Source organism: Elgaria multicarinata, chromosome 18 (genome assembly GCF_023053635.1).
Source record: "Elgaria multicarinata webbii isolate HBS135686 ecotype San Diego chromosome 18, rElgMul1.1.pri, whole genome shotgun sequence".
NCBI classification, from domain to species: Eukaryota; Metazoa; Chordata; class Lepidosauria; order Squamata; family Anguidae; genus Elgaria; species Elgaria multicarinata.
The window spans coordinates 22,375,322-22,497,484 of NC_086188.1; the positions used below are offsets into that span (position 1 = coordinate 22,375,322).

The window sequence follows — 122,163 nt, forward strand, 5'->3', positions numbered from 1 at the left end:
CATAATTAGAAAAGGAATTGAGAATAAAACTGCCAGTATCATACTGCCTTTATACAAATCTATGGGGCGACCACACTTCGAATGCTGTGTACAGTTCTGGTCACACCTAAAAATAGATATTGTAGAGCTGGAAAAAGTACAGAAAAGGGCAACAAAAATGATCACGGGACTGAAGCACCTTCCTTAGCAGGGAAGGTTACAACAGCTGGAATTGTTCAGCTTGGAAAAAGGAGGCTAAGGGGAGTTGTACAAAATTATGCATGGTGTGGAGAATGTCGATAGGGTCACATTTTTCTCCCTCTCCCATAATACTAGAACCCAGTGGGGTGATCACATGAAGTTGATTGGTGGGAGATTCAGGACAGTTAAAAGGAAGTACTTCTTTACACAACACATAGTTCAATTATGGAACTCACTACCACAAGAAGTAGTGATGGCCACCACTTTGGATGGCTTTAAAAGGGAGTTGGACACATTCCTGGAGAAGGCTATCAATAGCTACTACCCTTGAGGGTGGTCATGTGCTCCATAAAAGGGTGGGGGAGAAACGCCCCCACAACAGTAAGGTTACTGAGCTAGCAGAAAGACTGGGTGGCAGCCCGAGAAGCCCCCCAAAGTGCCCTTTTAGGCACCTGGCCTGGCAGCCCTAAGGAGTGAACAGAATTCCACATACTGACTTGAAGCAACTCAGCTGATGCTGGGTTGCAGGGTTCCTAGCTTCCTTTAAATCCAAGCAGATTTCCAGCAGGCTGGTGGATGCTGGAAGTTGTGGTCTAACACAGCTGGAAGGTGCAATAGACTATTCTGGCCTAGCTAGGTGAGCCAATGGGCTGCCCCAGGAGGTGAAAACATTAACGCATCACATTACAGATTAAGAGTCCAGTAACATCAAACCCCAACATGCCATTCTCTTCTTCCTCACCAAGACTGGTTCCCCTCTTGGCAATTTGTACCGATGTTCCTAGAGCTCATTCTCCACCCACAAAACGACGCAGAACTATGTGCCACAGAAACTAAAATTCAGAATTCAAGTATGCAAATCAGTACAAGTTTACGCAAATGTACTGAATACTTGCTGAGTGTGCAAGATTTATTCTAAATTTTGAGAAGTTTGACACAAAACCAAACAAGTAAACCTAAATAAATATTTAACTGGACAAAAGTTAAATCATTTAAGACGATTGAAAATGGTCTTATCTTGCAGTTTTATTTTTTATATATTGAGATGGGGTTGGGGAGTGTTTTAAAAAGTTGCCTGCCATGGCTGGAAGTAGAGGGGACCCTTTCTTAGAGCGTCACCTGTTTTCCAGTTCTTGGCCACTGGAAATGGCAAACATTGCTGTTGGCTACGTTGGTGTTATACAGTCATATCACAGAAAGGGCAGGTGATCAGTCTAAATTTTAAAACTATTTTACCCAGCTTGCTGCCTACTCACAAGCAATAGTGAATAAGGCCCTCTCAGCACACAGAGTCGCACTGATGGAGGAAAACAGTGCTGGGGCTGACATGGGGGGAAACAGTGGCAGCAACCTCCTGCGGGAGCAGAGTAGGGCTCCAGGGGAGGCAGCAACACATCTGGACTCCGTAAAGCAAGTCGATGCCACACAACAGATGCTCCTCCCCATTTCGTAAGAAACATGTTTATTTAAGCATCCGAAAGCCAAGCACAACTGCTAGACAATTTTCAATTCACCAAAGCCAAGTTATCGCCGTTTCTGGAAAATATTGCCACGACCCATTCCACGTCCTCTTCCTCTTGCAGCCACTAAACAAGGGGGAGAAAAAAACTGTAAGTGCTGCAGAATGAGTACAAGGCTTTGTTTTTGAAACATTAAAACCCCAGGATCCTCTTCCCTCCCTCCCTATCCCTGATGTGTCAAGTCTTCTTGGACTGTCTGCCTGGTGGCAGGGACTGTCTTCCTCTACTCAATGAATGGAAGTTGCTCCAGAGCCTTTTTGACTGAGGAGCAGGATAAACATACTTAAGAGGAGTCCTGATGGGTCATATGGACATCAGAAGAGCCCTGCCGGATCCATCTAGTCCAGCACTCCGTTCATATAGTGGACAACCAGCTGTTGACCAGGGACCCACAAGCAGGACAGGAGTGCAACAGCAGCCTCCCGACCCAGCAACTGGTGTATATAGGGTTGGCGGACCAAAGGACCATCTAGTCTGGCACCCTGCTTCTCAAGAGAAGCTTCAGGGAAGACCATAAGGACAGGAAGGCATTAGCGTCCCCTGCTGTTACTCCCAGATAAAATGGCATCCAGAGGCACACTGATGCTAAGACTGGAGGTTCAGCATCGGTGCCATGATGAAAAGCCACTAGCACACATCCACCCACCAGGAAACGTCTCCTGTTTTAAAGCCATCTAAGCCAGTGGCCATCATCGCATTCTGCAGCAGTGAATTTCACGAAGAGATTGTGTAGTGTGTGAAGCCTCTTTTCTGTCTCCTCTGAACCTCTTGCCAATCCATTTCATTAGGACCTTCGAAATTGCAGAGCTCTTCTCGCAGCATTTGTTTCCAAGATAAATTTCCACTTGGGGGGCCGGATGAGAGAGAGTCGAGGGAGGGAGGGAATGGCAACGGGCAAACCGTAGAGGCAGAGAGCAGCAGGGGAGGGGTATCCTAGTGCAGTGGGACAGGGGAGGGCGAAGCTGGAAGCCATTTCCTCACACACTGAATTCCTCCCCTCCGGATCGCAGGGACTTGTTTTTGTGCGTAGCGCTGTAGCCCTTCAATGCCTAGATACTCACCCTGGGCTTTGAGAATAGCTGCTTTGCCTCTTCCAGCCCCAGAACCTTGGTTTTTGTTTTTCATACTTTTCAACATTGGGGCATTTTTCAGCATATCTGGCAAGATGAGGAACCGTATTTTGCTCCCCCGAATGTACACCTGCTCTAATTGTGCCACACGCCCATCTCTGTAGGTCACTGTGATGTTGGACATCTGGAAGAGAAATGTAATTGCTTTGCAAAAAGAAGCACATCAGCAGACTCTGCTGTTCCTTAAGCGGGAAAAGGCTACCTACTAAGCAGTTATATTGGCTAGTCAACACAGATGAAAGGAATCCAGATGGGCCTCTAGCAGTTTCTGCAAATGTGTTTTTCAAACTGCAAGCACAAGCCCTTTTCAGAATTTACAGCAGTGAAGTAGCTACCACATATATGTCATCCTCAAATACCCACGCAACTATTTTATTGTAATTTTCAACCAAACAAATAATAAAATTGAAATATACACCTATTTGGAATTATTTATTCCCAGAGAGATATCTCACGAGTTAAATTTAAGTAAGTCGACTGAGATCTCATGCGATATAGATAGATGGGCATTCTTACAGCTGAGTTTGTGGGGTAAGGTTAACGGATTTAAGATTAATGTTATACCTCGGATTGTTTATGTTATACGTGAGATTCCTCTTCTTATACCTGGAAAATATGTGTAAAATCTTAATGTTTTGTTTTGTAATGGGGTGGCCTTCCCATCATGTTTATCTTTGAAAAGGATGCAACTTCCAATTAAAGAAGGTGGATTTGGCTTTTCAGATCTTGCTGAATATCACTGGGCTTATTTGTTGACCTGTAATAAAATTTGGTCTTTTCCACTTACATTAGTTTTTCAGTTTCTGGAGCCTCTCTCCAATTGAATACGGCTAGAGGTTCTCAGCACATTAGAATTGTTCCTCCCACAATTCTGGTGGTTAGAGACATGTGGCATATAACGTCATGTCAATTACAATTTAATCCATGGAGGAATCCAGATTTAAAAATTAGAAAGATTTTTTTTTTATGGCAGACTTGGCCAGATAACATTGTTTTTTTACCTTGGATCAATTAGTGGGTGCTGACGAGTTCTTGTCACTCTTGCATTTGCGAGACGAATTTGAGCTACCTCCTACAGCTGAATGGCAGCATATGCAATTGCAACATTAGTTAGAATTTAGATTCGGTCCTGCCAGTTTTGCAGCTTTGCAGTCTCCTTTGCTTTTGGAAACACTTACTGAAGCCAATCAGCTACTATATCGACCCACGATTCATGTTAATACATATTTATTATCAGTAGCCATACACGTACTCTGGATTTTAGGAAAGCTGATTTTAATAAACTCAGAACTACGCTAAGTAAGGTCCCGTGGCAAGTGAGCCTAATGAGAAAAGGAGTCCAAGATGGATGAGAGTTTTTTTTAAAAGGAAATTTTAAAGGCACAATTACAAACAATTCCAACAAGGAGAAAAGACAGAAGACAACAGAGGAAACCAATGTGGCTCCACAAAAAGCTTAGCGATGACCTGAAAACAAAAAAAGGATACATATAGGAAGTGGAAGGAAGGCCAGGCTACAAAAGAAGAGTACAGACAAGTGGCGCAGAAGTGCCGAAATGGCATCAGGAAGGCTAAAGCTGTGAATGAGCTGAGATTAGCGAGGGATGCTAAAAGCAATAAAAAGCCTTTCTTCAGATACGTGAGTAGTAAAAGACAGAGGAAAGAAATGGTGGTTCAACTGCTTAATGAGGATGGCAAATTGATAACAGACGACAAAGAAAAGGCTGAAGTGCTCAATTCCTACTTTGCCTCGGTCTTCTCCCAAAAGCGGGTCTATGACCCCCCTGGAAAAAGTGAAGCAGAAGTTGAGGGGGCAGGATAACAGTTTGAGATAGATAAACAAATGGTCAAAGAACACCTAATTTCCTTGAATGAGTTCAAATCTCCAGGGCCCGATGAACTGCATCCTAGAGTAATGAAGGAGCTAGCAGAAGAACTCTCAGAACCTTTGTCTATTATCTTTGCAAAATCATGGAAGATGGGTGAGGTGCCGGACGACTGGAGGAGGGCTAACGTTGTCCCTATCTTCAAAAAGGGCAAAAAGGAGGAACCTGGGAACTACAGACCAGTCAGTCTGACATCCATCCCTGGGAAAATTCTGGAGCAGATTATAAAGAAGTCAATCTGTAAACACCTTGAAATGAATGCAGTGATTACTAGAAGCCAACATGGATTTGTCAGGAACAAGTCCTGTCAGACTAATTTGATCTCATTTTTTGATCGGGTAACCTCCCTTGTGGACTGTGGGAATGCTGTGGACATCCTATATCTTGACTTCAGCAAAGCTTTTGACAAAGTACCACATGATATTCTGATTAACAGACTAGCTAAAAGTGGGCTAGATGGAACAACTATTAGGTGCATTCATAGTTGGCTACAGAATCGGACTCAGAGTACTTATCAATGGAACCTTCTCAAACTGGGGAGAGGCAACGAGTGGGGTACCGCAGGGCTCAGTCCTGGGCCCTGTACTCTTCAACATTTTTATTAATGATTTGGACGAGGAGGTGCAGGGAATGCTTATCAAATTTGCACATGACACAAAATTGGGTGGGATAGCTAATACCCTGGAAGACAGAAACAAACTTCAAAGTGATCTTGATAGGTTGGAGTGCTGGGCTGAAAACAACAGAATGAAATTTAATAGGGATAAATGCCAAGTTCTACATTTAGGAAATAGAAACCAAAGGCACAGTTACAAGATGGGGGATACTTGGCTCAGCAATACTACAAACGAGAAGGATCTTGGAATTGTTGTAGATCGCAAGCTGAATATGAGCCAACAGTGCGATATGGCTGCAAGAAAGGCAAATACTATTTTGGGCTGCATTAATAGAAATATAGCTTCCAAATCACATGAGGTTCTGGTTCCTCTCTATTCGGCCCTGGTTAGGCCTCATCTAGAGTATTGCGTCCTGTTCTGGGCTCCACAATTCAAGAAGGACGCAGACAAACTGGAGCGTGTTCAGAGGAGGGCAACCAGGATGATCAGGGGTCTGGAAACAAAGCCCTATGAAGAGAGACTGAAAGAACTGGGCATGTTTAGCCTGGAGAAGAGAAGATTGAGGGGAGACATGATAGCACTCTTCAAATACTTAAAAGGTTGTCACACAGAGGAGGGCCAGGATCTCTTCTCGATCCTCCCAGAGTGCAGGACACGGAATAATGAACTCAAGTTAAAGGAAGCCAGATTCCAGCTGGACATCAGGAAAAACTTCCTGACTGTTAGAGCAGTACGACAATGGAATTAGTTACCTAGGGAGGTTGTGGGCTCTCCCACACTAGAGGCCTTCAAGAGGCAGCTGGACAACCATCTGTCAGGGATGCTTTAGGCTGGATTCCTGCATTGAGCAGGGGGTTGGACTCGATGGCCTTGTAGGCCCCTTCCAACTCTGCTATTATATGATTCTATGATACACAGGGAATGGAATAGGGAACTGGATTGTCCCATCTTGCCTAATCAATGGACCATATGTATTTGAAATGTCTATGGATTTTAGGCTACGTATTATTCAGTAAAACCCCTTGTTTCGGGTCCAGTGGATGCCACAACGTGTCTTTAATAAAGGTCTGTCTAACTCGGCTAATTGTTGGAAAGGTAATGGGTAAGCGGAGGTATGGCGATGGGGGAACAACAGGCCAGATGAGGAGAAGAGGGGCTAGATTTCTTACAGCTGGGAGGGATTAATCTCACCCAGTTTTGCCCTCCTGGGTGCTCAGTGCAGCATCAGTGCACTTGAGGGCTGGTGTCAGGATCAGTACAGCCGGGGAGGGGTTTTTTGCCGTGGTCTATAGAAATACAATCTCCCTCTCTAGGCTTCCTGTTCATTCGAGTGCTGGTCTTGAGTGTCTGTATTTTGTGTTGGGTACTCGGGACAGATTAGGGATTCCGTTGTCTTGGATCTGGTGTTGAGGACCCCCAGTATGATTTGGGATCTCAACTCCCATGCTGAGGCTCATGTATCCAGGGCGGCTCAGGACTTCATGGCTGCCATGACAGCCATGGGGCTGTTTCAACATGTCATCAGCCCAACACAAGCAAGGGGACACACATTTGCTTTGGTTTTCTCGACTGGGCAGGAGGATAGTGATTTGAAAGTGGGGGAATTAACATCTACCCCCTTGTCATGGTCAGATCACTACCTATTGAGGTTTAGACTTTCGGCAGCCTTTCCCCTCTGCAAAGGTGGGGGGGCTATTAAAATGGTCCGCTCCCAGAGACTAATGGACTCTGATGGATTCTAGAGGGCTCTGGGAGGATTTCCCCACTGGTATTCCTGTCGAAGCCCAGGTTGCTCTGTGGAATGCAGAGATGACTCGGGCGGTTGACACGATCGCGCTCAAGTGCCCTCTCCCTCTGAGTAGAGCCTGGCCAGCTCCTTGGTATACACCTGAGCTGAGGGCAATGAAGCAAGAGGGGAGATGGCTAGAACACAGGTGGAGGAAAACTCATGCGGACTCTGATCGTACACGGGTTAGAGCTCACTATTGAGCCTACTCTGTGGCGGTGAGGGTGGCAAAAAGACAGTTCTTTTCCACCAGCATTGCATCTTCAGTGGCGTCCAGTGGAGCTTTTCCAAGTGGTTTGTGGCCTGTTACACTCTGGTCCAGGGCGAGAGATGGTGGAACCCTCAGTAGCACGCTGCAACAAATTTGCATGGCACTTTGAAGATAGATTCGTCATGAATTGGACACCATGTTTAATGCAGCTCCACTAGTAGATGCGTTCAGAGCGTCTGGTTCAGTTTTATTGGATAAGTTTCAGTTACTGAGGCCTGAGGATGTGGACAAGATGCTTGGCCAAGTTCAGTCGACCACCTGTGTGCTTGACCCTCATGGCTCATTACATCAAATAAGGAGGGGATCACCAGCTGGGTCCAGGAGGTTGTGAATGCCTCCCTGAGAGAGGCAGTGGTGCCGTCCTCTTTAAAAGAGGCGGTAATCAGACCACTTCTGAAGAAGCCTAACCTGGACCCGGAGGATGTTAACAATTACAGGCCAGTAGCTAGTATCCCCTTCCTAGGCAAAGTCTTTGAGCGGGTGGTTGCACAACAACTCCAGGCACACTTGAATGAAACAGATTATCTAGATCCATTTCAATTGGGCTTCAGGCCTGGTTTTGGAATGGAAACTGCCTTGGTCACCCTGTGGGATGACCTCTGCCGGGAGAGAGACAGGGGGAGTGAGACCCTGTTGATTCTCTTGGACCTCTCAGCAGCTTTCGATACCATCGACCACAGTATCCTTCAGGATAGGTTGTATGGGCTGGGATTTGGAGGCACTGTGTTGCAGTGGTTCCGTTCCTACTTGGATGGCTGATTCCAGAAGGTGGTGCTGGGGGATTATTGCTCTGTGCCACAGGGCTCTATTTTATCCCCTATGCTGTTTAACATATACATGAAACTGCTGGGAGGTTATCCGGAGATGTGGGTTGAGGTGTCATCAATACGTGGATGAAACCCAGCTCTGCCTCTCCTTTTATTGTTTTAAACTTGTATTTTAAATTTGTATTTCTGCACTGCTGCAGATTTTATCCTGGTTGTGCTTTTATATTGTATTTTATATCATGGTTTATACTGTTGTTTTATACTTTGAATGGCTTTAATTTTTGTGAACCGCCCAGAGAGCTTCAGCTATTGGGCGGTATAGAACTGCAATAAATAAATAAATAAATAATACAGGTTTATTTAGTTCTTTTAACCATATGTTTTGGAAATTACTCTCGTTCTGGGAGGAAGTTATTATATGCATAAACTTTGTTTTGGAACATTCTTTAATATTTACTGACGTACATGTGGTTTTAAATTATGTACCTGCTTCCTGGATGTTAATGCGTAGACAGTGCAAATTGATTTCCCATGCCCTTTTGACAGCCAATAATTGACACAATAACACCAGAAGGATAAAAGCTCATCTTCTATAGTACAATGGATTGAGGCCCTTAGAACGCTATTAACATTTGAAAGGGTGGTATACAGGTGCCACTCGTGAATGGATATATTTGCTCTGTTTTTATTGAAGTTTACGTATAATCCCCTTTTTTGGAATGCTGTAACTAATTTAAATTGATTGAAAACATGTATGTGTGTGATATCTATATAAATAAAAATGAAAAAGACCGTTCGTTACTGTCGTTATAGCTCCGAAAGTTCTTCACCGATTGCTTTGAAATTTTGACACAGCGTTGCTTTCGAATACACGAGCATTGTTATGTAACTATGTTCTCTATGGGGTCAAAGGTTTGTCTTAAAATCGAAGAAATAGGCCTCCTCAAAACCAGTCCTGCTGATCATTGTGACATCACCAACCAGTAGGCCAATCCGCTGCCTCTGCCTCCTCTCCTATTTGCATGTACTCTCGCAATTGGCTGAGTGAATATAGATGTCACACCTGTGACAGTTACACGTTCTGAAGAAAGGTAACTGCCAGGAGTTTCCACTAACCTCCTCACCGTAAAAACATGCTTTTATATCTCCGAAAGTTCTTCACCGATTGCTTTGAAATTTTGACACAGTGTTGCGTTCGAATACGCGAGCGTTGTTATGTAACTATGTTCTCTATGGGGTCAAAGGTTTGTCTTAAAATCGAAGAAATAGGCCTCCTCAAAACCAGTCCTGCTGATCATTGTGACATCACCAACCAGTAGGCCAATCCACTGCCTCTGCCTCCTCTCCTATTTGCATGTTCTCTCCTATTTGCTCTTATAGGTCATTGTGACATCGCCAACCAGTAGGCCAATCCACTGCCTCTGCCTTCTCTCCTATTTGCATGTTCTCTCCTATTTGCTCTTATAGGTCATTGTGACATCGCCAACCAGTAGGCCAATCCACTGCCTCTGCCTCCTCTCCTATTTGCATGTTCTCTCACAACTGGCTGAGTGAATATAGATGTCACACCTGTGACAGTTACATGTTCTGAAGAAAGGTAACTGCCAGGAGTTTCCACTAACCTCCTCACCGTAAAAATATCCTTTTTAAAAAACCAAACAGTAGGCCAATCCACTGCCTCTGCCTCCTCTCCTATTTGCATGTTCTCTCCCAAAACTTTGCAATGGCACGCAGCTTGCAGTAAAAAAATTACTGAGCAACGTCATAGAAGGAACAATCTTGACAGGACCTTTCAAAGGTGAAGATGTCCTCATTCCTTGCATTCCTATGATTCCAACAGATATGCCATTTCAATTTAAGAGATTGCAATTCCCAATTCGATTGGCATTTGCAATCACCATTAACAAAGCTCAGGGCCAATCTTTAGAATTGTGCGGTTTAGATCTAGACACAGATTGCGTCTCACATGGACAATTATATGTTGCGTGTTCTAGAGTCGGCAAACCAGACAATCTCTATATCTACACAGACAATGGAACAACTAAAAATATTGTATATCCACAAGCATTGTGAAATTAAACATATTAGAAACATCCGCTTTGTCTTTTCTTTCTTTTCAATTTAACCAGACTGAGCCACAGCAACGCGTGGCAGGGTACAGCTAGTATATATATATATATATATATATATATATATATATGTGTGTGTGTGTGTGTGTGTGTGTGTGTGTGTGTGTGTGTATTTCTAAAGTTTATATTCTGTCCTTGAATGGCCAATCAGCATTCCAGGATGGCTTACAAAAAGTGTACAAATATTACAAAATTAAACAGCAGCCCAGCACCTGGCAAAACCTACAACCAGTAAGAACTCACAGTAAGTTAAAATATTTCTTTAAAAATTGCAAAGCTGAAAAGCTTGGGAAGTGGCAAATGAGAGAAGGCGCCCTAGGATAGCTTCGCCTCATTGAGGGTGCATATGAAGATCCTATCCTTAGCACGCTTGAGAGCTCTTGAGCCCAACCCAGCAGGTGGGAGTTCCACCCGGTCCCTAAGACCTCTTTAGAAGATGCATCATGTCTACTGGTGTTGAGGTCTAGCGGAGCTCATGAGAGCTTAAGAGATTTCTGGGACATCTGAGGAGAGGTGGGGCAGGGGGAACGAAAAAGAGAGAAGTTAGCCTTATCAACCAAGCCATCTTTCCCCATTCTTTCTACATTGGGGGAGAGTTTTCTGGATGTGCCAAGGCAAGTCTAACATCCTTCACAATAGATGAAGAACCCAAGTGGGAAATTGTACCAGCCAGCCATCACCAGTTCCCAAAGCACACCTACCTGACAGTTCATGTTGTCCTCTGCCTCAATGAGTTTGCCCCGGTATACTTCACCAGTGTTGGTCTCACAGGTCACAATGTGACCCTCTGCTTCATGCAGCACTTTAATTGGCACTCCAATGGACATGACTGAAGCAGTGTGTACTCAAACCTGAGAGAGAAAGGAGAAAGTACAGTGACAACGTTAGTTGTACTGTTTTGCTTCATGAACATCCCTCTAACAAAGCTCCATATAAGCTTTTTAGAACCCATTTAAGAAGACATAGGGCCATGCAATGCTACCATGTGCATATCTACTGAGAAGTCCCACTACGTCTTGAGTCTTTTCCCCACAGAATCTAGAAAATGAGGTATTATAATATTACACAAGCAATGTTGCTAGAGGAAGGGATGATAATCACAGTAAACCCAACAGAAAGCAAATGTTTCAGAAGACTGCCGGAGCCAGACAAAGGAAGCCAAAGGCAGCCGACCGAAAGCGCAGCAAGAAAGGGGAATGATGTGTAACTGATCCTGCCCCATGTGCTTTGGGCCATTTGTCTCCTCTTTAGCGGAACAAAACATTCTTGCTCCATTCACTGAGTGGTTACTCCCATAAAGAATGAAATGGGCCTCAGTCCCGGTGAGCAGGCCAAAGGCAAGCGTCCCTTCCTTAAAAGAAAGCAGCTTTTTGAGCCATGTTGGTAATAAGCATTAACGAAAGACACAAAGGGCACAATCCTATGTCTATTTAGACAGAGCAGCATCCTACAGCTGGCTGAGGAATACTGAGAGTTGCAGGAATTTTTTTTCTGTCTAAACATGCATAGCATTGCACCCTAAAGGGCACAACACAGCCAAGATAAGCACACACTCCAACCTCTCTGAAACCAATGGGGCCTCAAGGAGCTTTGGGTTGTGTCCTGGGTTTGAGTTGCACCCAATGCTGTCATTGCTCTTATTATTACCCAGATATATGCACAGCTTTCCGCAGAGGCATCAAAGCTGTGAACAAAAAATATAATACCATCAAAACAACAATAAAACATGACACTAAAATAATACAATAATAAAAATGTTAATCAGCAGTAAATCTGCACACTGCTGTGCCTTAATCCATGGCTGGTTGGGTACTTCAGGGAAAGCCTGCGTGAAGAGATGGATCTTGAGGGGACGTCTACACATCAGAACCGCATGGGTTCTGGATGGCCCCACCAGACGGACAGTGATGCATTTCAGAGGGTGGGGGCTGACAGGCCTCAGGAGGAACTGAGGAGGCTGCGATATCCTGAGTCAGAGCCTTGGTCCATTTAACCCAGTTCTGATGGGCAGCAGCAGATCCCTTCCTAGTCCGACCTGGAGATTGTGCCAGGGATTGAACCCGGGGCTTCCTGCATGCAAGGCGGGGGCTCTCCTGCTCTGCGGTGGCTCCTCCCTCAAAAGTGCTTCTTCCCATGACAGTGGTGAAGATCAGGGAAAGGACATAAAGGCTGAGGCCATCTCTAAGATAACCTAGGCCCAAGTTGTTCAGGACTTCCTATGCTAACAACGACAACTTAAACGTGACCTGGCAGGTTATTGGGAGCTGGTGCAGTGCTTTTAACAGCAGCAGGGCTGGAGTCATGGGCGGCGGTGGGGACAGCCCAGGCCACAAGAAGCCTTGATGCAAGTGGGTCCCTGGAGGTGGGTGGCCTTTCCCTAGGGTGACCATATAGAAAGGAGAACAGGGCTCCTGTATCTCTAACAGTTGCATAGAAATGGGGATTTCTGCAGGTGTCGTTTGTATATATGGAGAACCTGGTGAAATTCCCTCTTCATCACAGCAGTTAAAGCTGCAGGAGCTATACTAGAGTGACCAGATACTAAAGAGGAAAAGGCACCTGCAGCTTTAACTGGTGTGATGAAGAGGGAAATTCACCAGGTTCCCCATATATACAAACGACACCTGCTGAAATCCCCATTTCTATGCAACTGTTAAAGATATAGGAGCCCTGTCCTCCTTTCCATATGCCCCCCTACCTTTCCCCATCCCGGGCAGGGGGCCTTCAGCCTCCGCCGCCTCAACAGAGCAAGATCACTCCACGGACTTGAACAGAGGAGGCCAAGGTCCAAAAAATGGGGAGGCGAGCCCCCTCCCCCGAAAAGTGGGGCTCCAGAGAAAGGGAGCGGTCCCAAGACACACCCACCCCCGCGAACTTGTGGTGGCGCCTGGGACCCTTTCCCAGAACGTCAAACGTGCCCCAAGCAGCCAGCTACCGCGGAGTAGACCTCCTGAAATGAACGGCGTTACCTCGCCCATCCATTTCAACGGGCCTACTCCAAGCCGGACTGGCACGGGCTGCTTCCCGCCACTGGGTGCTTCACAGCGCGATCCTCGGGAAGCGAGAGCCGCGCGTTCAACGGGCCTGACTCCGGCGAGAGCCACGTGGTGGATCGAGCCCAACCGAAAGCCGCTGAACACGCGGGAGCCGCTGCCCCGGGAGGCGCGCAGAGGCCAGAGCGAGGCGGCGGGCCCGGGACGGGCCGCCGCCTCCGCCTCCTCCTCCTCCTCCTCCTCCTTGCCGCCGCGGCCCCTCCACTCACCGCGCAACGGTGTGGCTCCGCTTCTCCCCAGCCTCCCAGCATGCAGCGCGCCAAAAAGCCGGAAGGCCGGCTCTATGGCCGGAAGGCGCCTCACGCTCCATGGTCCGCCGGGGAAGCGGGCACCCTGAGCGACGGTTCCGGCCCCTTGCGCGGACTGGCGGCCCGGTCCGCTGTCTCGCCCCTTTTCTTTCGGGCTTCGTTCGTAGCACGAGAGGGCGACGCCTGGCCGCCCCGAAGCAGCCTCTCCACGCCGGGAGCCCTCCGGATGGGTCGGACTACATTTCCCAGCATCCGCAAGCCGTCGGACGCACTGGCCGGGGGCTGCTGGGAGTTGTAGTCTGCCCATCCGGAGGGCCCCCGGAGGGGGGAGGCTGCGCGACGGTCGCCGCGCACGTGGCGAGGCGTTGCAAACGTGTGTATGCGTGCACGCGTGTCGCCTTTCCCGCGAAGTGGGGAGGCCGCTGACTCCCGAGGAAGGCCTCGCCCCCGCCGCCCGACCCGCCTGCTTCGGAGAGGGCGGGTCGAGGCCGGGCTGGGCAGCCCGCGCCGCGGGGAAGCAGCCGCCCCGGCAGCAGCAGCAGCAGCAGCAGGAGGAGGCGGCGGCGCCACCACCACCACCACCAGGCCGCAGCGGAGCCGGGGAGCCATGCCGGGGCCCGGCCCGTGAGCGGCTGCCTCAGCGTCCACCATGAAGAGCCCCCGCGAGGCCGCGGAGCCGCCCTCAGGTCGGTGCGTGCGCAGGCCGGGCAGGGCGGCCGCTCGCTGGCTGCCGGGGCGGAGGGGCCCCCGGGGCATGTGCAGAGTGCCGGTGAGAGGGCTGGGGGCCGGCTTCGGAGCAAACGCGCCTGGGAGTCGCGGCTCCCGCTGCCTGCGAGCAGGGGCGGCGGACGGCTGCAGTCTCCGGCCCTGCCGGGGCAGCCCAGCCCCGCAGAGGGCTGTCTGTGCGCGCCTGGCGGGGAGCGGCTTCCTCCCCCGCTCTCGAACGGCGCCTTGGGGGGGGCGCTTTCCCACGTGCGGCCTCCCTGCGACGCGTGTCTGCTGCGGCCGGGCCCGGGGGCGGCCTTGGGGTCCGCGGTGCCCCTCGAGCGGCTTCAGAAACCGGGACTCCGGCCTTCGCAGCCTGCGCGCTGTCGTGCTCCGGCCCCGCGGAAAGATGGCTTTAAAGTCTGGCTTCCTGGGCGCAAGACTTCCAAGTTTTCCCCGAGCTGATGTTTGCGAGGCATTTGGGGGCCCCGTTCTGGAGCTCTCTCGGTTTGCGTTGGCCTGGAGTATGTGTTCTTGTCATGGTTTTATGACCAAAACTGGAATTAAAGACATGCCAAGGACTTCTTCCTATTAACATAAATTAGCAATGAAATCTTGAGCAAGTTCTAAATGTTCCTTTGCTTTGCGCTCTGTTACAATTTGGGACTGATTCTGCTGTTGTCATCTGATGAAGTTTGAAAGTGCCTCCGCCTCCCAGTAACCCACCAAGACCTGGTCAAGAAAGTTGAAAGAAGCTTTAAAAGGCTGCCTTGTGTGTTCAGGCACCATCAACAGGACATGTTCTTTGACCCTGGTCCAAACTGGCTTTATTTCCTATGTGAGCATGCTGCATTGGTGGGGCTGGAAAGTGAATCCTGTTCTCCCCCTTGAACCAGTTGGGATACAGTCCGCTCCCCACATTTTCAAGGTGAGATCAGCCCCAGTTACTCTACCAGCTAAGTTGTGGAGGAAGTGAGTCCCCTGCAGTCCACAGTGGGCCCGGTTCGCAGGAGGAAGCCAGACAGCCCACCAGAGAAACAATCACAGCCCTCCGGCCTCTCCTCAGCCCCTGCCATTTGCACGCCAGACAGTGGCAGCCAGGTTTTCTTAGGAGGCCAAGTGCATGTGGGAAGAGGCAGCCTGCAAGGAGGCCAAGGAAGGTGCTGGTGGGCACCTCGTCAGGGACAGCAGCACTGACCCACAGCCATTGAGAGGGGAGGGGAGAGCCTTCCGTTTCCCACTGCAGTGTTGGTCCATGTCCTTCAGCTGTTCCAGCGCAGTAAAGGAGGGCCCCCATGCTACCGGGAGGAGGCAAAGGAAGAGAGGCGCAGAGCTGGGGATGCAAGCATTTCGTTGGCGGGGGGCGGGGGGGGGGAGGAAGATGAAGAAGGTCTCATTGGTGAGGGGGCTGGGTGAGTGGGATAGGTGAGGGGACATCTCTATCCCCCCCTTCCTCCCACCGCTGGCCCTGAGCTGGATTTGAGAAGAGGCTCCCTTAAATGCATGCTCCTGTGCTGGGCTGAAAGAGATGGCTGCATTTGCCTAGATTATTGCTGCTCTGGCCCAAATACACGCTGAAAATGCATTCCTTGACTTGAAAGAATTCCAGCCTGCAATTCCTACTGTGAGGAGAATTGAGCCTTTAGGAGAAGATGATGTGACCTGACTCAACAGAGACTTGTGGAGACTCTCCACAGAGTCAGTGGCTGACTTCCCTTCTAATTGGGTGCGGGTCCTAACAAGCTATTGCTGAAGGAAGAACTGACAAGGAGTCAGTAAAAAGCAAAAGATAGAGTTGTTGTCATCTATATCAAGGAAGCGATGGGTTTATTGTGGCAGGAAGATTTACAAGCATTGAGATCTACTGACCTTGGGGTGATTCTTTGACATCTTTAGCTGTTCCCAGGATCCTGCTTTTCTCTATGGCACTATGGCTGCTGCTCACCAGAGGGCTAACCCAGCTCTTGTTTTCATGAAAAAAAGGAAGTCTGGACAGATGGAGCCAGCATCTGAATCACCCCTCGAACCTGTAAATAAATCACATATATTCAGGAGAGGTTATTATCCCATAATAAATGATTGTGTAACTAAGTTCTTATGTTAGCTCATATTATGTTGTTGGGAGTTGTAAAATGTTGCAAATTGCTTTGTTCAATATGAAAGAAAATATGAAGATTTTGTTAAGGAATGGTTGTGAAAGTGCAGAAAGACCATGGTTATGTCTTTATTATTATTATTATTATTATTATTAGTATTATTAGTATTATTATTTATTTATTTATATAGCACCATCAATGTACATGGTGCTGTACAGATTATACACAGTAAATACCTGCCTTACTGTGTTGCTGACTGCGGTGTCCTCTTTACTGCAGTGGACAATGTGCAGTTGAAAGTGCCAATTCTTCAGCAACTCTACCATTGGGATTGTGGGCTGGCCTGCTCCAGGATGGTGCTGCAGTAAGTAAACTTTGGCTAAGGCTGTTACCCTATGCGGGGTGGGGTGGGGCGCTGGGGGGTTTGGTAGCACTTTTCAGCAGGATGGTTCTATGAGCCCTCTAGTGACTGATCCTCAAGTGGGGAGGAAGGAAAAGTGGAGGAAAGGTAATTTAGGTCCGGATGTATGCAATGATGGGAGCCAAAGGTCTGATTTACTTGATACAAGAACTTCGAAGAGGAATGTTTTGCCTAAAAAACCACTGTTCTTATCACACCATTCTCTTAACATGTTAAGTAATTGCAACCAGCCAGCAGGGTCCCGTCCCCCCATGTATTGTTCATATCTTGCATTTTCTTCTTTGGCTTCCATTCCTTTTGTGTCCCACAAATAACAGTTACAATTTTCCGTGTGCCTACTGGGTTGCCTGCTGGGTTTCGTTTTTCACCTGCTACCTGTCCTGCTGAACTCGTCTTTCCTTCCACAGAGGAACACGAGCTTTAGGTGCAGGAGAATGAAATGCCTATTTAGAGGGCCACTTAGTAGATATGAAGCAGAAGATTTTCATTTCTCTCCATCCCTTCTGCCAAGACGTTAGTCCATGCGCTGGTAAATCCCCATCTTGACTACTGTAACCTCTCCTCTCTCTTTCCTGTTCCGAACTGAATTTCCAAGACCAAACGTCCTACCCCGTGGCCGCGAGTCTCTCTCCCCTCTTCGTTTTGTGCGCCAGTTGCTTTCCTTACAATGTGGTCCCTTCTCACGATGGGATCACCTCGTAACCCTGGTCCAGAATGAACTGCTCTCCCCCACCTTCTTGTGCCTCTCCCTTCTGTTTGTGTGGATGCTGGTCCAGTTGACCGTAACCATGGTTTGGAGAAGGGCAGCATGTTGTGGGCAGCTTCCTTTTTATGTATGGTTTGTTTTAGCAGTAATTTAGTGTTACATCCTTCTTAAGGCCACGGGTTGCATGAAACCGTGGCTTGCAAACCTACTTCAAACCATATTTGCAACTCAATCCTGGTTGCCTGTAAGTGTACCTAAACCCAAAGCAGATGTAAGGCTAAACTATGGTTAAGCAAAAATAGAAAGGAGGGGTTTGTTTGTAAGGGGGGAGAAGGGAGCGTACAAACCCTCAGCACCTTCCCCCACCTCTTTACTTCTCTGCTGAATGTTCATCAAGTTCCTTCCCTCCTCCTCCTCCGCCTCCTCCTCCTCCTTCATCTTCCAAACTCTTGCCTGTTCAGAAAGCACCCGAGCCCTAGATGCCCCCCCCTTTGGCCCCTGCTTTACTTGCCTAAATCATCAATCGTAAACAGATCGGAAGAGAGTCCCTTTTCAAATATGTTGTCTTCTATATGGTTATAGGGCCCTGTAAAAGCATCAGGGGCAATAATAATAATAATTTTCTAATACAAAGCAGTCAGTTTCTCTTTAAAAATAGAATACTGTGGAACACTCTCCGTCCCCTCCCCTTGCTTTGAGGTTTGTGACTCGTGGGAGGGGGCCCTGTCCATTGCTCGGACAAACCCTATAATGCCAGGCTTCCCTTCTGGCACATGGCATGTTCCCAGAGGCTGTTTTCTCCCTAAAGTCACACAACTCTCCATTGATTTCCTCCCAGGTATCTGAACCTGCTGAATGATGATGAATTCCAGAAAGCAATTCGGGATCTCCACTTGACAAAGAGCATCTGGACCATCGACTTGGCCTACCTGATGCGCCATTTTGGCGTGAAGCATCGGTTCTGCACACAGACCCTGGGGGTGGATAAAGGCTACAAGAATCAGGTCAGCTTCCCAGCGTTACTCGAATGCTGGTGCTTCAGCTGAGTCTGAAGGGTGGGAATTCTTTCGGAATCCTCCGAGGAGCACCGAAATATGTTTTATTTCTTAGCATTGATCAACATTTCTCCAGTATTCTCCAACATAAGGTTCCACAGGAGTCAGTTTTGTCCCCCATGCTGTTTAACATTTACGTGAAACCATTGGGTGTGGTCATCCGGAGTTTTGGAGTGCGTTGTCATCAGTACGCTGATGACACACAGCTCTATTTCTCCTTCTCTTCATCAAGTGAGGCTGTGGATGTGCTGAACCGGTGCCTGGCTGCAACAATGGACTGGATGAGGGCTAATAAACTGAAACTCAATCCGGACAAGACTGAGATGCTGCTGGTGGGTGGTTCCTCTGACCAGACAGTGGGTGCTCAACCTGTTTTGGATGGGGCTGCACTCCCCCTGAAGGAGCAGGTTCGTAGCTTGGGGGTTCTCCTAGAACCATCTCTGTCACTTGAGGCCCACGGAGTGCCTTCTACCAGCTTCGGTTGGTGCCCCAGCTACGCCCCTATCTGGACAGGGATAACCTAGCTTCAGTTTTCTGTGCCCTGGCAACCTCCAAATTAGATTACTGCAATGCGCTTTACGTGGGGCTGCCTTTGAAGATGGTTCTTAAGCTGCAGTTTGTGCAAAATGCAGTGGCCAGATTGATAACTGGAACCAGAAGGTTTGAGCATATAAGGCTGACTTTGGCCCGCTTGCATTGGCTGCCTGTAAGTTTCCAAGCCCAATTCAAGGTGCTGGTTTTAACCTATAAAGTCCTACATGGCTTGGGACCACAATCCCTGATGGAACACCTCTCCCGACATGAACCTACCCGTACACTACGCTCAACATCTAAGGTCCTCCTCCTGGTGCCTACCCTGAGGGAAGGTCGGAGAATGGCAAAAAGGGAGAGGGCTTTTTCAGTGGTGGCCCCTCAATTATGGAATGATCTCCCCGACGAGGCTCACCTAGCACCTACATTGTTATCTTTTTGGCGCCTGGTCAAGACTTTTCTCTTCTCCCAGGCATTTAACAGCATATGCTGAGTTTTTTAACTGCCCCCAGAATAGTTGTTTTTAAATGGATATTGTCTGTTTTTGTTTGTATTTTATGCTTTTTATGGTTTTAAATTTTGTATATTTCTTTTTAATGTTCACTGTTTTTAACTTTTTGCAAACTGCTGGCTTTGGGACAGTATATAAATGTAAAAAATAATAATAATACCACCAGCACGTTTGACCTTTGGTGAAAATAAACTATTACACAAAGCTAGATCCCAAGACTTTCCCACCGTCAGTTGTGGCTCATCCCTGGCATGGATGAACTGCCTGTAAAAGTGAAAAGGAAATACTGGTAATCAGGGCTCCTCCTGTTACATGTTCCTGCCTATCCCTTTCAAGCATTTCTGGATTGTACTCATTTTCTGGATTTGTTTCAACTGATGTCTTGCATGTTTTTGGAACAGAAAGAGCTTTGCTAGCTAGTTCTAATGGGTGTTGTGGGCTGGGAAACCAATAAACTAAGCAGCATTCAATATCATCCAGCCTGTTCTCCTTCAGGGAGGGGCCATAGTTCAGTGTGCTCTTGCTTTGCAGAAAGATGCTCCCAGGTTCAATCCTTTGCATCTCCAGGTGGGGCTGGAAAAATCCCTGCCTGAAATCCTGTGGAGCCGCTGCTGCCAGTCAGTGTTCACAATACTAGGCTAGATGGACCAAGGGTCTGACTCAGTCTAAGGCAGCTTCCTATATTTGAGGATGGGGACACCGTGTTGCAGCAGCAGCTGCCTCCTGTGGTGCTGAAGGACTGTAGTTCAGGACCACAGGCATTTATGCTGAGTTCTCGCAAGGTTCTGTGTTGTTCTGCGTGCTGGACAACACGCAAGACAACATCAAAGATATTGATGGGAGAGAGGCTGTCTAGAGTTTCGGGGTTGGGCGTCGTCTGTTTGCACCCAACCACTGCCTCTCTGTTTCATAAAACCCAGGTGTAGCTGTGGATACTCTGCCTTGCACAAGAGCCTGGGGACAATAATTAGATGAGGGCTAATAACTGGAGTTCACTCCAAATAAAACTGAGGCTGTTGTTTGTGAATGGCTTCAGTCACAGGAAGTGGTATTCAAGCTCTTCTGGGTGGAGTTGCACCCCCCTGACCCCTGTCTCCCAGGTCAGGTTCATAGCTTAGGGCTCACAGCTAGATCCAGCTTTGCTGCTGGATGCTCAGGTCAGCAGCTTGGAGTGCGTTTTACCAGCTTTGGCTGATGTGAGAAAGATGCCCTGGCCACAGTTTCCCTAATTAAGCTCCTTCAGTGTGTTGTGTCCAGGGCGGGCGGGCTGCCCACCCCTCTGTGCATGAGACAGGGTGCAGGAGCAGCGGCACCTTGCATGCTCCCACAGGAGGAGCGCCAGCCGCCGTCTCACTCCAGGGCGGCAGCACTGCCCCAGGTGCTCTGGGGAACCTGGCTTGCGCGCGCCCACATTTGCTGTCTCCTGCCCAGCGGCATGCCATGGGTGCTCCAGAGAGCCCCGCCTAGCCCCAGGGGGAGAGCAGCCGGCAGGGTTCTCTAGAGTGGCCACCCGCCCTCCGGACCAGAGTGAGCCCGGGGGCCTTTGTGCTCCTCATCTCAAGTGGCGTGAGAGCCAGCCCTGGTTGGGGCGAGGAGGGGGAGGAACACCCAGCGCTGACAGCCAGCCCCAGACTCTGCAGCCACGCACGTGCCCCCCTGAGCTGCTCTCAGAAGCTGCCAGGTTTTTTTCTAGGAAGGGTTGAAGGGCTCCCCGCTCTGGGCGTTGGCTTTCTTCTGATCAGGCACCTTTTGTCTTCTTCCTTCAGTCTTTCTACAGGAAGCACTTTGACACAGAGGAGAACCGAGTAAACCAGCTGTTTGCACAAGCCAAAGCCTGCAAAGTACTGGTGGAGAAATGGTGAGCTCTGTCCGTAGATGTTTCTTTTTGTCCTTTGGCTTACTGCAAATGGCACAACTATTGAATACAGATTCTGTCCTAGAATTTTATCCTCAATTTAAGAAAAAAAAAAAAAGCGTTCCAACAAATTTTGGACTGCTCTGATGAGATTTGAAGGACAAGTGTGTCATTGCTGCTTTTTTTTTTCTTTTTCTTTTTTTGTACTAAAGGCACTTATAATCTGATGCAGTACTTTGAAGTAAGACCATTGAATTGAACTGGGTTTACTCATAAGTAACTGCATATTGAAATACTGAGAACTCTCTAACCAGTCCAACACGGTTGAAACCAGGGAGCTGACAAGGCCAGAGAGGCGGCAACTGGCAATGCAAAAGGCCTCCGCTGCTTTGACGGGTTTTCGTTGGGTTCAGGCTTTCAGGCCTTGAGATTATTGCTGAACAATAATTCCATTTACTTCAGCGCTCTTCCTTCCAAATTCCAGGCTTTGCAGACCCTTGCTCTCTAGACACCATTCTTTCAGAATAAAGCCCAGCAGTTTATTTGGAAGTAAGCTCCTATTCTCCAGGGTTTTTACCCGTGTCAACGGCGGTGCAAATGAGCCCTGGGTTTGAGGGGAAGCATAGGAGACTCCTCCTTCCGCGCGGTTTCTCTCTCCGGCCACGTGCTGACAGCAAGGGGTGCTGCTAAGGCAGGAGCAGCTGCTCCCTTTTAATGCTCTGCCAAAGGGCCCCCTGGCAAACCAGACCTCAGACAGCTGTGTGTGGCTGGTTAAGAGGTCGAGGTGGCCTGGGTCCCCCTGGGTCCCCGGAGCCCCCCCCCCCCCCCCAGACTAGCTCTGCCTCCCTTTCCCCCTGCAGCGCCGTGACGGTCCAGGACATCCAGGAGCACCTGTCCCGAGGCCACGTGGCCATTGTGCTGGTGAACGCGGTCCTGCTGCTCTGTGACCTTTGCTCCAGCCCCGTCAAGTACTGCTGCTTCCTCCCCATTGGCCAGAAGTGCTTCTGCCGGAGCCCCGACTACCAAGGCCACTTCATTGTACTGTGCGGCTACAACCAAGCCTCAGGGAGTATTTATTACAACAACCCTGCCTATGCTGACCGTGAGTAACTACAACCTTTATTTCAAATAACAGAAGCCCAGATTGGGCGTCGCCAGCTCCGCCGTGTTAATTTATTTCCCTCTGCTCCAGTATCGACACCACGTTAAACCCTTTCTGTGGAGTCTTGTGCTACTCCAGCAGCCCGATAGCTCCTGCCTCAGGAGAGGGAGCAATGCGAGGCAGCAGGTCTCTTCAGTAGGGCTGAGCCTGCAGTGGGGCCCCGGCCCGAGGCGCTGCAGTAGCTGGCCTCCTCCTGGCCTCTCTCTTACCCCTGCTTCCCCATTGGCTGTATCTGACTGAGTACGCTTTGGTCCTGCCCCACAGGAACATGCAGCACCAGCATCAATAACTTTGAGGAAGCCAGAACCAGTTATGGGACAGATGAGGACATCCTGTTTGTTTACAGAGCCAGCTGACCCCTTGGTTCGGGTGCTTCCCGTTCATCGTGGGGCAACTTGCCCAGGGCCGTCATGGCAGCTGACTATGTCTCAGGACCCCTGCTACAGAGACTTTGCTCCCAGACTACAGCAGCAGGATGGCAAACCAGGGACATTTTGGACCAGGGCTGGGCACAGGGGAGAAAATATGGCCGTTTTATGTTTTGTTGGAAGAATTTGTGTCCTGAAAGGTAGGATATAAATTACTATAATAAATACATTTAAATTGAGATCTACTCCTAGATCTCTGGGTAATTTGCAGTAGATTGGCAAGGTGGTTTTGACCCAATTTTGTAACAATAGGAACAACTAAAAGGCTCCCGCCCCCGAAAGGGCTGCTGAAACCAAGAAAGGTTGGGAGTGGGGAAGCCAGGAGTAGATTTTTGTGTAAAATGACTGAGCTCAGTTCTGGTACTAAACACAAATCCCAGGACTGAGCGTGTGCTCAGAAGGCACCTTGTTCCTGAAGTGTGAGTGTGAGCGTCCGTCCCTCTACCGCCACTCCGAGCCGCTGTTCTACACCTGGATGTGGTTGGGAGGGCTCAGGGCAGACCCTGCCACCTGCTGTGGACCCACGTAGAGCCACGTTGCTGTCCTGTTGCCATCTTTTATTCTTGATGATAATGACAATGAAATAGCTTGTGTTGTGTAACACTGTAATATATAAACATGTGTATTTTACATTTTTTGCACATTTGAGACGTTTTAAGATGCAGAATCAGATTCCTTTTCCTGTTGGCCCTTTTCACAGGTATAAATCTCACAGAAATGGAGTCCTTGCCAAGTTCGTTAAAGCGAGCCCTTGTGGGCACATGTGCAAATAGAGGCTCAAAACAGAAAAGCCGGAGGATCTGCCTCCGGGCTGATCTTTCTCACGGGTTGGGAATGTACTAATCAGAGGACAAGATGAAATAAATAACCCCAGGAGTGGGTGGGTGGGGTCTGGACTTGTGGAGAAGGGGAAGCAAGGGGTATCCGGTTGAAATGCCCCCCCCCAAGCCAAATGGGCTGATTGCTGCCACCGCCCACTGGGCTTCTCTCTTGACATCGTCCTGGGAAGATGGTTCTCCTGAAATCTTCCCCGCACATGGTGGGTGGCTTCCTCAGCTGGGAGTCCCTTGAGAAAATGTTTGACCATGTGAGTGGCGAAGTTCAGAGTCGCTGTGTTGTGAGGATACCACCTCAAAGTGGTTATATGGATCAACTCTTTGAATACCATTAGCTAGTTTTCAGGTAAGCTCAGTTTAACTGTATGCTGCTCTGCGTGGGTTTTGATGAAGGGTGGCCAAATCCAGATTCACTGAGTTTCCTCTAAATAAATTCAACATTTTAAAGCGAAGAATCTCTGTAACTCAATAGCCCCAGTTCAACAAAATTAAGCTTATTTCCCAGTACAATACTATCCAAGTAAGTCCCATTGAGTTCAGTGGGGCACATGGGCCTGGAATTGCAGCCCTAGTGTGCTCAGCGCTCTGGAAGTGGGGGGGGGGGCATCGCCTCTCTACAGCTTGTAAATGGCAGCTAGCCTGAAGCCACGTTTCCGGGGTGGGGGGGCAACTGGCTCTCAAGTGACAGTGGGCTGCAACTAGCTTCCTGTGCTGTAGCCTTCCCTATCGTGAGGCCCTCCAGGTGTGTTTGACTACAATTCCCACCATCCACAGCCAGATGGGGGTGTAGTCTAACTCATCTGGAAGGCTCTTGGACTGTGAGAGTGTGTGGTCTGAATTGGATCCATAGAAAGCAATTGGATCCCCTCAAAGTGCTTGTTTAGGCCAGAGCAAGTAGCGGAGGTGTCACCGCTACAGCGCCCGTGGGCAGGGAGGGACACGCCGTCCTGTGCCAGGGACCTGTCAGTGGAGGCGAGAGCGTTGCTGAGAAGACGTCCTCAGCACAGAGACAACAACCACTCTTGCTAGTAACGGCTGAGGCAGGGGAGCCTCTCCTGGCTGCTTGACGGGTGGAATCAGGCCAGAGCTCGGGCACTCTGCCTCATTACACCTCACTTGTGTTTCCGATTCCGCTCAGGGATGGGGCTTCCCATAAATGTCCATACTGTAGATCTACACTGCGTTGTTTTGTTTAAAATACTGCGAGAACCGCTTTGTTTGTAGTTGACCTCATCTGAGGAGAACATACAGAAGAGATGCAAGCAGCCAAGGCATTTTAATGAATATTTCTGGCCTTTTTATGTCAGGATCCAGACTTCCATGTGTCACTCAGGACTTCCTGCAAGTTTTTTGCATTACAGACTGCTCTGGAGCATTCCAGCGTCTGTGCTTAAGTCACAACTATCATCGGTGTTACTTTTGTATATGACTGAACTGGAACTAATTCTCTTAAGGCACTTTTGAAATCTTGCCGTGTCAAGAATAAAAGCCCTCTGTCATTTTAAAACTCAGCATTGTAATTGGGAAGAACTGAAACATACCAGTTACTGAGGAACATGGGTGGGAGGGTGCTGTGGCCCCATGTCCTCTTTTGTTGGTCCCTGGCCGATGGCTGGCGGGCCCCTGTGTGAACAGAGTGCTGGACTAGATGGACCCTTGGCCTGATCCAGCCCCAGGGCTCTTCTGATGTTCTTAAGACTTGTCCTCCTGAACAAAACAGAGTGGCTTGTGGATTCCCAACATACCCAGATCTTTTTCATAAGCAGACCCATAGACAAGCCTCCCCCATGCGCCAAGTTTAGACAAAGGACTTGTGGGGATATAATTCCTTCCCCTAGCCTCCAATGTGAAACTAGCGTAGAGAGTGGGCTTGAGCAGCTGCGTGGTTGCTGGGCCGGGTCTTTACCAGCAGCTACGGAAAGGAATAGGGCTGGGGCTGCTTCTGTGCACAATGCCCACAACTACTTGTCCCATCTCTAAAATACAGCCTGGGATAGAAGCGTTCTCTTTAGCCATTGGTAATCTGTGTGTATATATCAGATGTTGGACCAGAGAGCAAGCAATGAACTCTGTGAAACTCCCCAAAGTGGAAGAGCCCAGACAGCCCTGTTTCCGTTTGAGAATAACTCACTGACGTGGGAACAGGGAGGAATTCAATACCATGCACAGACAGAGGGAAAAGAGACGCAAGGCGCTTCTTGCCCTCCACAGCGGGGAAAAGGAAAAGGGGGGTGGAGGGGGCCTGTGCCTCATCCCCTTTGTGCTCCGAGTCAGGAAAACTGCAGAAGCCGCGGTGGAGAGCAAGAGGCTGAGGGAAGACGACGACAGGCCCAGACCTCCTCCTCCTCGGCCAGCGTGCTGCTGGGCCCCTGGGGGGACAGAGCGTTTGGCCTGATCCAGCCTCAGGGCTCTTCTGACGTTCTTTGATCGCTCTGGGCAAGCAAACATTTGCGAGAACAGATTTCATTCTTGTACATAACAACAAAAGGGATATTTTACTTGCCGATACATTTTATATGCAAACTATATTTTGTTTGTAAGTCACTCTCAATAAAAGATTTAAGTTGTTAATGCGAATACACAGTGCATGCCAACTTTCTTTGCTGAATACAGTTAGTTGTTAATTTTTAAAAAAATATCCTGAAGAACTTGCAATATGAAATTTGATTTTATCAGGGGAAGTGAGAAACAGGAAACGAGGCTTTTTTTTCCATTCCAAGAAAGCTTTCACAGAAATGTGCATCTATTCCACAAGTTCTGACTGGAAACACAAGTATCTTTAGATTAACAGTGCAATTCCTTAGGCACTGTTAATCTGAATTCAATCGGGCTTACAGGTAAATGGGTATAGGATTGCTGTCTTAAATGATTTCTTAGCTCAGCTAAAGCCTTTTTACAACCATGGCTGTGCTGCAGCGCATAGAAAAGGTGGCTTCATTTGTTTCTCTTACTTTTTTACAGGAAGGTTTATACTTCCATTGTATGTCTGACTGGTCAGATATGTGCACCTTTGCAAAGCCCCAGTCCCCTGGTAAGCATCTGGCTTAAAGATCACCCTGAATTAAAACATTTCCTTATGCTGGTGTTAAGCTATAGATGAAAATGTTAAGCCACGTTGTAGCCATTTTTAAAATGTTGTGCGTCACTAGACGTGTGCCTCAGTCTTCCCCCACCGCTGCTGTGCCGCTTAGCAAGCTTCCAAGGGGGCCTGCTTTTGACATGGTAGAGGCAGGGGGAAGAGGCCCTGCGGTTCAAAGAAAGCCCAAAGTCCCACTGGGCCTGCTGAAGGGAGCTCTTCTGATCCCAGCCAACGTTCCTACAAGGAGTCGCCGGTCATGCATGTTGAGGTTCTGGGGTGTTCACTGCAGAAGACAAAAGAGGTGGGTCTTGTCCCACCTTCCCTGGGCAGTCAAGGCAAGCTACTCCTTGATAATATTGGGTACAAAGCTGGGCTCAACCACAGCCGCAAGCTCCTCAGCATACATCTTGTATCTCCCAGTCATCTGGAAAGACAAGACAAAAGCTTAAGCTCTTCTCTTCCACTCTCCATCTGCCACTATAGAAGGTAGAGGTGTGCAAGGTGGGTCTTCTCTGCCTCAACATCTGAACTGGAGCTCCGTAGAGGTGATTCTCTGCCTCGATTTCAGAGCCTCTCCCCCTCTCTCCGCCTCGTCAAATTACCCTTGAAGAACTTTTCAGTATTTGGGTAACTGGTATTAACAGAAATGCTTACAGCTCCCTCATTTTTAAAGATAAAGAGCTACAACTTGGCACAGGAGGGCTTTTTACCCTACCCTGTGCCTGCTTACCCTACCCTGTGCCTGTTTGCATTCTCTTCCCCTCCTTATTGTTTTACTATGATTTTATTAGATTGTAAGCCTATGCGGCAGAGTCTTGCTGTTTACTGTTTTACTCTGTACAGCACCATGTACATTGATGGTGCTATATAAATAATAATAATAATAATAATAATAATAATAATAATAATAATAATAATAGCCCCACCAAATTTGAATCACATTGGTTCATGCTTTGATTTTTTTAGGAATTTTTAAATGGAAATTTAAAAATGCTTACATCTGCATAATTTTTATAGATAAAGAGATGAAACATGGCAAAGTGACAGCTCTTAAGGAGAGCTTTAGCTCCACCAAGTTTGAATTAGATCAGTTTATGCTTTGATTTTTTTTAAAAAAAAAATCCCTACTCCAGCCTTCTCCAACTTTCAGGAAAAGAGCGCTTCGTATCAGGATTGCTGGGGAGGGTGTAGCGAGAACGCTCGCTCCTCGGGCCAGGGGCAGGAAGGCGAAGTTAAGGCCTAGTGGAGGGAGGGGCTGTGCAGCCTTGTTTGTAAGTAATGACAAGGCGCATGGGTGTAATATTAACTAGGATAATTATGATGCAATTAAACTTCAGCAATTTTGTTGAACACTTTCAAAGGAAAACAACTCATCCCTCTGCCCCCTGTCCCCCAGGAGAGTGTTTTCCTGGTCTAAATGTCACAGAGGTTGCATGTCTAACATGCCAGCTCCCTTGGCCAGAAACAGCAACTTGCAATTCCTTTGGGGCTGTTGACTGCTTGGCCCTGCAAAATCTTAATTCTCCACAAACAGTTAACCTTCTCCAGAATACATGCAGAGGTTTATATTCATTCAGGAGAAAGCCAACCAGCAACACCTATAAAAAAAAATTAATCTGAGTACCAGCAGAGAAGTCAGAAATTCTTGATCGGGTTTGTTTAGAGAATGAAATCTTACCTTAAAATTCCATTTATCACTAACTTGTCTGCAAAGATTTAGATCCATCTCAGTCACCAGAAGCCCATCCTGGGTGCGGGAGAGTCCAGGGGTTCGACTCCCATCTGGAGCAGCCACGTAACTTGAACCGTAAAAATAACCGAAATCACGATGGGCTTCATAGATGGCAAAAAAACAAAACGACACAAACAATTAATACAGCAAATCCAGTGTGCTGTGGTGTATTGCTAGCTGCTGGAACAGGGGTGGGCAACACGTGCTCCCCCACAACCACCATGGAATTCCTTGCAGCAAATAAAAATGCTAATTTGCTGCAAAAATCGGCAGCAAATCATCACAAAACCCTACAGACACATTTAGCTTGTTTTCAAGCTACATTTGGCCATTACAGTATTCTGGATTGGTTTGCTGCTGAAAACCTTCAGTGGCCTCAGAATAAATGCATTATTAGACAAGACAGTTATATGTAAGTAGTTAGCTTTTGGGTCGCTTTGGCTGACACCATGAACCATTTCTCACAGGCAAACTTCTTTTTACTTCCACAACATCTTTTAAAATCTATTTTAAATGTTTTATTCTGTTTTTTTTTATTTTATCTTGTTGAAGATAAAAATTTAATCTGAAATTTTCAATGGGGAGCTGTATATAAATATTGGAAAGAAAGAAAGAAAGAAAGAGAGGACTCCTTAAGGCAGGCATCCTCACCCTCAAGAGTTTCAGTCCTGCCCAGAGTTGCTCCAAAAAGTTGGGGGGGGGGGGGCAAATAGCAAGGAAGAACTGCCTCAGGTGCCCAACAAGCATCACCCTACACAAACAAGAACAAGAAGACGTACCCTCTCCACCATCTCCTGAGGTAAAGGGATTTGGATAAACTTCCTGCAAGAAACAGAACGGTGCAGAATGAACGGAAGGTGTCCCTGTTGCGCTGCTCCCTCCTGTCTCTCCACCGGCAGCCCCCGCCCTCACCCCACCCCAAGATGAACAACACTGAACACAGAGGCTGTTGTTATCCAGCAATCATTGGAAATCTAATAAGCGATGTCTGGCTCTCAAGTGAAGTATTGCATCCTCTCGGGTAGTCTGTCTCCACATTTGGTCTATTGATTTGCTGGTTTTCTTGACGGATGAGCCTGGAACACAAGGCCTTCGGTGTGCGAGAGCCCTGCCCTTGCTCCGTCCAAAAGGGGCACGGAGGAATCTTTTACTGTGACAGCTTCCAGGCCCAGGGCTGCCAAACTTTCTTACAAGCAAGTTGCAATGGGCAGTCTCTGGGGCTTTCGTGGTTTTTTGGGCTTGGGCAACACTTTCCCCTCCCCTTTGGTGAGCATCATCCCCCCAAATGGTTTGAAGTGAGTGCTTCTGAGCACCATTTAGAAAACTCTGTGTGTGTGTGTGTGTGTGTGTGTGTGTGTGTGTGTGTGTGTGTGCGTGTGTACAGATTTTAAAGTAGCACAACTGCAAAAACCCCATTGTTTTCAAAATGAGCTCCTGCAGCACAGAGGGAGAAGATTGCAGCTAAAATTTCATGTCAACATGGTTCCAGACTTGGCTGTAAAAGTCCCATTGATTTCATCTGAGAATGCCTGATCTAGTCATAATCGGATTTAATGACACAACCTGAACTACTCAGGTTCACAACCTGGCTAGAAAACTTGCCGGTTTTATTTTATTTTATTTATAATCCTTTATTTTAGGATTATGCTATTTTGTCATAGCCCAATTGCGAATATTTACATAAAAAGAGGGCCTGTGGCACAAGGCTAAAGGATTACGACCACACAAGATGGACACATCTGTATTTGGAAGTAAGCACTGCTATTTTCAATGTCAACTACTAATTAAATAGCTGCTAGCTGAAGTGTGTGGGCAGGCAGAACCTCTTCCAGGAAGCAATGAATTAACACTGACCGCCAGGAGAACAGGGGAAAGAATGTGCAGCCCCCACCTTGCCATCTCCTCCCGCTGTGCCTCAGTTGTGCGTTTTCCAACCAGTAGCTGCAAAGAGACGGCAGCGCTCCTCTGCCCTTTCCCTCTGCAACAGACTTTCTCCAGTAAGGAAAAAGACCAAAGCAGCAGTGAGAGAGCATGGAAGGGCTGCAATGGGCTCACAACCTTACCTGGGGGCCCTGTAAAATGGTGTGACGGAGGCCTGGGAGCAGCACATTAAAAGCACACTGTGCTGAGGCCCCATTCGGTAGCCATCAGCCACCACTCCACAAAAGCTGCTCATGTGGGGCATGTTCTCCCCACGAAAGAGCTGGCTCCTTGCGAGGTGGCCAAAGGCCCAGCGGGGTAAAGGGATGCTTCCCCACAGCCAAGGGCAAGGCAGAGCTCCTGGCAAGCCCTGGCCCAGCTCCAACCCCTCCTGTTCTACTGCCTGGCCCTGCAAGTGTCCGTCTAAATCCTTGGAACAGGCGGGGCATGAAAGCCAGCAGGGGAGGAAGGCCAGCAGTGGCAGGCAGGCAGGCTGGCTGGCTGGCTGGCCGGCCTGCATACCTCTCCCCACAACCTGCTACCTGAAACCTAGGTCCTTTCGCTCACCCACAGCTGCTGAGTCGTGCAGAAGCAACACGAATACGCTCGCTGCCCCCACTAGAAACAGCAGAGAAGAGAAGCCCAGGGGGAGTTGGGGAGAGGGGATGCCAACAAACCATTCAGGCAGGACAGATGGGTAAAGGAGCCCTGTTCCCACATGCATTTCAGCAGGGGAGCTGCGAACTGGTGTCTTAATGTCACATGGGTCCAAGCTATGGCCCCCACGGCCCAAGTCGCAAACTGCACTGAGCTGAACGGCCTTACCGTCCCGACACGGTTGATGGCGCAGGTGAAGCAGTGGTTGGCAATGGCGGCATTCCTCGCTTCAATGGGCCACATGGACTCACTGCAAAACAAGGTTTTTTAAAAATATAATAATAATAATAATAATGATGATGATGATGATGATGATGCAGGCATAACTCAGAGCTGCTGCTGCATCACATGAAAAGCCACCTTCTTTGACCATTTTCTCTCATGGTCTCGAAATGCTCTTCATGGTTTTAATTTTTGTGAACCGCCCAGAGAGCTTCGGCTATTGGGCGGTATAAAAATGTAATAAATAAATAAATACAGCCCAAGGCAGCACTCTGGGGCTGTTTCCAAGCTCTGTGCCTGAGGCAGACCACCCACACGGCCTCCTCCTCCTCCCCCTGCCCTACGGCCCATCAAGGGCAGGATCTTGCGTGACCCTGCTGGAAATGAAGAGGAGCTGGGCTGTGGGGAAGCACAACGTGACCTTTAGAGCAACGTCCTTATGAGGCAGCTTCTGAATAGAAATTAAAAACGACAATAACTACTACTGAATCAGCCTCAGTTACAGCAAATAAGCCAGACTGAACCTAGTCAAGGAAAAGCCAGAAGCCAAAGAAGGCTTCCCGGAGCGGGGTGGGGTAGGGTGTCCTCTCCTGCTCGTGGGCTCTTGGGAAGGGGAGGGAGCTCCAGCCAGGCCAGAGCCGCTGCCACCATGGCAGAAACGAAATGAAATAAATAAATGCAAATGTAACTAAGCGTCACCAGCAACCTCCGTCCAAGAGAACCAAACCTGGGTCCATCCTGGCCCTGGAATCTCCCTCTGACTGGAGAAATGGGCTGCACAGAACAATATGCTGACTAGGTTGACCATATGAAAAGGAGGACCGGGCTCCTGTATCTTTAACAGTTGTATTGAAAAGGGAAATTTCCTCTTCATCACAACAGCTAAAGCTGCAGGTGCCCTGCCCTCTTTTAAATCTGGTCACTCTAGATTAAAGCTCCTGCAGCTTTAACTGTTGTGATGAAGAGGGGATTCCCCCAGGGTCTCCATATAGACAAAGGACACCTGCTGAAATCCCCTTTTCTATGCAACTGTTAAAGATACAGGAGCCCTGTCCTCCTTTTCATATGGTCGCCCTAGACTTACCTCACTAAAGTGGGGTGTAAATGCAGTGGCAAGTGCTACTCTGTGGCTGAGGGGTTCCCCAGTCTGGCAGAGGGGCTCACTGGGGCTGTGCACTCCCATCAGAAGACCAGGTCCGTAGACTGAGGCCTTACGCCTGGATCCATGACTGTTGCTGCAGGCCCAAGAGGGCCTTTCACCGGCTGCAGCCTCTCCTGGACACAGAGGTACGGGCATGAGTAACCTCAAGGCTGGATTACTGCAATGCACTCTACGTGGGGCTACCCTTAAAGCTGCTCCGGAAACTGCAGCTAGTGCAGAACACCGCATGCGGCTCCTTTGCTGAGGGAGCAGCGCTGCACGACTGTTGGCTACCTGGCCAGGTCTAAGGTTCTGGTGCTAGTGTACAAAGCCCTAAACAACTGGGGACCAGGGGGCTGCCTCGCTCCTCTTTTGCAACAACCCCCCACACACACTTTCACTGCTGCTGGGTGGCGGCAGCTGATCCCCATGCAGAAGGCAGCACGGGCTTTTCAGCAGCCATTCTGCTCACTGGCTCGGGCCCCTGCCCTCTGCCTGGGCTTCCGGCAACCAATCAGGGGTCCCCTTCCACCCGGTAACACCTCTGCCTCAAGGACAGAGTGAGGTTAGATTGCTCCAGCCTAAAGATTCAGGATAAATCCCCGACTTTTAAAATGCAGCGATTCACAGCAAAGCTTCGATGTTGCTGCTGTGTCACAGAACTGCCACAGCACCATCATGCAGCCACTGTGGGGCTTTTAACACACAGACAGCCCCCAGCATGCCTGAGAGAGCACCGTCTCCCTTACCAACCTGCCTAGCCACTGAGCTCATCAGAACACATCTTCCTGGTGGTTTTACGTGAACCTGTAGCCCGATTGGAGTACACAAGGAGAGGAGCTTTTAGTGTGGCGGCACATTCTCTGTGGAACTCCCTGCCACTAGAGGTCAGGCAGGCGCCAACATTATACTGTTCCCAGCACCTCCTGAAAACATCTTTATTGCAGGAAGCTTTCCTCGAGAGATTGGCCACGGTTTTATCAGAACTCTGTTTCCTTTTAAATATAGTAATTATTTTATCATAGTGTTTTATTCTATCTTATTTTGTATTTTTTATGTTATTGTTCATCACTCCAGAATCTATTCATATATGGAGCAGTTTATTTATTTATTTACAATATTTATATACAAATGTTGTAAATATAATATAATATAATATAATATAATATAATATAATAATATAATAGGAGCACAGCATCTAAACCCCCAAAATGAAATTAAGCTTTTAAAAGGAAACGCTTTCCCCCGCCCCCCAGGCAGTCTTTGGTTTCTTGGGGGCAGCACCGGCTGTCGCTGTCAATTACTGTCTCTACATTAAGGAAAAAATCAACTCCCTTATCAGGCTTCCTTCTTCTGAGGTCTTTCTGTTGTTTACTACAGCTCCTTTGGACAGTGATCAGGTGATTTGCAATTGAAAACTTCCCCTCTCCATAAAGTTCAATGAAACTGCACCATCTAGTGGCTGCACCAACTTTACACACAGGGGATATCCCGTGATAATTTTAAATAGTGCTTTATCTCTGATCTTTTTTAAACCGAGATGACTGGAGGAAGGTGCAGCAGATGTCCTGCAGGTTGACAGCAGAAAGCCTCAAATACTACTAGGACCTTTGGCATACACCCTCCACTCATAACCACACAGAGGAGCTGTCTATATACCTTCATTGCCCTGTGGTGGCTGTGAATCGGCACTACATCGGTTAGACGACATGGTCGCAGATGCACAGGCACTGTAAGGCTTTCCCCTGAAGCTGCAGTGTGAAAAAGCCAGGGACTTAACCCAACTTTTTCCTTGGTAGCGAGGTCGCCATGGCTCTTCTGCCATGGAATCTCACTCCAACGTCAATCTGGGGTGGGGTGGGGTGGGGCATTTCAGAGCAGATGGTAACCCTGGATGGTCTCCAGGCTCCAGTACCCAGAAACCCCGCACTTCCTGCTGGCATGGACAAAGAAGGGCCTGCTGTTGCTGCGTGTGTGTGTGTGTGCGCGCGCGCACCTGTGAGGGCACCCACTGTGTCCCCAGTCCCAGCCACGAGTCCTCCGGCAGCAGTGCGAGAGACTGTCGCTGCTTCCGCTTCTGCTTGTCCATGCGTGGGAACGTGAGCCTCACTTGTGATGTCACCTGCTTTTCTCCCCCACTTCCACTTCCCATGTTTCTTGTCTCTCCAGACATGCCACACTGCCTCTGGTGTCAGGATTAGCCGCTGCCACCCTACAGCAGCAAAAGTGCAGGGTTTTCTTAAAAGCAGCAGCAACCTGGTGCTGTGAAGGCCGTCTCAGAGACTAAAACAACTGAAAAAAGGGATGATACCTGAGTTTCCCAATAGTAGCAGAAGGATTGAAGATGATCTCTGCTCCGTTCAAGCTGTACATGAGCCAGTTGAGGGGATGATGGCGCCCAAAGCAAATGTTCACAGCAACCTTCCCAAACTGAGTCTGGAACACGGGGTGTCCTCTGTCCCCTTCCATGTAGTACGTGGACTGTAAATCACAAAGACACAGGGATGCCTCCGGATGGAGTGGGATCTCTCCACAAGCACCTGGTCCCAAAAGCTGCCTTCCTTGATCCCAGCCCAGCAAAAGACAAGCCCCTACTGGGCCAACCCAGGGCAGATAACAGAGCAGGGAGCCAAGTCCCTGACCTCCTCCACTCACTACTGCCAGCGTCATCGCAGCCAGCTGCCAGAAGCCCTACGCGGAGGGCAGGGGGGCTGCCTCGTTCGGGAATTATTTAGGTTCGTTACACACACTTTTGCAGAATTTCTTCTGATAGCAGTTTGGCCTTTATTGATGGTGAGGAGCGTTGGAGACATATACATGTGCAAAATGCATGCAGCCCCAACGCAAAGGGCAAAGCATCCATTCAACAGAACATCTCATGCTAAGCTTTTTTCCGTACTGCATCACCTGTTGGCCCAGCCCTCCCCCGCAATTCATGAGTCCCCTTGCCCCCCCCCCAAGGCCCCAGCCATGCTGACCTGGGCACATCGCTTGGGACAGAAGCTGCGGGCAGCTTGGCTGCCACTCTCCCCCACCCCCAGGTATCTCCCAGATGCCACGCCTGATGCCAGGGATCGCATCGTAGGAGATGCCAACTGCGGCCCAAAGGGAGACGTCTGTGCAAGCACACTTGGAGGGGGAAGGTGGGCGGAAGCAGCATTGCCGGGGGCCCGAGAGGTAGCATGTGGGGGGGGCCGGCAGCATTGCTGGCCTGAGGGCAAGGTGGGGGGCCCAGGCGGGTGGGGGAAGCCCATTGGGGTCACTCTTCCGAGGGCCCACTCCAGCCTGGTGCTGACCCTCTGCATGGGTCACACATCCGCCTGCAGGCGCCGCCTTCGAGCCCAGTTAGGGAAGGCCTGTGAGCAGCGGCTGGAGCCTTTCATCCAACCAGCAGGATTGGTTCTGATTTGGTGCAGTTGGGACTATCAGGGGGACAAATAAATAGGAAACGCACGAGGCAGGGGACTGTTCTACTTCAGCCCAAGAACTTCTAGCAGGGCCCAGCTGGAAATCTGAGAAACTGTCCCGGGCACAACCGTAACATGGCTGCCATGGGTGGGTGGGGCTAGCCAGAAAGGCCCAGTAGCTGGCCCGGAGGCATTCCCAGGAGACTCTCACTTCACTTTGAAGCCATCCCAGCTGCCAGCAAGAAAGCATGAAGGTATTTTTCAAATCAAAAAGAGGCAGAGGGGGATTTCTTGGTGGGCAGCCAGGAAGGGGCTGGTGGGACCACATCCCCCCTGGCTTTCTCTCTCCTGGAAGGGGAGGGTTAGGATCCATGCCATGAGATCAGAAACCCCCTCCCTCCCCCCACCCCTAGTATGTCAGGCTTGGGGATGACTCCTGGCCCTGAGTGCATCATAGCAGAAGGTCCGCTAAGATCCGCACTGGCTCTTTTTAATGCTGGGCTTGGGCACGGCCGTATCACTTCAGAAGCAAAACAGAGCCACTCAAAAAGAACTTTGTGGTCTCTGCATCCCTGCAGGATTTCCCAGGTTTGCAGAAAGAGATAGGTTTGTGCATTTCCCCTGCAACCCAGGCGCCAGCGCATCCCCAACCCCTAAACTAGAGAGCTCTTCTTTAGGGCAGGCTCCAGAGAGTCAGGGCACAGGCGCCTCGAAGGCCGCTTCAGGCCTCTTGAGTGTGGACAGACGTGGACACACACACACACACACCTTTTTCCTTTCCCACTTCCAAATTTGAGCATTGTGTTGTGAAGGGGCGGGGAGGGGGTGTCTCTGGAGACTGGGAAAGTGAAGACAACTCCAGATCACACAGGCCGGGGAGTTTTAAAAGGGCAGCTTAGTGATTCCCCACCCCCACCCCCACCCACCCAGCATGCTGAGCATCATTTCTTAGGGCAAGGATGGCGGGGCCAAAGGGGCTCAGAAAGGAGGCGGCGTATTTGCCCCCTCCCCGAGGCAAGAGGCTGTTGCAGAGTGAGGTGCAGGTGGGCCGGCTCCCCAGCCGCTTCCTTTGGGGCAAAGCCTCTTGGGGTGACTGACCCCTACAGCTCTGGAAGGTCAAAGACCAAAAAGGTGGCCACGGTGTGGCTTCCTCCCCCCCTCCTTTGAGGTACACGAGGCCTTGATGAGCGCAGGATCAAGTGACTCACCAAACTGCCTGGAGCCTGAGAAGGCCGAACTTGCCCGCCTGGCCTCCCCTCGCCCACCCCCTCAAGAGCGAAGCCACAGAGTTCTCCTAGGCACGACTTCCGCAGACACCGGTTGGATTTCCAGCAATGAAACTGCTGGGCGTTCAACTGAGCAGGCCACCGTTGGGAGGCCACCTTTCATGGCCTTTGTGGCCCTTCCATTCTTGCCAACCCCTCCAAGCACAGTTCTGCTGCCCTGGCAAGGAGGGCATTCAGAAATGTGGCCGATGCTTCCGCCACCCCCCACCCCCACGCCCCACAGAGCTGCCTCAACCCTCTTGGCCCAGGGGTCTTTGGCCACGTCTTCCGTGGGAATGGCAGTGGAAGAGGTCCATGCTGCCCCAGGGGCATCCGCCCCCCCGGCCCCCGAAGTTCTCCAGGCCCCCGTCTTTACGGCAGCGCAGGAAGGAACGCAAGTGCAAACTTTCCCGCTCTTTCAAAGCAAGAAATAAATAAAATGGGCAGGGAGAGGAGCAGGGCTCCTCCCCCCCTTCTTTTATTTCATTTTCTGTATCTCTGCAGCTGCGCAGGCGCAGATAATAAAAATAAAAGGGGGGAGGAATTGGCCCGTTCCTCTCCTCCTCCCCCTCCCATTTTTTAAAAACTTTTCCAGAGGCCCAGGGCCGCCCATGGCAACCAATCAGGGGGCACCATGGGCTCCGCTGCCAAAAAAGTCTGGGTAAGTGCCTGACTTTTCTGGAGCGGAGTTTCCAGGGTTTGCCCCCGGATGGCTTTGCAGTGGCGGCTGCGTCATGTAGATGACGTGCTGCTACTGCGAAGCCACCCCGGGGCAAACCCTTTGTGCAGCCAGGCCCCGTGACCTCCTTCGTTAAGGAAGGAAGCAGACTTGCCACTTGGCCGGAGGCCTTGCTCTTTACTCAACTGGCTCATTCCACCTCCTGCATTCTGCCCATTCACTCAAGACAGACAGGTCGTCAGAGACTTGGGGGGACCCAGAGGCGCAGCGGCTTGGTCACCCTTGGTCACAGGCTCAGCTGCACGGGGGGAACAGCCCCACTGTAATGTGTGACTAGCCTTTGGAAGGCATGTAGGGAATATTTCTAAGGGGCAGAGCTGATCCGGACTGGATCCGGGTCCTCTTCCGAGAGTTCCCTTTCCTCCCTGGCACACCTCCAACCTGCCTGGAGTCGGCCTCACAGGGCCCTGCCCCTCTGCTTCATGGCTGGCTGGCTCTGCAGTGGGGGATCTAGCAGGCCCCGTAGAGCGTTGGCCCCAGGCCTTGTCCTTCCTCCTCGACTCCCACCCCACGCTGCGACCGAAGAGCGGGGCCATTCCACATGGTATTCAGGGAGGAGGACTCTTGGGAGCAGCCCTTGGAGGAGGAGGGGGGCCCTCCTGCTCTTCCTGAGGTCAGGCAGCCCCTGAAAGGTGGAGCTGACCATGACGTTTGTGAGCGCTCACATCCCCACCCCCAGCGTGGGTCAACTGGAAATCCTCGGTGATGTGCGCACGCACGCACGCACGCACGCACTGAAAAACTGCTCCTGCAGAGGCTGCTCCCGCTTCCCCCACCCAGAGCAACCACTCACCTCGTTGAAGTCCCCAATCCTTGGGATGTGATTCTTCCTGCTCTTCCCAAGCACAGCACCCGAGTTCGAAATCACCACGGCAGCGTTCCACAAGGTGTCTCCGTGCGCAACGTCTCTCTCCAGGATTGGAGACACCACAACCATATTGTGTTTCTTGGCTAGCTGCAGACATGGAAATGAGGCCACATTTTATTTTATTTTTATTTCTTCCAAGTAATTTGTTTTCATTACTTCATTTATTTCAAGTTTAATTCCCCCCCACTTTATTAGCAGCTTTTCAGCAGAGAAGATCTCAGAGGATTGTACAGGAGACCTGATGGCTGAGTGGCTTTCGGATCTTGTGGAAGGTCCCGCTAGCCTGGCAGAACAGCCGCAGGGCTCCTGGGCTCCCAGGCTGAGCATGCGCAGGGCAGGGCCCCCACCAGCGCCACCGCTGCCCCCCTCTCCCCAGCCCCCTGCCTCATAAGGAGCGCATCAGGTTGTTCTGCTCAAGGCCCCACATGGCCAGGCCAAATGAAACGCTCTTCGTCTGATGCCAAATGAAGATGGCGCCAGACAAACCTCCCTGGGAGGGAATTCCAGAAGCTGGGTGCCAACTGCCAGCTTGCTTCAAAAGAGGGAGGGACCCGGGGGGCTTCCAGGCTGATCAGAAGGCCTGCTGCAGCTATCGTCTTTTTCTCCTTAGTAGATTTTCTGTGGTAAGAGAAATGTCCGAAGAAGTGGTGGCAAAAGACAGGAGGGTGACGTGAGGAAGAGGAAACCACGTGAAGGCTCCGTAAAATTCGGGGAGGGGGAGAGCGGTGGCACTAGAAAAGCAGAGCAGAGCCCAAGTAGCGCCTCAGTGGCCATCTCAATACCTGGGGAGCTTCGTGGGGAACAGCGGGCCCCTGCTTGCATCTGTAAGCTGCCCTGGCACCATGAGTGAGTTGTGTGCGGATTCAAAAGCTCCCAAGGAGGTATTTGGCCAGAACAATTCAAAAGCATAACAGGAGCTGTGCAAAACATCAGCAGCTGTGCTCTATCTCAAAGGTGGGCAGGAGGTGGGTCAGGTGGGTCAGGTTCTACTGGAAGGTCTCTGGATTGGCAAGGATTTTGGATTCCCATTGGTTAAACAGCAGTAACAAAATGACCACACACACACCATTACTCCCCACCCAATGAAATTATGCTGCTGAAATGAAGAAAGGTTGGGGTAACTAAGAGCTCCATCACGCCAACTTTTTTTTTCCTGGTATGCATCTGAGATTTCCACCTCCGTTTCATTAGCGTGTCAAGCGCTGGTCACTTTCACGTGAGTGCGTTGTTGTGCTATTTCGCCTTGTTTACCTTTTCACCACGCTGGCTCATGCCTCCTGGTATTGCTGCCCCACCCCACCCCTTCTCATTCCCCCTCTGGTTCATTGGTTCTTGTGGTTGATAGACATTCTGATGGACGTGGGCACCTTCCCCACCCCGATTTTAGCAATTTAGCGCTTCATCGGCTGGGCACCTCATACAGCGGTCAAAAAAGAGGGAAGTTGAAATGGGTGGATGACAGAGGAATGAGAGTCGGGTTGGAGCAGCGAAAGTCCGTTCAACTGACTCAGTGCACTGAAAGAGAACTGCCCCCACCCTCCTTTTTCATCAGCAAGACCGCCCTTCAATGCAGATGCCCCCAAGAAGGGACGTTCTGCGACATAGCGCAAGGACAGCAATACCCGGGACGGAAGGCCGGTTCTATCCCATGTGGGTAAACATTTCTGCACTTTCCCTGCCCCAGAAAAACATGGAAAATGGAGGGGAAGAGGCAACATGACTGCAGGACAAGGAGGACATCGTGTGCAGGTCGCAGGGCAAAATGGTAAACAAGGCAGGATGAACATGCGATGAAACGCTGGTGTGATGGAGCTCTAAGAGTGGGATTTTGTGTGGAAGGACTATAAAGTCCATTCACTTCTAGTGCTCAAAATAAAATCCTGGATTCAGAATCCTTTAAATCCTCAGTGATTTCTGCACCAGATTCCAGTTGGTGGATCTCAGGGTTGATTCCGTAAGCCCAAAGCCTGCCCACTCATGTTCTAACTGAGCTCTAAGTATCAAAGATTCTTTGATAATGCAAGAAACCACTGAGTCCTTTGCAACTCCATTTTGCCCATAAAAGCAGCGATAAAAGCTAACTGGTTAAACAGCCTCAATACCTAACAAGTGCATAAACGTGGCCCAAACCAGAGTTGCCAAGGAGATGCCCAGAAAGATCAAAGCCTTATTGCTGAGTCGCTTTCAGCCCAAGGGCAGCGTTCAGTTTCGGAATTCAGGGGCCACAATCCAGCGGTGGGCAAAGCAAAAGGTGAAAGGGCCACATTCAAAAAAGGGGCGGGTCCAAAAATAGAATCATAGAATAGTAGAGTTGGAAGGGGCCTCTAAGGCCATTGAGTCCAACTCTCAGCACTGCTAGGAATGGCGCCTTAGGCTTAGAGTCCACGGGCTGTTTGACCTGGCTCAAAGGTTAAAAGGACGCAAACCCTTTACGTGGCTTAATTGCTGCCTTACAATACTAGAGGGAGAACTAAGAAGCGAATCCTTCTTGGGCAAGAACTGAGGTCCCCCAGAGGAAACCGTCAAAATAGAGCAGTTCAAACGGATGGACCATGAGGCCCAGAACAACATTGTAAAGGCTTTAGGGGAGCTAGAAGAGCAATTGTTCTCGATTTTAAGAGAGGAGCTTTCTTCAGGGCCAGCGAAAACCAACACCCTAACCAGGGAAAATCCCAGCAGTAACTTGATTCCCTCTGTTTATTCCAAAGAGTCCGCAAGGTCCCTTGCTGACACACAAAACTATTGACTAAGAAGAGAGCCAGTGGAAACAACTTCTCCGACATTAAGAATAGTCTCCTGGAATGTATTGGGTTGGATGAGAAAATTAGTTGACAAGGATTTCGTTGAATTTTTACAACAGTTCTCTATAATCTTCCTCCAAGAAACATGGATGGAAGACCTGTTCTCAGCCACAGCTCCAAGGATATAAATCCTTCACAAAGGCGGCAACGAGGCAAAACAAATTTGGTCGTGCCAGTGGGGGTCTGGCAACCCTCATTTCAGTAGATTTGGACTACATCTCAGAAATAGTGGCTCCTCAGAGTTATGAGGGGATTCTTATTGTTCGTGTATCCTTCAAAAATGGCTCCTCCTTACATTGTACATCTTACATCTATGTGCCCCCAGCAACTATGGAGGTGTCTCCCATTTGGTCATCACTGAAGTTGGCAATAAGTGAAATAGAATTACACTTTGAAAATCCCCATTTTATCATAGGAGGTGATCTCTGCAGTCTCTTTCCCCACCTGTGGAACATCTGCTGACCAGTGCCCCGCCTTGCTTACAGGTAAAGTTCCAGCCGGCCAGAGGCGGGGAAGTGGGGTGTGTTTGCTGTGGGGAGAGAAGGCCTGAGGCTGCAGGAGCCTGGTCTTTGCAGTCTTTCCTCCAGCTGTTGAACATCTGCTGACCAGTGCCCCGCCTTGCTTACAGGTAAAGTTCCAGCCGGCCAGAGGCGGGGAAGTGGGGTGGGTTTGCTGTGGGGAGAGAAGACCTGAGGCTGCAGGAGCCTGGTCTCTGCAGTCTCTTTCCCCACCTGTGGAACATCTGCTGACCAGTGCCCCACCTTGCTTACAGGTAAAGCTCCAGCCGGCCAGAGGCGGGAAAGTGGGGTGTGTTTGCTGTGGGGAGAGAAGACCTGAGGCTGCAGGAGCCTGGTCTTTGCAGTCTTTCCCCCAGCTGTTGAACATCTGCTGACCAGTGCCCCGCCTTGCTTACAGGTAAAGCTCCAGCCGGCCAGAGGCGGCGCCTCGGTACGCACATGGCGCCGCACAGAGGAGCCACCCTGTTTGGAGAACACCAGCCAACCAGCAGCCAACAGCAATTTTTCAAAAAACTTTTAATCAACTTTTAAATAACTTTTAATATGTGCCTGGGGAGCTCTGGGGGATATGGGGATGCCCGCAGAACTGTGGTCACGGGTAGGGGGAGGTATGGTGCTGGGAGAGGAACAGGCCAGATGAGGAGAAGAGGGGACAGATTCCTTACAGCGATCCCCTTTTCTAGTCCTTCCCCCAACCAGATGGTTCCTGGCGGCCTTATCAGCTTGCTCTCGGGTCTGGTGCTGCTGCTGCTGAATGCCAGGTCAGTCCAAAACAAAATCTCCCTCATCCATGATCTGATTGTGGATGAGGGGGCTGACCTGGTATGCATCACTGAGACCTGGGTGGGTGAACTGGGAGGGGTTGCTCTCACCCAGCTCTGCCCTCCTGGGTACTCAGTGCAGCACCAGCACAGACTCGAGGGCCGGGGAGGGGGGTTTGCCGTGGTCTATAAGAATACAATCTCCCTCACTAGGCTTCCTGTTCAGTCGAGTGCTGGTCTGGAGTGTTTGTACTGTGTGTTGGGTACTTGAGACAGATTAGGGATTCTGCTGGTGTACCGCCCACCCCGCTGCCCCACAGTCTCCCTGCCTGAGTTGACGGAGGTTGTCTCGGACCTGGTGTTGAGGACCCCCAGGATGATGGTTCTGGGGGATCTCAACTTCCATGCCGAGGCTGCTGTATCCGGAGCGGCTCAGGACTTCATGGCTGCCATGACAACCATGGGGCTGTCTCAACATGTCACTGGCCCAACGCATGCAAAATCTGGTCTGGTTTTCTCGACTGGGCAGGAGGATGGTGATCTGAAAGTGGGAGAACTAACATCTACTCCCTTGTCATGGTCGGATCACTTCCTATTGAGGTTTAGACTCTCGGCAGCCTTTCCCCTCTGCAAGGGTGGGGGGCCTATTAAAATGGTCCGCCCCCGGAGGCTAATGGACTCCGATGGATTCCAGAGGGCTCTGGGGGATTTTCCTGCTGATATGGCTGATGCTCCTGTTGAAGCCCAGGTCGCTCTGTGGAATGCAGAGATGACCCGGGCAGTTGACACGATCACACCCAAGCGTCCTCTCCCTCTGAGCAGAGCCGGTCAGCTCTTTGGTATACACCTGAGCTGAGGGCAATGAAGCAAGAGGGGAGACGGCTAGAACGCAGGTGGAGGAAAACTTGTGCTGGGTCTGATCGAACACGGGTTAGAGCTCACTATCGAGCCTACTCTGTGGCGGTGAGGGTGGCAAAGAGACAGTTCTTTCCCACCAGCATTGCATCTTCAGTGGCGTCCAGTGGAGCTTTTCCAAGTGGTTTGTGGCCTGTTACACTCTGGGGCAGGGCGTGAGATAGTTGAACCCTCGGTAGCATGCTGTGACGAGTTTGCACGGCACTTTGAAGATAAAGTCGCTCAGATTCGTCATGAATTGGACACCACACTTAATGCAGCTCCACTAGTAGAGGCGTTCAGAGCGCCGTCCGGTTCAGTTTTATTGGATGAGTTTCAGTTAGTAAGGCCTGAGGTTATGGACAAGGTGCTTGGCCAAGTCCGGTCGACCACCTGTGTGCTTGATCCTTGCCCCTCTTGGCTCATTACATCAAATAAGGAGGGGATCGCCGGCTGGGTCCAGGAGGTTGTAAATGCTTCCTTGAGAGAGGGAGTGGTGCCGGCCTCTTTAAAAGAGGCGGTAATTAGACCACTCCTGAAGAAGCCTAATCTGGACCCGGAGGATGTTAACAACTACAGGCCGGTGGCTAATATCCCTTTCCTGGGCAAGGTGCTTGAGCGGGTGGTTGCAGGACAACTCCAGGCACTCTTGAATGAAACAGATTATCTAGATCCATTTCAATCAGGTTTCAGGCCTGGTTTTGGAACAGAAACTGCCTTGGTCGCCCTGTGGGATGACCTCTGCTGGGAGAGAGACAGGGGGAGTGTGACCCTGTTGGTTCTCCTGCACCTTTCAGCGGCCTTTGATACCATCAACCATGGTATCCTTCTGGATAGGTTGTCTGAACTGGGAGTTGGAGGTACTGCGTTGCAGTGGTTCCGCTCCTACTTGGATGGCCGATTCCAGAAGGTGGTGCTGGGGGATTATTGCTCTGTGCCGTGGCTCCTAATCCATGGGGTTCCACAGGGCTCTATCTTATCCCCTATGCCAGCGGTTCTCAACCTGTGGGTCGCGACCCCTTTGGGGGTTGAACGACCCTTTCACAGGGGTTGCCTAAGACCATCGGAAAACACATATTTCCGATGGTCATTTATTTGTAATTAGAAATAAATATTTCACAATATATAATTACATATTGTTTTTGTGATTAATCACTATGCTTTAATTATGTTCAATTTGTAACAATGAAAATACATCCTGCATATCAGATATTTACATTACGATTCATAACAGTAGCAAAATTACAGTTATGAAATAGCAACGAAAATAATTTTATGGTTGGGGGTCACCACAACATGAGGAACTGTATTAAAGGGTCGCGGCATTAGGAAGGTTGAGAACCACTGCCCTATGATGTTTAACATATACATGAAGCCGCTGGGGGAGGTTATCCGGAGATGTGGACTGAGGTGTCACAGTATGCGGATGATACCCACCTCTACCTTTCCTTTTCATCAAACCCAGGTGAGGCAGTGACTGTTCTGAACCAGTGCCTGGGCACGGTAATGGACTGGATGAGGGCTAATAAACTGAGACTCAATCCAGACAAGACGGAAGTACTGTTAGCGGGTGGTTCATCTGTCCGGCGAGGTGATGTTTGCCCTGTCCTGGACGGGGTTGCACTCTCCCTAAAGGATCGGTTCCGTAGTTTGGGCATGCTCTTGGATCCAGAACTGTCACTTGAGGCACAGGTGAACTCAGGTGAACTCAGTGGCAAAGAGCACCTATTATTAGCTTAGGTTGATATACCAACTACGCCCTTATCTGGACAGAGATAGCCTAGCTACAGTTATCCATGCTCTGATAACCTCTCGTTTGGATTACTGCAATGCGTTATACGTGGGGCTGCCTTTGAAAACAGTCCGGAAGCTTCAGCTGGTACAAAATAGGGCAGCCCGTTTATTAACAGGGACTGGCCGGCGAGATCACATTACGCCAGTCCTTTTCCAGCTTCATTGGCTGCCAGTCCAGGTCCGGGCCCGATTCAAAGTGCTGGTATTGACATTTAAAGCCCTAAACGGTTTGGGGCCAGGTTATTTGAAGGAACGCCTCCTCCCATATGTACCTGCCCGGACCTTAGATCATCTACAGGGCCCCTTCTCCGTGAGCCCCTGCCAAAGGAAGTGAGGCAGGTGGCTACTAGGAGGAGGGCCTTCTCCGCTGTGGCACTCCGGTTGTGGAACGAGCTCCCCAGAGAGGTCCGCCTGGCGCCTACACTGTACTGCTTTTGTCGCCAGCTGAAGACCTTTTTATTCTCTCAGTATTTTAACACTTAATTTTAACTTAAATTTAAATTTTACTGTTTTAACTCTGTATTTTAATCTTATATCAATTTTGCTGCGTGGTTGTGCTTTTTATACTGTATTTTGTAATTGTGCTCTTATCCTGTTGGTTGTTTTATTGTGGTTTTAATTTTTGTGAACCTCCCAGAGAGCTTCGGCTATTGGGCGGTATAAAAATGTAATAAATAAATAAATAAATAAAATAAACGCCCGCCTGGGGCGATCAAATAGAGTTACTGAAACAGTTGCCTGTTCCGTTGGATGATGGCTTCTTTTTAGAAAGGCACTCTCATGACAAAAGAATAAATAAGTATGGTAAAAATCTAATAATGCTTGCCTACCTACATTCTCTGATAATTTTGAACGGTAGTGTAGTTGACGACTCTAATGGTCACTACACATACCTCTCTCATAGGGGGGGCAGTGTAGTAGACTATTGTATAATTTCCCCTGACCTGCTCCACAACATCAAAAAAATTTCAGTGGAAGATAGGCCTGAAAGCGACCATTTTCCAATCAAATTAGTAATGCAAGCCTTGGCTACGCGAACTAGCGTCAAAAAAACCTATTCCATCGAGCTGGGTCCCACAGGTAGCAGAAGGATCAAATGGTCAGGAGCCCTGAGTTCCAAGGTGGTAAATTTGCTACATGGTCCATTCCTCATGGGTTTTAAAGAGCAGATTGAAAAAGGGAAAATGCAGGTTGCTTACCTGTAACCGTAGTTCTTCGAGTGGTCATCTGTGCAGTCACACAAAATGGGCTCTGCGCCTGCGTGGAGTCTCGATCGGGGGGAAAAAACTTCTATAGCTGAGGCGTTTTTGGCGGGAACCCCTCCCCCATGCGCTGAGTGCGCATGCGCAAGCTGAGGGGTTCCCGCCCTGAAGCTCAGTTCCTGGAGACCGACATTGTGATCTCGAAACCAAGTAAAAAATAAAGCTGTCGGTATCAATGGAGACATCGATGCCGAACCAAGTGTCCTTACACTAGTATTAAGTGTTAGTATCGATGAAGGTGTCGATACTGAATAAAGTTTAGCAAAAACAATGCTACTATATATCCCTAGGGTTACTTCCCTTATATATAAAAGTTATTAAGAAAAGACATAGGGTACTATACATATTACACCGAAGTGGGGATGGTAGGGTGGGTTGTGTGACTGCATAGATGACCACTCGAAGAACTACGGTTACAGGTAAGCAACCTGCATTTCTTCTTCATGGTCTCTGTGCATCACACAAAATGGGAGATTAGCGAGCTGACTTACCGGAGGTGGGTTGGTGTCCTTATGTCAATATCGATGAAAGAACAGCCCTCCCGAAAGAGCAGTCGGCTCTCGCTCTCGTGTCCAAGCGATAGTGCTTCACGAAAGTCGATGGCTTCGACCAAGTCGCAGCGCGACAAAGCTCAGGGATGGAGATGCCCTTGCCGAAGGCTGTCGAGGTGGCCATCGCCCTTGTAGAATGGGCTTGGACATTTGTGTCCAGAGGGAGTTTGGCAAGTTGGTATGCCAACTTGATAGTCTCAACGATCCATCGTGCAAGTCTTTGAGATGAAATAGGCATACCCCTATGTTGTCCCGAATAGGAGACAAACAAACGGGGTGACTTGCAAAAAGGTTCTGTATGCTGCTTATAAAAAGCTAAAGTCCTTCGTACGTCCAGTGTATGGAGGGTAATTTCCATCTGTGATGATGGAAAAGGAAAAAACGCAGGAAGAACAATGTCCTGATTCAGATGGAATTCTGAAACCACCTTGGGCAGAAAGGCTATGTCAGGCCTTAATATGGCTTTATCCCTATGGGAAGTTAGATAAGGGGGATCTATACGGAGAGCTGCAAGCTCACTCGATCTCTGAGCCGTAGTAATGGCTATTAAAAAGGCTGTTTTAAAGGAGAGTAACCTGAGGTCTGTTGTGGCTAGTGGTTCGAATGGTTTTGAAGTTAATGAATTTAGTACAACTGAGATGCTCCAGGATGGTATACGTGCACGGATTGGTGGAGTTAAATTATTGAGTCCCTTCAAAAAACGTTTTGACAGAGGATGTGAAAACACAGTCGAATTTTCTATATTGGACCGGATTGCTGATATTGCTGATAGATATACGCGTATGGAAGACGTGGATAAGCCCTTTTCTGAAAGGAATAACAGAAATGTGAGAATTTGGTCCATGGTGGAAGAGAAAGGGTTGAAATTGTTATCTTTGGCAAATTTCTCAAAGGTAGTCCACTTTTGTGTATACGACTTCCGAGTGGATGGTTTCCTAGCTGCTTCTAGAATGTCTTGCAATCGAGTGGAAGTTACATCAGATTGGAGAACTGAATGTTCCATGCTGTTAACCTCAGGGTTTGTAGATTGGGGTGTCTGATTTTGCCTTGTTGTTGTGTCAGCAGTGTTGGTAACAGTGGAAGCTGTCTGTATCGACTGTTCGACAACCGTAGGAGTGCGGCAAACCACGTTTGCCTTGGCCACCAGGGAGTGATCAAGATACAATTGGTCTTGTTGGCTATTATCTTGGCAATCACTCTGGGTATGATGGGAAAAGGAGGAAATGCGTAAAAGAGGGCGTTCGTCCATTGCAGTGTGAAGGCGTCGCCCAAGGAGTTCTTGCCTAGACCTGCTCGGCTGCAAAAATTGTAAATGATTTTGTTTGTCTCTGTGGCAAAAAGGTCGATGTTTGGAATATTGATTTGGCTACAGTCTTGCTGAGTTGCCACTCGTGTGCCAGATGATGGGATCGACTTAAGAAATCGGCTAGTGTGTTTTCGGTGCCGGCAATATGGATGGCAGTGAAAGTGACGTGTCTTGTGATGCACCAGTCGAAGAGTTTCATTGTCAACTTTAGAAGACGTTCCGATTTGGTGCCACCCTCCTTGTTCAGATACGAAACCACTGTGGTATTGTCTGTGGTTATCTGTATAAAAAGTCCTGTAATCTGGGATTCGAACGCAACGAGAGCTCTTTGAACTGCTCGCAGTTCGAGAAGATTTATGTGCTGTCTGGCTTCCTTTTTGGACCATAAGCCCTGGACAGTTAGGGAGCTTAAATGTGCGCCCCAGCCATTCATTGACGCATCTGTTGTCAGTATCTTTGTTGGTTGTTCTTGACTGAACGGGATTCCCTGTGTTAGATGGTCGATTACCGTCCACCATACAAGAGAGTCTTTTACTCTTGTCGGAGGGTACAGTAAGAGATTTTTTGAGTCTTTTTGAGGATTGAAGTGTTTCAGAAACCAAGATTGAAGTGGTCGCATCTTTAGGCGGGCATATTGAACCACTGCCGTGGTGGAGGCCATAAGGCCTAATAACTGCTGTACTTTGAACACCGATATGTGGGGTCGACGTTGAAAAGTTTGAGCGAGATGGATGATGCGTGTGCATCGAGAGGCCGGTAGGAAGGCTCGGGCGGATACGGAATCGAGAATCCCCCCGATGAACTGAATGACCTGTGAGGGGTTTAATTGGGATTTTTCATAGTTGATATAGAGGCCTAATTTACATAATAGACTGCAAGTAATTTGTATCGAATTTTGAAGTTGTTGTTTTGTTGGTGCTACAATAAGCCAATCATCAAGATAGGGAAAAACTTCCACACCCTTGAGACGAAGGTGGGCACAGACGGTAGACATACATTTTGAAAAGACCCTTGGGGCCGTGGATAAGCCGAAAGGGAGAGTTCTGTATTGAAAGATGTTATGGCCAATTATAAAACGTAAATATCTTCGGTATGTGCCCTCCATCGCGATGTTGAAGTAGGCATCGTGAAGATCAATGGATGCAAACCATTGTCCTTTAAGTAATAGTGGGATAATAGAAGCCAAAGAAACCATTCTAAACTTTTTGGTTGTGATATGTAAATTTAACAAACGTAAATCCAAAATAGGGCGAATTCCTCCATCTCTTTTCGGTACGGTAAAGTACCTAGAGTAGAAACCCTTTTTAAGGTGACTCCATGGAACGGGTTCGATGGCGCCTTTGCTAAGGAGCATGTCGACCTCCTGGAGTAGAGGTACCGTAGGTGGTGTAACCTTCACATTACCGAGAAGAGGGAGGGTTTTAAATTCTATGCGGTATCCTCTTTGTATTATAGAGAGGACCCATGTGTCGGTAGTGATAGTCTCCCATTGATGGTAATAGTGGGAGAGTCTATCATTAAAGAAAGTAATGGGATTATTTACAGGTGTAGGCAGGGAATCAAAGACGCCGTTTAAAACCTGCGTCACTCCTGCGAGAGGTTGCCCTGCCTCTGTAATTTGAGAACTGCTTACGTGGCTGGAAAGCTTGTTGCTGTAGTGGTTGTTGACGAGGTTGAACTTGTTGGTATTGTTGTCTGTTGGCATAATATGAGGAACGTGGTCGAGACCAGCGTCGTTGAAATTGTTGCTGGGGTTGACTGAATCCCATACGGCGAGCAGTTGTTCTCGCCTTTTGTACGGTATCGAGCGAGTTGTCAGTATCGGCATTGAAAAGCCCGATGCCGTCAAATGGTAAGTCCTCTATTCTAGAGCGTGCCTCTTGAGAAAGGCCCGCTGAGCGGAGCCAAGCGTGTCGACGGAGTGCTATGGTCCCCGTCAGAGTTTTGGCTATACAATCGACCTGGTGCTTGGAAGTGTGTATCTGCTGACGCGACAGTTGGGATGCTTTGGAATGGAAGAGTCTCGCCAATTGCTTTTTGTCGTCAGGTAACTGCTCCATCAATTTTCCCATCTTGTCCCAGAGTAGTAATTGGTAACCAGACATTGCTGCTTGGTAATTTGTGATTTTTAGGCCTAAAGATGAGGAAGTATATAACCTGCGAGCAAGGAGGTCTAAACGACGTCCCTCTTTGTCAACAGGTGAGGAATGCTGATGCCTGCTTTTGCCTTGAGCGGCCTCGACGACGATGGAATTTGGAGGCAGGTGCTCGAAGAGGAACTGAACATCTGCGTTCTGGACCTTATACATCCCTTCCAACCTTTTTGAAGTTGGTGGGGCTGTCGAAGGTGACTTCCAAGACTGTTTAATGGTTTCCAGTAAGGCCGGTAGCATTGGAATGGCCACTGGTTTTGAGGTATCAGATGAGATAGAGTCGAAGACCGGATCCTGTATAGTGGAAGCAGATTGTTCGACCTGTAGACCTAGTGCTTGAGCCATTCTAATAATTTGGTCCGAAAAATGGCCCAGGTCCTCTGATGGAGAGATGCCCCCTTGTGGAGCTACCTCTATATCTGGGGACGCAATGGATGGTCGTGCCGAGGACGAAGATGACGAATCAGACTCATAGTCGTCGTGGGGTGACGATGGAGAATCCACTCTCGGAGCCGGCATATGAATGGGTGGTTGTTGTTGTTGCGACGTCTGCATACTGGGAAGTAGCGTTGCAGGCAGTTGCATTGGTTGTGTGCTGGCATCGACCAGGCTAGATTGAGGATTCGGCATCGTAGTGGCAGGTGCAGCTACTAGTTCAGCTTGTGGATGCCCCCCATAATACGGCTGCCGGGGGTAATAGGTGTGGGGAGAATAACCCCATTGTCCCTCATAAGGTCTTTGATAATACATGTCTCTGCTGCTTGATAATACAAGGTCTCTGTAAGGATCCCGTTCCCATCTCTCACGGTGTGGTGAATGGGACCTGTCTCTTGATGGTAGTGGTCTATCATAATAGTAATGACCTCTCCCTGAGTGACCCGAGAACATGGAGTCTGGGGAGTTGTGTCTATAACGTCTGTCCTCAGGTCACGCCTGTCCAGGCGGTATGGGGGCTGGAGATACATCTGTTATCTCCCCTTCAGACGTTGACGTCAGCCTCGGGCCCCATGCCGACTGTGGCCTTAGTGACGGTATAGGCGACAGCAATAGCGGCGGTGGCGGTGGTAGAGGCTGTGCCGGTATCGGCATCAATGCAGAAGGCTCGGCCGCCGAAATCTGCGGCAAAGGATCATTCCTCGATGTCGAGGGAGATTGTACGGTATCGACCGTCGACATCGGTATATTAGTCATCGGAAGAGGAGAAGACGGCCGAGTAGGGTTCGGCACACTCTTTTTAAGAGATTTTTTATTTCTCTTTTTCCTACGCTCCTCCGGATTTGAGGCAGTATGCTTTGCCTTCTTTGCTTTCTTTGCTAATCATTTGGCAATAGAAAGCGTAACACTTCTCCCAGGCGTCACAGGTATCTCCAGCTGTTGCTGTTCCTGAGCCAATAAAGGAGATTTTGGGGAAGTTTCAACAGGTTCCATAGTGCTGGAAGTCGATGTCAAGGGTTTTTCAACTGATTGTAAGGCTTTGCTCCAAAGGAGGGCTTTTAGCCTATCTGACCTGTGTCGTCGTGTTTGCTTGGAAAAAGCTTGGCAAAAACGACAGGTCTCGACAATATGGGCTTCACCCAAACACAAAAGGCACCAGGAGTGTCCGTTTGAGGGGGGAAGTTTACTTCCACACTTGGTACACTTCCTGAACGGGGCCTTGAGGGCCATGCGCCCTTTCGGGCGTTTTCGCTTTTCGTGAAAAATAGGAAAGAAAAAATTGTAAAATAACAAGAATAATAATAAAGTAGAAATATGAGAAGGATAGAAGAAGAAGAAGAGAAGAATAAAACGCCTCTTACAATTTTATTTCTACAGAGAATTTTCCCAACGAGGTCACCACAATGGCGGTCGAAAGAGAACTGAGCTTCAGGGCAGGAACCCCTCAGCTTGCGCATGCGCACTCAGCGCATGGGGGAGGGGTTCCCGCCAAAAACGCCTCAGCTGTAGAAGTTTTTTCCCGATCGAGACTCCACGCAGGCGCAGAGCCCATTTTGTGTGATGCACAGAGACCACGAAGAAGAACTAGGTTGTTTGGAGGGCTACCAACAAATTGTGGATTACTTGAAACCCCTTTTTGTCCAGTTGGGTCCCTATGGCAGTTCTAAATCCCGAAACACTGGCTGGTTTGATAAAGAATGCAGAAACATGAAAAAAGAAAGGTCAGAAAGGCAAACTCAAATACGCTTCTAAAAACTCTGATAGGGAAAAGATCGGCATACAAGGCCTTACTGAGAAGGAAAAAGTCAGTGTATATCAGCCGTAAGTGGGAAGAGCTCGCCCAGGCAGTAAAACAGAAGGATGATGGCAAATTTTGGGAAACAGTGCATGAGGGCCTACGTGCCTCCAAACCATATTTGGAAATGCAAATCCCGGCGATAAAATGGCAACAACATTTTGAGAATATCTTCGCTAGCTATGATATCTGTGAATCAACCGAGGAGGGACTAACCATCTCCGACCTCCCATCTTGGCCCAACGTGACAGCTAATGAGGTCAGCCGCATATTGGGCAAGCTGGCAGTAGATAAAGCACCAGGAGAAGACATGCTTCCCCCGGAACTTTTTAAATATAATATCAACTGGTGGGCCCCAATCCTGGCAAATCTCTTTTCAAACATCAACCAGACAGGAAATATCCCTGTCGGATGGCAGTCAAGTATTATAGTCCCTTTATATAAAAAAGGTGAAAAAAACGACCCCAAAAGCTTAAGGCCCATAAGTTTATTGAATATTGTTTCGAAAGTATATGGCAGTTTCTTATTGGATAAACTTCAAGCGTGGGCGAATGAAAATGACATCCTGGCGGAGGAACAGGCCAGTTTCCACCAAGGGAGGAGCACTATTGACCAATGCTTTGTGCTCAATCACTTGACCCACAAATATCGGAGTCAACCCGGAGGAAGCCTGTACGTGGCCTTTGTGGACTTCACTTCCGCCTTTGACCTTGTTGATAGAGATATTTGCCTCTGGGACAAACTTTCACGGTCAAGCATAGACAGACGACTCCTGTTTTCGCTGCAAAAACTGCACGCACAAACGGACTCAAGAGTGAGGATTGGCCCATCTGGGACCCCCTCTGACAAAATTATCATCAGAAGAGGAGTCAAGCAGGGCTGTCTACTCACCCCTTTTTTGTTCAACTATTATGTGAACAATCTGGTGTCCGAGCTAACAGCTCTGGACTGTTTTCCTCCCTCTATTGGCCCCAAGAAGGTCCAGGCGCTCCTTTACGCAGGTGATATGGCCCTTTTATCTATTGCTCAGGTCGGCCTGAGGAGACTGTTGAATAGATTAGGCACGATCTGTAAAAAGGAAAAATTAGTAATCAATTATTCTAAAACCAAGGTGGTAGTCTTCTCTAGGAGAAATCGTGTGCACAGAAGGCTTTTGGATGGCCGGCAGATAGAATAATGCACGAGTTTTAAAGGAAGATAGATGCTTTTGAACTGTGGTGTTGGAGGTAAATTCTGAGAGTGCCGTGGACTGCAAGAAGATCAAACCAGTCCATACTCCAGGAAATAAAGCCAGACTGCTCACTCGAGGGAATGGTATTAAAGGCAAAACTGAAGTACTTTGGCCACATAATGAGAAGACAGGATACCCTGGAGAAGAGGCTGATGCTAGGGAAAGTGGAAGGCAAAAGGAAGAGGGGCCGACCAAGGGCAAGATGGATGGACGATATTCTGGAGGTGACAGACTTGACCTTGGGGGAGCTGGGGGTGGCGACGGCCGACAGAAAGCTCTGGCGTGGGCTGGTCCATGAAGTCATGAGGAGTCGGAAGCGACTGAACAAATAAACAACAACATAATGGGGGTTGGAAAACCCAAGTGGAGGCAGCTAAATACTCAGCTATAAGATCAGCTAAAGCAATATTATCATATGGAAGACACAAAGGTGGCTCCTTGGTTGCCCCTACCCTGAAGCTTTTTGTAGCCAAAGTTCTCCCGCAACTATTGTATGGGGCGGAATTATGGGGTCAAGACTCTATTTCATCAGTAGAGACCGTACAGAACATGGTGTTGAAGGAATTGCTAGCACTTCCAGTAGGGGTTCCCGCTGCCTTATTAAGAATGGAGGTGGATTTGCCCTCCTTCAAGTCAAGAATCCACAAGAGTATTATACTTTATGGGAAAAAGTTAATGACTCTAGATGAAAATAACTTAGCTAAACAATGTTTCAATGAACAGTTGAAAAAGGGTGGATGGGCACATAACTGGTTAACTATGTCCCAGCTCTATGCCAAGGAGGTGCAGGAACTGCTAGCTAATAACAAAAGGAGTATTGGAGATAGAATCTATGAGGCTGATGCCCAAGGAAACGCAATAGCTAGTCAATTACAGGCCTTCTCTCCATGGTTGTCTTATTAAGAAAGAACAGTACTTTTCACAATATTTGCTTGACCTATCGTTTCCTGCCCTAAGAAAGGCCTTTACTGCCCTTCGTTTTCAGACAATGCCCTCTGCTTTCTTGGAGAGGAAGTATAAAAAAGTCCCCCATGCCCAGCGGATGTTTTTGTGGCTCAGGGGAGATCGAAGACCTAGCGCATTATCTTCTGCGTTGCCCTCTGTACAAAGAAATCAGGGAGCGTTTTCTAAAGGAACTATTGTTAGCAAGAGCGGGTTGGCACACTAGAGATATTATCTGCGATCTGCTGGCGGACCATAGCAAAGCAATCACAATTAAGGTAGCAAAGTTTGTGGCTGCAGCCCAAAAAATCAGAAATAACTTTCTAAACAAAGTCTGCGTAGATTGTAAGGGGGACCATTTGATTTAATAGTTTTGTATAAACTATCATCAGAGATCCCACCTATCTGATAGTGCCAGATATTGACTGCTAACATTTTAGGTTATAATGTAATCACTGAAATTATTCTCGTGACTTTGTCATGCATGTCACCATCGTGATAGCAAAGGGTGGGTGCTGCAGACAAATGGAGCACCCCTAGAGTGACCCACTGACTGACTCCTTGGTCGAGAAAGGATTGTACCTCAAATACTTTGAATATTTTAAATCATGTGTGTTGCTATATGTGAGCAATTCTGTATTTTGTAATGGTCTTTGTGCTACAAACAAATAAACTATTCATTCATTCATTCATTCATTCAAGAACTGAGGTTGCTCCTCTGGGCCCGAAGGCCCTTTGCGCACGCGTGGAAGGCCCTGCCACTCGCACAGGTGGGGGGGAGGGGGGTGATTTCTAGGGATTCCCCCCTCCATCTACAGCATCCCACGGTGTTCCAAAGGGCCCTCCGGACCAGCTTTGGGGGTGGGGGGAGAGAAGGGTTCAAGGGGACGTTTCACTTTTGGGATCCGACTCACAGCTTTTTCTGGGATCAGAGAGAAAGTGTGGAACAAGTCATCCACAGGTCCACTTCCATCATTAGTAACTTAGGAACTGCCGCTCCCATATATCAAGTAAATTACATTATTTTCAAAATTTAAATCCCTGTTCCTTTAAGAAAAAAAGGCAATATAATACGTTGTTATATTGCCCTTGGTCCCGAGAGAGAGTCTTTCGTATTACATTTCAGTACTGATAAGTTATGTCTTCTTTGATCCAATTACATTTTCTCTTCCTTCCCCTTGTGTCATTTTACTTTCCCATATGCCTGAGTGTTTACCACAACATCCACCATGATGCAATTAACCTCATGTTTACAATCACCCCACATTTGACCTATGTTACATTGAAAATTGCAGGATGGAAAGAGATATAAACCAAGGAACTCTGGTCCCGTCAGGGTCATCAAATGACAAACTCTGCTAGCAAATCATTTTGCGGAGTAAAATGCCCCTTTCCCAAAAGAAGGAAGTGAGTAATTTACAGAAAGGCAAAAGAACTGAAGTTGGACTTTCCAAGAGTTCTCTGTGTGGCACAGTGAAATTACTAACTGGCAGGGGGCCCGATCCACTGGGACGTTCTCCTGCGTGTGCAACCTTGAAACAACCAGGAGCTGTGCAAGGGCAGAACTTGTGTGCGTGCGAATCATTTGTAGGGTTGGGCTGCTTTACAGCACGATCCTGCGCACGTCTCTTCAGAAGCAGGTGCCACTGAGTTCAGTGGGGCTTGCTTCCAGGTCCCCTGCCCCTTCAGCGCCTCACCCTCACTGCCTTCACAAGCTGCCCCATCAGCAAGTGTAGCTGCTGGTGCCTGCTCTAAAAGATGTCCACACTCTCCCGGGCTGCAGACATGGCTCAGAGCACCTTCATGGTGAAAGGGATGGTAGGAATGCAAAGCAACCTGATTGTGCAAAATATTTTATCTTGCACACTGTCTCGATGCAGTCCTAGGAAGTGTTAGCAGCGAGGAGGCCGTTTGTGAAATTCTTGCAGAAGGGCAAGAATTGGGCTCTCTACCTTCTGGCAAAATCTTGTGGTTGGGCCATCTTCTGCTGATTCGGCAAATTCAGTCCAAGGCAGCCTCTCTCTCGTACAGAAAGCAAAAGGCATTGCTAGAAAAACAAACATCATCATATGAAATTAATACAGCAGCTTTGCTTTGCCACAGACCATTTGCACACTGGGACGGTTCTGCTTGGGTTGAACAATGGTCTTTGTGAGCTGGACGCGCCTTACAGAACCATCCAGAATCCCGTCCTCTGCCATGTCCTCTTCCTCCCCCTCCCCTGCTGACTCCTTACAAACGTGTAGCCCTCCCCAGGATGCATTTTCACAAACTAAGAACATCAGAAGAGCCCCCACTCTGTTCACACAGTGGCCAACCAGCTGTCGACCTCACTTGGTGCCCTAAATGGTTTATAATTATTTCCTCAGATTTTAACTATTCCATTTTGAGAAATGCTCAAAGCAGCCAACAAAAACAAACAAACATTCTCATAGCAGGTCTTCTGAAGGTTAAACACATCCAGTTCCTTCGGTCTTTCCTCATAGAACTTAGTTTGTAGCCCCCTGATCATCTTTGTTGCCCTTCTCTGAACTCATTCCAATTTATCTAAATCTTTTAAAACTGTGTTGTCCAGAATTGGGCACAGTCTTCATGGTGAGGTCTGGGAGATGATGGAAAGTCCAAGAGAGCTGGAGGTGTCAGGCTGGGGGAGGCCGTGCTGCCGCTGTCCTGGGAATATGAGCTTTGATGACAGCAGAGCCCAAACACGGAAGGCCAAAGAAAATGCTACTTACTCCAGACCTCTTGGAAACAGATGACATTTACCCCGCACATAGTTGCCACCTCCACAATCTCTTCAATGTGCTTGTGTAGTGCAGTTACCTAGGTAGAAAAAACTCAGCTATAAAGGTCCACACAGGATACCATTTAAATGCAATTTTTTTACTCTCATTTTGCCTAGCAAGATCAAACACAACCTGGATGCCACAAAAGAAAAATGGCATGGAAAAAGCACTACCTGCAGAATGCAAGAGTTCTTCACACCTTTTGATATAATTGACCATGGTATCATAGAATCAGAGAATACCAGAGCTGGAAGGGGCCTACCATCAAGTCCAACCCCCTGCTCAATGCAGGAATCCACCCTAAATCATACCTGACAAATGGTTGTCCAGCTGCCTTTTGAATGCCTCTAGTGTGGGAGAGCCTGCAACATCCCTGCTCTGTCAGGAAGTTTTTCCTGATGTCCAGCCGAAATCTGGCTTCCTGTCACTTGAGCCTGTTATTCCGTGTCCTGTACTCTAGGAGGATCGAGAAGAGATCCTGGCCCTCCTCTGTGTGACAACCTTTTAAGTATTTGAAGATTGCTATCATGTCTCCCTCCAATCTTCTCTTCTCGAGGCTAAACATGCCCAGTTCTTTCAGTCTCTCTTCATAGGGCTTTGTTTCCAGACCCCTGATCATCCTGGTTGCCCTCCTCTGAACACGCTCCAGCTTGTCTGCATCCTTCTTAAAGTATGGTGCCCAGAAAAGGGTGCAATACTCAAGATTAGGCCTAACCAGTGCTGAATAGAGGGGAACCAGTGCCTCACGCAATTTGGAAGCTATATTTCTCTTAATGGAGCCCAAAATAGCATTTACTTTTTTTGCAGCCACATCACACTGTTGGCTCATATTCATCTTGTGATCTACAACAATTCCAAGATCCTTCTTGCTTGTATTGCTGAGCCAAGTATCCCCCATCTTGCAACTATGCATTTGGTTTCTTTTTCTAGGAGTAGAACTTGGCATTTATCCCTATTCAATTTCATTCTGTTGTTTTCAGCCCAGTGCTCCAGCCTATCAAGATCACTTTGAAATTTGCTTCTGTCTTCCAGGGTATTAGCTATCCCACCCAATTGTGTGTCGTCTGCACATCTGATAAGCATTCCCTGCACTTCCTCGTCCAAATCATTAATAAAAATGTTGAAGAGCCCAGGGCCCAGCACTGAGCCCCGTGGAGGATTATTGCTCTGTGCCTTGGCAGTTACACTATAAGGTTCCACATCTACATGAAACTACTGTAGGAGGTTATTCAGAGAAGTGAACTGAGAAACCACCCAAATGCAGATGACACCCAGCTCTATCTCTCCTTTTCATCAAACCCAGGGGAAGCAGTAGCTGTTCTGAATGAGTGTGCTGGTGCAATAATGGATTAGATGAAGGCCAATAAACTGATTACTTGAACTTTTTACTCATGATGTAAAGTGCACTGTAAACTAATGGCATATTGTTATTATAACAACAACAACAACATGCCACAGCAACATGCCACAAGTCTACACAGCCACTTTCCTTGTAAGCCCCATGGCTTGTACCTGTTCAGCAATGGGTGCATCTGTGGGAAGCGGAATCTTATTCTGGATCAGTCCCACTCGGACAATACGTGGCTGCCTCAACTGTTCTGGTTCAGCTTCAAATCTGTAGCCCTGTAGTTCAAATTTCCTATCAGCAGCAGCTGATATAGCAGCAGAAGGCAGATCTAGTGGCCTGGAAAAAGGAAGAACACAGACAGACAGTTAGCCTTGCGGTGTGTGTGTGTGTGTGTCTCTACATTAAGAAAAAAACAACGCACCCTTACTAGGACTTGGATCTTTCCGCGTTCACAATGGCAGCGAGAAACAGTGACCATGTAATCTTCAATTGAAAATGGAATACTGCTGAAGCCTATTCTTTTCAATGAAACACCACCATCTAGTGGAGGAATAAATCCCATCATAAATTAGATACTGAATTATCTGTGTTTTTAAAACACAGGATTACCAGGTGAACACCGGAGGAAACGTCCTGGCTGTTGATGGCGTCATGCAATCGACCCACAGGTGTCCGTGAGTGGCAAATAATAATAATAATAATAATAATAATAATAATAATAATAATAATAATAAATAAAATAAAAAAAGAGGTGGGAAAACCAAAGAAAAACAAAGAGAAAAAACACCCACAAAACCACCACCAAAAATAATAATAATAATAAAAAATAAGATTTTACTTTCCCTTAAGACATCCTCATATAGTTGTGTACCTTCAGAGAGGACACAACAAAGCAAAGGCAATTCCACTATAATCAAAAAGGGAAAAAACCAAAGCAGAAATCAACAATATGGATGGAAAGGAGTCCCTAGAGGAGGTGACCTGCAAAGGGTGTGCAATGTTCGTGTTTCTTCCTGAGCTCAACATGGCGTATACCTGCAACAAGTGCAAGCTGGTGGCGCTTTTGGAAGAAAAAGTGAGAGGACTTGAGGGGCGAGTGTCCACCCTCCAAGGAATAAGAGAAGTCGAAGAGTTCTTAGACCGAACGGTGGAACTGCAACAGCAACAAGAAGCACATGAGACTGAAGAACAACAGCCAGCTGAAGCAGAAGTGGAGTATGCTGAGGGGAGGAAAGCCAATGAGGAGGAAACTCTCTGGAAAAGAGTGACAGTTAGGAGCAGAAGACCTAGAAGGCATTCTGCACCGGTGGAACCATTAGAGTTAAGCAACCGCTTTCAGCTTCTGGAGAATGAGATTGAAGGACAGTTTGCAGAGGAAGAAGTACAGGAGACACCATGCAACAGTGACCAAGAGGCAGAAGGTAGGTCAACCAAGAAGAAGAGAAGAGTAGTCGTTGTGAGAGACTCCCTGCTGCGTGGGATTGAAACCCAAGTATGTCGTGAAGACCCATGGACTCGCCAGGTGTGCTGCCTCCCTGGAGCACAGATTAGAGATGTGACTGAAGGGTTACCGAAGCTCATAAAGCCCACGGACACATACCCCTTTCTTCTCATCCATGTGGGAACAAATGATGTCGCCAAGCAGAGCTACGAAGAAATCATTTCAGACTTTGAAGCTCTGGGAAGGAAACTGAAGAACTTTGGGGCCCAGGTAGTTTTCTCATCCATCCACCCGGTTCTTGGAAGAAGATTAGAAAGGGAAAGAAAAATAGTAAGGGAAACAAACAGAATGAACTTGAACTCTTATTACATGAAGGCAAATACGACTTGATAGGTATAACTGAAACTTGGTGGGATGACTCCCATGACTGGAATATAGCAATTGAAGGATATAACTTGTTCAAAAAGAACAGAAGAAATAGAAAGGGAGGTGGAGTTGCACTATATGTTAAAAATACCTATCCCTGCACAGAAATACAGGCGGATGAGACTGGGAGCCCCGTCGAAAGCGTATGGATTAAAATAAATGGGGCTAGGAATAAAAGGAATATGATAATCGGAGTCTACTACCGACCACCCAATCAAGGAGAAGACGAGGACGAAACTTTTGAGAAACAAATTGCCAGTGTTTCAAGGAAGTGTGATGTAGTAGTGATGGGGGACTTCAATTACCCTGATATCTGTTGGGAGACCATTACTGCCAAAAGCGGCCCTTCCAAAAAATTCCTGACATGTATGGGTGATAACTTTCTCCTACAGAAAGTGGAGGAAGGAACTAGAGGATCGGCAATCCTTGACTTGTTATTGACCAATAGGGATGACTTAGTGGATAAAGTGGCAGTTACGGGAACTCTGGGGGAAAGTGACCACGTCATACTTGAATTCTTGATTATGAAGGAGACAAAAGTCGAGCGTAGCCATACACATACTCTGGATTTTAGGAAAGCTGATTTTAATAAATTCAGAACCATAATAAGTAAGGTCCCATGGCAAGGGAGCCTAATGAGAAAAGGAGTGCAGGATGGGTGGGAGTATTTAAAAAAGGAAATTTTAAAGGCACAGTTACAAACAATTCCAACAAGGAGAAAAGATAGAAGACAACAGAGGAAACCAATGTGGCTCCACAAAAAGCTTAGAGATGACCTGAAAACAAAAAGGGATACATATAGGAAGTGGAAGGAAGGCCGGGCTACAAAAGAAGAGTACAGACAGGTGCACAGAAGTGCCGAAATGGCGTCAGGAAGGCTAAAGCTCAGAATGAGCTGAGATTAGCGAGGGATGCTTTCTTCAGATAAGTGAGTAGTAAAAGACAGAGGAAATAAATGGTGGTTCAACTGCTTAATGAGGATGGCAAATTGATAACAGACAACAAAGAAAAGGCTGAAGTGCTCAATTCCGACTTTGCCTCGGTCTTCTCCCAGAAGCGGGTCTATGACCCCCCTGGAAAAAGTGAAGCAGAAGTTGAGGGGGCAGGATTGCAGTTTGAGATTGATAAACAAATGGTCAAAGAACACCTAATTTCCTTGAATGAGTTTAAATCTCCAGGGCCCGATGAACTGCATCCAAGAGTAATGAAGGAGCTAGCAGAAGAACTCTCAGAACCTTTGTCTATTATCTTTGCAAAATCAGGGAAGACGGGTGAGGTGCCGGACGACTGGAGGAGGGCTAACGTTGTCCCTATCTTCAAAAAGGGCAAAAAGGAGGAACCTGGGAACTACAGAGCACTCAGTCTGACATCCATCCCTGGGAAAATTCTGGAGCAGATTACAAAGAAGTCAATCGGTAAACACCTTGAAATCAATGCAGTGATTACTAGAAGCCAACATGGATTTGTCAAGAACAAGTCCTGTCAGTCTAATTTGATCTCATTTTTTGATCGGGTAACCTCCCTTGTGGACTGTGGGAATGCTGTGGACGTCATATATCTTGACTTCAGCAAAGCTTTTGACAAAGTACCACATGACATTCTGATTAACAAACTAGCTAAAAGTGGGCTAGATGGAACAACTATTAGGTGGATTCACAGTTGGCTACAGAATCGGACTCAAAGAGTACTTATCAATGGAACCTTCTCAAACTGGGGAGAGGCAACGAGTGGGGTGCCGCAGGGCTCAGTCCTGGGCCCAGTGCTCTTCAACATTTTTATTAATTATTTGGACAAGGAGGTGCAGGGAACGCTGATCAAATTTGCAGATGACACAAAATTGGGTGGGATAGCTAATACCCTGGAAGACAGAAACAAACTTCAAAGTGATCTTGATAGGATAGAGTGCTGGGCTGAAAACAACAGAATGAAATTTAATAGGGATAAATGCCAAGTTCTACATTTAGGGAATAGAAACCAAAGGCACAGTTACAAGATGGGGGACACTTGGCTCAGCAATACTACAAACGAGAAAGATCTTGGAATTGTTGTAGATCGCAAGCTGAATATGAGCCAACAGTGCGATATGGCTGCAAGAAAGGCCAATGCTATTTTGGGCTGCATTAATAGAAGTATAGCTTCCAAATCACGTGAGGTACTGGTTTCTCTCTATTCGGCCCTGGTTAGGCCTCATCTAGAGTATTGTGTCCAGTTCTGGGCTCCACAATTCAAGAAGGATGCAGACAAGCTGGAGCGTGTTCAGAAGAGGGCAACCAGGATGATCAGGGGTCTAGAAACAAAGCCCTATGAAGAGAGACTGAAAGAACTGGGCATGTTTAGCCTGGAGAAGAGAAGATTGAGGGGAGACATGATAGCACTCTTCAAATACTTAAAAGGTTGTCACACAGAGGAGGGCCAGGATCTCTTCTCGATCCTCCCAGAGTGCAGGACACGGAATAATGGGCTCAAGTTAAAGGAAGCCAGATTCCGGCTGGACATCAGGAAAAACTTCCTGACTGTTAGAGCAGTGCGACGGTGGAATCAGTTACCTAGGGAGGTTGTGGGCTCTCCCACACTAGAGGCCTTCAAGAGGCAGCTGGACAAGCATCTGTCAGGGATGCTTTAGGGTGGATTCCTGCATTGAGCAGGGGGTTGGACTCGATGGCCTTGTAGGCCCCTTCCAACTCTGCTATTCTATGATTCTATGATTCTATGCTATAAATCGCTTGCTTAGAGAAGCCCTTGATCTCCCTGCCATCATGTACCAATCAACGAACAGGCCATTGGCAATACAGCATAACCAGACTATTCATTTCCAGGTCAGTGCACAGTGAGCACCAAGAAATCTGGGGTGGGGGGAGAGAGAAGGAAGATAAGGGGGAGACTTTGGGTTTGTGAGATCTTTGTTTTTTAGTATTAACATTTGTATTAACATTTGTATTAATTCGTAGTGTTAACTTTGTATTAACATTTAAAGCCCTAAACGGCTTGGGGCCAGGTTATCTGAAGGAACGCCTCCTCCCATATGTACCTGCCCGGACCCTAAGGTCATCCTCAGGGGTCCTTCTCCGTGAGCCCCTGCCAAAGGAAGTGAGGCAGGTGGCTACCAGGAGGAGCAGGGCCTTCTCTGCTGTGGCACCCCAGCTGTGGAATGAGCTCCCTAAGGAGGTTCACTTGGCACCTACATTATATGCTTTTAGACGCCAGGTGAAGACCTTTTTATTCTCCCAACATTTTAACAATCTATAAATACATTTTAACATGGTGTTTTAAATTTGTAATTTTGCATTGCTGCTGTTTTTATCTGGTTGAGCTTTTATATTGTATTTTATATTATGGTTTTATACTGTTGTTTTATACTTTGAATGGTTTTAATTTTTGTGAACCACCCAGAGAGCTCCGGCTATTGGGCAGTATAAAAATGTAATAAATAAATAAATAAATAAATAGTAGAACCCCAAGATCCATTGGGGCTAATAGGTTGGGGCTAATAGTCAGTGACTACCTGCCCCCATAAGCCATCCCCTGAATATACAAATGCAAATCTGCCTCTGCATTACTGTAGATCAGCAATTCCAACACAAAACTCACAAAACTCTACTCCCAGTAGAGCTGCACAAAGACCGGGTCCAAGGCATATTTGACCAGCCTTCAAGTGAGGAACAGACGCCCAGTTCGAAAAGCTGCCATTGGGTGAATTTCCTGTGGGGATTCTTGTTGCAGTGGCCACCGCCATTTTGAATATTCAGGACATGGCAGGGACGCACCATAACTTCTCGTCAAGTGAGAACCTGTCAAGGGTATGTTGTTGGGGTGGTTGACAAGCCACTGGCAGCCCTAAAACAACCCATGGGTTCCTGGTGACTTGTCAACCACCCAACAACCTGCATTCGCCAGATTCGCACTTGATTGTCAACGTGGTGCCTCTGGGCACCACAACCCACTGTGGCTAATAAGCTGCGGTGGACTATGGTGATTGTTCCAACCAGGTCAGAGGCTAAGACCTGCTTCCAATCGGGCACCTTGGTATACAGAAGATCTCGGGGAGTTGAAGCGGGAAGGATGACAACTGGAGCACCGATGGTGGAAAACTTGACTCATATCCGACAAGACACGACATAGAGAACATCTTCATTCCTATGGGGTGGCAATGTGTGCAGCAAAGAAAGCTTTTTCTCTGTACACATTGTGTCTGCAAATTCGTGTCCAGCGGAACTGTTCAGGGTGGTGAGGGGTCTAATTCAGACACCTTCCCCCCTGAACCTGGTTTTAGAGCCTTCGGTAGTTCGCTGTGATGCATTTAATGATAATTTCACAGATAAAAATCTCTCAAATAACATGAAGAGGAGGAGGATTATGTACGTTGCCTTGGGTTCCTTGGAGGAAAAAAATGGGATATAAATGTAATAAATAAAATAAATAATTTCACAGATAAAATCTCTTGGATAAGAGCCAATTTAGATGCCATCATTATAACAGAAACTGACAATGAAGTGTCCAGCAACTCTGCAAGTAGGATTGCACTGGATCAGTACCGAGGATGTGGACAAGCTGCTTGGACGGGTAAGGAAGACAACTTGTCCTCTTGATCTCTGTCCTTCTTGGCTGCAGTTAGACTCCAGCAGTGGTTTCCAAACTTTTTCAGGTCACCGCCCCCTTGATTCCACAAACTCATGCCCAGTGCCCGCTTCCCTACACTATAAAAATCATTATTCAGAATAGCGGTTTTCAACGACCCGCTAAGGAAGATAATAACAATAAAATTCAAAACAGTAACAATTAATTGAATATTTATTCAAAATCCAATTACATTTTTTTAGTTTATTCAATTAAACATAATTGATGAACTTGATCCAGTGATATCATCTTTTCAAAGTCTGATAGTCATTTAGCAAGAATATTAGATATCACATTTAGTAACTATTTATTTATTATTTTATTTATTTATTACATTTTTATACTGCCCAATAGCCGGAGCTCTCTGGGCGGTTCACAAAACTAGGGTAGAGTACCCACTATTCTGTAAATTCTTAATGTGATGGGCTTCTTAAACGGTATCAATGCATGTGTGGATCCTTCCCCTATATGGCTTGGGACCAAACTACCTTCTCCCATAAAAATGTAACTGGGTTTTAAGACCTTCCGGAGAGGCGCTTCTTGGAAAAGACCACCTCAAGCGCCCCCCTGCTACCCCCTTGCCTCTTAGCGCCTGTCTATACAATCCCCCCCCAAGGGGGCAATACCGCCCACTTTGGGAACCACTGGACTACAACTACAATATATTATTAATGCATCTCTCAGGGAGGGGAGTTTTTCACCATGTTTAAAAGAAGCGGTGGTATGGCCACTTCTAAAAACGCCCTCCCTGGACCTTAATAATTACAGACCAGTATCAAATCTTCCATTTTCGAGCAAGGTGATTGAGAGGGCAGTTGCCTTCCAATTCCAAGCAGTCTTGGATGATACAGAATTTCTAGACCCATTTCAAGCCGGCTTCAGGGCAGGATACGGAGTTGAGACAGCTATGGTCACCTTCGCGGATGATCCACGCCTGAGTATTGACAGGGGGAGTGTGCCCATGCTGGTGCTTTTGGACCTCTCAGCGGCTTTCAATACCATTGACCATGGTATCCTTCTGGATCGCCTGAGGGGTTTGGGAATCGGGGACACTGTGCTCCAGTGGTTCCGGTCCTACTTCTCGGGTAGGTTCCAGATGGTGATGCTTGGAGATAGCTGCTCCTCAAAAAAGGAGCTGTTGTATGGCGTACCACAACGCGCCATCCTATCCCCAATACTGTTTAACATCTACATGAAACCACTGGGAGAGAACATCCGGAGGCATGGGGCAGGGTGCTATCAGTATGCCGATGACATCCAAATATATTTCTCTATGCCTTCGGTAATAGTGCCAGCTAAGGATAGTGTGTCTCTTCTGAATGAATGCTTAGAGGCAGTAATGGGCTGGATGAGGAAAAACGAACTGAAGCTGAATCCAGACAAGATGGAGGTGCTTGCTGTCAAGGGCTCTAACCTGGGTTTGGAGGTGTATCAACCAGTTCTTGATGGGGCTACACTCCCCCTGAAAGACTGTGTTTGCAGCTTGGGGGTGCTCCTGGAGCCGTCGCTCCAAATGACAGCCCAGATAGATGCGACAGCCAGGAGTGCCTACTATCAGCTTTGGCTGTTACACCAGCCACACCCTTTCCTAGATTTGGAAGACCTAAAGATGGTAGTGCACGCGCTGGTAACTTCAAGGCTCGACTTCTGCAATGCGATGTACATAGGGCTACCTGTGTGCCTACTCCGGAAACTTCAACTAGTTCAAAACATGGCAGCCTGGTTAGTCACCGGTACATCTAGGGGTGACCATATTACCCCAACATTAAAATTACTCCACTGGCTGCCAATTAGTTTCCAGGCAAAGTACAAAGTGTTGGTCATTACCTTTAAAGCCCTACTAGGTTTGGGTCCAGGTAACCTGAGGGATCGCCTTCTCCCATACAGTCCGCCCCGCACACTCAGGTCCTCTGAGAAGAACTTACTTCAGTCAGCCAAAACTAGGCTGATAACTATTACCCAGAGGACATTTTGCTCTGTTACTCCCAGACTGTGGAATGGCCTGCCGGAGGAGATTCGTCAACTGAATTCGCTCTTTGAATTTCCAATGCACACTGAGGAGTCAGAAATCTTCATGGATCTATTACAACACCCACCCCGATATCTACCCAAACTCCCTTCCGCCTACTCCTGGGCTAAGACACTGACTTCAAAACTGCAGGAGGCCAAATTCACTTGCAATCCGCTTGCGGAATGCTCAACAACCCTCTGGAATTGCTGTTGCAACAGAGCACTGTGAGCACTGGAGAGAGCCAGGTCATCCCTGTGGCCTGTTTGCTCTGCAGGAGCTACGCCTGCCTGCCTGCCAAGTGTCTGCACTGAGGGAGGGGAGGGGGCTGACGGCAGGGACTGAGGCTTGCCGACCCTTTGCACTCCTCTACATTCAGAAGATCTCAGCACTGAGTTCTGAAAAGGCAGGGTGGCCTTTATCAGGATAGCCTTTAAAAAGCAAAATAGGTCATTCTGAGGTGAAATCTACAGTTGAGCAAGACCTCAGCGAAGATAAGCGAAATGTCACACAGCGTAAGCAAGCTTCCCAGTCCGCCAAAGCTCTTCATCAGGCTGAATAACATCCAAAGCAGGAGATGGATCAGAGCTGGGGAGCACCTGGCACACACAAACACTCCATGCAGCCCGTGGGGCCTCCCCATCTGGCTGCTGTCTCCACTCTGCCCCCTCACACAGCAGTTAGGCTTCTTGAAAATCTATTTGCCATGCAGGAGGGAAGGGACAACCCTCCCCATGCACTTGCTTCTTCGTGGGGGGGGGGGCAGGAGGGAAGCACCCCCTGCACTGCAATTTAGCTTGCATTGCAGACTTTCCCTCAGTGTCATTGCTACTGGGACGGCGAAGGAGTAGGTGGCCTTGGCAGCCTCCTCCTCCTCCTCCTCCTCCATGAATGTTTCCACGCCCTTTTCAAGCCACCCAAAGTAGTGATTCCATAGATGAACCACTGCGTGAAGGGCTTCCTTTTACCCTTCAACCTCACTGGATGAAAAATGTCTCCCTCTCTACTTTCTCCTCACTAGGGATCCTTCCGCACAGCTCTGTCAGGCCTCCCCTCCAAGCTAAACCATCGCAACGGTGGTAACCTTCCTCGCCGGAGGCAGGGAGGGCTGCTCCAGCCCCTGGATCATTTGAGTTGCCCGTTTCCCAACTCCGCAAGATCCTTTCTGAGGTGCCCTGACCAGAACTGTGCGCACTATTCCAGGGCTTCTGTCCCAGTCGTTTCACCGTGGCTACATGGCAGCCGGAACAGTTTGTGGCGCTGCCTGAACCCCCATAAATCCTGCAAGAAAAAAACTGTGCCAACCATTTTCACTCGAGCCAGGATGAGTTAAAATATAATACGGGCCTCAGAGGGGCCACCCTGAGAGCACTTAAGGCAAATCATTTTTCTCTCTTAAGCCAATCAGGGAATCGGAAAGGAGGCAGCTGCCAAATTGTCAGATGGCACCAATTTCCGAGCAGGATGTTTCCCTAAACGAGCTGCGCCGAGTTGTTCACCGGCCTCAGCCCGTGCGTAGGATTCGCACGTCTGCCCGGTGTGGGCGCGCTGCGGCTCGGCCGGGTAACGCTGGCCGCTCCGCAGGGCCGCCCGCGCACCCGGCGCCGTTTCCAAAACGCTCCCGACGCGGCCTCCGTGTGCGGCGCGCGCCGCGTCCCCCGCGACGGGCAGGGCGAGTCCTGACTAAACCGTCGGCAGGCAGCGTCGAGCGGCGCGAAGAAGCCGGCCAAGGCTGTGCGCCGCCGCGCCCCCTCCCCGTGAAACCCGACAGGCAGGGCCGTCGCTCGCAGCTCCCCTCGCACACTGCGCTTGGGTTTCCCTGCGCCAGACTACGACTCCCCTCTCCCGCAGCCCGCGTGGCCACGGGCGGCGCGAGGCGCACGGAAGCCCCGTGACACGCGAGTAAGAGCAGGGAGGCCGCCCCGCTCCCCTGCGCCCGCGGGCGGACAGCTTCGGAAGGCCCCGCGGTGGAAGGGAGGGCGAGGAGGAGGCGGCGGCGGCGGCAAGCGGCCGCCCCATGGCCGGCGCCCGTTCCTCTCCCCACACTCCAGAAAGCGGGCGGATCTGTAGCCGCGGCGCACCTGACGGCCTCCCCGTAGAGGATCCGCTGGGCTTCTGCGAGTTCGGCGGCGGGCAGGTGCCGCTCCAGGCAGTCGAGGCCGGCGCCGGCAGCCATCTCGCCGCGCTTGGGCCCGGGAAGGCAGGCGGGCAAGCAGGGGCGGCCCTCGCTCGGGGCCGCTGGGCAGAGAGAGCGCGCCTCAGTCTGGCTGCTCGCCCGGCCGCCCGCGGGGCCCTCTCTTCACGCCCTCCCGCCCCGCCCCCATGGAGCCCCGGGAGGCGGTCACGGCTCTTGGCCCGCGCTGAGCCGCCTCGGCCCGCGCCCGGGCGATCTTCCAGGCCTCAGGGAGGGAACCAAAATAGGGGGAGGCCGAGGCCAACCTGGCGCCCTCCAAAAGTGTTGGGCTACAACGCCCAGCGTCCCCAGCCGCGTCAGTCGGGGGATGATAGGCGTTGCAGTCCAGCACATTCGGAGGGCCCCCAGCTGCGGAAGCGCGCTTAAGGTTGAACGGGGAGGGGGCAGGCAAGGAAGGGTAACGAGCCCTGTTGGGATGCCGCCTGTCAGGTCAGGGCATGCGGGCATGCCGAAAGGGCCAGTTGGCCAATGCAGGGGTCTGCCCTACTCTACTGTGGGGTTGTAACCTACATTCAAACTTGGGACCACCTGCCAGAGTTTTCTCCCAGCTCTATGGCAGGGCTGAGCGCATCTCGGATATGGCGGCCCTCCTGCCGGTGGCATCTCTCTGCCCCCAAAATAAGGAGGGGACAGGAGGGAGAACATAAGAAGCCCCATGCTGATTCTGTCCAAAAGGCCTCTTTCGTCCTGCATTATCTTCTCGCTGAGGCCACACAGATACCCCAATGGGAAGCCCGCAAGCAGGCCAAAAATACAGGGGCACCATCCAGCGCATGTTCCCCGGAGCGCACACTGCCGCAGATCCTCTTCTGCTTCTCCAGTAACATTCCCATTCATTTTAATAAATCTGATCTTGGACTTCACCTCAATATATCTCAAATGCTGACAGGTAACTTTTAAAAGCATTTTCAGTGAACCACAGCAGGCACAGAGAGAAAAGAGACACCTTTTCCCTACAAGGCCATGTTTGCCATTACATGCATGGACCTTGCCTTTAACAGCATGATGGCACATTACAAATGCCAGAAGCCATAATGATTAACCCTGCTTTCACAAGTTGGTTTTGAGTGCCAGGTTATAACTTGAAAATCATCCTAGGTGCAGCAAAAATGACTCTTTCACACATAGATCAGATCAAACAAAATAAGGGGCCATTGTACTCAACGAGACTTTGACACTAATCTTAGGAACAGGGACCCACAAGCAGGACACAGTGCAACAACCCATGTTCCCCAGCAACTGGTGTATACAGGTTTTTGCCAAGAATAAAGGACAGTTCCTGTAGTAAGTACTACGGGAGGCCACCTTTTAAACCCTGTTGTTCTCACTTGTTCATAATTACTTCTGTAGATAATCTTATTAAATGCCCTCTATGCATCTTATTCCTTTAAGGCGGGTGAGCAATTTGTGGCCCTCTGGATGTTTTGGCCTACAATTGCCATCATCCTTCACCACTGGCTATGTTGACTTGGGCTAATGTGAATTTATTTATTTATTACATTTTTATACCGCCCAATAGCCGAAGCTCTCTGGGCGGTTCACAAAAATTAAAACCATGAAGAACATAATAAAACAACCAACAATCTAAAAACACAAATACAAAATACAGTATAAAACTGGGCTGATGGGAGTTGTAGGCCAAAACATCTGGAGGGCCACAAATTGCTTACTCCTGTTTTAAGGAAATGTGTGTCAAGGGAGGGCAACTTTTGGCCCTCCAGATGTTTTGGTCTACAACTCCCATCAGCCCTAGCCAGCCTAACCAAGGGTGAAACATTCCCACTCCCATCCTATTGGCTACTGGACCAGGGTTAAGGTTTTGGTACTCGTGTACAAAGCCCTAAACAACTTGGGACCCAAATACCTAAGAGAGAGCCTTCTCCCTTACCAACCTGCAGGTCACTGAGGTCGTTGGAGGGCATGCTCCTGGTGGTTCCACGTGGATCTGTGGCCAAATTGGAATCCAGCAGGAGAAGACCCTTTTACGTGGTGGCCCCTTCTCACTAGGCCGCTTCCAGCATCTCTTGAAAACTTCTTTCTTTGAGAAACCTTCCCCAACTGACTAGCCACTGTTTTTTCTGGCTCCTTTGTTTTTAAATTGAATAGCTTTAATTTTGTTTTTTAATCTTCTTTCTTTTACTGTTTATATCTATGTTCACCACTCTGGAATCTGTGTTAGATAATTGAGTGGTATATAAATGTTGCAAATAAATAAATTATTTATTTATTTATTTATTTAATTTAATAATAATTCATTTCTATACTGCCCAGAGAGCTCCGGCTATTGGGCGGTATAGAAATGTAATAAATAAATAAATAAATAAATAAATAGCTTATTTCTCTTACCTGAGTGGGTGTGTCTGGGACTCACCTGGCTATCTGCAGCTGTGTGAATAGATCCCACCCAGTAACAGCGGAGTGTTCTGAGCTTTGAGAATTAATTGTTTTAAATTGTAAACTGTCCAGAGAGCCTCGGCTATAGGGCAGTATAAATATGTAATAAATACATTTATACAAAGCACCCAAACCAGATAACAAACTGGTACAACAAAATATGTATTATTTAAACCGTATTAAGGAATAACAAAACTTTTCAGTGATGAAACAAACAAACATCACTACATACAATACAGTTAAGATGATCAGAAGCATAATAAAAATAGTGGCTAGCATTTTTCTTATTAAAATTAAAGTTTATTCCCCTCAACTACAAAAAAGTAATTCAGCATGCTTGGCAAAGCATAGGTGATCATGTCTGCTAAGCTTCTAATTCCTTTCGGATCTTTCTGCTTAACTATGACAAAATCTCACTATTTATACCATTCTACCTACCATTAGCTCTATTTTCTTATCTTAAAGTAAGATCTATGCCAGAGTTTCCGAATGCAGGACCCATGGTTGGACTACTGCAACCTTCTTCTCACTGGCCTTCCTTCTTCTCACATCAGTCCGTTGGTTTCTGTTCACCACTCTGCTGCTAAGATCATCTTCTTGGCTCGCCGCTCTGACCATGTTACTCCACTTCTGAAATCTCTTCATTGGCTTCCAATTCACTTCAGAATCCAATATAAACTTCTGTTGACCTACAAAGCTTTTCACGGTCTAGCTCCTTCCTATCTTTCCTCTCTCATCTCACACTATTCCCCCGCTCGTGCTCTTCGGTCCTCTGATGCCATGTTTCTCGCCTGCCCAAGGGCCTCTACTTCCCTTGCTCGGCTTCGTCCATTTTCTTCCGCTGCCCCTTGCGCCTGGAACGCTCTTCCAGAACATTTGAGAACTACAAGTTCAATCGCAGCTTTTAAAGCTCAGCTAAAAACTTTTCTTTTTCCTAAAGCTTTTAAAACTTGATTTTATTCTGACTTTATACTGCTAGTTTTACCCTACCCTGTGCCTGTTTGGTGCATTCTCTTCCCCTCCTTATTGTTTTATTATGATTTTATTAGAATGTAAGCCTATGCGGCAGGGTCTTGCTATTTACTGTTTTACTCTGTACAGCACCATGTACATTGATGGTGCTATATAATTAAATAAATAAATAAATAAATAATAACATGGGCACCATGTTGCCTGCAGGGACCTCCAACGGTACCCACAAAGCCCTCTACTCCCTGCCCTACCCCCTTCAAAAAATTATTTTAATTTTAAAGACTTGGAAAGCGTTAGGTCACCAAGTTCACAGAATCGTAGAATAGTAGAGTTGGAAGGGGCCTATAAGGCCATTGAGTCCAACCCCCTGCTCAGTGCAGGAATCTACCCTAAAGCATACCTGACAGATAGTTGTCCAGCTGCATCTCGAATGCCTCTAGTGTGGGAGAGCCCACAACCTCCCTAGGAATCTGGTTCCATTGTCCTACTGCTCTAACAGGTAGTTTTTCCTGAAGTCCAGCCAGAATCCGGCTTCCTGTAACTTGAGCCCATTATTCTCCGTCCTGCACTCTAAGAGGATTGAGAAGAGATCCTGGCCCTCCTCTGTGTGACAACCTTTCAAGTATTTTAAGAGTGCTATCATGTCTCCCCTCAATCTCCTCTTCCCCAGGCTAAACATGCCCAGTTCTTTCACTCTCTCTTCATAAGGCTTTGCTTCCAGACCCCTGATCAGCCTGGTTGCCCTCCTCTGAACACGCTCCAGCTTGTCTGCGTCCTTGAAGTATGGTGCCCAGAACTGGACGCAATACTCTAGATGAGGCCTAACCAGGGTCGAATAGAGAGGAACCAGTACCTCACGTGATTTGGAAGCTATACTTCTATTAATGCACCCCAAAATAGCATTTGCTCTTTTTTGCAGCCACATTACACTGTTGGCTCATATTCAGCTTGTGATCTACAACAATTTCAAGATCCTTCTTGTTTGTAGTATTGCTGAGCCAAGTATCCCCCATCTTGTAACTGTGCATTTGGTTTCTATTTTCTAGATTTTAGAACTTGGCATTTATCCCTATTCAATTTCATTCTGTTGTTTTCAGCCCAGCACTCCAGCCTATCAAGATCACTTTGAAGTTTGTTTCTGTCTTCCAGGGCATTAGCTATCCTACCCAATTTTGTGTCATCTGCAAATTTGATCAGCGTTCCCTGCACCTCCTCGTCCAAATCATTAATAAACATGTTGATGAGCACTGGGCGCAGGACTGAGCCATGCGGTGCCCCACTCGTTGCCTCCCCCCAGTTTGAGAAGGTACCGTTGATAAGCACTCTTTGAGTCCGATTCTGTAGCCAACCTAATAGTTGTTCCATCTAGCCCACTTTTAGCTAGTTTGTTAATCAGAATGTCATGGGGCACTTTGTCAAAAGTGTTCCTATTCCTGTACCTGCCACTGATCAGTTGTTTGGGGGCAGAAGGAGAAGGAAAGAGTTGCTTCCTGGCCCCATGGAATCTTCTGTCCACAAAGCAGACCTTTCCCCTTTGCTCGCTCCTCCACCCTACCTCACACCCAGCCACTGGCCTTGCTATTTCTCCCCGTCTTTCCTCGCCGTTTCTCTCCCTCCCCCGCCCTTAGCTGCCTTTTCCTCGCCCTCCCAGCCCCAGCCGTGATCTTTCTCTTCCACTCACACTTTTACTTTGCTGGTCCTCTACGCTTCCAGCCTCCAGCTACTATCATCTGGACAGTGATAGCCCTTATCTGGACAGTGATAGCCTAGCTACAGTTATCCATGCTCTGATAACCTCTCGTTTGGATTACTGCAATGCGTTTTACGTGGGGCTGCCTTTGAAAACGGTCTGGAAGCTTCAGCTGGTACAAAACAGGGCAGCCCATTTACTAACAGGGACTGGCTGGCGAGATCACATTACGCCAGTCCTTTTACAACTTCATTGGCTGCCAGTCCAGGTCCGGGCCCGATTCAAAGTGCTGGTATTGACATTTAAAGCCCTAAACGGTTTGGGGCCAGGTTATTTGAAGGAACGCCTCCTCCCATATGTACCTACCCGGACCTTAAGATCATCTACAGGGGCCCTTCTCCGTGAGCCCCGGCCAAAAGAAGTGAGGCAGGTGGCTACTAGGAGGAGGGCTTTCTCCGCTGTGGCACCCCGGTTGTGGAATGAGCTCCCCAGAGAGGTCCGCCTGGCGCCTACACTGTACTCCTTTCGTCGCCAGCTGAAGACCTTTTTATTCACTCAGTATTTTAACACTTAATTTTAACTTAAATTTAAATTATACTGTTTTAACTCTGTATTTTAACCTTATATCAATTTTGCTGCGTGGTTTTATCCTGGTTGTGCTTTTTATATTGTATTTTGTATTTGTATTTTTAACTTGTTGGTTGTTTTATGATGGTTTTAATTTTTGTGAACCGCCCAGAGAGCTTCGGCTATTGGGCGGTATAAAAATGTAATAAATAAATAAATAAATAAATAAATCTTTCTTTTCTAGACGGGCTTTGCCAAGTCATGCTGTCTTTTACTGATTCAAAAATTTCCTGACTATTGCACATGCTTGGAGTATGACTGCTTTCTGGATGTTGGTGTGTGGATGTGTTTTGGGAGGCTCAGTTTCTGAAGGTTTTCTGTATAAACAATTTGATGTGATGCTGCTGACTGATGTGACTAACGAAATAATTGTGACCTTTTCCTATTGCCATAGTACTTTAACTTTGATAGCCATTAGTATTAGTACTATTTCTCTTCCCACACCTCTTTTCACTAGTCAGGCCCCCAAAGCAGTCATTCTGTGTGGGAACTATTTTGTGGTGGTGCCCACAATGGCTTCTCAAATTCCCAAATGTGCCCACAAATCCAAAAAGATTGGGGACCCCCAATCTACAACTAGATTTTACCAGGAGCTTTTGGCTCAGTCATGTTTCCCGTCCATAAACCCAGGTCCATAATCCTGAACCCGCAGCCAAGGTTAAGGTTAGGTACAGCTAACCTCAGATGCCCCCTTGCAAAAGTCCACCCCCTCATGAGATAAAGAGCATATCAACTTCCAAGAACTATCCAATCCACCTGCAGCCCACCTGCTCCCTTGTCCCAGTTCCAAGGAGAACACATTAAACACACTTAAAGCTAGTTTATAGCGTATGCAGAACCAATCACTCTGTACTTACATTAGCACACAAATGAAGCAAATGCTCCTATAAAATGCAGTTGCATGCATACTTTGTGACAGAGGGATGACAGGAGTTGCAGGCCAAAACATGTGGAAGGCCCAAATTGCCCATCTCTCTCTCTCTCTCTCTCTCTCTCTCTCTCTCTCTCTCTCTCTCTCTCTCTCTCACACACACACACACACACACACACACTTACTTTATATCCCCTTTCCATAGCAGACAGTACTCAGGGCATAGTACTGATTAGCTTTGCAAGTTAAATATTAAGCGCTTTAAATAAAACTCTGTTACAGAAAGAATGACTAATATTTAACTTTAATTCAAACAAAAACATCCATGGGTGCTTGGAAATGTAAGTCTTTTGCTTTTATCCTCAAAATTATCACAGTATTTAGGATATTATCAAGAAAGTGTTAGGGGTGATAAACCTAATTGAGAGGGAGACTATTTTTCAGGTAAAATTCTCAAACTGGACAGAGTACAATTGAAGATGGCTGAACAACCCTATATGCCAATTATGCGGGGGAGGGGCAATACCCTCGGCCCAACAGTGGCTGAATCCTACACACACTCTGTAAGGGACAGCGGGAGACCACTCAGCTCAGAAAGTTACAGATCTGTGCAAGAACTGCAGTCATGTCTTCAGCATCCGTGGAAACCCATCAATGCCCCAAATCCAGGGCTGTTGTGGCAACAGCACCCACATGCCACACACCCACACACCTGACAGAGCCCATGAAGTCCCATCATTGCCAAGAACATGGCCCCCAGGCTTCTCCCAGCACCAACACACAGAGAACAGCCTCCAGCCCCATTCCCTGAGCTCCTGAGGCACAGGAAGCCATGAAGTCCCACCAGGTGTCCCTCCCTAGAGGCTGCCAGGTTCAAGCCCTCCTCTGTTCCAGAGCACTGCGCTTAAGCACAACATACCGAAGGAAGGGAAGGTGTAAAAGCTGGAACAGAACAGGCCACAACGACCCTTTTATATATAAAAAAACCCATACCAAAAGCAGTGGCATGTGTTAGCAACACTGGGGAACAATATTTTAGGACTAAAACCATTGCAATATTATATCACTATTAACCCCAGAACTCCCAAAACAACACCCGGAACAGAATGGGACAGCTGGAACGGCCACTTCTGAAGGAGTAAGATGTCAACCAAACTCACCAGTCACATATAACTCCATAGCAGGGATGCAATAAGCCACAAAATGTCCAAAGAAACTGTGTTCCGATACCCGTTCCGCGCATAGTCCATATTGCACAAAATGGGCCGGGACAAGAGCTTCCAAGTGAGGTAGGTTAACCAAACTCACCAGCCACACATTACAAGGTGAGCCTGATATAATAAGCTCCAAATATTGCACCAAAACCATGTTCCGATACCTGTTCCAGGCCATAGTCTACATTGTGGAAAATGGGCCAGAACGGCAGCTTCCAAATGTGGTAAGTGAACCAAACTCATCAGACACATATTACTATGTGGGACAGATATAAAAAAGCTCCAAATATTGCACCAAAACCATGTTACGATACCCATTCTGGGCCATAGTCCATATTGTGCAAAATGGGCCGGAACAGCAGCTTCCAAATGAGGTAAGTCAACCATAATACACATCCAGTTATAACATGCATATACAAAGATGCATAGAGGTAAAAGCCCCAATATAACAAAGATCACAAGCTACATGTACTAGTCCATTACACAACAAAATAATGCATGTAAACAGACAATGTAACTAAATATCATGTATTAGTCGATATAACAAAATATTATGTATAAGTCAGTATTATGTGCGCCTCTAATCAACCCACAAGGTAATCAAAGTATCAGCATTCAGGCTAATCACTCATCAAGACCTGTATATCATGAGTGTGAATTGGAGGCTGCTTCTAATAAAAGTCTTATGTAACACTATAGTAGAACCTAGTGGACTGAAAATACAATGGAAAAACAATGATTCCGGAAATTTAACTGCGTTTCAGATTTCTTCTTCAATAACCATACTGTACTATTCAAAATAGTTCACTGGAAAGTGTAAATACAGCAGTTTCTCCTTTTTCAGCAGAAAACAAAAATATGTTTGAGGGTGGATACTAAGCAGTTTTCAACAGCCACATACAGCTTTTATATAACATGTCAGTTAGAATGCAATAAAGTTCTGTGAAATAAGAATATAAATATGTGTTATCACTTCTTTACTGTACACTGGGGTAACAATTCACCCTAAAAAATCTGTGTGGAGATTCTTCCCTTTTGTTTTCTTTGTGCTCTTACAGTAGGGGTTTTCTCTTCCCTTTTTTTGCAGTTTACCTCAGTTGGAAGCTGCCGTTCTGGCCCATTTTGCGCAACGTAGTCTATGGCCTGGAACGGGTATCGGAACATGATTTCGGTGCAAAATATGGAGCTTTTTATCTGTCCCACCTAGTAATGTGTGTCTGGTGAGTTTGGTTGACTTACCTCACTTGGAAGCTGCTGTTCCAGCCCATTTTGTGCAATATGCACTATGCGCGGAACGGGTATTGGAACGCAGTTTCTTTGGACATTTTGTGGCTTATTGCATCCCTGCTGTGGAGTTATGTGTGACTGGTGAGTTTGGTTGATATCTCACTCCTTCAGAAGTGGCTGTTCCAGCCATCCCATTCTGTTCCGGATGTTGTTTTGGGAGTCCTGGGATAATAGTGATATAATATTGCAATGGTTTTAGTCCTAAAATATTGTTCCCAAGTGTTGCTAACACATGCCACTGTTTTTGGTATGGTTTTTTAATATAAAGGTGTTGTTCCGGCCTGTTCTGTTCCGTTCCAGCTTTTACACCGTCCCCATACAGCCCAGTCTCCTGTGACAACAAGGGATCGAGACCCAGACTTGTTAACAATGTTCCACCAGTAGGGGAACTGATTGATCTAAATATGTCTGATGATGATCCCCCTACTCTCTGCCAATCATTTGAAATTAACCATAGTGTAGGCTGCCCAAATAACAATAATAAAATCGACTGCATTAAGAAAATTACACCAGACAGTACCAACTCTGTCAACAAGGACCTCTCACCCGAAGAAATTCAGCTAATTGACAGCTATGACGCCCTACCGGTGCAAGAACAACATAAGATTTTACTGAGACTTTCCAACCTTAGAAAGCTCCTTATGCACAATAACCAACACAATACAAAGTGCCTAACGACAATCAGCCCAAATCCCCTGATCGCTATGCTGTCGTGGAAGCAATTCCAGCAGAGGATCACTGTGATACATATGAGGGTGTGCATCGAACATGCGATCTGCAGCAACCGTATTCCAAGGGAGGCGTGGCTTTGAGCCCCAAGATTGTGATATCAAAATCCTGCAATCTACACCAAAACACAGCACTTGGCAGTGTGGGCAATAGGGAGCCCTTAGCTGATCCACACAGGTGTACTAAAAACGACCCTAAAAGTAAAATCTTAAGTTCAAATCACTTATCTTGGTCTAACTCGAAACAGCCAGAACCCCATGAAGGTGTTTCCTCAGATCCTATCAAATCATGCAAGCTAACCCAGCCCCCAAGTAAACTTTCCCAACGGCTGTATCCTGGAAAACCTGGAAGGAATCCTGGACACAATCACCGAGCAAGACTGACAAGGAAAGGGGAAAATAACTCCTCCCCTAAAACTCCTCTCCTGGAATATTGCTGGGTGGAACTCTAAAAGTGGGAACCAAAGTTTTCTCGACTATCTGACAGACTTTGATATTGTCCTGCTACAAGAGACTTGGTGTTGCGAGCACATACATGTGAATGGATTTGTATCCTTTTGTCTTCCTGCACTTCCCAATAAAGGCAAGGGTAGAGCAAGCAAGGGGCTGAGTCTCCTGATTTCATCCTCCCTCGATGCCAAAACAACAGAGCTGCCTAGCTGTGACTCCTCTGTGCTGGCCCTGATCCTGGAACTGAGGGCCTTTAATTTGACCCTACTTTTATTTAATGTCTATTTTGCTCCAGCAACTTGCAAGGAGGAGGCAATGGCTTCCTGGCTTAAAGCCGATTGCTTCTATCTGGAAACGACAGCCAAATATCCGCACGCCTACCCCATCATTGCAGGAGATTTAAATGCAAGAACAGGAACTTACCTAGTGGACCCTGCCAACCGCGGTGATAGCTTGATCGCAAGCAAGGAGCAACTTAGAGCCAATGTACGTCATTCTAAGGACTCATTTGTAAACCCTGCTGGGCAATGTTTGCTCCAATTTGTCTCAAAAAACGCTCTGCTTATCTTGAACGGCTGCTGCACAGATGATAACTGGAGTGAATTCACATTCATCTCCTCCAGGGGGGCCAGTGTGGTCGACCAGATTTTAGTCCATAAGGACCTGAAAACCCTGGGGTGTAACCTCCGAGTTGCGGAACGTTTTGACAGTGACCATCTGCCCCTAGAGCTTTCTCTCCATATTCCAGGGCCTATTAGGATGGAAGTGAAACATTTCCCACTCTCCAGCCCACCCTTTGCTGTGTGTGCTAAAAAGCTCAAATGGACAGACAAAACGGCACAGGCTTTTGATCGGCTAGTCCTCTCTCCCAGCTATAGGAATACTATCGCACGGATTTTAGTAGACGCGCCCCCTGAGTTGGGAATCTTAGCCTACGAGGAGCTGATGCAGGATTTGTACTCCTCCTTCCTAAACAATCTCAGCAACCCCAAATGCAAGAGAGCTCGTACTAATAAATGGTTTGATTGGGACTGTGTAAACCTTAAAAGAAAAATTCAGCTCACCTACCGCTCCTACCGTGAGAACAATGAACGCCAACTACCATGCACATACTATGAGTTAAAGAAAAAATACAAGAAGCTCCTGCAACACAAAAAAAGTGAGGCAGACAGGGAAACCTGGCAACTACTGATAGGGGCTTCCATTTCCAACAACTGTAAAACCTTTTGGCAGATAGTATCAGGTGCCCTAGGTAACAGCAATGGCAGCATGGAATGCCATATACCGGCTGAAATCTGGGAGAATCATCTCCATATCGCCTTTAGCGACAGCCACATATCAAATTCTGATCCGAGACTGCCACCTGACTCCCCTAACTGGCCCAATGTCAATATCAGCACTGTAGAGGACTTAATACTACAGTTAAAGTCAGGTAAGGCTCCTGGACCAGATGGCATCCCCTCAGAGATGCTGAAAAGCAACATCAGCTGGTGGACTGCCCTGTTAGCGCCTCTTTTCTCCTTAATAAATAAAACTGGGTTAATTCCCGCAACCTGGCTAAAAGCCATTGTCATTCCAATATATAAAAAAGGACCCAAAGATGACCCATCCAACTATCGACCCATTAGCCTCTTATCTGTAGTTGGTAAGGTCTATGCCAGTTTCTTGGCCTTGAAACTAAAAACATGGATCCTTGATAACAATATCTTGGGAGAAGAACAGATTGGCTTTAAAGCAGGCTGCTCTACTCTTGACCATTGCCTGGTACTGGCTCACCTGGTTCATAAATATTCTACACCCAGTGGAGGCAAATTATTCACCGCTTTTATTGATCTCAAATCTGCCTTCGATTCAATATGCCAAGCCCATCTTTGGAGCAAACTGGAACAGCTTTCTATCGAAAGCAGGCTTCTGTTCCTGATTCAATCTCTGCATCATAAAACATCTGCCCAGGTTCGTTGCAGTAGACAAGGACATCTCACAAATGAGATTGTCACTTCACTTGGTGTCAGACAAAGATGTGTTCTCGCCCCCATCTTGTTCAACCTTTATCTGGCAGACCTCCCTGTCTGGTTGGCGTCATTACCATCGCATGCACCCAAGATTGGTTCAACAAAAGTTTTCGTTCTTCTCTATGCTGACGATGCCGTATTGATCTCCCAGACTCAACTGGGCCTCAAGAGACTACTAAATGGTTTTGCCAAATACTGCGAGAAAAAATTGCTGACAATTAACTATTCAAAAACCAAAGTGGTAGTTTTTGCCAGGAGGAAGGTAAAATTCCCCTGGTCCATGGGGGGAAACAGAATCAACCAAATTGACGCATATAAATACCTGGGCTCAAGTATTCATGAAGCTCAAAACTGGAGGGCACATGGCAAACACACCAAGAGCAAAGCTGAACAAACTATTGGTGCGATATCCCGATTCTTCTTTGTGAAAGGTGGGAAATATCTACAGGCAGCCATCTGGGTTTACAAAGCTAAAATAGTGTCTCAGACTCTGTTTGGAGCTCCAATATGGTTTCCACACTTCAAAAGTTCTCTTGAAGGAGTGCAACATCTCTACCTCAGGCTTATATTCGGAGTCCCTAGATGTGTTTCTGGTGCTGCCCTCAACTTGGAGGCTGGACTAAGTACACTAAAATGCCAAGCTTGGATATTCACCATACACTACTGGCTCCGCTGTCATCTAACGCTCACTCCCAACTCCTTGGTTACCAAAGTCCTGTTAGAACCCCCCAAATCTCACTGGTCTAGGGCAGTGGTGCAAAAAGTAACCTCAATAGGGCTATCCCCTTTTTTCCTGCTATCTCTGGACTTGGACAGCGCTAAACAGATCACCAAACAGAGACTACTGGATATAGACCACCAAGAGCTCCGGGGAACTGCCTGGGGACCATGTTCCCCCCAATCATTGGGTCTCCCAGTCCCTTCTTGCAAAGACGGAATGCCATACCTGGGTTGGTTAACCATTCCCAAATACAGGAAGGCATTCACCTAGCAAGATTTAACGTCCTCCCCTCCAAGTTGCTGGAGGGCAGATATAAGAAAATTCCATCCAAAAACAGATACTGCCCATGTAATAACATCAAGGTGGAATCCATTCTGCATGTGCTCTTCCATTGCAATTTTTACCAACAGGCAAGGAAATACCTATTATGTCCTATTATGCAACGGCTCCCTGGACGCTCCCCTGAGTCACTCCTGATTAGTCTACTTCAGGGCTCCAGTAAATCTACCACTGAGCAGGTGGCCAAATTCCTGAATTTGGCCATCCGCACCAGATCTCTTATGGATGTTGATTGCGCTTAAATCCACAGATTAGCAATTTTATTATCTATCTATCCCTCCCTTTTTCACTATGCCAGGCCCCAATAACCCAATTCTGTTTCCTTTTCAGAAACCAACAAATAACAATCTAGTATCTTTAGTGGTTTTGTAACACTCCATCTTTTTTATCCCTACTTTGTACTGTTTTATATAATGGTGTATCTTCTTGTTTTATATTGGTCTGTTGACTGTAAATAAAGAAAATCAAGAGTGTGCTTTACCAATCAAGAGTGTGCTTTTTATCTGTCCCACCTAGTAATGTGTGTCTGGTGAGTTTGGTTGACTTACCTCACTTGGAAGCTGCTGTTCCAGCCCATTTTGTGCAATATGCACTATGTGCGGAACGGGTATTGGAACGCAGTTTCTTTGGACATTTTGTGGCTTATTGCATCCCTGCTGTGGAGTTATGTGTGACTGGTGAGTTTGGTTGATATCTCACTCCTTCAGAAGTGGCTGTTCCAGCCATCCCATTCTGTTCCGGAATCCGGATGTTGTTTTGGGAGTTCTGGGGTTAATAGGGATATAATATTGCAATGGTTTTAGTCCTAAAATATTGTTCCCAAGTGTTGCTAACACATGCCACTGTTTTTGGTATGGTTTTTTAATATAAAGGTTTTGTTCCGGCCTGTTCTGTTCCGTTCCGGCTTTTACACCGTCCCCATACAGCCCAGTCTCCTGTGACAACAAGGGATCGAGACCCCTGAGGGAGGGAAAGAGCCAGGCAGCAGAAGAGGCCTCTCCGAAGACCTGCAGCGTTCCTGGCAGGCAGGAAGAGCGTGAAGCTGCAGTGGGCTGGGCCCGTTTTTTCCATTGGCCCCGCCCCTTTTGCCTTCGCCCCCGCCCCTCAAGAGACCGTCCCCAAAGTGGAATTCACCTCCCAGTGGGAGGAGGCAGCGGCAGCGCGGGGGCGGCGACTCTGCGCCACGCCTTGCATCTGGGCTGCGGTCCTGCAAGGCAAAAGTACTAATGAGTATTGGGCCAGCAGTGCCAATGGTTGGAGCGGAGCGCCCGGCCTTTGCCAACGCTGAGTTTTCCTGCTTCCCCGCGTGGGAGGGGGACTGCGCCTTGCTGTTACCAGAGCATCGCAAGAGTGGCCGGGCGTTGCATTGGGCAGCGGGGGGAGGGAAGAGGGGAGCCCCCTTGCAGCCCCCCTGCTTGGCAGCACAGTTTCCTCCTTGTCTTGCTTTCCTGTTCTGACGGCCCCAGTTAACAGACTGGAGTAGAGTTCGTTTATTTGTTTATTATGACATCCCACCCTTTCTCCTCTTCCAAGGAACCCAAAACAAATTATATGCTCTTCCTCCTCCCTGTTTTGGATGTTTGTTGTTTTTGGGTGTTGGCTGTTGAATCCCAAGACAAGGTTCCTGTAATGGTGACCAGCCTGGCTGCCATATTTTGAACTAGTTGAAGTTTCTGGACTAGGCACAATACAGAGTGCATTGCAGAAGTCGAGCCTCGAAATTACCAGCATGTGCACTACCGTCTTTAGGTCTTCCGAGTCTGGAAAGGGGTGCAGCTGGCATATCAGCCCAAGCTGATAGTAGCACTTCTTGGCCGTCGCATCTATCTGGGCTGTCATTTGAAGCGACGGATCCAGAAGCACCTCTCGCCTGCCGGGAGAGATTCGTCAACTTAACAGTCTTTCAGGGTGAGTGTAGCCCCACCCAGACCCAGACCTGGTTGACACACCTCCAAACCCAGGTTATGGCCTTTGACAGCAAGCACCTCCGTCTTGTCTGGATTCAGCTTCAGTTTGTTTTTCCTTGAATCAATGGGGGTTCACAGCCTAGAATAAAAAAGGGGGTGTTAACATTAAAAAGAAAGAAAAATTGTTTGCAAAATGGCGGTGATCGCTACAGAGGAATAAGCACCCCTGATGGGTCCCATCCTGTCCACCTCCATCCCCCATTTTAAAAGGCTCTGTGAGCACTGCTGCAGGCTTGGTCCAACAGGAGTGCTGAGAGCAGCTCCACCACACCTACGTTTTTTCCTGGTATGCATCTGCAATTCCACCTCCATTTCATTAGCGTGTCAAGCGCTGGTCATTCTCATGTGCATGTGTTGTTGTGCTATTTTGCCTTGTTTACCTTTTCACCGCACTGGCTCACACTTCCTGGTATCAACGCCGCACCCCACCCCACCCCTTCTCCTTCCCCCTCCAGTTCATTGGTTCTTGTGCTTGATGGACATTCTGATGGACGTGGGCGCCTTCCCCCTCCCTCGCTCTGGTTTTAGCGATTTAGCATTGTATTGGCTGGGCACCTCATACAGTGGGCAAAAAAAGAGGGAAGTTGAAATGGGTTGGGTTGGAGTGGGGTTGGAGCAGTGAAAGTCCATTCAACCGACTTGGCACGCTGAAGGAGAACTGCCCCTCAACCTCCTCTTTTGTCAGCAAGACTGCCCTTCAATGCAGATGCCCCCAAGAAGGGATGTTCTGTGACATAGCATGAGGATGGCAATACATGGGGTGGAAGGGTGGTTTTATCCCATGTGTAGAAAAAATATCACACTTTCTCTGCCTCAGAAAAACATGGAAAATGGAGGGGAAGAGGTGAGAAGGCTGCAGGACAGGGATGATGTCATGTGAGGGTCATGGGGCAAAATGGTAAACAAGGCAGGACGAAAGTGCAATGAAACACTGGTGTGATGGAGCTCCCAGTTTTAGATAGCAGGCTTGAGTATTTCACAGCTCCCATCCCCAGGGCTGCTTCCAGCTTTGAGTGTCTTTGGAGCCCTGGGAGCCAGACTTGAAAGAGCTTGGCTATGCACTGGGTTCATTCCCAGCATTCTGTACACACTACATGCTCCAGAGCAGAAAGGAAACAAGAAACTGGACCACTGACCTGATGTCCAGCTCCTAGAGGAGGTCACATAGTTGAACTCATGACGTTGCTCTTCTATTCTTAGCGTAAACTTTCAGCAACTTCTCTTTTGATGGCTTGTTTGTTTGCAAAGTAGTCTTGTCCAAAGGACAGACTACGTGCATAAGAAGCAGACATGGTTGCAATTCAGAGGAAGACCCAGGAAAGAAGACATCATGGAAGTTCTTGAAAAATGCACTTCCTTTGCATAAGGCAGAGCTTTGACCTGTCCCCAAGTATCCGCCACTTCTGGCGGTGCCAGAAGATCCATCAGTCAGTATGGAAAGCAAGCGAAATCAATCCTCATTCTTATAGGACTGTGTATTGGGGAGGGGAGGAGGTGCAATTCCTAAGCACAAAATCTGGCTGCTGCTTAGAAAGTGCAATAGATCCCTAAAACAAAACATTCCACCTGACCAAACTGTATACACTTCAAAAGGGAAGCATATGACTTGGACAAGATATATTTTGTCCAGTGCTGTGGACATAATACATACTGACTTCAGCAAAGCTTTTGACAAAGTGCCCCATGGTATTCTGATTAACAAACTAGCTAAAAGTGGGCTAGATGGAACAACTATTAGGTGGATCCGCAGTTGCCTACAGAATCGGACTGAAACTGTGCTTATCAACGGCACCTTCTCAAACTGCGGTCGGGGGGAGAGGCAATGAGTGGGGTATCGCAGGGCTCAGTCCTGGGCCCAGTGCTCCTCAACATTTGTATTAATGATTTGGACGAGAAGGTGCAGAAAACACTTATCAAGTCTGCAGATGACACAAAATTGGGTGAGATAGCTAATACCCTGGAAGACAGAAACAAACTTCAAAGTGATCTTGACAGGCTGGAGTGCTGGGCTGAAAACAGAATTAAATTAAATAGGGATAAATGCTATTTTAGGCTGCATTAATAGAAGTATAGCTTCCAAATCGCACGAGGTACTGGTTCCTCTCTATTCGGTACTGGTTAGGCCTCATCTTGAGTATTGCGTCCAGTTCTGGGCACCACACTTCAAGAAGGATGCAGACAAGCTGGAGCATGTTCAGAGGAGGGCAACCAGGATGATCAGGGGTCTGGAAACAAAGCTCTATGAAGAGAGACTGAAAGAACTGGGCATGTTTAGCCTTGAGAAGAGAAGACTGTGGGGAGACATGATAGCACTCTTCAAGTACTTAAAAGGTTGTCACACAGAGGAGGGCATGGATCTCTTTTCGATCCTCCCAGAGTGCAGGCATGGAATAATGGGCTCAAGTGACAGGAAGCTGAATTCTGGCTGGACATCAGGAAAAACTTCCTGACTGTTAGAGCAGTACGACGGAACCAATGACCTAGGGCTCGTCCTGAGGAAGGGTTTGCCCCAGGGTGGATTTGGAGTGGCAGCAGGTCATCTACATGACACATTGCAAAGCCATCAAGGGGGAAACCCCCAAAGCTCTGCTTTTAAAAAGTCAGTTACTCACCCCGACTTTTCCCTTTCAGCAAGGTGCAGATGCGCCTTTGCCTTCTGTCACCTTGCTTCCGAGCTGCTTCCGAGGCGTGTCTGAGCAGATGGCAAACCCTGATTGATCGCCATCTGCCAAGATAGGGGGGAGGGGGCAGGCCAGCAAGCTGAATGGCTGCTGCCCTTCTCTGGCAAAGGGAGAAGCCAAAAAAAAAAAAGTTTTAAAAAAGAAACTAAGAGGGATGACAGGAGTTGCGGGAGCCCCGTGCATAGGGCAGCTACCCCTCTTCCAAAGCAAACAAAAACAAAACAGGGATGCGAGGAGGCGGGGGCAACCCGTGCACAGGTGTTGCTCCTCACCTGTGAACCCCTGCACCCGCATGTGGATGATGCGAAGGAGCGCGAGTGCGGGTTTTCACAGCACTGATGTGCCACTGTCAGGGTGAGCCCCTAGGGAGGCGATGGGAAGGCTCCTCTCCCACACTAGAGGCCTTTAAGAGAGGCAGCTGGGCAGCCATCTGTCAGGGATGCTTTGAGGTGGATTCCTGCATTGAGCAGGGGGTTGAACTCGATGGCCCCTTCCAGCAATACTATTCTATGATTCTGTGATTCTTCCAGAAGAGTCCTTTATCCTACAGTTGTCTTGCCTCAAACACAATATTTTACACAAACACACCAGAAGTCATTGACTTCCACTTGGAAAAACACACTGCTTCTTCTGTCTTTTACCAAAATGAATCCATCAAGGAGGAAGCTCCAACAGTGTCCCAAAATAGTGTCTTCAACAAGGTAGGAACAAAGCCAGACTATAAAACATGGTCTTCGATGTCTATATACTAATGCCCAGAGCATGGGAAACAAACAGAATGAACTTGAACTCTTATTACATGAAGGCAAATATGACTTGATAGGTATAACTGAAACTTGGTGGGATGACTCCCATGACTGGAATATAGCAATTGAAGGATATAACTTGTTCAAAAGGAACAGAAGAAATAGAAAGGGAGGTGGAGTTGCACTATATGTTAAAAATACCTATCCCTGCACAGAAATACAGGCTGATGAGACTGGGAGCCCCATCGAGAGCGTATGGATTAAAATAAATGGGGCTAGGAATAAAAAGAATATGATAATCGGAGTCTACTACCGACCACCCAATCAAGGAGAAGACGAGGACGAAACTTTTGAGAAACAAATTGCCAGTGTTTCAAGGAAGTGTGATGTAGTAGTGATGGGGGACTTCAATTACCCTGATATCTGTTGGGAGACCAATACTGCCAAAAGCGGCCCTTCCAAGAAATTCCTGACATGTGTGGGTGATAACTTTCTCCTACAGAAAGTGGAGGAAGGAACTAGAGGATCAGCAATCCTTGACTTGTTATTGACCAATAGGGATGACTTAGTGGATAAAGTGGCAGTCACGGGAAGGACTTTTGTGAAGCAGACAAAAGTCGAGCGTAGCCATACACGTACTCTGGATTTTAGGAAAGCTGATTTTAATAAACTCAGAACTATGATAAGTAAGGTCCCGTGGCAAGGGAGCCTAATGAGAAAAGGAGTGCAGGATGGGTGGGAGTATTTAAAAAATGAAATTTTAAAGGCACAGTTACAAACAATTCCAACAAGGAGAAAAGATAGAAGACAACAGAGGAAACCAATGTGGCTCCACAAAAGATGGAGAGATGACCTGAAAACAAAAAGGGATACATATAGGAAGTGGAAGGAAGTCCGGGCTACAAAAGAAGAGTACAGACAAGTGGCGCAGAAGTGCCGAAATGGCGTCAGGAAGGCTAAAGCTCAGAATGAGCTGAGATTAGCGAGGGATGCTAAAAGCAATAAAAAGGCTTTCTTCAGATACGTGAGTAGTAAAAGACAGAGGAAAGAAATGGTGGTTCAACTGCTTAACGAGGATGGCAAATTGATAACAGACGACAAAGAAAAGGCTGAAGTGCTCAATTCCTATTTTGCCTCGGTCTTCTCCCAAAAGTGGGTCTATGACCCCCCTGGAAAAAGTGAAGCAGAAGTTGAGGGGGCAGGATTGCAGTTTGAGATTGATAAACAAATGGTAAAAGAACACCTAATTTCCTTGAATGAGTTTAAATCTCCAGGGCCCGATGAACTGCATCCTAGAGTAATGAAGGAGCTAGCGGAAGAACTCTCAGAACCTTTGTCTATTATCTTTGCAAAATCATGGAAGATGGGTGAGGTGCCGGACGACTGGAGGAGGGCTAACGTTGTCCCTATCTTCAAAAAGGGCAAAAAGGAGGAACCTGGGAACTACAGACCAGTGTAGTTGGTCCACAGACCACAGTGTTCCCACGGTCCACAAGGGAGGTTACCCTATCAAAAAATGAGATCAAATTTGTCTGACAGGACTTGTTCTTGACAAATCCATGTTGGCTTCTAGTGATCACTGCATTGATTTCAAGGTGTTTACAGATTGACTTCTTTATAATCTGCTCCAGAATTTTCCCAGGGATGGATGTCAGACTGACTGGTCTGTAGTTCCCAGGTTCTTCCTTTTTGCCCTTTTTGAAGATAGGGACAACGTTAGCCCTCCTCCAGTCGTCCGGCACCTCACCCGTCTTCCATGATTTTGCAAAGATAATAGACAAAGGTTCTGAGAGTTCTTCCGCTAGCTCCTTCATTACTCTAGGATGCAGTTCATCGGGCCCTGGAGATTTGAACTCATTCAAGGAAATTAGGTGTTCTTTGACCATTTGTTTATCAATCTCAAACTGTTATCCTGCCCCCTCAACTTATGCTTCACTTTTTCCAGGGGGGTCATAGACCCGCTTTTGGGAGAAGATTGAGGCAAAGTTGGAATTGAGCACTTCAGCTTTTTCTTTGTCATCTGTTATCAATTTGCCATCCTCATTAAGCAGTTGAACCACCATTTCTTTCCCCTGTCTTTTACCACTCACATATCTGAAGAAAGCCTTTTTATTGCTTTTAGCATCCCTCGCTAATCTCAGCTCATTCTGAGCTTTAGCCTTCCTGACGCCATTTTGGTTCCACTTGTCTGTACTCTTCTTTTGTAGCCTGGCCTTCCTTCCACTTCCTATATGTATCCCTTTTTGTTTTCAGGTCATCTCTCCATCTTTTGTGGAGCCACATTGGTTTCCTCTGTTGTCTTCTATCTTTTCTCCTTGTTGGAATTGTTTGTAACTGTGCCTTTAAAATTTCATTTTTTAAATACTCCCACCCATCCTGCACTCCTTTTCTCATTAGGCTCCCTTGCCACGGGACCTTACTTATCATAGTTCTGAGTTTATTAAAATCAGCTTTCCTAAAATCCAGAGTACGTGTATGGCTACACTCAACTTTTGTCTCTTCCTAATCAAGAATTCAAGTATGATGTGGTCACTTTCCCCCAGAGTTCCCGTAACTGCCACTTTATCCACTAAGTCATCCCTATTGGTCAATAACAAGTCAAGGATTGCCGATCCTCTAGTTCCTTCCTCCACTTTCTGTAGGAGAAAGTTATCACCCACACAATCAGGAATTTCTTGGAAGGGCCGCTTTTGTCAGTATTGGTCTCCCAACAGATATCAAGGTAACTGAAGTCCCCCATCACTACTACATCAAACTTCCTTGAAACACTGGCAATTTGTTTCTCAAAAGTTTCATCCTCGTCTTCTCCTTGATTGGGTGGTCGGTAGTAGACTCCGATTATCATGTTCTTTTTATTCCTTGCCCCATTAATTTTAATCCAGATGCTCTCGATGGGGCTCCCAGTCTGATCCGCCTATATTTCTGTGCAGGGATAGGTATTTTTAATATATAGTGCAACTCCACCTCCCTTTCTATTTCTTCTGTTCTTTTTGAACAAGTTATATCCTTCAATTGCTATATTCCAGTCATGGGAGTCATCCCACCAAGTTTCAGTTATACCTATCAAGTCGTATTTGCCTTCATGTAATAAGAGTTCAAGTTCATTCTGTTTGTTTCCCATGCTCTGGGAATTAGTATATAGACATAGAAGACCATGTGTTCTATAGTCTGGCTTTGTTCCTACATTGTTGCGGACACTATTTGGGGGCACTATTGGAGCTGTTCTCTGTACTGTGGTGCCTTGGCCTTCATCCCTTGTTGCCTCGAAATTTACGTCTCCCGCCCCCGTAAGATTCAGTTTAAAGCCCTCCTGATCAAGTTCTTCATGCTGTGGCCGAACACATTCTTTCCAGCCCTTGTGAGGTGCAACCCATCCCTTGCCAGCAGTCCATGTTCCAAGTAGCATAGCCCGTGGTCTCAGAATCCAAAATTCTCACGTCGGCACCACCTTCGTAGCTAGTCGTTCATCCGGAGTATTTTTCTTTCCCTTTCCCTTTCCCTTTCCCGGTTCTTCCAAGAACCGGGAGGATGGATGAGAAAATACCTTGGCCCCAAAGTTCTTCAGTTTCCTTCCCAGAGCTTCATAGTCTGAAATGATTTCTTCGTAGCTCTGCTTGGCAACATCATTTGTTCCCACATGGATGAGAAGAAAGGGGTATGTGTTCGTGGGCTTTATGAGCTTCGGTAACCCTTCAGTCACATCTCTAATCTGTGCTCCAGGGAGACAGCACACCTGGCGAGTCCATGGGTCTTCACGACATACTTGGGTTTCAATCCCACGCAGCAGGGAGTCTCCCACAACGACTACTCTTCTCTTCTTCTTGGTTGACCTACCTTCTGCCTCTTGGTCACTGTTGCATGGTGTCTCCTGTACTTCTTCCTCTGCAAACTGTCCTTCAGTCTCATCCTCCGGAAGCTGAAAGCGGTTGCTTAACTCTAATGGTTCCACCGGTGCAGAATGCCTTCTAGTTCTTCTGCTCCTGTCACTCTTTTCCAGAGAGTTTCCTCTTCATTGGCTTTCCTCCCCTCAGCATACTCCACTTCTGCTTCAGCTGGCTGTTGTTCTTCAATCTCATGTGCTTCTTGTTGCTGTTGCAGTTCCACCGTTCGGTCTAAGAACTCCTCGACTTCTCTTATTCCTTGGAGGGTGGACACTCGCTGCTCAAGTCCCCTCACTTTTTCTTCCAAAAGTGCCACCAGCTTGCACTTGTTGCAGGTATACGCCATGTTGAGCTCAGGCAGAAACACGAACATTGCACACCCTTTGCAGGTCACCACCTCTAGGGACTCCTTTCCATCCATATTGTTGATTTCTGCTTTGGTTTTTTCCCTTTTTGATTATAGTGGAATTGCCTTTGCTTTGTTGTGTCCTCTCTGAAGGTACACAACTATATGAGTAGGTCTTAAGGGAAAATAAGATTTTTTTGGGTTTTGTTTGTTTGGTTGGTTGGTTGGTTTTGTGGGGTGGGTGGGTTTCTCTTTATGTTTTTCTTTGTTTTTTTGTTTTTTTCTTAGAGGCCTCCCCCTTGGCCTCCCCTGCCGAACTCTTCCTGTTAGCTCTCTCTCTGTTCGCTCTCTCTCTGGGAACTGGCTTAGTTTTGTAGCTTCTACTTGAGCTGGGCCAGCTGCTCTTCCCTGCTTCTGCTCAGCTCCAAGTCAGGAAACAGAATGAGGTCACTGAGAGGCCAACAACAATCAACAGCAATCAGGCCACTGATTCATTCATTCATTCATTCATTCATTCACGTACCTCACCTCTAAAATGGGAACAGGCATTTGCCAGTTGGGTGGTACACAAATCTAATAAAGAAAGGATTCTGCGTATTGGATCCTTGCCCCTCTTTCCTAATAAAAGCTAGCAGGGATGGAACAGCCGGCTGGGCAAGGGAAGTGATTAATGCCTCTTTGCGGGAGGGAGTGGTCTGAAAGAGTGGCCGTCTGAAAAAGGTGGTAGTGAGACCACTCCTGAAGAAAGTTTCCTTGGACCCAGAAAATCTTAATAACTACAGGCCGGTGGCAAACGTTCCATTCCTGGGCAAGGTCCTTGAGCGGGTGGTTGTGGGCCAGCTCCAGACACTCTTGGATGAGACTGATTATCTGGATCCATTTCAGTCATGTTTCAGGCCTGGTTTTAGCACGGAAACAGCCTTGGTCACCCTGTATGATAACCTATGTCGGGAGAAAGACAGGGGGAGTGTGACTCTGTTGATTCTCCTTGATCTCTCAGTGGCTTTCGATACTATCGACCCTGGTATCCTTCTGGAGCGACTGGCTGAGTTAGGAGTGGGAGGTACTTCATTGCAGTGGTTCTGCTCACACTTGGCTGGTCAGCTCCAGAAGGCGGTGCTTGGGGGACACTGCTCAGCTCCGTGGATCCTCCAGTATGGGTTTCCACAGGGGTCAGTCTTGTCCCCCATGCTGTTAAATATTTACATGAAACCGTTGGTTGCAGTCATCCGGAGTTTTGGAGTGCATTGTCATCAGGTGCCTGGCTGCAACAATGGACTGGATGAGAGCTAATAGACTGAAGCTCAATCTGGACAAGAGTGAGATGCTGTTAGTGGGTGGTTCTCCTGACCTGATGGAGGGTGCTCAACCTATTCCGGATGGGGTTGCACTCCCCCTGAAGGAGCAGGTTCATAGCTTGGGGGTCCTCCTAGAACCATCTCTGTCACTTGATCAAATCAAATCAAATTTTATTTGCACCAAGCCATTGGGCATTGCAATTTAGAACAATTAACTGAACATAAGGCATAAAACCTCCAGCAAAGGAGATCGTTACCTTGTCGTGGTGCTGGAGCTTGAGCACCTCAAGGATGCCATGAGCTAAACCGTGAAAGGACACCCAAGACGGGAAGGTCATGGTAGAGAGGTCAGACTAAATATGATCCCTGGGGAAGGTAATGGCAACCCACCCCAGTATTCTTGCCATGAAAACTAAATGGATCAGTACAACTAGAGACACCACTTTGATGGCTGAAAGCGAGGAGGAGCTGAGGAGCCTTATGACAAAGGTGAAAGAAGAAAGTGCAAAAGCTGGGTTGCAGTTAAACCTCAAAAAAAAAAAAAGATTATGGCAACCAGTTTGATTGATAACTGGCAAATAGAGGGAGAAAACGTGGAGGCAGTGACAGACTTTGTATTTCTGGGCGCAAAGGTTACTGCAGACGCTGACTGCAGCCAGGAAATCAGAAGACGTTTACTTCTTGGGAGGAGAGCAACGACAAATCTCGATAAAATAGTTAAGAGCAGAGACTCCACACTGGCAACAAAGGTCCGCATAGTTAAAGCAATGGTATTCCCCGTAGTAACCTATGGCTGCGAGAGCTGGACCATAAGGAAAGCTGAGCGAAGGAAGATAGATGCTTTTGAACTATGGTGTTGGAGGAAAATTCTGAGAGTGCCTTGGACTGCAAGAAGATCAAACCAGTCCATACTCCAGGAAATAAAGCCAGACTGCTCACTTGAGGGAATGGGATTAAAGGCAAAACTGAAGTACTTTGGCCACATAATGAGAAGACAGGATACCCTGGAGAAGAGGCTGATGCTAGGGAAAGTGGAAGGCAAAAGGAAGAGGGGCCGACCAAGGGCAAGATGGATGGATGATATTCTGGAGGTGACAGACTTGACCTTGGGGGAGCTGGGGGTGGCGACGGCCGACAGAAAGCTCTGGCGTGGGCTGGTCCATGAAGTCACGAAGAGTCGGAAGTGACTGAACGAATAAACAACAACAAAGGCATAAAACATGCAATAAATGTCCTGAGTTCAAGAAAAACACAAAGTCCTTAACATATAAAACTCAGTATCTCCAAGCAAATAAAACATTAAATACAGTTAAGGCTAAAATTATATCATTTAAAACTCAGGGTGCAATTGCAGCCCTCATTTTAATAGCAATTGCTTAAAAAATCGCAATTTTTGCTGTAACCATCCCGTTGGAATCCTCAAGAAGAAAGTTCACATAATAATCAGTTGAACACCCTGGATAAGAGGATAATAAGGGGGTTATTAAGTCTTCACAAGTATTTCTGTACAAAGAGCAAAATAGCAGCACGTGGGCAATGGTTTCAATGTGACCATCTCCACAGATACATACTCGATTATGGAATGGAATTCTCCTAAAGCAGCCTTCTAGAACCGGAGAAGGAAGCACTTTGAGACGTGCTCTTGAAAAGGCTGTTCTATGTTTAGGGTATGTGAGCTGCTGTAAATATACTGGTGTCTTATCTGCAGGACTAAATGAGGACAGTTTAAGATGAGGACTTGATTTCCCCATTGTGGACAAGCTGTTTTGTCTTTCGATGTCCAATGAGGATTGTTTCAGAATTTCTTTAGCTTTGGGAAAGCCTAAACCTAATAGGTATTGAGATGAAAAGCCAACTAAATTTAGCCTCTTATTAGCAGCTTTCATCCAGCTGCTTTTGTGGGAGTCTCTCAATATCAGGGGGAGCAGACCTGTGGCAGTTAGATGCAGCCACAGCCAATAAGTAAGTGTCCTCATCCAGACCTGTGTGTGGATAGAGATAACACCAGCCTCAAGTTGTAAAGCAGCATTAGAAACACAGTTAGGTACTGCAAAAATTTGTCTGAGAAATTTGGTCTGCACAATCTCCAATGATTTTAAATTGGTATCAGCCCAAGTTGGAATCCCAAAGAGCAATTGGGCTATAGGCTTGGCTTTGAAGACTTCGAGAGCCGCAGGAATGAAATTACGCCCCTTCGTTCGATAGAAATGCAAGAGAATTCTAATACTTCTTGTAGCTTTTTCAATTACGTAATCTTGCTGGGCTGTCCATATTCCAGAATATTGAAATATTATTCCCAGATATTTGAATACTTTAACTTGCTCAATAAGGTGCCTATTCAGGTGCCATTTATGTGGTTTATAGCGTCTGGAAAGGACCATTACCTTCATTTTGTCATAGTTGATTATGAGGTGTTTTTTTGACAATACTGGGGAAATGCCCTTAATAGCCTCCTTAGGCTATCAGTCTGTGATAGGATTTCTGCATACAATAAAATAGAAATCTTCTTTGTAGCTATTTTTGGTGCGTGAAAATTGGGACATGATAAAAATTCAACAATATCATTTATGTAAAAATTGAACAAAACAGGGGCCAAAATACATCCTTGCTTGACCCCTTTGGATGATGAGACTGGATCAGTCAGACCATCGTCCCTCATGCATCTTATTTTCAGCCATGTGTTGCTATACAGGCTTTTGATCAGGAAAAGAAGTCTTCTGTCTATGGATGTTGATATCAAATTTTCCCAAAGTCTTGAGTGAGCGATTGAGTCAAATGCTGCTTTTAGATCAATAAAAGCAGCGTATAAGACTCCTTTGGGTTTTTTTTTTTTTGGTTTGTTTTTTTGCATATTTATCAATTACATTGGTCAAAACCAAGCAATGGTCTGCAGTTGATCTACCTTGTCTAAATCCAGCTTGAGCATCTGACAGAATGTTTTCATCATCTAACCAGTTGAGTAACTTGTTATACAGGTGTTTTGCATACAATTTACTAATTGTACACAACAGACTAATTGGGCGGTAATTTGCTGCATCAGTTTTTGTGCCTTTCTTGTATATGGAAACGATTACTGCAGTATCCCATTCCTTAGGGATTATCCCTGTTAAATCAATATAAGTAAATAGACAAGCCAGCAAGGGGGCCCACCAGTTGATATTAGGTTTTAGAAGTTCTGGGGGTATAAAATCTATTCTGGGCGCTTTGTTTTTCTTTAATTGAGAAATGAGATCCCTGACCTCATTTGTTGACACAGGGGGCCATTGGGGTAGATCGTTTGGGACTTCCATAAGCTGATTGGCCCTGACATTGCTCACATTGCTGTCAGAGGACAGTACCTGGTAAAAAAAACATCCATTTGTCTGGACTAATTACACATATTGGCTAAGTGCAGACCTTGTCCAATAATCCTGACAAAGTCGCCAGAAAAGACAAGTATCTTTAGTATGAGAAGCTTCCAGCAATGAATTCCAAGCGCTTATCCCATCCTGCCATTCTTTTCTTTTTGATCAATGCTTTGTACTTCCTTTGACTTATTATGTACTGCTACAAGCAGGATGCAGAGTTGGTATTTCTGTATTTTCGATAAATTCTAATCATATAACTTTTAGCCCTTTTACATTCATGGTCATACCAGCTTCAATTAGTTATAGAGGTTCTCGGTCCCATGTTAGCTTCTGTTTTTAGGTACATTTGTAATCTATCAGTCAGATCCTGAAATACCTGTATAGCTTCAATGGGTGATTTTGCAGAAAGGATTGCAGCAATGCAGCATGTAATGTTCTGAAATCCTTTGATTGCAGAAGCTGGGACAAGGCTAGATCAATTTTGGGAGTCCACTTTATTCTCTTATTACTGGTCACTCCTAATTATCTGTTAGTAGTATATTGGGGTTGTAAGCATGTATTTTTCTTTATTATATTTGCAAATGTCATAGTTGATGGTAAATGGTCACTTTCTGTATAGGTGCCAACCTTAAACTGGGCAAGAAACCTGTACATTGAAATTATTATGTAATCAATTATGCTGCCACAGTGATTTGAAAAATGTGTATACTCCCCTCTCTGGTCCCCTTTGGCTGAGCCATTTAGTAGATGCAAGTCTCTTTGTCTTATGAATTGGACCAGTTAAATCCCGCATACTTGTTGTCTTTAGAAACGCGGAAAGTATCCTGATCCCCAGATATGTCCAAATCTGGGACATGATGGAAACGGGCATATAAATTTCGATCATTGGTTCCAATTCATGCATTAAAATCCCCAGCTATTACAAGTGTTGCAGCAGGATACAGAGATTCTAGGTGCTCTACATACTTATCAAGATGGTTCGGAAGCTGCAGCTTCTGCAAAATGCAGTGGCCAGATTGATAACCGGGACCAGAAGATTCGAGCATATAAGACCCACTCTGGCCCGCTTGCATTGGCTGCCTGTACGTTTCCGAGCCCAATTCAAGGTTTTAACCCATAAAGCCTGACATGGCTTGGGACCGCAATACCTGACAGAACGCCTTTCCCGACATGAACCTACCTGAACACTACATTCAACATCTAAAGTCTTCCTCCAGGTGCCTACTCTGAGGGAAGCTCGGAGGGTGGCAACTAGAGAGAGGGCCTTCTCTGTGGTGGCCCCTCAACTGTGGAACAGTCTCCCTGAGGCCTGCCTGGCACTGACATTGTCATCTTTTCAGCGCCAGTTCAAGACTTTTCTCTTCTATACCGCCCAATAGCCGGAGCTCTCTGCCCAGAGAGCTTCGGCTATGGGGCAGTATACAAATGCAATAAATAAATAGATCAATAAAATTTCACATAAGATAAAACATTTAAAAACAATATGCAAAAATTTTAAACCACAAAACATACAAAATTCACATACATTTAAAACAACAATGGCTTGTCTTGAGGATGAAGGAAATTAACACAGTAAAAAGCATATTCCTATTTAAATTTTGCGGATTTACTCTTGGCCTTTTTTTGACAACCATCCGCCAAGTCCCTTCATCCTGACAAAAACAGATGCCCCTGTGAAAGAATGTAAACTAGGGTGCCATTTCACAATTATGACCCTGACAAGAGTTAACTAAGGGATGTTTAACCCTGTTTGATCTCTTTCCCAAGCCTGAACTTGACACCCTGGCTTGGCCTAATGGCTATCTTCCTTATTAAATTACAAATCATTTCCCTTTCCCTATGCGCCCCCCTCCATGCGCTACTTTTGAAAATGACCGATTGGTTTCCCTGTGTTTATGAGTGCCTGCCTCGAGCAGCTGGCCTGCCTCAGTGCAGAAGTGCTCTGCGTATTATGCCATTATTATCCCATTACACCAAACATGCCCTTCCTCCCTGGAGTACCATCACCACATCAGCCTTAAGTAGAAAGATGCAGCAACTGAAATTCTGCTCACAGGAGCGACGGAGCTAGCCGGCCAGCGCTGCTGCTGTTACTGCTGCTGCTCTTCCACCTCCTCCTCCTCCTCTTCTTCGTCGTCTTCTCAGCTTGCAGGCTGTGGGCGCTTTATGTCCTGGGGCACAGCAATCTTACTGAGAGGAATGGCTATAAGTATCCCCAGCATGCGTCTGCCCTGCAGAGGCTGCACATGGTGGGGGTGGGGGGAGCTTAGGTAGCTTCGAGAATGAAATGAGCCCACCATGACTACGTGACTCCCATCACTACGTCTTGTGGTAGTGAATTCCACATGACACATCTGCCTATGACTCCCATCATTCCCAGCTGGAATGGCCGTTGGAGAGCACCAGGTTTGGGAAGGCTGGGCTGGGCTGGGCACGACGTGGACTGTGAAGGAGGCCCTCCATTTTGTCGGCCCCACTGAGCTGCATCAGATGAACCCGCCGGGTCCATACGTTCTCTCCACCCCAGGCATATTTACACCCCCTCTGTCATGTTCCATCTTTTTCCTAAGCTAGGAAGCCTCAAATGTCATAACCTTTCCTCTGTGAGTCCCCAAAGCTCCAAGATACAAGACTTTTCCAGCATGCATTCAAAATGGCTTATAACAGCAGTGTTAAGACCAATAACAAAATAAGATTTAAACATGCTAATAAGAAATACACTTTCTCTTTGGCCCCCGCTGATATAACTTCAAATGGACATTCATCTGGGAGCTGTACATATTTCAGTTAATTAATTACTAATAATCTGTTCGTTTCCCAGACGGCAGGGGGCGTGCAGGCCCAGGCTTTTTCAGGCACTGCCTGGAGGCAGCCCATTTCTTAGCAGCCAGAACCAAAGGGCCCGACTTGAACGGTCAGAAATGAATTTTGAAGCTAGTGCCATGGTTAATCTTGACTGACAGTACAGAACTAAACTAAACTAAACTAAATCTGCACACTTTTCACACTTTCTTTTATTTATTTATTTATTTATTTATTTATTTATTTATTACATTTCTATACCGCCCAATAGCCGGAGCTCTCTGGGCGGTTCACAACAAACAGTAAAAATGGAGCAAATATCTGAGCGTAGGAAGAGACCATTGATAGCCCAAAACATTTTACTCATGTGTAATACAGGAGTTGATGTCATTTCCCAGTAACAGATGAACAATGTTCCAAAAGCAGCATATGGAAATATGAAAAATGTATTTCAGGGACTCTGAGCTGTCCATTTTGTGTACCTCGGCCCAGGATGCCACATTTGCAAGACGTGATTGGTATAGTTTACATCAGCATATCCAGGGCCACTCTGAACACGATGCAAGGCAAAGCAGGGGCAATTTCTCTGCCTTCAGTCATGTGTTATTCTAATGAACAGGTGTCAATTTGACTATTTTTTTCCAGCTCTAAGAACAAGGCATCACCTAGCCTAGCACCACTTCCCCTCTTGCCTGGTATTTTCCAGATGGGTTTGGCTGGCTGGGGGATGCTGGGAGTTGTCATCCTGCACATCTGGAGGGCGTTGGGGAAGGCTTCATGGGTAAAAAGGTGTGGCAGGCTGAGGGGCATGGCTCTTTCTCCTGCCCCTGGGTTCATGCTGGGGGAAGGGCTTGTGCTTCTGGCAGCATGGACAGCATGGGCAGGACGGGCAGGCCCTTGTGCATGCAAGAGTATCCTGTGTGGTGGGGGAAAGAAAAGGACAAATAGGCAAAGCTAATCAGTGCAAGGAAATTATTCCTTTAAAAAATGGTCTCAGAATGGACCAGAATTTCCAACATGTCTGTGTTCTTCTTTAAAGGACACATCTGCCAGGGATGCTTTAGGGTGGATTCCTGCATTGAGCAGGGGGTTGGACTCGATGGCCTTGTAGGCCCCTTCCAACTCTGCTATTCTATGATTCTATAAGAATAGTATTCATTCACAGGAAAATTAATATTCAGAGTGAACCCTTTTTTATTTGAGAGCACTTTAAATAGCCTTATTGGGATTATTAATAGAATGATCCAGTACTCAGGTTATTCAGGGGTGGAGTTACACTGAAATTAAATTGGCAGGATGGCCTTCGTATTCAATGCAGGCTCAGCCCAGGACAGGAGGGCGAAATCTACAAGTGAAAAATGCATAAGCAGTGTAAAAACGGCAGAACGGTGCCTGCGGTTTGCAGAGGAGGTTACGAGAGTGCTACTGTTCAATCCAGATGCAGTAATCCCATATGGTGAAGCAGGTGTGGTGGCAGATAGGAGAGGCAATCACAGCAGTTGTCCTTCACAGCAAGTCTCCCCCAAACCCATTTTAAGAGGTTCCCCCAGCCTTGCAAAGGGGAAAAGATGCTGTAAGTCTAAACTTCAACAGGAAGTGATCTGACCATGGTGAAGGGACAGATTCAAGGTCTCCCACCTTCAGATCCTCATGACTGGCTGGGAAACAAGGTCTGGAGTGTGCTTTGCTACCAGGGTTGGGCCAATGATACGTTTGTCCATCTCATGGCTGTCATGGAGGCCATGAAATCCTGAGCCACCCCAAGCAAGGTCACCTCAGCATGAAAGTTGATGATGTCCCCCTGAACCAGCAGTCAATGGTGCACCCAAGAGCACCTCTGTCAGCAAAGGTCAGCAGACTGTTGGGCAGCGGGCTGGCAGGTACAAAAGCCAAATCCCCAATCCGTCCTGCTGCCTGACGCACGATCCAAACACCTCAGGTGGAAGGGGTGTCTGTAGAGGGAGGGAGACTCTCTGTTATGTCAATATGTTATATACAGTTTTTGAAAATGTAAAATATATATATCTAGTTCAAAAAATCAGTGCAATCCTATAAATGTCTACTCAGAAGTAAGTCCCAGTGAGTCCAATGGGGTGTGCTCCCACTTTAGTGTGTAGAAGCAGCTGAAAGTATCAGATAGATACAGGGGAGGGGGGGAGCAAGATGCCCAGTGATGATGGAGAAGAATGAGGAACAAGGTGGGCCGTTGACGTGAGGGGCGTGGAGGAAGAGCGCAGGGAAGAAGGGAGTCATGGCTGACTACGAAGCTAAAGGAGGTCGTCAGGAGAGGAAGAAGATGACAGATGAATCAGCGCCTGGAGACAGCACAAGTCCAAGAGGAGCAGATCTGACAGAGGAAGGCCTTAGCTAGACCTAAAGTTTATCCCAGGATCGTCACGGGGTCGTCCCTGCCTGCTCCTAGGATATCCTGTGTGTCATTTACATGAACAGGGATGACCCTGGGACGATCCTGGGATAAACCTTAGGTCGAGCTAAGGCCGAAGAGAACAGTTACTATGAACAGAAGAAGTGTCTGTTCCTGGGAGAGCGAAGTAGCTGCATTGTGTCAGGTCTGGATGAAGCAGAAAGCAGAACTTTAGGGGTTTGTGTTTTCTGAAGGTAAAAAGGTACACGGTGCCATGAAGAAAGCAAGGCCATGAGAACTGTAATGGTACAGAAACATAATAATAAAAAGATAAATAAATAAGCAAGCATCTCCTGGCTCTCCTAAACTGAGAGCATTTCTACATGAGTGGAAATTGCATGCTCATGATTGGTCACTCATGGATGTTTTGAAAGGAAGCAGTAGCCAGGCCCCTCTCCATCGTGCAGCTGGGTCCAGCTCCAGCTGGGAGCCCCGCCCCCTGCCCCTCCTGCTACCAATTGTCAGTGCTAAGGCCATCAGAGGGAAAGGAAGCTGCTGCTGCACTTTGCAACTAAGAATCAAGTGCCTGAATTTTCTTCTTCTTCTTTACCTCCTCCCTCCCAATCCCCTTTCCTTTTGTGTGATGTTTTTTAGATTGTAAGCCTGTGGGCAGGGACTGTCTTAAGAAATGTTTTTGTAAGCTGCCTTGAGAGCCTTTTTGGCTAAAGGGCGGGACAAAAGTACTATAATAAATAATAAATGAATAAGTTTGTGGGTCTTTTACACAATGTCATCAACCTCCAGAATGTCTCCCACTCATTCCCCCCTTTATCCCACTTCCAAAAAGATCGATAATAACCCAATAAACGAGGTTAATCCGATATATTGGCAGCCACCATCTAGTGGCTGCACAATGAAACATATAGACAAAATATAGAATTTACCAAGAAAGAGTGTCTTCATATGTTTAGCCATGTAAAGGAAGCAGAATTTTAGCCTGGTATGATTAATCACTGAGAGTCCAAAGTATGTGCATACTAATTTACCAAGGCACAAGGTATCCACAATTGAAGGCCAGCAGTGATGTGCTGGGTGCTGTTTGGAGTAGAGAACTGCCAATCATAGAATCATAGAATAGCAGAGTTGGAGGGGGCCTACAAGGCCATCGAGTCCAACCCCCTGCTCAATGCAGGAATCCACCCTAAAGCATCCCTGACAGATGCTTGCCCATCTCAGCCCATGTCAGGACAATCATATAAAGCAAAGATGGGAGTGGGAGGTGCTCTTTTGCTCCAAGGGCTGCATTGCCTCCAGGGAGACCACTTGGAGTGATCTTTTCTGCATTTCCAGCTCACTCTATTGCATCTCTGAGGAAGGGAGCCCCTTTCTCACTGCTGAGAATGGGGAGGAGCCATAGCTCAGTGGCAGAGCACCCGCTTTGCTTGCAGAAGGTCCCAGCTCCTGCCTAAAACTCTGGAGAGCCATGGCTGCCAGCCAGTGTTGACAATACTGGGTTTAGATGGACCCATGCTCTGACCCAGTAGAAGGCAGCTTCCGATGTCCCTGTGTTCCTGATCGCCAGACCAGCTCTACTTTCTTCTTTTCAGAAATGCTGCTTCAAGGCACGCTGGGGTCCCTCGGAAATGGCTTCCCTCACCCCTTGCCCTCCACCAAAGACTGAGGATTCAAAGACCATGTCATCACTCCAGCGCCAGGTTAAGGCTGTCCTCTGCTCCCAGGCAGCATTTGGCAGCACATGATCGGACATTGAGGGCAATTGTTTTTATCTGGTCCAGTACCGTACGTGACTGTTTTGGCTGTTTTAATTTGTTTTTAACTTTTGTAGGTTAAAGACTTTATATTATGTTTTTATGTTGTTTTGTGGGCATTTAGTGTAGGTGTGTGTGCCTTGGCAAATTTTCTGCAAAAATGTCAGGAGGATATGTGCAGGGATTAAGGAGATACGACAAATAAAAATCAGTTTAAGGTCATTTGTGGTCTTCTGTTCAATGCTCACACCAAAGTCACAAAAAGTGCAAAGCTGGTTGCACAGGGATGGATGTGTCCAAACCAGGGGCAGCTTCCTTTTAGGGTGGCCATATTTCATTTCATTTCATTTTCATCCATTGAGGGAACAAATGATATTGCCAAGTGGAGGTACTAAGAAATCGTGTCAGACTTTGAAGCTCTGGGAAGGAAACTCAAGAACTTTGGGGCCCAGATAGTTTTCTCATCCATCCTCCCAGTCCTTGGAAGAGGAATAGAAAGGGAAAGAAAAATACTCCGGGTGAACGACTGGCTATGAAGGTGGTGCCGACATGAGAGATTTGGATTCTGGGACCACGGACTATGCTACTTGGAAGATGGACTGCTGGAAAGGGATGGGCTGCACCTCACAAGGGCTGGGAAGAATGTGTTTGGCCACAGCAAATATTTTGGTGCGCAGAGCTTCATCACACCAGCATTATGCTGTGCAATCACTGCAAATTGCATGCAAAAGACTCAGAAGTTTTCCATCTTATAATCTGCTTTTATTGTGAAGTACTCCCAGGCATCCTGCTTTAATTGCGCTTCGTAGCCAAAAGAAGTGAAATATTTTTGTGCGCAGAAAGTACGGTTCTTCCGGTCATGCGAAAGCACACTGCTCAAAGTGCAACATGTACTTTCATCCCTCGTTTTGAATCCGGTGTTCTGTGGGCCAGAATTGCTGATGAAAGAAAGGAGTGTGTCTTGTCTCCAGCGGGTGTTTTTAATTGCCAATTCAAATCTTTCCTCCTCCTGCTTCCTCCATTATAACTCGTCCATTTTTATTTTAAAAGAAATGTGGGAAATGCACCCTCCTTGCCAGCAGCACTCTCATTTTTAAAGATAAAGAGATCCAAATTGGCACAGTGGTAGGTTTTAAGATGAGCGTTCAGCACGCCGAATTTGAACCACAGTATGAGAAACAAACAGAACGAACTTGAACTCTTAATACATGAAGGCAAATACAACTTGATAGGTATAATTGAAACCTGGTGGGACAACTCCCATGAGTGGAATATAGAAATTGAATGATATAACTTGTTCAAAAAGAACAGAAGAAATAGAAAGGGGGGTGGAGTTGCACTATATGTTAAAAAATACCTATCCCTGCACAGAAATACAAGAGAATGAGCCTGTTAGACCCGTTGAGAGCATCTCGATTAAAATAATTGGGGCAAGGAATAAAAGGAACATGATAGTCGGACTACTGATCACCTGATCAAGGAGATGAGGACGAAACTTTTGAAAAGCAAATTGCCAGTTTTTTCAAGGAAGTCTGATGTAGTAGTGATGGGGGACTTCAATTTCCCTGATATCTTTTGGGAGAAAAATTCTGCCAAAAGCGGCCCTTCCAAGAAATTCCCAACATGTGTGGCTGATAACTTTCTCCTACAGAAAGTGGAGGAAGGAACTAGAGGATCGGCAATCCTTGACTTGATACTGACTAATAGGGATGACTAATAGGGATGAGCAGAGCATTTTTGGATTTGAAGAATAAAATAGTTTTTAATATGTTTATCAAGCACCAGATTTGATTTCTCTTTTTAGCATCTACGTTTCACATTCAGCCAAGTAATAGGGGGAGATACTGAGGAATAGTGTGCCAATTTAAAGATGCTAGCAGCCACTTGCAATTTTGGAGAAATCAAAGACTCCTTGATCAGGGACTTTGGGATAGTCTGTGGAATGCAGTCAAGTCTGAGAGAGATTGCTGAGGGAAGCAGACTTGGCCTGAGAGCAAAGCTTGGAGATCTGCAGAGCAGCTGAGTTGTCCAAAGGCGGGATGGGAGCCCTGGAAGGACATTCAGCATAGACGAAAGAGGGAGAAGCTGGATGTCAGGATACCAGTGAACACCGCGGAGCAATGCGAGTGTGTAGAAGAAAACAAGTCAGACAAAAGGAGAGCTGCCCCGCTTGTGGGAAGGAAAGCCAGAGCTGTGACAGATGTGACCACCATGGGTCCAAGTGTCTAACAAAAGAGATAAAGTCCAAAGCTAGAGCGCACACTGTAAATACGGAAAGTGGCAGTGAAGGGGAAGACGTTGTGTGGGTAACAGGTCAGGTTGTAAACGCGTTGCAGGAAAAGCCAAATGGGCCACATGAACAATAATATGCAATAATATGCTTGGGGGATAAAGCACGACCCTTTCAATGAGACTGTGGGGCCAGTTGCAACATTATCTCCATGCGCCTAGTAGGGGCCGCCTACATGATCATGGGAGGAAAGCGCATCATAGTTATGATCTGCATTTTCAGCTCCGCTGAACGCCATGAGAGGGTAAGACGTCTCATTAAAGGGCTCCTGGCAGGACCTAATTATCTCATTCAAAAGGCATGGATCTTTAACGAAAATTAATGGAAATGACTGTGATATAAGACTGAGGGTGAATTTGTGATTTTTGAAAGCATAATCAGTATAAGGAGTGATGAAATTAGCCCGGTGTTCGGGCTGTAAATCAGCTAGGTGGAGCGGAGAGCTGAAAACGAAAGTGAGGATTGTTATTGTATGGTTGAAGCTCTCCCAGCGCCTAGCTTGACAAATTGCAGTGAAATATACTCCTTATCTGGAAAGAACGTCTAATTGGCAATAAATTCACCCTTCAGGAAGCAGCGAAAGAGGAAAGTGGATTATATGCAGGAAAGAGAGACGCTGTGGATTGGTATGTGGGACATTAAGTAATAGTTATAATAAGATCTATGCCAAACGGTAGAAAATCGGGAAAAAAACCTGAAAAAGTTACCTGGCGCCGAGTACGCCCCTCCAATCATAATTTGGCACGTCTTGAGAACGAACCCGTAGAAGAAGTTATAGTAATTAGTGAAGGGGAGAGTGAAAACAGCTCTGATAAGATGGCGGAGAAAGCTGGCATGGAGCCAACTTCTATGGAGGAACTTAAAAAATTGATATTGGACAGTAACGCAACTCTGATTAGAAAGATGGATGAACATTCAAAGAGGGCAGATAAGCGCATGGGGGTGCTGGCTGACAAGATTGCTGAACATGATAAAGCTATAAAGAAGTTAGAAGTTGAAGTAAAATCATTGGAGAAAAAGCAGGATGTCTTTGAAAAAAGTTGTGATGTGAAGTTCCAGGATCAGGAATTAAAGCTGATCCGTTTGCAGGATCAAGATCGCAGCTCTAACATACGAATTAAGAACTTTGTTCAAGAACCAGGAGAGGATTTGAGAAAAATAATTCTGAAGTGGTTTAAAGACATGATGCCTGATCTGGAATTAAATGACTGTGAGCTGGAAAGGATTCATCGAGTGGGAGGAGCAAACTACAGAGGAGCAACTAAAGACATCCTAGTGAAATTTGGCAGTTACTACAAAAAAGAGCAACTTATGAAGAAATTGATGTCTATGACTATGATAAAATATAAAGGCAGAGCAGTGCAAATTTACAATGATCTTTGTCAGCAGACACTCCAATGGAGACGCAGTGTTAAGGAAATAACTGGAATGTTAACGAAGAAGGCAATACAGTATGCGTGGGGTTACCCTGTTTTTTTAAGCTTCAAGTATGGTGGGAGTGAGCATAGAGTAACCTCATTGGATGAGGGCAAGGAGTTGCTGAAGAGTTTGGGGTTGTTTGAGGATGCAAGTTTGGAAGCTGAAGTTGGGAATGGAGGGGAGGCTGGGGCATCCGGAACACAGTAAAGTTGATAAAGGGTTTTTGAGATGATAAGATATAAATAATAATAAACAAATTGTTAAATATAGAGGTCTTGCCACTCGGGCGGAGCACCACCTCCCCCCTCCCTTGGTAGATAATGGCCGGAGTGGTAGACTTACGGGGATTTGGGGGGGGGGTTAATAGGGGGGAGGGAGGGTTTTGAAGGGGGGGTTAGGGTTTTTATGTTTTGATGTATGTGATTATGAGTTGCAGAGCACACGGGATCCAAAGGAGTATCAAAAGATTAAATATGGATAAGAAAATTAAAGTATCAACGCTTAATGTCAAAGGTCTGGGGGCAGTCGTGAAAAGGAGGAGAATTGAACAAATGTTAAATAGAGAAAGAGCTGATATTATCATGCTGCAAGAAACTCATCAAAAGTTTGATGGCGTAAACGAAATATGCACAAAATGGTCAGTTTATTATGAAAAGTCACTGGGGACAAAAAAAATGGAGTGGCTATTTTGATTTCAAAAAAAAGTGGATTTACATTAAAAACTATAAAAAAGGATGATAATGGTAGATATCTTATGATAAAGGGACAAATTGAAAGTGAAGCATATACATTAGTTAATGTCTATGCCCCCAATGAGAGACATAGAGAGTTTTATATGGAATTGTTTAAAGAAATAGAGGAGTTTAGGGAGGGGTATGTTATTTTAGCTGGGGACTTTAATATGGTAATGGACAATAGAATGGACAGGTCAAACCCCACTAAAGCAGAAAAGAGAAATAACATTACTATATTGAACAAATTAGTAAAGGAAAAAGATTATGTGGCTTGTTGGCGTTTACTAAGTGGGGCAAACCCTGGCTTTTCTTATTACTCCTCAGTTCATCATACATACTCTAGGATAGATTATATATTTGTTTCAAAAGAGCTTGCAACTAAGGTATGTAAAATGGAAACGGGGGTAATAAAGGTAACAGATCACGCATTAGAAAGAATTATAAAGAAGCGTTTAGGTGGAAATTAAATACAAACATTTTGAAGTATAATAAAGAGGTAGAAAAAATGCAAAGGGAGTTGTCAGAGACTCGGGAAATTAATGAGAAGGGAGGAACGATAAGGGCAGTAGTTTGGGATACCATGAAGGCAGTAGCAAGAGGGATATGTATTAGAGAAATGTAAAATTTAAGGAGGTAACAATTAGCAGAGCAGGAAAAGTTGGAGGAAGAGATTAAGAAATTGGAGAAAGATTATTGGCAATTTAAAAATAAACATAAATTAATAGAAATACAAGCGAAGAAAAAGCAATTAGAAAATTTAAATTTAGAAGAAGTTCAGAAAAATTTAATATATATGAAAAGGGAGTATTTTGAAAATTGCAACAGAAATTCTAGATTGCTTGCCAGACTCACACAAAGGGAAAAAGCCAGGAATGGGATAGGAATATTGAAAGATAAACAAGGGAATTATTGTCATATAATGAAGGGCAAAATAAAAAAAATTCAAGAATTTTATCAAGAATTATATATGGGAAAGGATATTCAAAAAAAGAAGTTGGAAGTTTATATAGAAAAGTACATAAAGAAGCGAATAAAAATAGAACATAAAGGGTTAATGGAGAAGGTAATAACTCAAAGAGAAATAGAAGAAGTAATTTGAAAGTGGGTAAATCACCTGGGGTAGATGGTTTAGGATCAGAATACTATAAGGTGTTTAAAACTTTTCTAGTACCGAAATTATTGGAGCTGTACAACTCCATATTGCAAGGAGAAAGGACACCAGAATCATGGGAACATTCATTAATAATTTTAATACCAAAACCAGATAAAGATTTGACTGTCCCTGATTCATACAGACCTATTTCATTAATAAATCAAGATGCTAAGATTTTTTCAACTATTTTAGCAAGGCGGTTGAATAAATTTATAGGTGAATATATAGGGGAAGATCAATGTGGATTTGTAGCAGGTAGACAAATGCATAACTTAGTGGGAAGAGTTTTGAATGCAATACAGGTGATAAAAAAGTCTAAGATTAAAGCGGGAATTCTGGCATTGGACATTTTCAAGGCTTTTGATTGTATGAGCTGGCAAGCTTTAAAGATAGTTATAAATAAAATGGGATGTGGGAATAAATTTAAAGCTATAATAGAACAATTGTACTCTCAAAATACAGCCGTAGTGGTAGTGAATGACGGAGTTACGGATAAGATACGACTAGCCAGAGGGACAAGGCAAGGATGTCCACTCTCGCCGGTCCTGTTTGTAATGGTAATGGAATTATTGGCGAATGCAATAAGAGATGATGAGGAGATAGAAGGAATAGGTATCATGAAAAAAATAAAACTGAATATGTTTGCAGATGATACTTTGCTAACCATCAAAAATCCAATAGGAAAGATGGGAAAAATTAAACAGCAATTGAGAGAATTTGAGGATATTACTGGGTTAAGAATAAATTGGTCCAAATCAGAGATGATGTTATTTAATTATACTAAAAAGGAAGAGAAGGACTGGGAAGAAAAGGGAAGGGAAATGAGAGTTAAGGAACAGATTAGATATTTGGGAATTAAAATTACACAGAATTTAGAGAGCTTAGAGAAAGAGAATTTAAATAGTTTAAAAAAAGAGATTTTAGTAAAACTGGAAAAATATAAAAGATTAAATTTATCCTGGTTTGGAAGAATAGCATTAATAAAAATGAAGATTTTAGCAAAGATCAATTTTGTGTTTAGGATGTTACCAATAAAAATTTCAGAATTAGAGATAAAAAGTTGGCAAAATATCATAAATAATTATTGTAATGGAGATAAGAAAGCGAGGGTAAATAAGAGTAAATGGTATTTAAGTCAAAAAAAGGGAGGATTGGGTCTCCCAAATATTAAACTATATTATGTAGCAAATAGGCTAAGACATATTGTGGAGGCAATTATAGGAACAGGAGAATTAGATTGGATGGAAGATAAAACTACAAGTAATATAGAGATCAATCTGGAAAATGTATTTTTTAGGGAAGGAAGAAAAAAAATGGGTGGAAAGTATAGGTAACCCGCTCTTAAGGTTTCACTGGGAAATTTGGAGTAAATATAAGGGGGAGCTGCTTCCGAGCAGCTCCCCTTTGTCACCAGTAATAATGTTAAAAAATTTCCCGGAGGAATTAAAGAGTAGATTAAGTAAAGTTTTAATAGAAAAAAATAAAATGAAATTAAGGGAATGGTTAAGAGGAATGAATACAAGAGAGGATATGGAAGAGGTCCTTAAAGATAAAAAATTAACTTGGTTCAATTATTGGCAATTAGAACAGTGGACTAAAAAGTGGGTAAGAGATAACGGAGATTGTAGAGAATTGACGAAGTTTGAGGAATTAATAGTTAAGAAAGAAAAGGATATGGGAAAAAGAATAGTGTCAAAAGGGTTAACGAGTGAAATATATAGAATATTGGTGGAGAAAGGGTTGATGGATAGTTCAGGTAAAATGGTTTGGGAGACAGATTTAAATATACAAATAGGACAACAGAGTTGGGAGGGACTATGGAGGCAGAGAGAGTTGAGAAATATGTCAGTAAGAATAAAAGAGAATTATTTTAAAATTATATGGAGGTGGTACCTAACCCCGGTTAGATTAAATAAGATAAATAATCAGCATTCAGCAAATTGTTGGAGAGGATGTGGGGGAAAAGGAACGTATTTACATATGTGGTGGGAATGCAAATATGTACAAAAATTGTGGAAGATGGTGTTTTTGGAGATTGAAGAAATTGTGGGAAAGAAGATAGAACGAACACCAAAAGTTGCATTATTTGAAGATTTAAAATGTAAAAAAGAAATTAAGGAATTAATAACGAATTTGCTGACGACAGCAAGATTGATTGTAGCTAGGAACTGGAAGATTCAAGGGGAATATTCTATTGAAGAATGGTATAAAGAAGTATGGGACATAGCTATAAATGATAAATTGACTTGTAATATTAAATGGAGAAGAGGTATAGCTAAAACAAATGATTTTGAAGGAATTTGGAAACAGTTCCTAATATTTGTGTTTTCTAAGGGAAGTGGGAAACCACCAGCAGAAGAAAGTATGAGATTTTGGAATCAGGAATGAGATCCCGAGGTGGGGGGGTGCACTTCTATGTTAAGTTTGATTATGTTATTTAGATATGATATTATGTATTCAATATTTACTCAACATTTATGTAGTATGTTTTTTTTTATTGTAATGCTGTATGTTTAAGTATTGTAGAAAATAAAAATTTATTTAAAAAAAAAATGATCTGCATTTTCAGAAGATGGGCTCTGCGCCGTCAGTGTCACAAGGCGGAGAATACCGTCCCTAAAACCCGGCTTTTCAGCACTCGAAAGAAACTTACTCCTGGGTTGGGCAGGAGGCAGAGTAGGGTAACGTTTCAGATTTCTATATCTAGGATGGGGAGGGGGTCACATTGCGGAAGAAGCGCCTGGGACCCACTTGAACTAAACAGAATGGAGTAAAAGGACTGCAGTTTTTCGAGACAGAAGCAGCTGATTGGGAAAGTGATGGCCACAACACCATGTGCCACAAACCACCTCAGAAATGTACCCAGGCTGCAGGAAAGCCCCCATGAAGACAGCCCCAATATTATACTAGAAGAGACTAATCAGCTTTTTAAAATGTATAATCACACAATTATACATATAAGTTTCAATTTATAGTTTATTTTTATTTTTTCTTTCTCAAAAGAGAAGGGATGAAACAATATGAAATAACTGCTGGATTCACCCTGAATGGTTGTGTTGCTTGAGAGAAGCCGGAAGTAGTGTGCGGCCACTATAAAGAAGGCAAACTCCATGTTAGGCATTATAAGAAAAGGAATTGAGAATAAAACGGCCAGTATCATACAGCCCTTATACAAATCTATGGTGCGACCACACTTAGAATACTGTGGACAGTTCTGGTCACACCTAAAAAATGGTATTATAGAGCTGGAGAAAGTGCAGAAAAGGGCAACTAAAATGATTAAGGGACTGGAGCATCTCCCCTATGAGGGGAGGTTACATCAGCTGTGACTGTTTAGCTTGCAAAAAAGGAGGCTAAGGGGAGACATGATAGAAGTGTACAAAATTATGCGTGGTGTGGAGAAAGTGGATGGGGAGACATTTTTCTCCCTCTTTCATAATACTAGAACCCAATGCGGTCATCCAATGAAGCTGATTGGTGGGAGATTCGGGACAAATAAAAGGAAGTACTTCTTCATACAGCACATAGTTAAATTATGGAACTCACTACCACAAGATGTACTGATGGCCACCAATTTGGATGGCTTTAAAAGGGAGTTGGACACATTCCTGTAGGTGAAGGCTATCAATGGCTACTAGTCCTGATGGTTGTGTACTATCTGCAGCATTTGAGGCAGTAAGCCTGTGTGCACCAGTTGCTGGGGAACATGGGTGGGAAGGTGCTGTTGCAACATGTCCTGCTTGTTCATCCCTGGCCGATGGCTGGGTGGCCCCTGTGTGAACGGAGTGCTGGCCCCCATCTTGATGGAGGTGCTTTGGCGCTGGAGGTGCCCAGTTCCCACACTTGCGTTCCTTCCCAGCATTTGCACAGGAAGGAACGCAAGTGTGAATTTTTCCCGCTGTATACAAATTTTAAAAAATTAAATGGGGGGAGAAGAAGAACAGGGCCGTTTCTCCCCTTTTTTATTTTATTATCTGTATCTGCACAGCTAGACAGATACAGATGATATTTTTTTAAAAAACAAGGGGGCGGGAGGAACAAGGCAACCAAAGGAGGACATGAGGAGAGGGACGCAGGGCGAACCACCTCTCCTCCCTCTGGCTGCCCGTTTCTCCCCCCTCCCTGTTTTGTTTTTTATTATTATTATCTGTATCTGTGCAGCTGCGCCACACCTGAAGGTCAACCTGCCTTTAAACCCTTCCTAGATACTTCCACTTAGCACACAAGGAAGCGGCTGCCTCACTAACAGGCCTGGGGGTTGTGCGGTGACTGCCAGCCTCAGCCTTCCGCAACCTCCACTTGGAGAGGACTGACCAATCAAATCCGAAAACCCATGGAGCTTCTGCATGGGCTCGATGGGCACCCCTAGGGCCCAGCTGACTTCCTGCTCCCCCCTCCCACTGCTGTCAGGTGGGCGGCCACCAGGGAGCAGGGGGGCTTTTCAGTTGTGGCGCCCCCCATTTGGGGCAGGCCCTCCCCAGGGAAGCGCCCTGGCCCTGACCTCGATGGCTGGCTGGCGCCTGGCAAATGCCCCTGTGCTTTGCCCAGAGGGTGTCCGCCACCTTGATCTGTACTCTGTGGCTTTGCTTTGGCTGCTCCATGTGCGTTGTGTGAGTTTTCTATCATCCGTGGTTTTTAATTATTATCTTCTTGCGCTGTCCAGATAGTTTTATCCTGAAGGACAGCCTACAGATCTTCTCAACTGAGAATTGGGGGGGGGGGGCTGTGCCCCTCTAGATGTTGCTGGATTACAAGTAATCAAAAACAAAAAACAAAATGGGCTGCAGTTGGAAAAATACGAGTAAGAACAGAGTCCAAAGAGCACCCAACTGCATACACCGAATACAGTTAAACACATAACAAAAGAGCGTGAGGTGTCTGTGTACGCTCCTACGCATATAAATTATACCAAATACAAATTAAAGTTGCAAAAGTATTTAAAGCAAAAAGTATTTAAAGCAAAGTAGCCAGTTGTATTAACACTTAAAGTAATATATCATAAACATAACAAATTGCATTTACACATAACAGAATTCCTATACATTAAATGGAATTATAAACATAACAAATTGCACCTTTTCTGATATTATATGTAGTGTTTGTTTGTTCACTCTACAGATGAGAAGATTACTTATCTGAAGGTTTATCTGAAGAAATCGTACAAGATGAAAAAGGATTTATTTACCAGACTCCTGTCAAGAACGTTATTTCTTTTGTATATCAAAAACACATGAACCCAACAAGGAGATTTTTCCATTTAATGTATAGGAGGAATTCTGTTATGTGTAAATGCAATTTGTTATGTTTATGATATTTTACTTTGAGTGTTGATACAACTGGCTACGTTGCTTTAAATACTTTTTGCTTTAAATACTTTTGCAACTTTAATTCGTATTTGGTATAATAATTGATATGCGTAGGAGCGTACACAGACACCTCACGCTCTTTTGGTAAGTGGTATTTAACTGGATTCGGTGTATGCAGTCGGGTGCTCTTCGGGCTCTGGTCTTACTAGCCCGGTCACAAGCCCCATCCTCTCTGCCCATTTGCCTGGCATCCGGAGGCCGCAGGTTCCCACCAGCCCTGTTCCAAACGCGCGACCGCCGCCGAAAGGGGGCCTCCAGCGCTTGGGTCCTGCTAGAAGCTGAGCACGGCCGGCCTCGGAGCGGGCCCCGCCGGCTGCCTGCCCGCCGCTTGAGCCCCGCGGCAGGCGGCGGGCCCCGGCGCTGCCTCCTCTCCCCGCGCAGCCGCGGGCCGTGTTCCGAGGGGGGGGGCTCGTCTCGCGGGGAGCAGCAGCAGCAGGCAGCCCCGTCCAGGCTGCCCCGGCGAGGGAGGCGCAAAGCCCCCGGCGGCAGCTCCGCTGCTGGCGCCGCAGCCTCCCTCGCCCGCCGCCGGGCAGCCAGGTGAAGGGAGCCGCTGCCCCGCCGCCGCGCCCCGACCGGGCTCTCCTGCCGCCCGGGCGGCCGCGGCGTGGCGTCGCCAGGGCCTCACGTGGCGCTCGTGCGCCAGGGGCCCATTGTTCGCCCAGCCGGCCCGCTTTGATCCTTGGGAACAAAAACATCCCGTCTCGTGAAAAGTTTCCTGGCTTCACACCCGGCTGGACGCGGAGGGGCGGCGGCGGCGGCGGCGGCTTCAAAGCCTGCGGACAGCCTGTCGGTTCAGGCCTCGCGCGGCGGCTAGTTCCGGGCCTGCAGCGATGGGGCCGAGGGCCCCGTCACCGCAACAGTGACGCACACCCAGAGACCCCTTTGCAGGGCTGCCCCACGGGAGACATGGGGCCACGGGCAGGCTTCCTGTGTGTTGCTACGGCGCACGTGGCAGGGGGTTGTGCGGTTGGTGTCGATACGCGCCCAGGACAGGGGAGGTGGCTGACGGCCTTGGCTGGGGGGCCGGCGGAGGGATGGCGTTGCGGGACTTACAAGCCAGCTCAGGAGCAGAGCCGTTAGGCCTCTTGTGCCTGGCCCCTTTTGGGGTTCTTCCTGGTAGCTTTGCCAGGTTGCCTTCAAGACATTGCTAAGTGCCAGGTCAGCCCAAAAGAAAGCCCTCCCTCCCTCATACATGATTGGATTGCAGGTGAAGCGGCGGGGGGGGGGGCGGCTTAGTCCACCATGCTTGCCCACCATGGCACTCCATGCAGCACTGACCTAAGCTCCAGGGCCAGGGAGAGGTGTGCGCGCCCTGGAGAAAGTCCATCTGCCCTTCTAGGCTTCCTCTCTGTTTGAGTGCCCATCTAGAGTGTTTCTGTCTTGCGTTGAGCTCGAGCTCCTGGGACACACTGCTCACTGCGCGCACACACACACACACACACACACACCGCCCTGCTGCCCAACAACTGCCTGCCTGAGATAGCAGAGGTGGTCTTGGATCTGGTGACTTTTCTGGGGGCCACAGCGTTCATGCTGACTCCAAGTGGATCTGAGCAGCTCAGGACTTCATGGCCGCCATGCTGGAGCTCCAAGAAGTTCATGTGAAACAAAGTCATGGGGTGCCTTTTAGTAGTAGCTAGTTGGGCCTTCTCTCTGGCAGTTGTATCCACAGAAATTTATGCTCTGTTCGTTTTGCTTAAGTTTGATATAAAATAAGAGAAAAAAAGAGAGTACCCAGAGTCTTCATTTTCAAAGAAGTGGTTCTGCTGGTTCTGGCCCACAACACGCCGTAAGAAGCAGAGCAAGGTGAGCATCTAAAGGTGTTTTCACCAAGTAGAGAAACAAGTTCTCAGGATGCAAGAATAAATTCATTAACAAAAAGCCCCATGGTACAGGAGACCATATTTTTGATGTGAAAACTCTCCAGACTTTTCTGTTACAGCCCCCTGAAGCAGCCCTCAAAACAAGGGACAGGCTGGAACACATTGGGCTTTTTGTAATAAATTTATTCTTGCAACCTTGTTCCTCCTCTTAGTGCACCTACAACACACCAAGATGACCATGGGGGCTGCCCCAGCATGGCATTGGTTTCCCCAACCAGACAGGAGGGTGCTCTCTGGAAGTGAGGAATCAAACACCTGCCCCCTTGTCACAGCCACTTCCAGTTGAGGTTTAGAGGAACGGCAGCCTTTCCCCTCTGCAAGGGTGGGGAATGCTCTTGGGAGACTCGGGATGTGTGTGTGTGGCTCAGCTAGTACAGCTGGGGCTCATGCCGAAGCCCTGGCCCGTGGGGACACCGACCGGGCCCAAGTGCTCTCTCCCACCAAGCACTTTACTCTGGGATCATCTCTCCTCTCTGATTAGCTGCTGGTCACCAGGCATTTTTGAAAGCTTTTGAAGGTAATTTTAAGACTGTTTTAAGATCACCCATGCATAATCTCCACTGGGAGGGTATTGTTTTATTGTTGCTGGTTTTATTTATTTAGTTGGTTGGTTAGTTTGCACTTTGGTGGGGTTAATCTATTTCATGTTTAGACTTTTGTCTTTTTACTTGAAATTTAATAAACCAGACAAATGCATGGTATTAAATCAATGAAGAGATAAACAAGCCAGCAAATATTTTCTTCTCCATACCAGAACAAGCACAGAACTATAATGAACTGGCCAAGGCAAGGGCAGCTGCACCTAGGTCCCTAGTGCTGTGGAGGCCATTCTCTCCTGCTGCTTCTCAAAAGTGCCAGCAACTGGGGCCGCATGGGGCCGTGGGGGCCCGCGGGGGTGGAGACAAGTCACTGCAGCAGCCCTTTTTCATTCCTTTTAAAATGTAGTCATCAGATGACCAACTGACAGATGTTCGTTTTATTAGTTTTACCTTTTTACAAGAATATCATGCTTATTCCCACGCAAATATGAAACAAACTTCATTTTGTTTCTGTAGCCATTGATGTTGTGATTTAAGTGAACATAAAATGCAAAACTCTACATGCTCAGATGGCAAGGGCAGCGGTAATGATTAGAACTGGCAAATAGTTCTGCGTCGGCTTGTTGCTGATTTCTTGCTCTAATATATCAGGAGTGTAGAAGTTCTAAAGCGTGGGATGGTGGCAAATTGGGGTGAGGGCCAGAAAAGAATCGCTAGTTGTCTCTTTCACAACGGGCGTAATACACATGGGCCATCTCAGACCCTGGACACAACTGGACCCAGTACTTCAACATGGAGCTATTGTTTCCCATGACCTGGGTGATGTGCTTTTGTTAATGCAGCCTACCAGGACTGCGTTTTTAGTGGCTGTCTTGCGCTGCTGCTCATGTTTGGCCGGATATCGATTAAGAGGCCTATATCCTTTTCATATATACTGTTACCAAGCCAAGTCCCCCCTTGCTTCGTCTGTTTGTCTGTGTACCTCCTTCACGGGAGGGATTTCAGCGCCGGCTGGATAGGTGCGCCATCGTGTATTGTGGTCCAGGGCTCCACAGCCCAAGAAGGTCTCAAGTGACCACCCAGATGGCAGGAAAGCAGAAGGCTGGGAAGCACCTTGAATCAGGCTCGGAAACATACAGGCAACCAGTCCAAGTGGGCCAAAATCAGTGTTATATATTTGGATCATCCTGTCCCTGTTATCAGTCGGGCTGTCACATTTTAGTCAAGTTGCAGCTTCTGAACTGTCTTCAAAGGCAGCCCCACATAGAGTGCACTGCAGTAATCTAACTTGGTGGTTTCCAGAGCACAGACAACTGAAACAAGGCTATCCCAGAAAGGGGCATAGCTGGTCCACTAATTGAAGTTGGTAGAAGGCACTCCATGCCACTGAGGCTACTTGACCTTCAAATGACAAAGATGGCTCCAGGAGGACCCCCCCCCCCCCAAGCTATGAACCTGCTCCTTCAGGGGGAGTGAACCCCATCCAAAACAGATTGAGCACCCTCCATCCAGTCAGTAGAACCACCCACTAACAGCATCCAGGCCATTGTCACAGCCAGGATGTTCAGCACATCCACAGCCTCACCTGATGAAGATGAAAAGACTAAATAGAGCAGTGTGTTATCAGCATACTGATGACAACACACTCCAAGACTCCGGATGATCACACTCGGTGATTTCATGTAGATCATGAATAGCATGGAGGACAAAAATGAACCCTGCAGAACCCCATAACAGAATCCTGGCCTGAACCCTGACTGAAATGGATCCTGATAATTGGTCTCATCCAAGACACCCTAGAGCTGGTTGGCCACCACTTGTTCAAGTACCTTGCCCAGGAAAGGAACATTTGTCACTTGCCTAAGTTTATTGAGGTTTTCCAAGTGTAGCGAGGATTTCTTCAGGAGTCATCTCACCACCACCTCTTTGAGGAAGGCTGGGGCATCTACTTCTCGCAGGGAGGCATTAATTACCTGCCTTGCCTGGCCTAGCCAGCTGTTCCTTCCCTGCCAGTTTTTGTAAGTCAAGAGGGGCAAGAATCCAATCCAGAAGTGGTTGCACAAACCTGCCAAAGCACCTTGTCAACATCCTCGAGTTGCACCAACTGAAACTCATGGAGCAACATGCAGGAAGTTATGTAGCAAACTGCTCAGCCCATTTGCACACCTCTCCCCACTCCACATCCAGAGTGGTGTCCCTGGCAGAATTCTGTATATCTGATTTCTGTTGCTCCGTGACCCACACATAGGGCTTGCCTCAATCAAACTGGACTTGAAGCAACCAAGCATCTGGAAAATTGCAAGGGTGAGTGTATGTGTCCACAACAGACTTTGCCTCTGCTGATCACACATTACCTAATATTCCTACCCCAGAGGGTCCTATAGAGGGTTTGGCTTTATCAATCTAACCTGGCAATCGCTGGAGTAGTACGGTGGCATTACTTTAGTGAGAATGGTGACAGGGGAACGCGGAAGATTTATTTATTTATTTATTTTATTACATTTTTATACCGCCCAATAGCCGAAGATGTCAGACAGGCAGCTGATGCTGGCGCTCACGAAGCTGAACACAGAAAGTGTATGAAGGGGCACTGTGCCTAACGTGACACTCCCTTGTGGGAGCATCTCCACCAGCACAGGTGCTACTGGTATTTTCCCACACTTCCTGCTCCATGTGGCTCCACGGGTTAATGACCCAAAGAGTGCCCTGACCTACTCCTTGGAAAGCGAAGGAAAGTCCCGCCTTCCTGAATGTGCATTTGCACTGTGTGTTGGACAAGGATGCAGGAGACAAAGGGACAGAGTGCCAAAGAGCCCCTAAAAACTGGCCCATGAAGAGAGTGCCAGAGAGAGCTGCTGGCATGAAAGAACAGGTGAGGTTTCACGATGTCAAGGGCTGATCCCCTCTTCTGACCTCCGGTGAGCTCCCAGGGACAGCTCTGCCAAGAGAGGGAACACAGCAACACCATCGCCTCTTCCACCGTTCCCGTACTTGCCTTGTCCTGTTGCCGAAGGCTGGGGCGACGGATGTTTCCCCTCAACGCTGCACTAGGTCGCAGTGAGGGAGCACCAGTAGCTTCATTGCCAGTCTGCATTTTGTTCCCATGGTCCTTTGGTGGGTGCCATCTGAGCTGTGGCAACTGACTCCCACACACGCCCATGGAAATGGGGGCTGGAGAGAACATGGGTGGGCTGGGGGAGGGACAGGGGTTTACCAAGGATTCAGAGAACATGCCTTCCTCTGAAGTCTGCTAAATCACAAGCTGCTTCCAGAAGATTGGTTTTTAGTTGCCAAAAATAAGCACTGGATTATTTTTAGCTGTGCATTTACTTGCATTGCAAGCATGTGAGTTATACTGAACCTACAATAAGTGTGTGCATGGGGTGGGTGGGGTGGGGACGACGTCAGATCACCCACTGGTCAACCTCTGGCTGCTGGGATCCCTGCACAGGATGCTGGATTCGGTGCCCCTTGGTCTGATGCAGGAAGCCCTCTCCTCACCCCGTTCATCCTGCTGATCCCCATGAAGACAGCCACATTCAGCCGGGCTGAGAATCAGCTCATAGACATGGCAGAAACAGGCTGTTCCTTTGGATAGCAGCACAAGATAAAGTGCTGGGGAGGAATGTCTTTTTAATGACAATGGCATAACTTACATTTCAGCATGAAAATTTTGTTTTAAATTAGTTTTATGTTTCTGGAAAATAAAAATAAAACCCTATTAAAAATGAAGAGAAAGCCAGAAAAGGGCCTTTGACAAGAACAAATTCAGTTACAAGGCTTCACAAACATGGGCAAGGAGCTGCTGGGGTTCCCAGGGGCAACAGAGCTGCAGCAACCCACGGGCGAGTCTGTGGTCACCCACCAGAAGCTGCAGGAGGCCTTTCTGGGCCTTTCTTCAGCCGGGTGCTGCTCTCGGCACCAAACGAGAAGCCCGGCTGCCCCCTGGCTCTGAGCATCTCATTAGCTTTGGCAGAACGTGAGCACAGACTACTGGGCTCCCCAAGGGCCCCCTGCCCCTGTGACCCCACTGCTCACCAGAACCACCCACCCACCCACCGACGGGTCCTTACAGGGCCCCAGTCACCC

The 122,163-nt window shown here is 47.1% G+C and overlaps 3 protein-coding genes across 8 annotated transcripts; 1 reads left to right on the forward strand and 2 right to left on the reverse strand.

The window, feature by feature from the left end:
• Positions 1-1,625: 1,625 nt before the first annotated feature.
• On the reverse strand, positions 1,626-13,621 carry SNRPD3 (small nuclear ribonucleoprotein D3 polypeptide). Of its 3 annotated transcripts, none has more exons than XM_063144033.1 (4): positions 13,549-13,621; positions 10,988-11,137; positions 2,762-2,954; positions 1,626-1,766 (listed from the first exon to the last, which is right to left on the reverse strand). In XM_063144033.1, exons 2-4 carry the CDS (start codon positions 11,111-11,113, stop codon positions 1,705-1,707), a joined length of 381 nt encoding a protein of 126 aa, XP_063000103.1. In that variant the 5' UTR covers positions 11,114-11,137; positions 13,549-13,621; the 3' UTR covers positions 1,626-1,704. The 3 variants fall into 3 exon arrangements, with proteins under 3 accessions (XP_063000103.1, XP_063000101.1, XP_063000104.1); XM_063144031.1 differs by having other exon boundaries at positions 13,545-13,603; XM_063144034.1 differs by lacking the exon at positions 13,549-13,621 and adding an exon at positions 11,846-11,904.
• A 263-nt stretch (positions 13,622-13,884) lies between these two features.
• Positions 13,885-26,470, forward strand: GUCD1 (guanylyl cyclase domain containing 1). 4 transcript variants are annotated; one of them, XM_063144027.1, is made up of 6 exons: positions 13,885-14,273; positions 16,668-16,752; positions 18,354-18,519; positions 21,379-21,470; positions 22,328-22,569; positions 22,894-26,470. In XM_063144027.1, the coding sequence occupies exons 1-6, from the start codon at positions 14,237-14,239 to the stop codon at positions 22,983-22,985; spliced, it is 714 nt and encodes a 237-aa protein (XP_063000097.1). In that variant the 5' UTR covers positions 13,885-14,236; the 3' UTR covers positions 22,986-26,470. The 4 variants fall into 4 exon arrangements, with proteins under 4 accessions (XP_063000097.1, XP_063000098.1, XP_063000099.1 ...); XM_063144028.1 differs by having other exon boundaries at positions 13,885-14,268; positions 16,663-16,752; XM_063144029.1 differs by lacking the exon at positions 13,885-14,273 and adding an exon at positions 16,245-16,321.
• UPB1 (beta-ureidopropionase 1) lies at positions 26,370-70,200 on the reverse strand. Its single transcript, XM_063144019.1, has 10 exons — positions 70,071-70,200; positions 59,665-59,836; positions 58,102-58,189; positions 57,319-57,413; positions 38,849-39,010; positions 34,956-35,125; positions 31,450-31,531; positions 29,484-29,526; positions 28,651-28,805; positions 26,370-27,396 (listed from the first exon to the last, which is right to left on the reverse strand). The coding sequence occupies exons 1-10, from the start codon at positions 70,163-70,165 to the stop codon at positions 27,313-27,315; spliced, it is 1,146 nt and encodes a 381-aa protein (XP_063000089.1). The 5' UTR covers positions 70,166-70,200; the 3' UTR covers positions 26,370-27,312.
• Positions 70,201-122,163: the final 51,963 nt, after the last annotated feature.

What these genes read in the sequence shown, in the direction of transcription:
- SNRPD3 (XM_063144033.1), bottom strand. Translation starts at nt 11,113, where the DNA reads ATGTCCATTGGAGTGCCAATTAAAGTGCTGCATGAAGCAGAGGGTCAC. An exon ending in AGGACAACATGAACTGTCAG is followed by an intron (nt 2,955 to 10,987) that starts GTAGGTGTGCTT and finishes TTTCTCTTCCAG; the next exon opens with ATGTCCAACATCACAGTGAC. An exon ending in AGCTATTCTCAAAGCCCAGG is followed by an intron (nt 1,767 to 2,761) that starts GTGAGTATCTAG and finishes CCCCTTGTTTAG; the next exon opens with TGGCTGCAAGAGGAAGAGGA.
- GUCD1 (XM_063144027.1), top strand. Translation starts at nt 14,237, where the DNA reads ATGAAGAGCCCCCGCGAGGCCGCGGAGCCGCCCTCAG. An exon ending in GGCCGCGGAGCCGCCCTCAG is followed by an intron (nt 14,274 to 16,667) that starts GTCGGTGCGTGC and finishes TCTTTACTGCAG; the next exon opens with TGGACAATGTGCAGTTGAAA. An exon ending in TGCTCCAGGATGGTGCTGCA is followed by an intron (nt 16,753 to 18,353) that starts GTAAGTAAACTT and finishes ATTTCCTCCCAG; the next exon opens with GTATCTGAACCTGCTGAATG.
- UPB1 (XM_063144019.1), bottom strand. Translation starts at nt 70,165, where the DNA reads ATGGCTGCCGGCGCCGGCCTCGACTGCCTGGAGCGGCACCTGCCCGCC. An exon ending in CTCTACGGGGAGGCCGTCAG is followed by an intron (nt 59,837 to 70,070) that starts GTGCGCCGCGGC and finishes TCCTTTTTCCAG; the next exon opens with GCCACTAGATCTGCCTTCTG. An exon ending in GTGATAAATGGAATTTTAAG is followed by an intron (nt 27,397 to 28,650) that starts GTAAGATTTCAT and finishes TTGTCTTTCCAG; the next exon opens with ATGACTGGGAGATACAAGAT.